Source organism: Somniosus microcephalus, chromosome 9 (genome assembly GCF_052327205.1).
Source record: "Somniosus microcephalus isolate GS21.2 chromosome 9, FLI_Smic_1.0, whole genome shotgun sequence".
NCBI lineage: Eukaryota > Metazoa > Chordata > Chondrichthyes > Squaliformes > Somniosidae > Somniosus > Somniosus microcephalus.
In genome coordinates, this window is record NC_140995.1 from 163,863,422 (window position 1) to 163,975,801 (window position 112,380).

Consider the following 112,380-nt stretch of genomic DNA (forward strand, 5'->3'; position numbering starts at 1 on the left):
GTCGGTATTACAGTATACAGCAGCCAAGATCAAATAGTGCCACACCTAAAATAGTTCTCTTAAAGGGGGATGGTTACATACAATAGTTCTCTTAAAGGTAGAACAGTTACATACACTACAATCCTCCCTTTTTAGCTTACAACATACTTATTCCCCATTAAACATAACATATATTCACTTCATGTAAAAACAGTTCACAGATATAGGCCTAGAAATTGAGTGGGGTTAGCGCCCAATTAGAGGCGCTAGAGGGCCTTGCGCCGGAATTATAGCCGCTTCGGAAATTGATTTGGGCCCTACCATCGGCGTTAGCCGGTAGCGCTGCGCCGGCACCGATGACGTCATCGGTGTGCGCAGCGTCCCGGTTGCCGTGGTAACGCGGCCGGACGCCGAAATTCAGTTGCGGCCGCCTCGCCCGTGGCAGCCGCAACCAACAATTTTTCAAAAGTTTCTTGCTGGACTTAGCGCCGGCGCATTAAGGTGGCGCGGCGGCCGGCCGCTTTCCCGGCGGCCGCCTGCCCGCACCTCCCTCCCCGGACTCCTCCACCACCCCCCCGCGGCACAGATGTGTGTGGGCCTCGAGCCCGGCACTTCTCCGAGGTGCTGGGCTCATTTTTCGTGCGATTCCACCGGCCAGCAGTCGGCTGCAGGCAGCTCCTCCTTAACAGAAGGAGGAGGCCTGCAGTACCCCAGCCTGCCGCACTGCATCGGGTGCCGCAGCGGGGGATTAGCGCCGCAATCCTGCATTCAGCGCCCATTGCGAGGCGCTGACACCCTCCATTAGCGCCCGCAGCCGTCTGGGCGCGGCGCAGCTGAATTTTTGGCGGGCGCAGCGGCAATTAACGCTGGCGCTAAATTTCGGGCGCTACAGCCCTGGCGGAGGCAAACTCAATTTCTAGGCCATAGTCTCTGCGGAAAACAGTTCACAGATTTAGTCTCTGCGGAAAACAGTTCACAGATTCAGTCTCTGCGGGAAACAGTTCACAGATTCAGTCTCTGTGGAGGCGTCTCCTGTGCTTCTTGACTCGGTCCGGACAACGCCTCCGTGGTGTAGCAGTTCCTTGTGGTGTAGTCGGTTCACGTTGCTGGAGTGACTCATCCAATAGTCCTTCCCTAACTTAACAGCTTGAACTTCCGTCACTTCTGAACCAGCATTGTTGACTTTTACAAACAGCTAGATTGCCTTGGGAAGTTTCTCTACTTCCCAACTGATTTGGCTCCGTTCGGAGGGACCACGTGCGTGATCTGGTAGAGGTGATAATGGTTCAGATGGTCATCGTCTTCTGCTTCGTCTTTTCCTTTTCTGCTTCCTGGAGACTCTCTGGGCTCCACTGTCAGCTGCCAGCTGCATGCACAGTTCCTCCTTCTCATCCTCCTTTTCCCGTAGTAGCGCCACCATCTCCCGATGTTCCTTAAACTTTAGGTGATTCATCATGGTTTCGGCACTTTGGGAGTTTTCAGCACAAGCTGGGCAGACCAGGTCATCGTAATATTCAGTGTCGCTCAACAGGTCATGGTAATATGCGGTGTCGTCCTGAGCTAGACCAGCGAGAGGGTCTTCTATTTCCTCCTTACCCAGCTGGACGTTAGCCAACTTTTGTTCCAAATCCAGACATCTTTCCTGAAGAGACTTCTTCATGCGTTCAGCTTCATCCCGCTTTTCCTGGGCTTCCTGCAAGTCTTTTACTAATGACCTCATTTGTGATTTCAATACTTCAACTTCATTCGGAGATTGATTGATCGGACTATTCAATCCTTCTACTGAAGTAGCTGTTTCAGCATTCCGTTGTTCTACATTGATGCGAGTCAGCGTACTTTTGGCATCCAAGGGCTGCTCTGCTGCAGTCTTCTCAGTCTGTGTTGCCACCTCAGCTATTTCAATAACTTTTGAGAGCTCCGAACCCCTTTTCTTTGAAGATTGAGGCTTGTGTTCAAGTTTTTTCCATTTTAGAGTCTTGTCCCTCAGCATATGAAGGAGTTGGCTGACTGTTAATTCTTCTGCCATCATCCGTTTCCCATTAGCTGCAGGGCTGTTTATAACCTTGCCCTGGGGCTCCTTTGCTGTTTCTACTTCGCCATCATCCGCAGCCTCCACCATTCGAATTTCCACAATTGAATCGTCCGGTGATGCTGCACCCAACTTCAGTAGGAGCTCGGAAGTCATGTCGACCAACTCAGACTTTTCTGCCTGCAACCTGCTAACAAGCGCCTTCAGTTGCTGAACATCATGTTCCACCAGATTAGAGCACGCACCTTCAGAACCCGAATCAGCTTTGATTCGTTTGGCCTCCTCGCGCAGACGGTTTGTGTGCTCCTGCTCCCTTTTCTCCCTCAGCTGCTTCTGTTGTCTTTCCAGATTCTCCCATTCGGTGTCCAAGAACTTTTGCATTGCTTTCATCTCTTGCTCGAGACGGCAACTCAATTGTTCTAATTGCTGTCGTAATTTGCAATGGAGTTGAGTTCGAGCTCGGTGTTCCTCAGTAATGTATATGTCTGTAACCTGGACAGACTCAGAATTCGCTGTCAAACTATGTTGCTGTTGTTCAGTGGAATTCTGTTCTGCAACTTTGTTCTCCTCTGGAGCATAAGCATTTATGCACGCCTTCATTTTTCCAACCTTAGTCAGCAAGTCCATTTTAGACTTGTCTTTCGTACTTGGGCTGGTCTTATCGTCATCCGTTTCAGAGTCTGAGCTGATTGTCTGCACCGAGTCCTCACTCATTATTGCTTTTAGGTAGTGCCATTCCATGTTTATTTTCTTGATCCACTCCCATCCTAGAAGTGGTGGTCCTCCCTCAGGTAGTACATATAAATCCATTCCTGGGTGTTCTTTGCCCCTGTCTCTCACCTTGACTCTTATCTTTCCCATGGGGTATACTTTATGCCCCGTGTATGTCTGCAATACAAACTTAGTATCTCTCAAGGGTATATGTGAGAATAGCCGGTTGTAATCCTTTCGATTTATGACTGATAGGGCTGATCCTGTGTCCAATTTCATTTTCACTCGGACTCCGGCTATTTTTAGCATGACCCATATAGTTTGTAGGTCGGTTTCTTTACTCACATTGTGAATTCTCAGACTACCCAGTTCCTGGCCGTTTGGGTCTGAATCCGAATTCTGTTCATCTGAACTCTTCTCAGCCACCTTGTGTACCTTGTTGTACTTTTCCTGCGGTGACTTTTTTTTGTTGTTGTTGGTCTTCTTCCCTGACCGGCATACCTTAGCTATGTGACCAAGCTTGCCACATTTTCTACATTCCTGGTTTTTAAACCAGCATTGGTTCTGGTCATGTGTTGTCTTCCCACAACGATAACATTTCGATGTACCCGAAGTAATTTGATCCACACTGAGTACCGCTGCCTTCAGCTGCATTTCCGCTGTGCCTCTCGCTGCGGCTTCATGCGATGCTGCAATAAGGACAGCCCTATCAAGTGTAAGATCGTTCTCTTCGAGCAGACGCTTTTGTGTTCCTTCCTTCGACAACCCGCACACGAACTTGTCTCTCAATGCCTCTGTCAGATTTTCCCCAAACTGGCAGTATTTCGCTAGTCTACGCAGTTCGACCAAGTATTCCGCGTTGCTTTCCTCTTTCCGTTGTGTTCTCGCATAGAATTTGAATCGTTCTGCCAACATCAGTGGTGTGGGGTTCAAATGATCCTTCAGGGCAGTAACAATATTAGCGAAAGTCTGATCCGCCGGTTTAGCTGGTGATAGAAGATGCTTCAATAGCCCGTATGTCTTGGCCCCCATTGCGTTTAATAAGGTGAGAGCTTTATCATCATCTGCTATTTTATTGGCCTCACAATATATCTCAATACGTTCTACGTACGTGGCCCAATCTTCCACCTCGGAATCGAAGTTGTTGATGTTACCATGCTTAGGCATCTTCACTATCTCTCACTATCTTTCTGCGAAACAACAACGAATTTGTTCGTTAACTTTTTTTTTCCCAAAATGGCGGTTTCCCACGCTTGTCTTCTTCCCTGCCTACTGGCAAAATGGCGGTTTCCCGCGCTTGTCTTCTTCCCCGCCTACTGGCAAAATGGCGGTTTCCCGCGCTTGTCTTCTCCTGGCGGGAGGGTAAGCTTTTTCCCTCGGGCGACGACCGCTGGCTTTCGGGGTTCGCAGCCTGCGCGTCGGCTTCAGTGCGTTCTTTGTTCCCTTTTCTCGGCAGGGCAACTGGCGCTGGGGACAACCCGTTGACGGCAAACAGTTCCAGCCGCGGGCTGGATCTCGCTCAGTCTCCCTCGCTCGGGCTCTGTCCCTCCCGCTCGCTCGGGCTCTGTCTCTCCCTCAGCGGCTTCCAATCGCGCCTCCCAGCCCTCTCGCAGTCCGGTGCTTTCCTCCCCGGCTGCAGCTGAGTTCTCCGCGATTTATTTATTTTTATATCTTCCCGCGCCTTACGATCCCGGTCGCAGCGCTTCGTGGCCTCGGTCGCTGCCGGCCTTTTTCACTCCAATCGCGCCTCCCAGCCCTCTCGCAGTCCGGTGCTTTCCTCCCCGGCTGCGGCTGGGTTCACCGCGGTTTATTTATTTTTATATCTTCCCGCGCCTTACGATCCTGGTCGCAGCGCCTCGTGGCCTCGGTAGCTGCCCGGCCTTTTTCGCCAGTCGCGGTCTAGCTGTCTCACGACGCCGTTGCGTCTCCCAGCCCGCTTGTACCGCAGCTTCCGTGCTCCACGCTGCCCCAGTCTCAGCGCCTCTGGGCCCGACTTCTGTCCGGCTCCTTTCCCCCGACCGTGGTCGAGTTCACCGCCCTTATCCTCCGTTTATTTTTTTATTTTCCCTTTACTCACAGTCACCGTGGCCGACTTGCTTCTCGTGCTGATCGGCTCACTCACCACCGTGGCAGAAGGGACAATCGGTGCCTGTTGCTGATGGAAGGCTTCGTGTCTGAATTCTTCCTTCTTCCTTGCTCTGCAGACTCGAGTTTTCTCTCAGCAGAACGATGAGGGCGGGTGCCTCTTCTCGACGCTCGTTAACTGCTTCGGAAGTATTGTTGCCGCAGGGTAAGATCGAACTCGTCGCCACTGTAAAGTCTGCGGGTATTATGTTGAATTAATACACAGACTACAAGAGTAACTTTAACAGGACTTTACTATTTGAAGGTCAGGGCGAATCTGCCCAATAAATCCTGACACAGCACTTATATACCGGTGTGGTCACCGTCGGTATTACAGTATACAGCAGCCAAGATCAAATAGTGCCACACCTAAAATAGTTCTCTTAAAGGGGGATGGTTACACACAATAGTTCTCTTAAAGGTAGAACAGTTACATACACTACAGTTGCCAGTGCGTGTGCCATGGTGTTGCTCATATTTGAGATGGACTCCTCCATTCTCTGCACACTCACAGTCACCGTGGTTGTCAACCCTGTCAGCGCCTCCTGAACTTGTTCCTGAAGCTCCAGCACTGCTCTCTTCCTGGATGGCCCCCGAGGCTCAGCGTCTGCATGCAGCTCAGCAAAGCTAGGAGTGTCCTGCGGCCTCTGACAAGGACTCTCCACTGCTGTCCCTGTCTCCACCATCTGATCTTGCTCATATGTGACTTGTGATACACCAGGTGACAACACTACTCAATCTCGCATAGGACCCACTGAAGTGTGCCTCTCTGTGCTGGTGCTGGGTGCGTTCATTTCTGCTGAAGTTGCTCCCTCAGAAGCTGGAGCATCCTCTGAGGAGTCCTCCTGCTCTTCCACCAGGAAAGTGGGGGACTGGGCTCTTGATGGTCCTGTGGGAGTAAAGACATGAGTTAGACATGTGATATGTAGATTGCAGACACATGCCATTGTGCACATGATTAGCATTCAATTTCTATTGACATCAGATCCCAATCGAGTCACTCATGATTGCAAAATAAGATGTCTGGAAAATAATTATGTCACCAGGTTGTTCTAATGAGCCCCTCTCTCCGTCCCCCACTTCAGGCTGCTCAACTTCTCCTGTGATCTCCAGAGCTGCCTCCTCAGCGCTGGTGAGCTCAGCCAGCGATGGTGCTCCTCCTCCTGTTCTCTCCCCGTCCCTCTTATTGTGGCTCTCTTTTCCTGCAATGAGGGAAAGAAGTGCAGTTTTAGTGAGAGTGATGGAATGAGTGTAAAGAATGGATAGGATAGATGTTTAGAGGGGGACTATGATGGAGTGGGGTGTCAATACCAAGTTGCCTCCTTTTGAGTTGTTAGTTGTTGTCATTGCATAACGTTGAGGGTGAGTGTGAGGGGTGCATAGTAAGATGGGGATATGATTCTGTAGATAGGGAGACAGGGATGGGTGATGGTGCAGGGAATGTTGGGGTGAGTTAGGATGTGCAGGAGTAGGGTTGGCATTGCAGAGTGATGGGGATGTGATGACAGGTATGGCAGAATTAAGGCAAGTGTGCTTTTATACTCACTTTTCCTGAACACAGGAGATCATTGAACCTCTTCCTGCATTGCACCCAGGTACGAGCAACAACAGACCTTGCAGTAACCTCCTCAGCTATTTGCAGCAAGGCTGCCTTGGTCCAGTGAGGCGGTCTCCTCCTTCCATTCCCAGGGAACAGAGCCTCCCTGCGTCCCCTGACTCCTTCCACAAGAACATGGAGGGAGTCATGGTTGAAGCATGGCGCAGCATTTTGCAGTCATTTTGCTCTCAAGCAGCACTCAGGAGTGTGGAAGTAGAAGTGAGAGCAAATGTGGACACGGCCCCCTTAAATACAACGGCAGCAAATGCGTCATCAGAGGAGCTGAACAGACCCGCACCTAGTGATTGGGCCGGGCAACACACACAGAGGGCTTAACAAGCCCAATTATCGCAAAATTGTTTCAGCAGTGCGGCTGCAGCCGGGAGCGGGACCGGAACCCGTCAACTACCTCTCCCGACGTGAACTCGCCTCAGCTGGGAAAATCTAGCTCTAAGGTTTTGAGTGTACTTTCTGCATCACTAAAGCAAACTCCAGAACTCAAGCCACAATCCCCTTCCTTACCCTGACCTACCCAATCTAGTTTTGGACTTGGCAAAAGCTGGAAACCTTGGCTTGGATTCACCTTTTGTTTTGTTTCCTCCTCCATCCCTGTGGGGACAAACCTGGCCTCAGCTCTCTGCTTGTTCCTGACCATACAAGTGACACTCTCTGATATAGCACATTGTCCTGTTACAGTGCACATCGGTAGTGTAACCTCCAGCAGGTTTGCACTGATTGTTCCTTATTGGAGGAGAACTTAGAGTGACAATGTTTTCCAAAAGAGTAGGTTAAAATCACAACGCACGGAGGTTAAGTCGCTGCGGCATTTTAACTGCCCGCCCACACAGTTTCTGCCCAGCAAGCAGGGTTAAAATTGGCCCTTTAATTCACTTCAAAATTATTTCCATCTTTATTTCATGTTGATTGCCCACAGGAGGGCGCTACAATTGCTCATTGTAATGTAAGGAAATTCATTCCAATTTGTTACAAACAACAAATCGACCTTATGGCATAAAATAAAGACATTAAATCACCAACAAATTGAATGGAGTGACTAGAGTCCACAACTTAAAACCTACCTCTTTGACCAAGCTTTTGGTCATCTGCCCTAATATCTCCTTTTGTGGCTCGGTGTCAAGTTGTATTAGATAACACTCCTGTGAAGCGCCTTGGGACGTTTTACTATGTTAAAGGCGCAATATAAATGCACATTGTTGTTGTTGTTGCATTTGGTCTGTGGGCAGAATGAATTTCATGTGCCAGGCGCCTTTGCTTCATTCCTATGTCCTTATGTGTTGCTGCTGATTAACCTGGCCTCCCCATTCCCAATCCTGCAATGCACATAGAACAGATCACATTATGTTATAAATCACTAGTCACTGTATGTATTAACGTGCGCCCACAACTCAGTGCATCAAGTGAAATCACCAAAATATTAATTCTATGTATCAAAGTATTATACAATCACCCAAACTTCTAACAGGCAAAAAAAAGGAGCAGGGATCGAGCCTATCCGATCCCACCTCAGGTTCTGCCATCAACTGCCCAGATTACGGTGTTTTTGCACTTCCAGGTCCCGTAAAGTTTGAGACCAATGAGTTTAAATAGTAAAGTAAATATTTTAGAACTTTATTATGTTAATTATTTCAAAACTCAATGTTTTTGGTTTGTTTTCTACACTATTGTTGCACCCCGTTCAATCACTGTAGATATCGAGCAAGGTCCTTGCCACCCACGGCCTTATTGTGGATGATTGCTTTAATGTCATGGGGCTTTGGTAGAAACATGACTCACGGGTGGCAATTCCTTGCCCCATACTGAAGCCTCCCCACCTGGCTACACTTTCCGCCATCTGCCCCGCCCAAACAGATGCAGTTTGACCTTTTTACCAAATCACACCTTGGTCTCTTCCCCCTGCTCCTCTCATACGTTTTCCTCTTTCAAGCACCTCACCTTGTTCCACCCCTTTCTCCTCTGCTTTAAAATCCTCACTCTCGGCAGTTTCCCCAAACCCCACCCCATATTTGCCACTAAGGTGTCCTCCCTTCTTACCTCCCTCAGCCTCCGCACAGTGTCTCCTCATCCTCAATAATTTCAATCTCCAACTCAACTCATCTTGCCCACTCTCCCCAACCCTATCACTGCCCTATTGTCCTCCCTTAACAGCTGCTTCCGGATAAACCCTCCTACCCATATTCACGGCCACTCCTCTATCTTGCCATCTCATGTGAAATAACACAAGACTGCTTCCTAACTCAACATGGGTCAATCATTACATATAATTGCATTGAAAGTACAGCACAGCAACAGGCCATTCAGCCAAACTGGTCTATGCCAGAGTTTATACTCCAGACCAGCCTCTTCCCACCCTTCTTCATCTAACCCTATCAGCACAACCTTCTATTCCATTTCCCCCTCATGTGCTTATCTAGTTTCCCCATAAATGCATCTATACTATTCACTTCAACTTCTTGTGGTATCAAGATCAACATTCTAACCACTCTCTGGGTAAAGAAGTTTCTCCTGAATTCCCTATTGGATTTATTAGTGACTATCTTATATTTCTGGCCCCTAGTATTGGTCTATCCCACAAGTGGAAACATCTTCTCTACGTCTATCCTATCAAAACCTTTCATAATCTTAAATACCTCGATCAGGTCACCCCTCAGCCTTTTCTTTTCCCAGCCTGTTCAATCTTTCCTGATAGCTATAACCTCCTTATAAATCTTTTTTTGTTTTTTGCTCCTTCTCCAATGCCTCTATATCCTTTTTTATAATATGGAGACCAGAACTGTTCACAGTACTCTAAGTATGCTTTAACCAAGGTTCTATACAAGTTTAGCATACACTTGATCTAGGGATACAGTTGCGCTGGTTTGACGCAATTTGCCCAAAATCGGCCAAACCAGTGTAAAAGATCGAGGAATTTTAACCACAAGTTACAACCAGCGCAAATTGAGTTTCTATGATTTTTCACGCCGATTTAAAAAACATTGCGCTGGAAGGCGGCCCCGCCCACAAAACTAGCCACACCCCCAGATCGAATTAATGACCGTGGCGAGTTTCTGCGGATTGCACCCATTTGCGGCCCTTCCAAGAGGCTCTTAAAATGAAGCTTTTTTTAGGCGCAAAAGCACTAAAAGTTTTTAAATATTAAAAAAGTCAATTTACTAAGAAACTGAGTAGTGTACACCAATGTAACTAGTAAATGGTTCTGTATAGTTTCTTAAAGTCATTTTCAGTGATTTAAAATCAGATTACTCAAAGGTGGTAGACTTGACACTCATATTAAAAATGTTACTTTTTTGTGATAAACCCATTTTCAGCTGTATAATTAAAACTGCACCAGGTTACCATGCTTAATTACATCAAGGAATATTTTTTAATGTAAGGAAAAAACAATTACGTTCTAAAATGCTGCCCAATTGCGCTGGTTCATGGAAGATTTTACATTTGTGATTATGCAAATATGTTTGAGCAAAAACTTGAACCATAACTTCACTTTGGAAAACCAGCACAATTTGACCCAAAGTGGAAACTCTACCCCTAGTGTTTAATAGCAAGCCTACCTTGGTATCAGACCTCCATGTGTAGGAACACCTGGGCCATAGTGACAATAATATTATTAGGTTTCAATTTTCTAGCAGGACTAAAGGGATTGAGAATCTACAGTTAATTCCAGATTATAAAAGGGCTAAATTTAATAAAATGGCAGAAGATTGAAACAGGTTAAATGGTCAACCTTACTGGGTGGGGATATGAATGAGACTGAATATAAATGTCATGTCTTTAAGAAACTACTGAAACATGTAGATGCCATGTGCGTCACTAAATTCAAAAGAAGGGCACATGGCAAGAATAAGCAATGGTGGCTGACTGGTGAGGTACAAAGACAAATAAGAATTAAACAAAAATGTTTTCATAGATTAAAAATAGATGATTCCCAGGAAAACAAAGACAAGTAACGTGCAAAATTAAAGGAAACAAAAGCTGCTATTAAATCAGCAGAAAGGTTAATGTAAAAGAGGAAAGTGAACTGTGGTAGCAATGGGGAAAGCTTTTTTAACTATTTTAGGAGTCAGAGGACCATCAAAGGCTTTATAAGGGCATTGAAAAATTCTCTAGGACAGATTAGAAGGGATCTCAGAACATGACAAAGATATTAAATGAATACTTTGCATCAGTGTTTACTTGTGAAGGTGCACTCTACTCCCATTTATAGATGGATCAAAAAGTGTTAAAATGTCAATTTGTTGTGGCATTCTTTTTATGTTAGTTATAAGTACTATAAACAGAATAGTTAAATGGGAAATTACAGACTACAGAATTGATTCCCTGAGTGAGAAAGGTCTTATTAACTTACTTACGACTTCTTCACTTATGAGTTAGTAACAGCCCCAATTTTTGACTGAAGTTTCTATTGGAGCAGAATTCGGGTGGCATGTCGTTAGCATGTCGTTAGCATGTCGTTAGCATGCTCCCATTTGTATGCTGACCCCATCTCGAATTTATATTCTGTGGATGAGCTCCTGGCATCACTAATGCCTCCCACTGGGAGATTGCCCATTAGTGGATATGAAATCACATGGGTTTTTGACAAGTATCATAAAACTATTGTAAAGTATAAGAGTTTCGGTATCAAGTCATTTCAGTCACAGCACATTTTGATTTTTGGATGTGGCTATAGAAACAGTATTAGAGAAGTGCAGTAGAAGAGGGAGATGCTCTCTCAGCCTAATGGATAGTGGGTCTCAGGTTAAGCAGCTCAGGATGTCTGGCAGGGAGTAGCAACAAATATGAATGCCCACACAACACTGAGTCAACATACTTACAAAGTCATCAAATGGTTCATAACTTCATCAAGGCAGGAAACCCCACTATTATCTTCTGTTTCCAACATGTACTGAGCCTCCAGATCACCTGGACGTAAGCCCCCCACCTCCTGGCCCCCTCACCCAGCCTTATTGTAGTTTGAGTGTTTCCTATTCAGCAGGATACACTTCCCCTTTAAGTGCTGCTTCTTTTACATCCTTTACATTCTATGTGACAAGTCCTTCCAGCTAACGTACCTGCAAGATCACGTCCACTATAGGCTACTTCCTGACACATGGTTAACCCCATATGTCCTTCTGGTAATTGCAGTTCTCACCTTTGCTACTTTGTTTGCATGAGAAACAGTGTATAGCATGAGGTACAGCATTCACCTGGAAGGAAGCCCCAACCTCAGTTCTCTTACCTCTGCAGATTCTTGGTAGGAGCAACAGATGGAGAAGTAGGTCTAGCCCCAGCTCAGGATTTCTACTCAATGGCCTCGAAATTGGATGGAGCAATTGAATGGTGTTTCTCACGAGAAAAACGGGCACTGAATGGTCCAATATGGCATGCGGCGTGCGCGTGTTCATTCTGCAACGGGTAATTGCCACACATCCCATATTCAATAGGGCTCCCTGTAGTCGTCCAGGGTGCCTGCCTGAAACAGGCATTAGGCTCATTGCCTATGCAAATTGGGGGCCTAATGACGATTTCAGGCCTCTTCCTGAAATCGGTTGATGCCTGGGCACAGGCACCCACACCTTTATGCAAATGACTTGGGATGGGGTCAGGGCCGGGACAGACTGGCTGACGAAAGTCCACTGTATCACATTTCACATAACAGACTGCGGCTCCAGGAATTTGGGGCCCCCAATTTATAATGGCAGAATTAAGAAACATGTTCTTCCAGTGTAAAGAGTGGGAATTAGTATTAGTGTCGAAATGACATCACTTCTTCCCCATTATCATATTGTAATGAAGGTCCCGCTCATTTCTGGTAGGAGCTTCCTGGGTCCCACATTAACCAGACTGGAAATTCACATCAAGTGCATAATAGGTGGAGGTCGAGCGTCACTGATCTCCGCCCATACTTGCACCCTGTTACACTCACATATAATGGAGCCAATAATCAGGGCAAACACGTCATCAACACATGAAACTAAATCTCATTCCACAGTTCCTAAAATATATACAAGGGCCAATTTTACGAATGCAAACTACCAGTGGGGAGCCTGGACACGCTGATCAGCAAATCGTAGGTACATTGCCCAAGATTTTCCATCCATTCATTTTATGACATGGGCAACCTGCCTGTAATCTCCTGGTTTGTGTGCCAAGCAAGAGAGGCTGCCACCGGTGGCACACATTCATAAAATTGGATTGGACTGAATGCTATTTCATGCTATCCCATTGCTACATGCAGTTAAATGATTGTCAATTGGCTAACTGTAACTATTCATTTATTTGCCAGTGACTGAGTTTTTGTTGCCATTTGCAATATAGTATCACTTACAACCCACAGCATAATATGCCCTTTAAGGCTGGAAGGTCTAATTGCTCTGCATTCTTGAAATGAAGGCTGGGGTCAGTTACATGTCAAACTGTAGACTGGAATCCTGGCTTTGTTTGATTGACAGGTCAATTAATAATTTCTGAACATTGTGGAACCAGTATATTCTGGGGGAGAGGTAACTGAAACACAACATTTTTAGATTGTTGTTCATCTGTAAGAAGGAGTTGGGTGCAGGAGATAAAGTATTAGAACCTGTAGATTATTCTAGTTACGTGAATCACTGTTTAAAAAGTTTAAACATTTCTTTATGTACATGTACACCTATAGAGCTTTACCAATAGCTTACTTGCCAATGCTCAGTTTGGGATCTGTCAAAATCACTCAGCTGCAGCCTTGATCCAGACACAGACATAAGTAAATGAAAAATCCCTCTAGTGGCTGGAGTTATACCTGACACAGAGGATTTTTGGTCATGGTTGTTGGAAACCAATCATCAAAGCCTCAGGACATCAATGGAGAAGTTTCCAAAGGCAACATCCTCAGCCCAATCATCTACAACTGCTTTATCAATGTCCTTCCCTCTATTATAAGAGCAGAAGTGGGCAGCTCGCTGATGACTTTATAGTGTTCAGCTCTATTCATGACTCCTCTGACAATGCCGTAACCATGCCAACCTACAGCAGGAACTGGACAACATCCAGACTTAGGCTGACAAGTAAGTGCCATGTAAGTGCCAAGCAATTGTTGAGTCTGTGTGTCCCAGTTATGTTTAGGATCAATCACTGGACACAGACATAGAAATCGGGCAAGGGGACTGTGACATACTCGAACATATTAGCATCGAGAGGGAGGAGGTGCTAGCGGTTTTAGCGGGACAAAAAGTGGATAAATCCCCAGGCCCGGACGAGATGTATCCCAGGCTGCTGTGGGAGGCAAGGGAGGAGATTGCAGGGGCTCTGACACTAATTTTCAGAACCTCTCTGGCCACAGGGGATGTACCAGAGGACTGGAGAACAGCTAACGTAGTACCATTATTCAAGAAGGGTAGCAGGGATAAACCAGGGAATTACAGGCCAGTGAGTCTAACATCTGTGGTGGGGAAATTATTGGAAAAAATTCTGAGGGACAAAATTAATCTCCACTTGGAGAGGCAAGGATTAATCGGGGATAGTCAGCATGGCTTTGTCAAGGGTAAATCATGTCTGACAAATCTGATCGAATTTTTCGAGGGGGTGACTAGTGGGGTGGATGAGGGAAATGCTGTGGATGTGGTTTACATGGACTTCAGTAAAGCTTTTGACAAAGTCCCGCATAGGAGACTGGTCAAGAAGGTAAGAGCCCATGGGATCCAGGGTGCCTTGGCGCGTTGGATCCTAAACTGGCTGAGTGGCAGGAGGCAGAGGGTGATGGTCGAAGGTTGCTTTTGTGACTGGAAGCCTGTGTCCAGTGGGGTACCTCAGGGATCGGTGCTGGGTCCCTTATTGTTTGTGATCTACATAAATGATTTGGATGAGAATGTAAAAGGTATGATCAGTAAGTTCGCAGATGACACGAAAATTGGTGGGGTGGTAAATTGCGAGGAGGAAAGCCTCCGGCTACAGGACGATATAAACGGGTTGGTCAGATGGGCGGAAAAGTGGCAAATGGAATTTAACCCTGAAAAGTGCGAGGTGATGCATTTTGGACGGACAAATAAGGCAAGGGAATACACAATGAGTGGTAGGACCCTAGGAAGTACAGAGGGTCAGAGGGACCTTGGTGTACATGTACATAGATCCCTGAAGGCAGCGGAGCAGGTAGATAAGGTGGTTAAAAAGGCATATGGGATACTTGCCTTCATTAGCCGAGGCATAGAATATAAGAGCAGGGAGGTTATGATGGAGCTGTACAAAACGCTGGTGAGGCCACAGCTGGAGTACTGTGTGCAGTTCTGGTCGCCTCACTATAGGAAGGATGTGATTGCTTTGGAGAGGGTGCAGAGAAGATTCACCAGGATGTTACCTGGGATGGAGCGCCTCAGCTATGAAGAGAGGCTGGACAGGCTGGAGTTGTTTTCCTTGGAGCAGAGAAGGCTGAGGGGGGACCTGATTGAGGTGTACAAAATAATGAGGGGCATAGATAGGGTAGATAAAGAGGAACTTTTCCCCTTAGTGGGGGGGTCAATAACAAGGGGGCATAGATTCAGGGTAAGGGGCAGGAGATTTAGAGGGGATTTGAGGAGGAACTTTTTCACCCAGAGGGTGGTTGGAATGTGGAACTCAATGCCTGAAAGGGTGGTGGAGGCAGGAACCCTCACAACATTCAAGAAGCATTTGGATGAGCACTTGAAATGCCATTGCATACAAGGCTATGGACCAAATGCTGGAAAATGGGATTAGACTGGACAGGGATGGATGGGCGGCGCAGACACGATGGGCCGAAGGGCCTCTTTCTGTGCTGTAAAACTCTATGACTCTATGACTCTATGACAGACAACAAGAATAACTTTTAACAGGTCTTTACTATTCGGAGGTCAGGGCTGAACTGCCCAGCAAATCCTTGCACAACACTTATATACCGGTGTGGTCACCACCGGTATTACAGTATTACAGTATACAGCAGCCAAGAGAAAGTAGTACATCTCTTAAGGTAGTTCTCTTAAGGTGGAACAGGTTACATACACCACAATCCTTCCTTTTTAGCTTAACAGTTATATCCCCATTTAACATAACATAATAACATATATATATATATACAACTTCATGCAAAACAGTTCAAAGATTCAGTCTCTGAGGAGGCCTCCTGATTCGAGTTGGATAACGCCTTTCAGGGGTCTCTGATTCTCGTTGCTGGGGTGGCTCATCTAGTTGGTCTCTTATGGATTGGACATCATCATCAGGTACATTCACTTCTGAGATGGATGCTTCAGGTTCACTAACTTCTTTCACGGTTGTCTCTGCCGTAACCATGGGTTCGACCCTTGTTCTCGATTCTACCAGTTGGTCAGCATGGCGCCGTATTACATTTTCACCAATATCTACCGTGTACATCAGGGGTCCTTGTCTGGCCCGAATTGTTCCAGATTGCCATTTCTCGTTTTTATAGTCCCGGGCTAACACTGGTTGTCCTATTTCGAAGCTCCGAGTGGTCTTGTTATTTATATGCTGGAACTGTTTGTTTTCAATTTCCCTCCACACATTTGGTTTTAACAAGTCCAACCTGGACCGCAACCTCCTGTTATAGAACATCATGGCAGGACTTTGGTTTGTCACTGCATGAGCGGCGTTTCGATATGCCAGTAGGAATTTGTCCACCTTGTGTTGTAGTGGAATCTGATCTTCGCTTTATTGCTTTTTTAAACGTTTGTACAAATCTCTCGGCCAACCCGTTTGTAGCCGGATGATATGGGGCAGAGGTATAATCTTTCACCCCATTCTTCTTCATGAATTTCTGGAATTCTTCTGACACGAACTGCGGTCCGTTGTCTGAACATATTTGTTCTGGCAATCCATTTCTTGCAAATATCGTTCTCAGCACCGCGATCGTCTTTTCCGAGGTAGTGGTAGTCATCTTAATCACTTCTGGCCATTTAGAATGTGCGTCCACCGCAATTAAAAACATGGAGTCCATGAATGGACCAGCAAAGTCAATATGTACACGTTGCCATGGGGTTGAAGGCCATTCCCATGGATGCAGCGGTGCAATCGGAGGTGCATTTTGCACTTTTTGGCACCCTGAGCAGCTTTTCGTCAGATCCTCTATCTGTTGGTCAATACCCGGCCACCACACATAAGCCCTAGCAAGGCTTTTCATCTTGACTCCCCCCAGATGACCTTCATGCAGTTCCTTTAGAACTCTCTCTCTTAACTTAGGAGGAATAATCACCCTTGTTCCATACATCAATGTTCCTTGACAGACGGACAGCTGTTCTCGTCTTGCTGAGAATGCCGGTAGCAGTGGATCACCATGTGCTGGCCATCCCTTCACTGTCACTTCGTAGACCCTGGACAGTGTCGGGTCGTTCCTGGTTTCTCTTTCAATACTTGCATTGGTGACTGGTAAACATTCGATGATGGTCGAGTGAAATAACTCAACAGGGTCAACCGTCGGTGCCTCCTCCTCTGTAGGTAGTGGCAGGCGTGACAGCCCATCAGCATTACCATGCTGCTTTGTACCTTTGAATTCTATCTGATATTGATGTGCTCCTAGGAAAAGGGACCATCTCTGGAGTCTCTGTGCTGTCATCACCGAAACACCCTTCTTAGGGTTAAAAATGGATACCAACGGCTGGTGGTCTGTCAGAAGCGTAAACTTTTGGCCCTGCAGGTAATGATTAAACTTCTTTACTCCCCACACAAGGCTGAGAGCCTCCCTATCTATCTGAGCATAGTTGCGCTCAGCGGAGGTCAATGATCTGGATGCGAACGCAACTGGCCTCTCCTGGCCATTTGGCAACTTGTGTGAGAGTACTGCCCCAATACCATATGGAGAAGCATCACAAGCCAAACGAATAGGCAGCGTTGGGTTGAAGTGAGCCAACACTTCCTCTGAGGTGATCAATGCCTTGCTTTCACGAAAGGCCCTCTTACAGTCCTTGCTCCACTTCCATGGTACTCCCTTCTGCAAAAGAGCATTCAGCGGGTGCAGCACCGTGGATAAATTTGGCAGAAACTTATGGTAATAGTTAATCAACCCTAGAAACGACCTCAATTGGGATACATTATCCGGAGCGGGAGCCTTCACAACAGCTTCGATCTTGTCAGGAGACTTATGAAGCCCCTCCTGGTCAATGACATGACCACAGTACGAGATCCGCTTCTGAAAGAACTCACATTTCTGGCGATTAACTCGGAGTCCATATTCTTTTAATCTGGTGAGCACCAGTTCCAAGTTTGCAAGGTGTTCCTCGTCATCATCTCCTGTAATCAGAATATCGTCCAGGTAACATTGTGTGCCTGGAATTCCCTGTAATACCTGCTCCATGGCCCTCTGCCAAATTGCTGGAGCCGATGCCACTCCAAAAACCTGTCTATTATACCGGTACAAGCCTCTATGCGTGTTGATCGTGAGATACTGGCGTGACTCTTCCTCAACTTCCATCTGTAAGTACGCCTGCGCCAGGTCTATCTTGGTGAAGTGTTTCCTGCCAGACAACGAAGCGAAGATATCCTCAATCCGCGGAAGCGGATACTGCACCGTGTGAAGCACTGGATTAACAGTGATCTTGAAATCTCCACAGATGCGAACCTTCCCCGGTTCCCCCGGCTTGTTGCTTGATGAACACTTCATGACGGGGACAATGGGCGTGGCCCACTCACTCCAGCCTACCTTAGACAGTACTCCTGAACGTTCTAGCCCTTCCAGCTCAGCTTCCACAGCAGGTCGTATTGCATAAGGTACCGGTCTGGCTTTGAAAAATTTCGGGTTGTGCATGTTTTTCAACCTTGATGTTTGCCGTAATTCCTCTCAGTGTTCCCAGTCCCTGTTGGAACACCTCTTTAGCATCGTCCAATATTCTGGACAATCGTTTAGGTTTGACATCTTTTGTACCGGAATCTACCGTTAGTGCTTTTAAGGAATGCCAGTCCATATTTATTTTCCTAATCCACTCCCGTCCCAGTAGTGGTGGACCTCCCTCAGGTAGCACATATAAGTCCATTCCTCGGCTTTCTTTGCCCTTGTGGACCACCTTTACCTCTATCTTCCCGATGGGGTATACTCTTTACCCCGTGTATGTTTTCAATACAATCTCCGTATCCCGTAGGGGAATATGTGGGAATAACCTTTTGTAATCTTTCTTATTCATGACCGTCAATGCTGATCCAGTGTCCAATTCCATCTTCACTTGGACTCCTGCTATCTGAAGTGTGAGCCAAATTGTTTGGAGGTCTGCTTCCTTACCAACATTGTGTACTCTTAAACTACCCAGTTCATTACTGCTGGAGTCTGAATCTGACTTCTGTTCGTTCGAACTGTTCTCTGTCACCTTGTGTACCTTTCTGTACTTTTCCTGCGGTGACTTTTTGTTGCTGGTCTTCTTTCCTGACCGGCATACTTTAGCTATGTGACCAAGCCTGCCACATTTTCTGCATTCCTGATTTTTGAACCAGCACTGGTTCTGATCGTGCGTTGTCTTTCCACAACGATAACATTTTACTGTACTCAAGACCATTTGATTGGTGCAGAGTTCCGGTGACCGTAGCTGCATTTCCGCAGTGCCTCTCGCTGCGGCTTCTTGCGATGCTGCAATAGTGACAGCTTTATCAAGCGTAAGATCATTCTCCTCAAGCAGCCGCTTTTGTGTTCCTTCTTTTAACAATCCACACACAAATTTATCTCTCAGCGCATCTGCTAGTCCTGTTCCAAACTGACAGTACTTCGATAGCTTACGTAGTTCAATTAAAAATTCAGCGTTGCTTTCGTCTTTCAACTGCGTTCTCCTGTAAAATTTAAATCGTTCCGCTATCATCAGTGGCGTGGGGTTTAAATGATTTTTCAGGACAGTAACAATATTCGTGAAAGTCTGATCCGCCGGTTTATTTGGTGATAGAAGGTGCTTCAATAGCCCGTATGTCTTCGCACCCATTGAGCTTAATAAGGTTAGTGCTTTCTCATCATCTGGTACCTTATTTGCTTTACAATAAACTTCCATGCGTTCTACATACGTGGTCCAATCTTCGATATCACTATCAAAGGTATTAATGCTCCCATGTTTAGGCATCCTTGCAAGTTTTTTTTTTTTTTTTAATTTCTTTTTCTCAAAATGGCGGCTTCCCGCGCTTGTCTTCTTCCCCCGCCTACTAAAATGGCGGCTTCCCGCGCTTGGCGGTCTTTCCCGCGCTCGTCTTCTTCCCCCGCCGACTACAATGGCGGATTCCCGCGTTTGCCTTCTTCCCCCGCTGGCTGCAATGGCGATTGCCTTGCTGCTGCCGTTCTCACCTCCCCAGCGGTTCTCACTCCCCGACGCTGCTTTGCCTCGCAGCCCCGCTTGCAGCCCGGTCCTTTACACCGGCTGCGTTTGAGTTCTCCGCGGCTCTCGAGCCTTAAGCTGCCCCAGTCGCTGCGCCTCTCGGCCTCGATTGCAGCCCGGCCCTTTCTACCGGCCGTGGTCGAGCTCTCCGCCCTTATTCCTCCGTTTTCCCTCCCCTACTCCACAGTCAATGCGGCCGACTTTCTGCTCGTGTCGCTGATCGGCTTACCCACCACCGTGGTAGAAGGGATGATCACTGCCTGTCGCTGATGGAGGGCTTCGTGGTCAGAATTATTTTTCTTTTTTTTTTAACCCGGGTTCTCGATGCCTCCCGTGCGATGATGCTCAGCAGGATGATGAGGGCGGATGCCTCTTCTCGACGCCCATTTTGAGGACGAAGCTGCCTTGGATGTAAAATTGCCGCAGGGTAAGATCGGACTCGTCGCCACTGTTGAGTCTGTGTGTCCCAGTTATGTTTAGGATCAATCACTGGACACAGACAACAAGAATAACTTTTAACAGGTCTTTACTATTCGGAGGTCAGGGCTGAACTGCCCAGCAAATCCTTGCACAACACTTATATACCGGTGTGGTCACCACCGGTATTACAGTATTACAGTATACAGCAGCCAAGAGAAAGTAGTACATCTCTTAAGGTAGTTCTCTTAAGGTGGAACAGGTTACATACACCACAGCAATAATCATCTCCAACAAGAAAAGCACCAACCTATACCTCCCTGACCTTCAATGATTTCATCATCACTGAGCCTCCCCCCAGCATCAACATCTTGGGAAGTCACCATTAAGCAAAGGCTTGATTGGAACAGCCATTGCAATACTAGAGGTATAAGAGCAGGACAGAGACTGGGTACTCACTTCCTGACCCTCTCATTGCTTCTCTACCATCCATTCACCTGGATGGGCACAGCCACAGCAGTACTCAGGAAGCTCAACACCATCCAGGAAAAAGCATTCCATTTGATCATCACCTCCTCCAACACCAGCACATGGGGGCTGCAGTATGTATTATCTACACGACACACTGCAGCAACTCACTGGCTTATTTGGACAGCATTTCCCTGCCCCATGACCTCTACCACCAAGAAGAAGAGCAGCAATGTCATGGGAACAGCATCACCTGTAAGTTCCCCTCCAAATCATGTGCCATCCTGACTTGGACAATCTTGCATCACAATGAGGTCAAAATGTTGGAATTCTCTACCTAACACCATCATGGAAGCACCATCACCACAAAGACTGCACTGGTTGAAGGTAAAGGTCCACCACCACTTTCTCAGGGCAAGTATGGATGGGTAATAAATTTAGCCTTGCCAGCATTGCTCATATTCCAAGAAAAACAACAACTTGCATTTATATAGTGCCTTTAATGTAGTAAAACGTCCCAAGGGCTTCACAGACATTTGGCACCGAGCCACATAAGGAGAAATTAGGGCAGATAATCAAAAGCTTGGTCAAGGAGGTAGGTTTTAAGGAGCATCTTAAAGAGAGAGGTATAGAGGCGAAGAGGTTTAGGGAGCGAATTCCAGAGCATTGGGCCTAGGCAGCTGAAGGCACGGCCGCCAATGGTGGAGAGAAGAAAATCGGGGCTGCGCAGGAGGCCAGAATTGGAGGAGTGCAGAGATCTTGGAGTGTTTTAGGGCTGAAGGAGGTTACAGAGATAGGGAGGGCAAAGCAGGGATTTGAAAGCAAGGATGAGAATTTTAAAATTGAGGCGTTGCTGGACCAGGAGCTAATGTAGGTCAGTGAGCAAAGATGGGATGGGTGAACAGGACTTGGTGTGAGTTAGGATACAGGCAGCAGAGTTTTGCACGAGCTTTAGTTTACAGAGCATGCAAGGCAGGTGGCAAACAGGCGAGCATTGGAATAGTTGAATCTAGAGGTAACAAAAGCATGGATGAGGGATTCCGCAGCAGATGAGCTCAGGCAAGGGTGGAGACAGGTGATGTCATGGAGGTGGAAGTAGGCTGTATTGGTGATGGAGAGGATATGGGGTCGGAAGCTCAGCTCAGGGTCAAATAGGACAAAGATGTTGCGATTGGTCTGGTTCAGCATCAGACAGTGGCCAGGGAGAGGGATGGAGTTGATGGCTAAGGAACAGACTTTGTGGTGGGGACCGAAGACAATGGCTTCTGTCTTCCCAATAGTTAGTTGAAGAAAATTTCTGCTCATCCAATACTGGATGTTGAATAAGCAGCGTGACAAATCAAAGGCAGTGGAGGGGTTGAGCTGAGTGTCGTTAGTGTACACGTGGAACCTGACATTGTGTTTTCGGATGATGTCACCGAGGGGCAGCATGTAGATGAGAAATAGGAGGGGGTCAAGGATAGGTCATTGGGGGACTACAGGAGTAACAGCGCAGGATCTGGAAGAGAATCCATTGCAGGTGATTGTTTGGCAACGACTGGATAGGAATGGAACCAGGCGAGTGCAGTCCCACCCAACTGGCTGACAGAGGAATCGTTGGAGGAGGATGGTATGGTCAACTGTGTCAAAGGCTGCAGATAGGTTGAGAAGGATGAGGAGGATAAGTTTACCACGATCACAAACACATAGAATAGTCACTTTGTTAAGGGCCATTTCAATGCTGTGGCAAGGGCGGAAATCTGATTGGTGTAGTTCAAACATGGAGTTGCAGGAAAGATGGGCACGGATTTGGGAGGTGACAACAAGTTCAAGGACTTAAGAGGAAAGGAAGGCTGGAGATGGGCAGTAGTTTGCAAGGACAGAGGGATCGAGAGTGGTTTTTTTTGAGAAGGGGGTGATGAAGGCAGTTTTGAAATGGAGGGGATCATACCAGAGGAGAGGAAACCTTTAACAGTATCAGCTAACATGAGGGCTGGAAGGGAAGTTGGGTCGTCAGCAGTTTGGTGCGAATAGGGTCAAGGGAGCAGGAGGTGGGTCTCCTGGACAAGATGAGCTGAGAGAGGGAATGAAGGGAGATAGGAGAGAAACTAGAGAAAGTGGGGTTAGGAGGGAAAGTGAATGTGAGTACAGAGGGATACAAGGAAGAACAAATAAAAAACATTTTAATGCTTAGATATGTATACACAGGTGGCAGGGTAAGAGCAGCTATATCTTAAGTACCTAAGATGTATGGATATGCCTCCTTTGATCCTCCTCTTCTTCTTCCAGAGCTGGTACATAGAATGATATAGCCAAGTCGAATGGGTAATGTGGAGGCTGCAGTTCAGTGGCTTCAGTTGTTCCCTTAAATGGTGAATGTTTTACTTTGTGGGGGTTGACTCACACTGCCCTATATCTGCTTACAAAAATAGTATAATCCAGGAGTGTAAAAATAGTCTGCCCTCGTGACCTAAACCATATGTTCATGTCTTGCACACATGTACTTTCTCTATCTTTCCGAAGGCAGACGAAACAAACACCTGGTGAGGCAAGGCTTAATACAAATCATTCAGCTGCTTTATTTCACAGCGACTGACATACAGAGCAGCAATTATGATCAGATTCACTTAATCCAATCAGTACAACGTATTTTCAGATATTGATACAAAATAAAGAACATGCCATGCCTCCCCAAATCAGTGGTTGTCTTACTTGACTTAAACAAGATGTCTTCTAATTGTTTCTCCAGCATTTGTGACTTGATGAGCCTGTCTAAAACTTTTGCAGCTCTCTGTTTAAAAGCCTGACTGCCTTCCTGTTTCAAAAATCTTCCCTGCTTGTGTCCCTGTCTTTTTTCAATCTCCCTCTTCACAGGCAGACAGGATCAAAGAATTTCCAACACAATGGGGGTAATTTTAACTTTGGACAATTGTGTAAAACGGGCAATTATCAGATCAGCCACCCGTTATACATCTCTCCCAATTTAATGGGCAACTGATCCAATATCACGCGTTTTATTTGATCATCCAAAGTCAAAATTACTCCCAATGAACATGAGGTGTTCTTCAGTGACCTGGACAAGCTAATTAATTGCTTATTGTTTAGCTTCTAGGTGCCATTTTTAAACTTTTGAAAATATCCTTTGTTTAAAAAACCCAACGTTAAAAGTAATACTTATTTTCAAATCCTTTCTATGGAAAAATAAGCAAAAAAAATCCTGAAACATGACGCAGACTCTCCTTAAGAAAATGACCCACCATAGCTAATTGGGTCTACCACCATTTTATATGGGTGTTCAGTGATTGGAGAGCTGTTCAGGCACTCTGAATGCATTATGGGGCCACCACTTCACTTGAATCATTTTGGGGGATTTAATGAACCGATGTATTGAACCACTTATGTTTTCCAACTCATTGTGCAAAATGGGTGCACAGCCAATCTAGGACATGAGCAGCTGGTAATCTGGGTCACTTACACACACTGCACAGCTGCATTCCCAGCACCAACCACCACATTATTGGCCTCTCATTCAAATAAGTGAACGTATTTAAAACTATTTCACATCGTCAGCCTACTACAAATTAAATTTCGATTGACAATGCAGTGCTGTTGAGCATTTGCTTGTTAGCGTTCAGTGCTACAGAGAAGGGACAGACATGGGTTTGAGCTTCAAGATATGTTGATCTGAGCTGCATCAAGCATGAAGGAATTAAGAAGAGGCTGTGGTATTTTCAAGCCAGAAGAATGAAAATCAAAGAGGACAGCTATACACTGACAGTCCTAACAGCTCTTTATAGGTGACACTGAAGCAGGCGGGGGTGAATAAAAGTGAAATCTTACAGAAAAAAAAGTCTTGCCTAGAAAAATACCTCATGGAAAAAAAGTTCCAAAACAAATTATCAATATTGAGCAGTCAATGTCACTAGATTTATAATGATAAACATGTAAAAGATCAATGGATAATTAATGTTGCTGATGACACTATTGTTCTTATACTTCAAGATGGGGTACGAGCCAATGGGCCAGATTTTGCTGTCAAAATAACGGTGAGGCTAATGGTGCTCACCGTTATTTATGTGCAAATGGTATAGCAACTTCAGGCAAGGGGCAGATGCGCGGTTAAACTCGGAAATCTAATAGTTGCTGTCCGAGATGCGTCGCTCCACTGTTAGCGTCAGGAAAACAGCATCTTGCTCTCTGGCTCACCATTGAAATGCATTGAATGGCATGAAGTTACTGTATTTGCGCAGTAGATATGAACTAAAATCGCTACAGACAGTTAAGTCTTGTCATTTCAAGTCTAAGTACTCTTTTAACAACGTAAATGTTAATTATTTCCTATCTGGCACTAAAAATTAGCTATTACAAGTGTGGAGTCTCATTCCTTCAGGTATTAATTTTGGAGATTTAAAAATGTTAAATTAAATTTTTTTTTTACTTTTCTTTTGTCTTTTTTCTCTATACCTCTTAATCCAATCTTTCTTTCGCTCTTTATTTCTCTTTCTGTACCTAATTTGACATTGAATTCACCTACTCTAACTTACACTTCCTTCTCAGTCCTTCAATCTGATTGGTTATGGAGATGCATCGGTGCTTTCCCTGTTCACTCAGGTCCCAGATGCCCGGTTTCCCTCGCTGCGACGTTATCAGCTCGCACTTTCAGCAGCTTGCCACACAAAATATTTTAAAACCTAAATGTGCAAGGGCAAATCTAACTAACGGCAGATACCGTAAGATGCCCTGCTACAGCAAAATCTGGGCCATTGTTGACTCAAGCTCCATATGACTTGTACAGCTAATGCCATGGCAAATGTTTTAAACAGCCCTGGTATTCAGATGTTATGGGTATTAATTCCATTATTCAAACAATGTTCAGATGTAAATTTATTTGAATTAAATTGCTGTAAAAACATTTCTCCTTCCTTTACAGAAGTATACATATTTGTTACTTGGTCCCATTGGCAACAATGTTGTGTTTAAGCTACTGGTACAGGTGATAAAGTGAGCAAACCCCAAGCCAATAAGAAACTGGGTATGGATTCAAACAATGGACAAATGCTATCCAGTTTCCTTTTCCTTCCTCCTTTCCAGCACCAAGATACGATAGCCTAGAAATTACTGTAGCCAATATTAGCGGACGAACACTTAACATGTTTATTTGACATTGTTTTGTCTGCTATTTTAGTGAAGCCATTGACCTGTTTAAAATAAATCGGTTAATGTCTGCAATAAAAATGGGGGCAGAGGAATGTCAAACATTCATCCATTATTATCAACAACAGTAATTTCTAGTAGAAAAGTCATTTTTCTCCCCAGCTCATGCACTATTCTCTAGCCAAGAGAGTGCGTATATAGCCTGTTCCCAGGCCTTGGTAGTGCCACCATGAAGTTCACAAGAGTGTCCCAGGTTAAACTGGCTCCTTTGTGGCTAATTGTATTGGTTAAATCAAAATGTTGTGCCATAAGATCACTTGTACTTTGTCCTGTTTTAAGACACAAAACAGTTTATAAAAACTATGTTATGTCCCTGTAGACAGGCAGGTTGTATTTCGGATGAGATGTTAAATCGAGGCCCTATCTGCCCTCTCAGGTGGCGTTAAAGATTCCATGGCACTATTCGAAGAAGAGCAGAGGAGATCCCCCAGTGTTCCGGCCAATATTTGTCACTCAAGCAACATCCCTTCAAAACAAATTATTCAGTCATTTATCTCAGTGCTGTTTGTGGAACCTTGCTGTGCACTAATTGGCTGCCAAATTTCCCTACATTACAACAGTGACTACACTTCAAAAGTACTTGGCTGTAAAGCGTGTTGGGACATCCTGAGGTCGTAAAAGGCACTATATAAATGCAAGTTCTTTTCTTTGTTTTACCCAGCTCAAGTTGGCTTGAATATTTTCTCATCTATAGAATTAAGGATTAGGGCCATTTACAGCAGTAGTGCAGTAAGTATATATTAATTGCTCTCAAGTATTTGAATAATTATGTTCAAAAACTGTACTCTTTTCAAGTCCTGCACTGTAGAAATAATATATAATAAGGAGAACCAAACAGGCTAAGAATGTATGTTTCAGAGCACATTGTTGAAATTACTGTCCACTTCACACACTGCCAGATTGTATAAATGTAATACAGTTTAAATATATAAAATCCCAGAAAACTCCGACATAATCTTATTCAATCAATTCATAATTGAGCCCAGTAGATAAGTGTGTATTTTATCTAAGTACACCACTGCTTCCCATGCACACTTAAAAATGTACCTCATTGGATTGGCATTTACAGAGCATGTTCTGTGATACGATGATCTACTTTCACCTTTAACGTACAGCATAAATCTGTGTGTGTTACAGTACATGACAGTCATCCGGTGCCTCGCAATGAAGGCTGTATTTATATTGTGGCAAACCTTGATTTCCATGGATGTCATAGTATGTTTAGTTGTATATGGTTTTTGAATTGCCTAAAATTAATGAAGCAGAGTAGCATGTTTCTGCGGCATAGCTATAAAGAATTGCAATGTTGAAACCAGATGCTGTAACATTAGGCACACAAGGCTACAGACTGTACAGTGACTAAAATGACTGAATGTGTTGTTCTATTAGCTTTACTTAAGCATATACCTCAGTTAAGTACTATACATTTGAGAGGAGTAGACTTTATTGGTGTAAAGGAGTTTTTCTGTTATTGTAACTGGTAATATTATCATATTGGTCCAAATAACAATACCTGTACTGAGTGATTCCTAGTGATCGCCAGACTAAATCAGTTTACTGTGTAAGGTGCAGAATATACAATCATGTATTTTTCTTCAACCAACCCAAAAGGCTCTTCAGTGTGTTTCATTTGCCTTGTTCGTTATCTGTGTACTCTTCCATTTCCACATCCGAATCAAAGAGCGAGTGGCCGGTATAATCAGTGTCTGGAGTCTGTGAATAGGAAAGGCTGTTCTCAGTTACTTCTTCATCAAATGTTTCTGTGCGAGAGTACAAGCTGAAGTCTTGGAGTGGCGTGGGAGTCAAACTGTCTTCACTGGATTCATCCTCATTATCATATGAAGCATCATCACTCTCTTCAATCCATTCAGGCCAGAACTTCCTCTTAATCCTCTCACAATACATGGCAAGATTAACCAGCTCATCTGAAAAAGGTCAGGAAGGATGTACACACAATTACTCTGCATCTGTGAGCATTCTGTCATTCAGAACAGCCTCTCAAAAGCTTTTCAATATTAGATTCTCCAGAATAACTTGATCTTCAAGTATGGCAACGAGTAACCTTTGACTTAGGCTAAAGCAATGGTTATATTTGCATGAAGTCAATTCATTTGAATCTTATCCACCAAGATAGATCATGTTAATATGCTATTTTGTTTGTATACAGAGAATATCCTGCTGGCTCCAAGCATTTCACCAGATTTAGAAAAAATGGCTATTTCCAGAAATTCCCAAAAATCTGGGCCTTGATGATGCCAGAAGCCCCTGATGATTAATACATGCTGAAAATTACATTTGTTTTCAGAATTTGTTGGTCAACTGAAAAATACGAACAGCCATTTTGTGTCAAAGAATTTGAAAGGTGACAGCTTCCTTGTAAGGTCTTCTTCATTCTTTTGAATAAATTCCATCTACCACACATTGGGAATAATTTTTAACTTTGCCACCTGTGTGGTAACCAGTTGTAAAATCTGCCCATTTTTCATTGATTTCAACGGGATGAAAACTGGGCAGGTTTTGCAACGGGCTGCAATCCATTCCACGAGGTTAAAAATGGCCCCCTCTATATGAGTAGAGCTTATCTTGTTTAGTTCTTGAGAAACAATGGGCCAATTAAGTGGTGCCATCGGAATGCCAGCCAGACCTCATTGGGTCATGCGCACACTGAGCAAGGAAGCTGACCTCTCTTGAGTTTGCAAGGTGAATTCATCTAAATCAGTTGAACACACTCCCTTTGCAAAGGCCCATGCAACTTGACTGATGTGTGGGCGAGATCTCTGCCATGATCCAGCAGCTCCTAAAGAGATGCAGTGGCTTAAAGATAAGTGGTCATATAGGTGGGCAAAAAGTCTTTCAACCTTTGGAATAGATGATAATTTTAGATGTCCAGCCTTGGCTCACTGGTAGAACTCTCGGCTCTGAGTCTGATGGTGGTGGGTTCAAGCTCCATTCCTTGAGCACATAATCTAGGCTGACACTTTAGTGCAGTACTGAGGGAGTGCTGCACTGTTGGAGGTGCCGTCTTTCAGATGAGACAGTAAACCGTGGCGCGGTCTGCCTTCGCAGGTAAAAGATCCCATGGCACTATTCAAAAAGTTCTCCTGGTGTCCTGGCCAATATTTATTCCTCAGCCAACATCACCAAAACAGATTATCTGGTCATTTATCTCATTGTTGTTTGTGGGATCGTGCGGTGTGTAAATTGGCTGCTGCGTTTCCTACATTACAACATTAATTACACTTTAAAAGTATTTAATTGGCTGTAAAGCGCTTTGGGACATCCTGAGATCATGAAAGGTGCTATATAAATGCAAGTTATTTCCTTCTTTCTAAATATTTGTTAGCCTTTGCAAAGGCAGTGTGGGGAGGAAGGGGCAAGACAAAAACAAGGGTAGGAAAACTGGATGTGGTGAAGCAGTGTAGCACCCAAGCATGTTTGATAGCTGCCAAGGTGGATGTGATGCTAAAGCAAGCGGTTACATTAGGCATTGACCTGTTTGGCACTCCAGGGCTCTCTCCCCAGACAAAGACAGTGCATCATGCTGCCAGGTGGTAGTTAGGGCCTAGGAACAGATGTAGGAGAATCATAGAATCTTACAGCACAGAAGGAGGCCATTCGGCCCGTAGTGCCTGAGTTGGTTAATTGTAAGAGCTGTCCAATTTAGTCCCACACCCCAGCTTTCTCCCCATAACTCTGCAAGACATGTCCAATTGCCTTTTGAAAGTTCCTATGGCATCTGACTCCACTACCCTTTCAGGTAGTGCATTCCAGAACTTAACAACTCTCTGTGAGAAGAAATTTCTCCTCATTTTCCCTCTAGTTCTTTTGACAATTATTTTAATTCTATGACCTCTGGTTACCGACCCACTTGCCAGAGGAAACTGTTTCTCCCGACTTGCTCTATCAAATTTTCAATACCTCTGTTAGGTCTCCCCTTAACCTTTCCTGCTCTAAGGAGAACAATCGTAACTTCTCCAATCTGTCCACATAACTGAAGTCCCTCATCCCTGGTATCATCCTGGTAAACCTTCTCTGTATCTTCTCCAAGGCCTTGGCATCCTTCCTAAAGTGTGGTGCCCAGAACTGTACACAATACTCCAGCTGAGGCCTAATCAGAGATTTGTAAAGGTTTAGCATGAGTTCCTTTTTTTTTATTCAATGCCCCTATTTACAAAGCCAGGAATCCCATATGCTTGCTTTTATCGCCTTCTCAACCTGCCCTTCCACCTTCAAAGATTTATGAATATGCACTCCCAGGTCCCTCTGTTCTTGCACCCCCTCAGAATAGTACCATTTAGGTTACACTGCCTCTTCTTGTTGTTTCTCCCAAAGTGCATGGGGTAGATTTTGCCGAACCTGTCAGGAAGAAGGCGGGACTTCCCCTTTCGGGTTTTTGACCCGCCTACTTCGACATCCGGCCAATCTGCGTGATTTTCCCTTGATTGACCTTGTTGAGCCCGCCAAGTGGGCTCAGCAGGCCAATTAAGGGCCACCCGACAACAAGTGACGTCACAGACTGAGATTTCATCTGTCAAGAGTTCTTGACAGATGAAATATCAGTGTCTCACAGCTGTTTGAAGCTGTGAAACACTGACACTCTGAGTTCTAAGCTGAGTCATTCTGCACAGACTCAGTTAGAACTCTCACCGGCACTCAAAGCTGAAGGCTGTCACTTTTGACAGATCGCAGCCGTTCAGCTTTAAGCGCCGGCTGAGTGATGCGCTCCCGACGGCTACAGGAAGAAAGGCTGTTAAGGTAAGTACAGGTAAGTAAAAGATCTTTACAGACTTTAGACACACCAAACACACTTACCTTTGCACTCATGCACCCATCACTCACCTGAGTGCCAACATCACGACCCCTCCAACTCCTTCAACCCGACGGCCCGCCTGCTCTAACCTGGCGTGGTTTGGAGCCGTCGGGAAACCCACACGAAACCCCTCAAAATAGGGATTAGGCTAAAAACTGCCTGTTAACTACCTGTTAACAGGCAGTTAATTGGCACTAATCCCTTCCCGCCTGGTTTCAGCGGGTCCCAGTGCGGGGCGGATACCCACCGCCCCTGAAACTTATATGGGGCGGGGTTTTGGGCGGGATGGTGTCGGGACCCCCAAATTCGGGATTTTCCCCTCCCACATGCCTGAAACCCCGCCTGACAGCTCCCTGAAAATCTAGCCCCATCACTTCACACTTATCCGCATTAAATTGCATCTGCCATGTGTCTGCCCATTTCACCAATCTGTCTATGTCCAACTGAAGTCTGCTACTATTTACTATGTTGCCAAGTTTTGTATCATCCGCAAACTTTGAAATTGTACTCCCTATACCCAAATTCTGGTCATTTATATATCAACAAAAAAAGCAACAGTCCTAATACAGACCCCGGGGGGACCTCACTGTATACTTCTCTCCAGTCAGAAAAATATCCATCATCACTATTCGCTGCCTCCTATCCCTTAGCCAACTATGTATCCAAGTTACCACCATCACTTTAATACCATGTGCTTCTATTTTCTGAATATGTCTGGTATGTGGTAGATGACATGCTCATGTTGGTGAGTTTCTAGGAAGATGCATGGCAACAGTGGGCAAACAGATAGAATGGATATCATTCCAACCAACTTAAGACTAATGTCCCAGTGCAGTGGAGGAGAAGATACCATCAACCAATTGCTACTGCTGCCACTGGTCTGTCTTCCTCAGAGCACAGATATTGCCCTTCCTCACCCTCTTGCAATGGTGTCTGCTGATCATTTTTGAACTATATGGTGATGCCTCATGAATAACAACATTGCGCAGCATGCAGCACACCAGCACCATTTTACCACCTTTCAGTTATTAAAGCATTCCAGGTACCTGAAGAACTGGAGCTAAAGGAAACATTTGCAGGGCTATGGGGAAAGTGCGGGGGAGAGAGACTAATTGGATAGCATTTTCAAAGAGCTGGCACAGACACGGTGGACTGAATGGCCTCTTTCTGCACTGTAAGATTCTATGATTCTATATTTCTGTTTGAGCATGTCAAAAGTCTACTTATATTGGTATGTGGACTGTACAGAGACATCATAAGGATCATTTTCAAATTTTCCGCCTGGGCACGCATCTGGTGAAGCAGATCATTCAACCATTGTAGAACTCGCCAGATTTTCATCCCATTGAGTCATGGTTGCAGTGCATAAGCCAGTCGTTCAGTCTTTTTACACTTTGGAAAAGCACAGTAATTTGGAAATGGACTATATGAATCATAGATAATCTCTGGGAAGCAGGCATTTATCTGCAAACTCCTAAACTGGCGGTCAAATACCATCTGCTTATTAAGGGAATGAACACATTTTTAATTTATGTATACCAACACTGATGGGCAATGCCTGGATATCAATTTAAATACAATTCCCTGAGCCCTAAAGAATCACACAAACAGTACATAGAATCATAGATTCATAGGATCACAGGAACAAGAGTAGGCCATTCAGCCCCTCAAGCTTCTTTCGCCATTCAATGTGATCATGGCTGATCTGTGACCTAACTCCAAATACCCGCCTTTGCCCCATATCCCTTAATACTTTTGGTTAACAAAAATCTATCAATCTCCAACTTAAAATTAACAATTGACCTAGCATCAATTGCCATTTGTGGAGGAGAGTCCCAAACTTCTACCACTCTTTGTGTATAGAAGCGTTTCCTAATTTCACTCCTGAAAGGCCTGACTCTAATTTTTAGACTCTGCCCCCTAGTCCTAGACTCCTCACCAGTGGAAATAGTTTCTCTCTATCTACCCTATCAGTTCCCCTTAATAGCTTGAAAACTTTTAATCAAATTACCCCTCAACCTTCTAAATTCCAGGGATACAACCCTAGTTTGTGTAAGCTCTCCTCATAATTTAACCCTTGGAGTCCAGCACAGAAGGAGGCCATTCGGCCCATCATACCTGTGCTGGTTCTTTGAACGAGCTATCCAATTAGTCCCACTCCCCTGCTCTTTCCCCATAGCCCTGCAAATATTAGACAGCTGAATTATGAGTTTGTGGACAGAATGGTGGCTCATGTGCTTAGAAGGATATGCTGATAGTTTTAGATGAAGTGGGTTGGGAGGAGGCTTGTGCGGAGTATAAACACTGGCAGACCAGTTGGGCCGAATGGCCTGTTTCTGTGCTGTAAATTCCATGTAGTTCATCACTGTGATGTTCTATTGGGAACTAGAAGCTACCAGTAGCATAGAAATTGAGAGCAGTCATTTTCCTGACCGATATAGCGAGAGCAGCACCGACAAAAGACTGTCCCTCCAGCTAATTGATCGGGAGGGCATACAGTTCAGTAATCGCCTCCCTGGGCAGCTTCAGCCTTTACACACATTGCTTCTCCATTACAGGGAGGTCGCCCTTTCTTTGGGGTAGATTTTCAACTTACCGCTTGGACATAAAGTCAACGGAAATGAAAAACAGGTGCTTTCTGTAATGGGTGGCTGCTTTTACACCTGGGTGATAAGTTGAGAATCTACCCCTTTTGTCTCTAGACACAATACTGGAGATAGTTAGTGTGGGTGCTTGTGTATGTTCTATGAAGCCTTTACTCCTGTCCTGTCCTCTGTCTCCTACAAGGATATAGGATGGCCCTTCCTTCAGCTGTAATGCTCACTAGCATGTTCACGTCTTAAAAAAAAGCATTTTGCACTTAACAAGAATCCCAGATTCCATGAATTTTTATTAAATAATGTTGGTCAAAAAGTCCTTGTATAACATCAGGGCCCTAACTGAAATATATTTACTATTTCCCCTCCAAGTCACACACCATCCTGACTTGGAAGTATATATCGCTGTTCCTTCATCGTCGCTGGGTCAAAATCCTGGAACTTCCTCCCTAACAGCACACGGACTGCAGCAGTTCAAGAAGGCGGCTCAACACCACCTTCTCAAGGGCAACTAGGGATGGGCAATAAATGCTGGCATTGCCAGCGACGCCCACATCCCAGGAACGAACAAAAATAAAACTAGCCTACCAAACCATTATAATACCCATAATCTCCAATTAACCAATCCTAATATCATATTGAGGGGAGACGGTTACAAATAGCTTCATAGCACACATTTTTTGGAAGTATTTTCTTTTTACCTCTGTTCATTTAGTGAAATAAAAGGGAACAAAAACCGTCAGATCACACATTTCATTTGATCACAATTGCATGCTGTCCATGTGAGTCTATCTGGCTGTATCCTGCTGCTGGATTTAAATCATTAGCTTGAAAATGCACAAAATAATGTTAACCATGTGCTTTGAAAATTAAATATTTTATAAAATATGTTAAATAAAATATCTGCACACCTTATGCTATAATGTGGTTGCTATTAATATATTCCTTTTGCTTGACACTGTGTTCTAAATACCCTTAACTTTAACTATTTGTGATATAACATTTACAGTGATCATAATTCCATCACTGTCAGTCAAGTTGTAAGAGGCGATCATAATACCGAAAGCTCCATGAAGCACTAGAGCAAATGCCCATAGCACCACCTTGTAGCCACATTGAGAATTTAATGGACTAGATTCTGGTAGCTGTGACCTAGCATTACCACTGGAGGTCACTGTTTTTCAGAACTGTGAATACCAAAGGCTGTATTTTAAAACATTAATGGCCCAGAATTTCATGACAGCATAAGCTGAAGCAACGGTGCAAGTCCAACGTAACGCCGATATTTGACATAAAAGATTGAGGAAATTCGGGTGCAACTGATTTATGCCCGTTTTTTATGCTACGCCAGAATTTCCTCGATCTTTTACGGCAATTCCACGAAACCTGCGTTGCAATCTTCTGCAGCTCATTATCGTAGCTCTGTCTCCCATGCAAAAGTGCAACTCAAGCAAATTTCCTGAACTTACGCCAGTGCTGAACAGACTTTAAATTTACACCTAATATTTTAGGCACAACAGGGCCCAAAGTCATATTTCTGGTGTTAATGGTGATTTTTTTTTTCAAGCATTTTTTTTTCTCCTCACTGAGACCTACCAGTATTTTCTGTATCTGTAAATGCACCTTTATGGCACCAGAATGATTTGCATTAAAATAAATTAAAAACTTACACGATTGTATTTCCTTAACCAAGCTGTGCCTAATATGCATAAATGACGGCTTCAATCTTTAAATGTCATGCATAAAGAGGAAGTTAAAGAAAGAAATGGAATAGGTTCAGCGCTTTCTTCCAGCCTCGATTATTTACGCTGACTAAATAACGGTGTCGTGCCAGAAACAGTTCTGAGTTTGACATGAAGCTAAATAATAAAGCAATCTCACTGGCATGGTACAAACTCTGAACATCTGCTTGCCTCATGGTGCACTGCTGCCATAATCATCATGGCCTCATATATCAAAAATTACATTGGAACAAGAGGGTTTTATACCTTCAGTTTTAGAACACAGATAGCCAGTCGCAACATTGCTATTGGTTTAATGCTTTCAACCCACATGACTGACAGGAGGGTGTAATAAGGTAACTTTCAGTTCTAACACAGAAATATTACGGAAATAAGGATCTGATATATATTACTGCAATTAAATAAATATAGCCTATTTAAAACACGATGAAAGCATATTCTATATATTTAATAAAGAGCAGCTCAATTGAAACAGAATCAAAATTATAAATCCAAAAAAGTAGCTTTTTAAGTAAAGCAATTTTCTCCTATCTTACCAAAAGATGCCCAAAAACACATACACCAAAGTGTGCGAATGAACTAACTGGAAAATTGCTTGCTGAGCAATAACATTAGCTTGAGTTGTGTGGGTTTTTCTTACAACCCTGATTACTTCTCACCTCTGATCAGTCTTTCCGGCCTGGTTCCTGGCAGGGTCCACATTGCCTGAGCTAATTGCCCAAATACAGCAGCATCCACCGTGGAAGGTCTTGGGCCCATGATGTACTTCTTATCGCCTGAAAACAACAGGCCAGATCAATTTAGATTTGTTTGTTTTCCCCATTGTGCCTTGCACAACTCCCTTGTTAGAAGGATAGAAAGGGACCTGTTCACAGCCCTTTGCCAACGTCACTCTTGAACCAGGGATTGCAAGGTGTATAAGAGCAGTGCAGACTGATTCTCTTTCCAGTATCCTTTCCTTCTATTTTCCCTTCCTTCAATCTTTTGTCACAAGTTCCATTTTTATACACAAATGCAAACAAAAACAATACTATGGCTGGAGGTTGTTTTAAAATTACTATGGAAAAAGTAGACTGGAGCAGCACACGTTTGATCACTATCCAGTTAATTATTGACCTCACCCATATCAGAGTCTACACATACCATGCACGCATTTCATTAACATGAAACACCCTCATAGAATACCTGCACTTTAACTTACCAAGTTAAATCAATATTCATGTATAATACTGTACTGCCCAACAGTATTAGGATGTTGTGCTGTAATGCTAACATATTATTACTACATTATTCTGTAACAGCAGTGTATATAACACTAGTTTATTGTAATGTAGTATCCAGTAATACCCGAGTAGTACTAAACTATTACACCATATTGTAATAGAGGGGCCGAATGGCCTACTCCTGCTCCTATCTTCTATGTTTCTATGTTTCTATGTTTGTCCAGTAGTGCTAGAGTGTTATAATGTATTCCTCAGTATTATATCACACAGTAATATTAGTATATTACGGTACATTAAAAGTAATGCTGCTGTATTATATTGTACTACTGAATGATGCTAATATGTTATGTTATCCTTAAGCTTAACAGAAACAAGCTGTTTAAATGTAACATTATTGTGACTGGAACTTTTACATTATCCTTTACTTTGGATGAATCGCATATTTTAACTTATTTGAATTGATCACAAATACCTTTCCAAAACTTGGGCCCTAAAGGCCCTTGTTTCTATGACTTGATGAAATCTGTGGCTACAACATCTAAAAAAGCATAGATATTCTGGATGAATATTCACGTGTTTTCAGGTTTCAGCTTCCTTTACGGAGTTCAGAAAGTCGAAGTCTGATCTCATCCACAAAACACAAATGCAGGACTCCAGGGAATTTAAAAGTAGATCATTGGGAAACATAGACACAGACTGCCAGTAAAACCGAATGAAGGTGCTAGGAAATATAGGCACAGATATAGAGCAGCTGGAAACTGGTTAGGTTAGGTAGTGGTACAGGTCTGATTAGTGATAAGGGACAGGAGGGTGTGACTGCAACTCAGGCAGGTAAGGGGACCCCAGGTGCAGTGCTGGAGGAGCCTCCAACAGGTATGAGGTTCTTGCTGCCTGTGTGGGTGAGGGCAAAGTCTGCAGGGTGGATGAGCAAACTGAGCACGGCACCGTGGTACAGGAGGCCATTCAAGTGGGGAATTGAAAAGCAATGTTGTAGTGGTAGGGAACAGTATAGTCAGGGGGATAGATACGGTTCCCTGCAGCCGAGACCGGGAGTTTCGAAGGCTGTGTTGCCTGCCCGGTGCCAGGGTTAAGGATATCTCCTCGGGGCTGGAGAAGCATTTGGAGTGAGAAGGGGAGGATCCAGTTGTCATGGTCCACATAGGAACCAACGACATAGGTAGAACTAGGAATAAGGTTCTGCTGAGAGAGTTTGAGGAGCTAAGGTCCAAAATAAAAAGCAGAACCTCAAAGGTACTAATCTCTGGATTGTTACCTGAGCTACACACAAATTGGCATAGGGACAAGCAGATCAGAGAGTTAAACGTGTGGCTCAAAGAGTGACGTGAGAGGAAGGGGTTTTGATTCAAGGGGCACTGGCAACAGTACTGAGGAAAGAGGGAGCTGTTCCGTTGGGACGATCTCCACTTAAACCAAGCTGGGACCAGTGTCTTGGCGAATCAAATAACTAGGGCTTTAGATAGAGCTTTAAACTAAAAAGGGAGGGGGGAGGGGAAATTTAGAAATCTAAAGAGAAAAGTCAGGGCAATGAAGCAGTGTAGCAATTTGGGTAAAGATAAGTAGTGTGACATAAAGGGACAGAGTTTAATGGAAAAGTGCATCAGTGAATAAGGAGAAAGCAGGAAATAATGGTAAAAAGTAAAAATTATAGACTCTTTATCTGAATGCACAAAACATTCGTAACAAGATAGATGAATTAGTGGCACAAATAGAGATAAATGGCTTTGACCTAATAGCCATTACAGAGACATGGTTGCAAGGTGACCAATGCTGGGAACTAAATATTCCAGGGTACTTGATATTTAGAAAAGACAGGAAAAAGATGGGGGGTAGCCCTGATAATAAAGGATGACATAAGGACAGTAGTGAGAAAGGATCTTGGCTCGGAAGATCAAGAAGTAGAATCAGTATGAGTGGATATAAGAAATAACAAGGGGCGGAAAACACTGGTGGGAGTAGTTTATAGGCCCCCAAACAGTAGCTATACCGTTGGACAGAGTATTAATCAGCAAATAACAGGGGCTTGTAACCAAGGTAATATAATAATCATGGGGGACTTTAATCTTCATATAGACTGGGCAAATCAAATTCGCAAAGGCAGTCTGGAGGAAGAGCTCATGGAATGCATTCGAGACAGTTTCCTAGAACAATACGTTATGGAACCAACCAGGGAACATTTTATTTTAGATCTTGTATTGTGTAATGAGACAGAGTTAATTAGCAATCTCACAGTAAAGGATCCTCTGGGGAAGAGTGATCATAATATGAGAAAAGTTCCCATTGAGTTTGAGAGTGAAATACTTCAGGCAGAAACGAGAGTCCTAAAATTAAATAAAGCCAATTACAAAGGTACGAGGGGTGAGTTAGCTAAGGTGGATTGGGAAATTAGATTAAAAGGTATGACGGTAGATAAGCAGTGGCAAATATTTAAAGAAATGTTCCAAAATTCTCAATGAATATACATTCCATTGAGAAATAAAAACTCCATGGGAAAAGTAATCCATCCGTGTCTAATGAAAGAAGTTAAGAATAGTATTAGATTAAAAGAAGAGGCTTATAATGTTGTGAAGAATAGTAGTAAGACTAAGGATTGGGAGAGCTTTAGAAACCAGCAAAGGATAAGCAAAAAATTGATAAAAAGGGGGAAAATAGAATGAGAGTAAACCAGCAAGAAATATAACAAACAGATTGTAAAGAGCTTTTACAAGTATGTAAAAAGGAAGAGAGTAGCAAAAGTAACATGGGTCCCTTAGAGGCTGAAACAGGTGAAATTATAATGGGGAATAAGGAAATGGCACAGACTTTAAACAAATACTTTGTATCTGTCTTCACAGTAGAAGACACAAAAAGCATACCAAAAATAGTGGGGAACAAAGAGGCTAATAAGAGTGAGGAACTTAAAGTAATTAATATCAGCAGAGAAATAGTACTTGAGAAACTAATGAGACTAAAAGCCAACAAATCCCCTGAACCTGATGGCCTATATCCTAGGGTTCTAAAAGAGCTGGCTACAGAGATAGTAGATGCATTGGTTCTGATCAAAATTCCCTAGATTCTAGAATGGGCCCAGCAGATTGGAAGGTAGAAAATTGAACCCTGCTATTGAAGAAAGGCGAGAGAGTGAAAACAGAATCATAGAATCATAGAATGGTTACAGCACAGAGGGAGGCCATTCAGCCTGTCGAGCCCGTGCCGGCTCTCTAGCCAGAGCACTTCAGCTAGTCCCACTACCCCGCCCTTTCCCTGTAGTGCTGCAAATTTTTTCCCCTCAGGTACTTATCCTATTTCCTTTTGAAAGCCATGATTGAGTCTGCCTCCACCACCCTTTCAGGCAGTGCATTCTAGATCCTAACCACTCGCTGAGTAAAAAGGTATTTTCTCATGTCGCCTTTGGTTCTTTTGCCAATCACTTTGAATCTGTGTCCTCTGGTTCTCAACCCTTCCGCCAGTGGGAACAGTTTCTCTCTATCTACTCTGTCTAGACCTCATGATTTTGAACACCTCTATCAAATCTCCTCTCAACCTTCTCTGCTCTAAGGAGAACAACCCCAGCTTCTCCAGTCTATCCACGTAACTGAAGTCCCTCATCCCTGGAACCATTCTTGTAAATCTTTTCTGCACCCTCTCTAAGACATCCTTCCTAAAGTGCAGTGCTCGGAATTGGACACAATATTCCAGTTGAGGCCAAACCAGTGTTTTATAAAGGTTCATCATAACTTCCTTGCTTTTGTACTCTATGCCTCTATTTATGAAGCCCAGTATTCCGTATGCTTTTTTAACTGCTTTCTCAACCTACCCAGCCATCTTCAGCAATTTGTGCACATATACCCCCAGATCTCTCTGTTCATGCACCCACTTTAGGATTGTACCCTTTAGTTTATATTGTCTTTCCTCATTCTTCCTACCAACATGGATCACTTCACATTTTGCTGCATTATATTTCATCTGCCACATGTCCACCCGTTTCACTAGTCTGTCTATGTCTCCCTGAAGTCGATCATTATCTTCCTCAATGTTCACTATACTTCCAAGTTCAGTGACATCTACAAATTTTGAAATTGTGCCCTGTACTCCCAAGTCTAAGTCATTAATGTATATCAAGAAAAGCAGTGGTCCTACTACCGACCCTGGGGAACAGTCCAAAAAACAATCGTTCACCACTACTCTCTGTTTCCTGTCACTTAGCCAATTTTGTATCCATGCTGTCACTGTCCCTTATATTCCATGGACTTCAACTTTGTTGGTAAGCCTATTATGTGGCACTTTATCAAACGCCTTTTGGAAGTCCATATATACATCACGTCAACTGCATTGCCCTCATCAACCCTCTCTCTTACCTCATCAAAAAACTCGATCAAGATAGTAAAACACGATTTGCCTTTAACAAATCCATGCTGGCTTTCCTTAATTAATCCACACTTGTCTAAGTGACTGTTAACTTTGTCCCTGATTATAGTTTCCAAAATCTTCCTCACTACCGAGGTTAAACTGACTGACATGTAGTTGCTGGGTATATCCTTACACCCTTTTTTGAACAAAGGTGTAACATTTGCAATTCTCCAGTCCTCTGGCACCACCTCCTGTATCTAAGGAGGATTGGAAGATTATGGCTAGTACTGCCGCGATTTCCTCCTTAACCTCCCTCACCATCCTAGGATGCATTCCATTTGGTCCTGGTGACTTATCAACTTTAAGTTCAGACAGCCTTTCTAGTACCTCCTCTTTTTCAATTTTTATCTCGTCTAGTAACTCCACTACCTCCTCTTTCACTATGACTTTGGCAGCATCTTCTTCCTTGGTGAAGACAGATGCAAAGTACACATTTAGTATCTCAGCTGTACCCTCTGCTTCCATGCCTAGGTCTCCCTTTTGGTCCTTAGTCAGTCCCACCCCTCCTCTTACTACCCGTTTATTATTTATATGCCTATAGAAGACTTTTGGATTACCTTTTATGTTAGCTGCCAATCTATTCCATTACTCTCTCTTTGCCCCTCTTATTTTCTTTTTCACTTCCCCTCTGTACCTTCTATATTCAGCATGATTCTCACTTGTATTCTCAACCTGACATCTGTCATATGCCCCTTTCTGCTTCATCTTACTCTCTATCTCTTTTGTCATCCAGGGAGCTCTGGTTTTAGTTGCCCTACCTTTCCCCCTCATGGGAATGTACGTTGACTGTACCTGAACTATCTCCTCTTTATAGGCAGCCCATTGTTCGATTATAGTTTTACCTGCCAATCTTTGATTCCAATTTACCTGGGCCAGATCCGTTCTCAACCCCGATCCTCTCTAACTTCTACCGCTGCACTATAGAGAGCATCCTGACAAACTGTATCACGATATGGTACAGCAGCTGTAGCTCCCATGACCGGAAAGCCCTGCAGCGGGTAGTCAAAACTGCCCAACGCATTACTGGCACCCGGCTACCGACCATAGAACATATATATCAGAAACGCTGCCTACGGAGGGCATGGTCCATCATCAAAGACCCTACCCACCCCAGCCACAGTCTGTTCACCCTCCTACCATCTGGAAGATGCTACAGATGCATTCGCACCCGTACGACCAGATTTAGGAACAGCTTCTTTCCCAGGGCTGTCATCCTACTGAACTCCACAAATAAACACTAAAGCCTGCACATCTGCTGATGCACTTTATTATGGTCATATTTATGCTAATATATATGTACAAATGTATGTTGAAATGTTTAAGTGTCCTAATCCAAATTGTACACTCTCGGGAGCCGCAAGCCTACATTTCGTTGTACTGCACTTGTGCACTAACGATGACAATAAAAGTTGATTTGATTTGATTTTGATTTGACTGAAATTTGCCTTCCTCCAATTAAGTATTTTTACTCTAGATTGCTCCCTGTCCTTTTCCATAGATAACCTAAACCTTATGATACTATGATCACTGTTCCCTAAATGTTCCCCTATTGACACTTGCTCCACTTGACTCACCTCATTCCCCAGAACCAGATCCAGCAATGCCTCATTCCTCGTTGGGCCAGAAACATACTGATCAAGAAAATTCTCCTGAACACACTTCAGATATTCTTCCCCATCTCTGCCCTTTACGCTATTATTATCCCAGTCTATATTAGGATAACTGAAGTCCCCGTTATTACTACTCTATAATTCTTGCTACTCTCTGTAATTTCCCTGCAAATTTGCTCCTCTACATCTTTCAGGGAACTACAGGCCAGTTAGCCTGACATCAGTCATCAGGAAAATGCTTGAAGTCTTTATTAAGGAAGTGGTAGCAGGGCACTTAGAAAATCATAATATGATTAGGCAGAGCCAACATGGTTTTATGAAAGGTAAATTGTGTTTAGCAAATTTATTAGTTTTTTGAGGATGTAACTAGCAGGGTAGATAAAGGGGAACTAGTGGATGTAGTATATTTGGATTTCCAAAAGGCATTCCATAAGGTGCCACGTAAAAGGTTGCTATGCAAGATAAGGGCTCATGGGGTTGGAGGTAATATATTAGCATGGATAGAGGACTGGTTAATGGATAGAAAACAGAGAGTAGGGACAAACGGGTCATTTTCCAGTTGGCAGGCTGTAACTAGTGGGGTGCTGCAAGGATCAAAGCTTGGGCCTCAGCTATTTACAATCTTTATTAATGACTTAGATGAAAGGACTGAGTGCAATGTATCCACGTTTGCTGATGATACAAAGCTAGGTGGGAAAGTAAGTTGTGAGGAGGACACAAAGAGCCTGCAAAGGGATTGAGACGGGTTAAGTGAGTGGGCAATAAGGTGGTAGATGGAGTATAATATGAGGAAATGTGAGGTAGGAAGAATAGAAAAACAGAGTATTTTTTAAATGATGGGAAACTATCAGTGTTCGGAGAGATTTAGGTGTCCTCATACAGGAAACACAGAAAGTTAGCATGCAGGTACAGCAAGCAATTAGGAAGGCAAATGGCATGTTGGCCTTTATTGCAAGGGGGTTGGAACACAAGAGTAAGGAAGTCTTACTACAATTGTACAGGGCTTCGCTGAGCCCACACCTGGAGTATTGTGCATAGTTTTGGTCTCCTTATCTGAAAAAAGGACATACATGCCTTAGAGGCGGTGTAATGAAGGTTCAATAGATTGATTCCTGGAGTACGAGAGTCCTATGAGGAGAGATTGAGTAGATTGGGCCTATACTCTCTGGAGTTTAGAAGAATGAGAGATGATCTCATTGAAACATACAAGATTCTGAGGGGGATCGACAGGGTAGATGCTGAGAGGTTGTTTCCCCTGGCTGGAGAGTCTAGAACTAGGAGCCATAGTCTCAGGATAAGGGGTTGCCCATTTAAGACTGAGATGAGGAGGAATTTCTTCACTCAGAGGGTTGTGAATCTTTGGAATTCTCTACCCCAAAGGGCTGTGGATGCTGAGACGTTGAGTATAGGCTGAGATAGATACATTTTTTGACTCTAAGGAAATCAAGGGATATGGGGATCAGGCAGGAAAGTGGAGATGAGGTTGAAGATCAGCCATGATCTTATTGAATGGCGGAGCAGGCTCGAAGGGCCGTATGGCCTACTCCTGCTCCTAATTCTTATGTTCTCATGTTCTTATACACATATATAGATAGGAACAGATAGAGTCCACCAGGGGAAATAGATATAGATAGGAACATATACAGACCACCAGGAGAGACAGATTCTAGCATTTTTATATTGCGTTAATGCTGTTGGCATCTAACAGCACGTCCTTGTTAGCCGGCAGCATTAACAAAAATAAATGTGTTACAGGTTCGGCACTAATATAGATCCAGGCTCTGGGTTGAGTTTAAGAATGCATTCCACGTTCAGTGGAAATTACTCTCTGCTACTTTAGTGGAGGTGTTAACCCATTCATTTTAAATGGATAATAAACTGCTAAAATAGAGGCAGCGCAACTTCAGGTGAATCTGTTAAGAATTTGTATGCTGCTGGTATATTTCAGGGTCCCCCAGCTTTTGCTGCATCTCCCTATCTCCCACTGATGCTGGAGCTCCTGCCACTGGCCAGTAAATATGCTGAGTCCGAATCAGTACTTGTATGGTTTGTTGCTATGATATGAATCCCTTTACATTACAAACAACAACATGGCTTTGCGCATGGGCTGTGGCCAAGATGGCAAAGTCATGGATTCATTAGCCCGGATTTTGTGGTAGAAATAACGGCGAGTTTATCAGTGCTCACCGCTAGTAAGGAGTAAATCGGACAGCAACTTCCGGCGTTCACACATGCGCAGTTAAATGTGGAAATCCAGAAGTTGCTGACTGTGTTGCCCTGCTCCTCCAGAAGCTTCGCTGTAACAGTATGAAGTTAGAGTACTTAACCACTAGATACCCACTAAATACGCTAGAAAAAGTTAGGGCTTGTCCATTCAAGTCTAAGTGAATTTTTAACAGCGTGATAAGTCTTAATTACTGCCAAACAACCTCTCTGGCACTGAAAATGAACTTTAACAAGTGTGGACTCTCATTCCTTCAGATTTTAATTATTGCTGGAGATTTTTTTTAAATTTAAAAACTTTTTTAAAACGTTTTCTTTCTGTCTCTTTTATCTCTCTCTCTCTTAATCCCATCTTTCTTTCCCTCTCTTTATTTTGCTTTCTGTACTATTCTAACTTACACTTCCTGTTACAGGCTCTGCATGTCTCAGTAAAGATTCTTCAATCTGATTGGTTAAGGAGACACACCGTTGCTTGCCTGTTGACACCGGTCCCAGATGCCCTGTAGAGGGCACGTCACTGTTTTGACAAGACGCAAAAGGCCACAGAAAGTCAGTGGGCAACTGTAACGTCATGAACGGTGAGCGCCATTCATTCGCCGTTGGCTGCAAAATTCAGGCCAGTGTGTTTCCAATGCAGAAGCTACAGGTATACTTGTATGTGAAAACATAGGTGTATCTGCACTTAGGTCACTCTCACGTGACCTAGACTATAATAGAAACATGCCTACAGATTCTCAGAAATCACAGACACAGAATACAAGGGAACACAGACACAGATCACCAGAGATCAATATGGAACACATATGCAGATGTTGAAGGATGACAGACAAAGATTACCAGGAAACACAAACACAGAGCAAAAGCAAAATACTGCAGATGCTGGAAATCTGAAATAAAAACAGAAAATGCTGGAAAGACTCAGCAGGTCATGTGGAGAGAGAAACAGAGTTAACGTTTCAGGTCAATGACCTTTCGCCAGAACTGGAAAAAGTTAGAGATATAACAGGTTTTAAGCAAGTACAGAAGCAGGGAAAGGTGGGAGGGGAGGAAAGAACCAAAGGGAAGGTCTGTTATAGGGTGGAAGGCAAGAGAGATTAAATGATAAAAGGGATGATGGGGTAAGGCGAAAGGAGGTGGTAATGGGACAAGAAACAAAAGCTGGGTCTAGGGATGGTGTAAATGGGAATATCAGAACCATCAGCAACAGCTGCCGTCCGAAAAAATGGGGGCAGGGGGTCATAATCTGAAATTGTTGAACTCCGTGTAGCATCCGGAAGGCTGTAAAGTGCCTAATAGAAAGATGAAATGCTGTTCCTCGAGCTTATGTTGAGCTTCATTGGAACAATGTAGGAGGCCGAGTACAAGGAGGTCAGAGTGGGAGTGGGGCAGAAAATTAAAATGACAGACGACCGGAAGCTCAGGGTCACATTTGCGGGCTGAACGGAGGTGTTCCGCAAAGCAGTAACCCAATCTGCATTTTGTCTCGTCAATGTAGATGAGACCACATCGTGAGCAGCGAATACAGTATACTAAGTTAAAAGTCTAAGTAAATCGCTGGTTCACCTGGTAGGAGTGTTTGGAGTCCTGGATGGTGAGAAGGGAGGAGGCAAAAGGGCAGTTTTGCATCTCCTGCGCTTGCACAGGTAGGTGCCGTGGGAAGGGGAGTGGGTGTTGGGGGTGATAGAGGAGTAGACCAGAGTGTTGCAGAGACAACGGTCCCTTCAGAATGCTGAAAGGGAATGGGAAGATGTGTTTGGTGGTGGGATCATGCTGGAGGTGGCGGAAATGGCAGTGGACAGTTAGTTAAATGTGGATGCTGGTGGGGTGGAAGGTGAGGACAAGAACCCTATCGTGGTTCTGGGAGGGAGGGGAAGGGTTAAAGAAGAAGTGTGGGAAATGGAACGGACATGGTCGAGGGCCCTGTCAACCACGGTGGGGAAAAAGGAAGACATATCTGAAGCACTGGCAAGGTGGCATTGTTGGAACAGATGCAACAGAGACGGAGAAACTGGGAAAATTAAGATATATGTTTCCTCTACATTGGGGAGACCAAACGCAGATTGGGTGGCCACTTTGCGGAACACCTATCTTCACTATGCAAGTGTGACCCTGAGCTTCCGCTCGCCTGTCATTTTAATTCTCAGCCCCATTCCCACTCTGACCTCTCTGTCCTCGGCCTCCTACACTGTTCCAATGAAGCTCAACATAAGCTCGAGGAACAACACCTCATCTTTCTATTGCGCACTTTACAGCCTTCTGGACTCAACATTGAAAGGTCATCGACCTGGAACGTTAACTGTTTCTCCCTCCGCAGATGCTGCCTGACCTGCTGAGTAGTCCCAGCATTTTCTGTTTTTATTACAAACACAGTGCAGCTGGATTGCAGACTGCCAGGAATTATAAACACAAATCATGGAACATAAATTAATGAACATAAGGGGTGATTCCACACACCAGTGCTCCCTGAGAGGATCACAGCTCCCCACTGGAAACCCAGGTTCACAAAATCACCCCTAATAATCCAAAGGAGACAGAGATAAAAGATGCAGGTCATGAAAGAACACAAAGGAGAATAGAGATGAAGTGCACAAAGAAACAGATGCAGGCTACCAGGAAACGCACACGGAGATTATCAGGGAACCTAAGGTAGTCGAGAAAATGTAATCCTCTTTGTAGTTCCCATCATTAAGTTCAAGTCAAACATACATTGAGTGAGAGGATCTGTCATGGGGCAAGACTATTTTTTTTAATGCAGACTAATAAACAATGGAGGCGAGGATTGCATTCAAGTGATTGCAGACTGCCAGGGTTGTTTCTGTGAAATTATATTATATGTAGCACATGGCAGTAAAATAAGGTTTCATCTCACCCAAAATTACTGAAAGTGATCGCATATCCTTTTCCATTAAGGTAAATATTTCCTCCTTTGAGAAGCGGCCAATGCCTTGACCGTACATTTCTCGTTTAACAATTCCTCTTGTTAGATGGCACAGTATCCATTTCAGGAAACCGCTGAATGGGCCTGAGACCGACAGTATTTTTCGGGTTTCATGGAGGTTGTCGATCCACTGACAGTATACTATGGCCCTGTAATATTAAAAGAACAACACTGTAACATTCACAAACAGCATGTTAGGCATGACTTTGGTGCAAGGATGCAAACAATATATACATAGAAACAAGAACAAGTACGTCTCTTGTTCCCCTCCCACATTCACCTGCATTGGGAGTGAGAAACTGGCAACACTGAAATGTGAGTGGGGGGCGGGAAGACCGGCTGACACTGGGTTTTGGCACATCAAGCGACTTCCCCCAAATTATGAATAGACAGTTTTAATAGCTATACACAGACAAAACTACTGAAACAAAGTTGGTGTGATCTGTAAACTTTCTCTCAAAGAAGGAACTTTTCATTTTGAATCCCAAGATAGGATTCTGATAATGTTTATGTCATTTGCAATTTTACTCCAAGGGGAATTTTTGAAATGGAGATTAAAATTCCCAAGACGATTCCTCCTGTGTTTATTAGAACATCGGCCAAGGTCAAAACCTAATTCAAATGTGAAAACTGTAATGTATATACCTTTAAGGGGGGAACTATCTTTTACAGCTCATGTATACTGCAGTACCGGCAGTGACCACACCTGTATATTGTACTGAGTAGTAATCTGTACAGATCAGTTCCAGTGTGAGCCACGTTGAGTAAACACCTGTTGTACCGTTCTCCTGCAGTCTGTGTCTTATTATACACAGACACAACATTGGCGACAAGGCAAGTTCGAACCTACCTGCAACTCTGCATCACCTCCCGGGGATTCGTTCCTGGAGATCAGTGGATTGGAGGTCAAGGCCAGAGACTCGGGCGTCGACCACGGGCAACCGCCCAGTCATCCAGCAGAGACTCGAGAATTGCGGGGGAGGCTGTCGAGAGCCAGGCTTGGCTTTCCAGTCGAGATGGGCCAGCAAAACGGGCTGGCAACAGGTAGTGCGCAGACCCTTCCCGGACAGCGGCGGGCTAGAGCCCGACCGAGCGGCACAACAAAGGGCCGAGCAGCGTCGACGGGGGAGAGAGAGGGCAGAGCGCACAGGGCGCAGCCGGTGTTCAGGGGCCGAGCAGCGGCGAAGAGAGGGAGAGAGAGACGCGCAGAAACCCGCGAGGCGCCGCCATTGCCACGAGGACCGCCGAGAGCGGCATTGGCAGCAGCGCAGGAGAAGCGCACAAAACCTACAGGGCGCCGCCATTGCCACGAGAGCCGCCGGGAGCGGTGTTGGCAGCAGCGGGGGAGGAAGGAAAGCGCGGGAGATGCAATTTTAAGCCATTGGGAGACGCCATTTTAAACCACACCCAAAATGCCGAAGAGTGGCAGTATCACCACATTTGACAATGAAGTCGAAGATTGGACTACATATGTCGAACGAATAGAGGTATACTGCAAGGCAAATGAGGTGTCAGATGACAAGAAAGCGTCGGTATTGTTAAATTTAATGGGTGCAAAGACGTATGGTTTATTACGAAATCTAGTAACCCCAACGAAGCCAATGGAAAAGAGTTTTGAAGACATAGTAACGATACTACAGGAACATTTAAACCCCACACCGCTGCTGATAGCAGAAAGATTTAAGTTTCACAAACGGAACCAGCATAAGGATGAAAGCAATGCTGATTATTTAACAGAACTGCGCAAACTATCGAAACACTGCCAGTTTGGAGCGGGACTGGCAGGTACCTTAAGGGACAAGTTTGTGTGTGGGCTTCAAAGTGAAGGAACCCAGAAACGGCTTTTATCTGAAAAGGACCTTACGCTGGAAAAGGCTTTCAGCATTGCGGTATCATATGAAGCAGCAGCACGGGGCGCTGCAGAGATACAACAGAGACCACAAGAATATGGCACAAACGAAATGTCATATAGAACAGAGAAGTGCTATCGCTGCGGCAGAACAACACATGACCAGAATGATTGCTGGTTCAAAGACAAAGTGTGCAGACAGTGTGGAAAAGTAGGACACATAGCACGAGTCTGCAGGTCGGGAAAGAAAACCAGCAATAAGAAACCTACCAAAGAAAAGTACAAGAAGGTACATAAGATGACGGAGAATAGTTCAGACGAACAAAAGAGTGATAACGACTCCGAAAGCAGGGAACTGAGTTGTCTGAAACTACATAATGTGATCACAACGGAGGATTACCGAACCATTTGGGTCACTCTCAAGATAGCAGGAGTCCAGGTAAAGATCGAATTGGACACACGATCAGCCCTAACAGTCATAAACCGACGGGACTACGAGCGGCTATTCTCACACATACCCTTGAGAGACACAAAAATTATTTTGAAGACGTACACGGGGCAAAAAGTCTACCCCAAAGGAAAAATAAGGGTGACCGTTATATATAATGGTTAGGAAACACCAAAACTAGACCTGTATGTATTGCAAGATGGAGGACCACCATTACTGGGACGTGAATGGATCCGGAAAATACAACTGGATTGGCATTCCATACAGGCACTGACTGTGACTGACAAAAAGGATGACGACGTCACACCTGGGCGACTGTCAAAGATCCTAACTGATGCGAAAGAAGTGTTCCAGCAAGGACTCGGAACACTAAAAGGCATGACAGCGACAATTAAAATTGAAGAAAACGCAAGCCCAAAATTTTTTAAGGCCAGACCTTATGTGATCCGCCCAGCCGTCGAAGCAGAGCTGGAGAGTCTGGAACATTCAGGTGTACTGTCCAAGGTAGACTGGAGTGAGTGGGCTACACCCATCGTCCCTGTGGTGAAAAAGTCGTTGAGCAGCACGCCTGGGGAACCAAGGAAGGTTCGCATCTGTGGAGTACTTTAAGGTAACAGTGAACCCGGTCCTTCACACCGTACAATATCCACTTCCGCGGATTGAAGATATTTTCGCCTCGCTATCTGGAGGGAAACACTTCACTAAGATTGATCTGGCCCAGGCGTATCTGCAAATGGAGGTAGAAGAAGCATCAAAAAAATACCTCACAATCAACACTCATAAAGGTCTCTACTAATACAACCGGCTGGTATTCGGGGTAGCATCAGCTCCGGCTATTTGGCAGAGGGCAATGGAACAAGTCCTGCAAGGGATCCCAGGGACCCAGTGTTATTTGGATGACATCCTGGTCACGGGCGAAAATGACAGTGATCACCTTGCCAACCTGGAGCAGGTGCTCACTAGATTGCAGGAATATGGGCTCCGAGCTAACCGCCCAAATGCGAGTTTTTTAGAAAACAGATCTCGTATTGTGGCCACGTTATCGATAAAGTGGGGTTACATAAGTCCCCAGAGAAGATTGAGGCAGTAGTCAAGGCTCCAGCACCGGAAAATGTGTCACAACTGAGGTCGTTCCTCAGGCTGGTAAACTACTACCATAAGTTCTTGCCAAATTTGTCTACAATACTACACCCACTGAACACCCTACTGCTAACTGGGGTGCCATGGAAGTGGAGTGACGAATGTAGACGAGCTTTCCAGAAGAGCAAAACACTAATCACATCGAAAGAGGTATTGGCCCATTACAACCCGGCATTACCAATTCGGTTGGCATGTGATGCGTCACCCTACGACATTGGAGCGGTGCTGTCGCACAAATTCTCGGACGGCTCTGAGAGGCCAATAGCCTTTGCGTCACGATCACTAACCTCAGCCGAGCATAACTACGCCCAGATTGACAGGGAGGCCCTCAGCCTAGTGTGGGGAGTGAAAAAGTTCAATCACTATCTGCACGGGCAGAAATTCACCTTGCTGACTGATCACCAGCCTCTTGTCTCCATTTTTAATCCGAAGAAGGGCGTTCCGGTGATGACTGCGCAACGACTACAAAGATGGTCACTTTTTCTAGGGGCGCACCACTATGAGATTGAATATAAGGGCACGAAACAGCATGGAAATGCTGATGGGCTATCACGCCTGCCACTGCCTACTGTGGAGGAAGCACCAGCAGTGGATCCTGTCGAAATATTTCATTCGACTATAGTTGAATACCTACCGGTAACTAACGCTTGTATCGAAAAGGAAACCCGAAATGACCCGACACTCTCTCGGGTATATGATTTGACGGTGAAGGGATGGCCAGCACATGGCGACTCACTGTTGCCAGCATTCTCGACAAGGAGAGAACAGCTGTCAGTGTGCCGGGGGACCTTGATGTGTGGATCCCGAGTGGTAATTCCACCCAAGTTAAGGGATAGAGTGCTCAATGAGCTTCATGAGGGTCATCTGGGAGGGGTAAAAATGAAAAGCCTAGCCAGGCCTTATGTGTGGTGGCCGGGAATTGATAAACAAATCGAGGACCTGACCAAGAGCTGCTCAGGATGCCAGAAAGTCCAAAATGCACCACCACAGGCCCCTCTACACCCATGGGAGTGGCTCTCATCTCCATGGCAACGGGTGCATATTGATTTTGCTGGTCCATTCATGGACTCAATGTTTTTAATAGCCGTGGATGCACACTCAAAATGGCCTGAGGTCATCAAAATGTCCTCCACCACCACGGAGAAAACTATTGCAGTCCTACGGACCATTTTTGCCAGGAATGGCTTGCCAGAACAGATTTGCTCCGACAACGGACCACAGTTTGTGTCCGAAGAGTTCCGGAGGTTCTTGAAAAAGAATGGGGTAAGGCATTACACATCCGCCCCGTATCATCCAGCCACAAATGGATTGGCTGAGAGGTTCGTACAAACCTTTAAGAAGGCAATAAAGGCTACGTACAATGACAACATTCCGCTGCAGCACAAGGTGGACAATTTCCTGTTCGCCTACCGGAATGCGACACATGCAGTCACCAACCAGGCCCCAGCCATGATGTTCTTTAACCGAAGGTTAAGATCTCACCTTGATTTGCTCAGACCAAACGTACGAAGAGATGTTGAGAGTAAGCAATTCCAGCACATCCATGAGAAGCCAACAAGGAGCTTCAATGTAGGGCAACCAGTCTTGGCCCGCGACTACCGAACTGAAAAATGGCAGCCAGGAACGATATGCACACGGCAGGGCCCACTAATGTACACAGTGGACGTTGGGGAGAGCATCATGAGACGCCATGCTGACCAGATCCTAGAGTCACAGGAACAAGTCAACCCCATGCCTCGCCCATACGTACCTGGTGATGAACCTGACGTACAGGTCGCATCTACCCCAGAAACAGTAGCATCGGAAGCTGATGAACCAACCGACGACAGGGGGCCAGAATCGCCTCCGCACCAAGAGCAAGACACTTGGGAAAGGCGCTATCCAGAAAGGATCAGGAAGCCTCCCCAAAGACTGAATATATAAATAGACTATTTTCAGCTAATGTTGCATGTTAAAAGTGTTAATTGTAATTAGTTTGATATTTAATTGTTAAATGAGTGTTATGGTACTGTTAATCTAAAAGGGGAATTGTAATGTATATACCTTTAAGGGGGGAACTATCTTTTACAGCTCATGTATACTGCAGTACCGGCAGTGACCACACCTGTATATAGCACTGAGTAGTAATCTGTACAGATCAGTTCCAGTGTGAGCCACGTTGAGTAAACACCTGTTGTACCGTTCTCCTGCAGTCTGTGTCTTATTATACACAGACACAACAAAAACAATGCACAGTCCGTGCAGCACTGCATTAATCTGGAGATGAGCTGTTTGTGCACTGGCACATCTGCCATAGCGATGCCTGAGATTATGCCCAATACAGTGCTTTTGGTGGGAAAACTGGCTCCTATAACGATAAAATCTTTCTACGGTTGAAATGGTATGATGACCAGATCTCTCTCCAGCTCCACCTCATTAACTCAGTGGGGCCCTTTTATAACATCATCTCTAATTTGGCAACAAAGAGTAAAGAAACAAAGGTGACATGGAATTTAGCAGCAAGCGGTTAAGGCTGCCTGAACACAGGCTCCTGTCTCTAGGCAACCTCATCACCCTGCTATTAATGGTGCTTTGAGATGGAGCCACAAGCTGCTCGCTGTGGTGGAAAAATAAATGCATGAACTGCAACTAATATCAACAGCGACAAGATTAAAATTATGCAAAACCATTTTCGGTCATTGTAATTTAAAACAGCGTGACTGACTTTAATTGATTCAATCCTGCAAGAAATCAATCGTCTTAAATCAAATGGTTTGTTTCCATTACTCACGGTAATTCTTACTTATCATGATTATCAGTTGCTTTTCTCATTTTAAAAGTTGAAGCACTGCCTTTTAACAGTCACTAAAAGGTTTACTTTGAAAATGTACAGTATATAAAATAACATTTACCATGTGAACTGATGATATATAGTGACAAAGGTTCCACACCTTCTTCCTTCACCTTCATTATTATAGCAAACAGTTGGAAACGTTACCCCCTCAGCATTGACTTCCTCCAGCAGGTAATATTTTCCTCCAATCTTATGGCAAGGCAAATATGGATTATCACATGTGTTAACATATTCATGGGAACATCGGAACAGTAAGCCATTCAGCCCAGTGAGCCTTGATTATTAGATTTGACCATTACCCTTAGAACACACCCTCAACCTTCTAAACTCAATACATTGATATGAAATTCCTCCATCCACTATTTTAACAAAGTCATTATCGCATATAAAATGTTAAAATTCATATAACATTAAAATAGCAGGCAAAGGAACAGTGTGTAATAAAAATGGCTTATTCAGTAAGTGTAAGCCTGTACCTAAAACTTGGTAATAAAATTGAGACTTTTCACATTTTTTTATTGGAAGACGAAGTCATTTTCCTGAAGTGTCAGTTGTGTTTCTGAAAGTGATTCATGTTCTCAGACTTTGAGCAAGTCGTGTTGAATGGTGTCATACTTTAAAATGACGACTTTGCATTTTTGTTGGCCAACCTGTTGGCAACCTTGTCATTTTAATCTACCAGTGATGCAATGGCAACAATAAAGTGCCAGTCAATAATGACACTAATGGTGCTACTGACTGTCAGTGATTGACTGATTTTAAGATGAAGATGACAACCAGATGAAACACAAAAGACTTTAAATTGAGAACTGATTGAATTGTGCTGTCTCATACATTTTGTGTGGTAACTAATGGATTGTTTTATGCTCCTGGTTTTTACCCTCTGAAAGTTGTGATATACTCATCTGTCAGTAATTCAAAATTCTGGTAGTAAAACCACTGATGTTGGTACTTTGTTTATCCATTACTTCAGCTATAGTTTTGTTTTTAGGAAAGTTATTCCAAACAGAGTTAACAGAAAATATTCATTTTGCCTATGACCCTATTTCAAAACTGTTTGACATTTTCCTGTCTAATATCTAGTTCACAGCTTTACAGTCAGGTTGATGATTTCACAATGGACACATCAGTCTCCTCAGTCATAACGCTGCAACAGCTCCAGTGCTTTGTAACATCTTCAGAGATACTATCCCTATCTAATCATAAACCTCACAGAGCATGACATATATAAACAGTCCACAGAGATCTTAATAACATTAGACTCATAGTCAAACATATAGTGGGGTAAATAGATCGGGTACTACCTTTCCATAATGTGCTGACAAAGAGATTGCCAGTAGATTAAATATAAAGATTAGTCTACTATCAGTGAACAATTTATAAATTAAAATTTAATGCAAAATGCTCCATGGTGCCAAGTTTCATTAATAAGCCTCCTGTCATATTGGTTCAACTAAAAAGACTAAAGAGAAGATTCCTTCACTTGCATATGGAGGAAATGGATAACCTGTCTTCCAAAATATATACATAATAAAGCATATACCCAAACCCAAGCACCATCACTAAAAGACCAAGGATACAGATACTTTTCTTTTTATTCAAGAGATTCAGTACTAAAGAGTTTTAAATAAAGGAAACTGAGGACATGATTAAATACTTACCAACTGTCCATGTTTCATGCAGCCACCATTTGGAGGCGTGCCCACTTGCATTTGCAGATGAAAATTAGCTCTCCTCCTGGCTCTGCCCCTCTATTTCACTGTGGCTCCGATGTGATGCTGATGCAAGGAAATGGAACTCTGCTCTGGGTGGGAATTCTCACAATATCTTTGATAGAATCAGGAATTCTCACCTACTGCATTGCTCCATCCCAGGAATGGCAACAGTGTCAAGTAGGTGCATTTTTTTTATTCACTGGATGTGGCCGTGGGCGTCGCTGGTAAGGCTAAGCATTTATTGCGCATCCCTAATTGCCCTTGAGAAGGTGGTGGTGGTGGAGGGCAGTTAAGAGTCAACCACATTGCAGTGGGTCTGGAGTCGCATATTGGCCAGACCAGGTAAGGACGGCAGATTTCCTTCCCTAAAAGACATTAGTGAACCAGCTGGGTTTTTACGACAACCCAGTAGTTTCATGGTCATCATTACTGATACTAGCTTTTTTATTCCTGAATTTAAATTCAGGTGGGATTTGAACTGGTGCCTCCAGATAATTAGTCCAGGCCTCTGGATTACTAGTCCTGTAACATAACCACTACCATACCGTACCAGTACCAGTACCAGTGGTGGTCAATTCTCAGATTAGTTCTTGGCTACAGCCAGAGGAAATCCTAAACACTTGCAAGACATTTCCACAGAGAGATAGAAGTGTATGCATGGTTGGTATGAGAAAATCAAGTCATTTTGTGAAAGGATGAGGAGAGTGCCAACATAAACTATGGGGGGAGGCGGGAGGAAGATAATTAATGTACGGTTAGCTCACTTGAACAATTTTGTGCACTCAGTCATGGTCCAGTGGAAATACAGCTGTGCAGTAAAATTGGCCAGCTGTGTCATGCTGCAGTTAGTATTCAGTGGGAAAGGAAATGGAAGTGCTGGTATTGATGCTGCAAAAGATCCCTTGCTAACCTGGAAGAGGACAGGGAGCGAGAAGTTGAGGTCAGTGGTGACTTTCCCTCCCACTGGCAGCGCTGTCACTATGTTGGAAATTGATAACAGAGCCCCAATTTTAACTCGGGGTGGGAATTAGACAGACGGGGGCAGAGGCAGGTGACATACTCCTGGGCCTCATCTGCATGCCCCTGGTCAGTTTCTCGCCCTGCTCTGCCAGTCTGGTTCTGGTGTCTCATGCTCTGCCATGATTTCTTTCATCTTGCACAGCTTCAACTATGAAATACAGCGACTGAGGTGCTTTGAAAGCAACCCCCATCATTAATTTTAAATTGTTCTGCCAACCATCACAGAACTCTATAACTTGAAGTTAAATAGCTTCCCTGATCAGAAGGAACATTTTGTATGTAAGAGGTCATTTTCAAGTCCGCTCTTTATCCTTTTTCCTACTCTCCTAGAGGTTTAGAGCACAGGAGGTGGCCATTATGCCACAGTGTATGTGCTGGTTCTTTGCTTGAGCAATTCTAGGTTCCAATAACTCTCTGTGTAAAGAAATTTCCCCTAACCTCTCTCCTCACTCTCTTAGTGACAAATTTAGATGGCTGATCCCTTGTTACTGACTCCCTGACCAGTGGAAGTAGGAATATAGAAACATAGAAGATAGGAGCAGGAGTAGGCCATTCGGCCCCTCGAGCCTTCTCCGCCATTCAATGTGATCATGGCTGATCATCCAAATTCAGTACCCGGTCCCTACTTTCTCCCCATACCCCTTGATCCCTTTAGCCTTAAGAAATATATCTAACTCCTTCTTGAATATATTTAATGAATTGGCCTCTACTGCCTTCTGTGGTAGAGAATTCCATAGGTTCACCACTCTCTGGGTGAAGAAATTCCTCCTCATTTCTGTCCTAAATGGCATACCCTTTATCCTTAGACTGTGACCCCTGGTTCTGGACTCCCCAACCATCGGGAACATCCTTCCTGCATCTAGTCTGTCCAGTCCTGTCAGAATTTTATAACTTTCAATGAGATCCCCTCTCATTCTTCTAAACTCCAGCGAGTACAAGCCCAATCGACCCAATCTCTCCTCATACGTCATTCCTGCCATCCCAGGTATCAGCCTAGTGAATCTTCGCTGAACTCCTTCCATGGCAAGAACATCCTTCCTCAGATAAGGTGACCAAAACTGCACACAATACTCAAGATGTGGTCTCACCAAGGCCCTGTACAACTGCAGCAAGACATCCTTGTTCCTGTACTCAAAGCCTCTCGCTACGAAGGCCAACATACCATTTGCCTTCTTAACCACCTGCTGCACCTGCATGCTTACCTTCAGTGACTGGTGCACAAGGACACCCAGGTCTCGTTGCACTTCCCCTTCGCCCAATCTATTGCCATTCAGATAATAATCTGCCTTCCTGTTTTTGCCACCAAAGTGGATAACCTCACATTTATCCACGTTATATTGCATCTGCCATGCTTCTGCCCAATCACCCAACCTGTCCAAATCATCCTGGAGTTTCTCAGCATCCTCCTCACAGCACAAACACCCACCTAGCTTTGTGTCGTCTGCAAATTTGGAGATATTACATCTAGTTCCCTTGTCTAGATCATTAATATATATTGTGAATAGCTGGGGTCCTAGCACCGATCCCTGCAGTACCCCACTAGTCACTGCCTGCCACTTGGAAAAAGACCCGTTTATTCCAACTCTTTGCTTTCTGTCTGCCAACCAGTTTTCTATCCAAGTCAATACCTTGCCCCCAATCCCATGTGCCTTAACTTTACACGCTAACCTCTTATGCGGGACCTTATCGAAAGCCTTCTGAAAGTCCAAAATATACCACATCCACTGGTTCTCCCTTATCTATTTTACCAGTTACATCCTCAAAAAATTCCAGTAGATTAGTCAAGCAAATCCATGTTGACTTTGTCCGATCCTGTCACTGTTTTACAAGTGCTCAGCTATTACATCCTTTATAATGGACTCTAGCATTTTCCCCACGATCGATGTCAGGCTTACCGGTCTGTAATTCCCCGTTTTCTCCCTACCACCTTTTTTGAATAGTGGGGTTGTGATAAATCCATTAAGTGGAACAAGGACTCAAAGAGGCGATATCATAGAATTAACACGAGTACTTTATTAACAACTGGGAAACACGTTTACAGACAGACTGCATCAGCATCCTGGCATTCCACCTTGTGCCGACCTATACAGGAAGCAAACCTCTGACCTTAACAGGAAGCAAACCTCTGACCTTAGTAGCAGCATTGGCTACAGCAACACCTGGTGGATAACCTTAATCATAACATCCCAGATTACTATATCCCTCCCCGCTTAAGATTTCAGTATGAATTTCTTAACAAACAACCATTCCTGAGGGCCACATAAGGAGTCTCCATTCATCATGTTCCATACTTGACGAATCTAGCAGTTCAGTATCAATCGCTCTGGTGGCTTGCGAGACCTTTGTGAACGTCTAACAGTAAAGTCCCTGCTTGTTTGTGGTGAAGCCACCAGCTGCTCCTGAGCAGTGCTCAGAGTATCTGACTCCACAACGATGGTTTCCTCTTGACGGATAGGTTCCTGTGGAATTATCCCTGTCCCTGGTGGTGGCACCACAGATGCACTTGGATAACTGGGGGCAACCCTGTCTTCAGTCATTGCATCTGGAACCTTCATTTCAATTTCCCCTTCTCTGGGAAGTATCTGATCTACATGTCTGCGTACTACCCTACCATCTCCCAACATGACCTTGTATGATACTGGACCTGTCATTGAGTCTATGAAGCCAGGAATCCACTTTGGTCCATAACTGAAATTCCTGGTAAGGATCGCATCTCCTTCTCCAAAACTTCGGCTCTTTGTTCTTTTGTCATGGTTCTCTTTTTGTTTGTTTTGTCTGTTTTCCATTTTCCTTTTTAGGTCTGGGTGGACAAGGTCAAGAGTGGAGCGTAGTCTACGACCTAATAACATCTCAGCAGGAGAGAGTCCTGTGGTGGATTGAGGTGTTATTCTGTAGCTGAACAGAACCCGTGACACTTTGGCTGCTAAACTCCCTTCTGCGCTTTCTTTCATCATCTCCTTAAATGTTTGTACGGCTCTCTCCGCAAGTCCATTCGAGGACGGATGATATGGAGCCGAGGTCACCTGCACTATGCCATTTTTTCCTCAAGAACTCTTTTGTCTCTGTACTCACAAAACAAGTGGCATTGTCACTTACCACGATCTCTGGTAGCCCTTGATTACTGAAGCTCTGAGGCAGGCAGTCTATAGTAGTAGTGGCGGAAGCAGAATTTACAGGATAAACATCCATCCATTTGGAATGTGCATCAATGATTATGAGGAACATCTTCCCCATGAATGGACCTGCATAATCTAAGTGCAATCTTCTCCATGGTTTATCCGGCCACTCCCAGGGGTGGAGAGGAGCCGCTGCTGGTGCCTTCCGGTGTTCCTGACAAGTGCTGCATGTCTTGACAAGATTTTCTATCTCCTCATCTAGCTTTGGCCACCACAAGTAACTCCTAGCCAAGGCTTTCATACGCGAGACCCCAGGATGACACTGATGTAGTTGCTCTAGGATAGACTGTCGTGCTGGCCGTGGAATAATCATTCATGCTCCCCACAACACGCAACCATCCTGCACACTCAGCTCTGTTTTCCTGACACTGTAGGGTGTGAAGTCAGCCCCTTCCGGATGCTGTGGCCATCCCCTCACCACATAATCTCGAACTCTAGACAGTGCTGGATCTTTACCTGTCCATGTTCTTACTTGCTCTGCAGTCACAAGTGCCGTGTCAGTGTCCTCCAACATCAAAACTCTGTCCTCTGGAGCTGCACGGATAGGTGTGCCTGGCAGTGGAAGACAGCTCAAGGCATCTGCGTTCCCATGGTACTTGCCCGCCTTGTAGACGATGACATACTCATATGCCCTCAACGTCACTGCCCACCTCTGGATCCGGGATGACACCGTCTGTGGAACTGCTTTCATTTCGTTGAAAAGAGAGAGGTTTATGATCGGTGCATATGGTGAACTTCCTGCCATATATGTACTTGTGGAACCTCTGTAACCCAAACATTACTGCTAACCCCTCTTTATCTAACTGGGAATAGTTTTTTTCCGCTGGTGTTAGAGTTCGGGACATAAACCCTATTGGTCTTTCAGTTCCATCTTCCATGCAGTGTGAAAGAACTGCCCCCACCCCGTAAGGTGAAGCGTCACAAGAGAGAATGATGTCTTTCTCTGCATTGTAGTGAACCAGCACATCCGACGACAGCATCAGTTTATTGGACTGCTCAAATGAAACCCCCTGCTCCTCTCCCCACTGCCACTGTGTCTCCTTGCACAGTAGTTTGTGAAGAGGTGCTAACACAGTTGACAAGTTTGGTAAAAACCTGTTATAATAGTTCAGCAGTCCCAGGTAAGCTTTTAACTCAGCCACATTTGTAGGAGCGGGGGCGTCCTGCAGTGCTTGTATCTTCTCCTTGAGTGGATGGAGCCCGGTGGCGTCCACTCTGTGTCCCAGGAACACTGCCTCATTCCCCAGGAAAGTGCACTTACTCCTCTTGAGCCGGAATCCTGCCCTCTCCAATCTCTGTAGTGCCTCTCTCAGAGTGCTCAGATGCTCCTGGTCGGTTCTTCCCATCACCAGAATGTCATCCAGATAGAGGGAAACATGTGGAATCCCTTGCAGTACACCTTCGATTGTCCTCTGGAAGATAGCTGGACTAGATGAGACACCAAACGGTAAGCGGTTATATGTAAACAAGCCCTTGTGTGTATTTATGGTGACATACTTCTTTGATTCATCATCCAGTGTAATCTGCAAGTAGGCATGACTCATATCCAACTTTGTGAATTTCTTTCCTCCAGCCAGGTTTGCAAAGAGATCCTCTGTTTTGGGAATAGGATACTGCTCTAGTTTGGACACCCGATTGACAGTCAATTTATAGTCTCCACAGAGTCTTACCGAATTGTCCGGTTTTAACACAGGTACTATGGGAGCTGCCCATTCCGAACATTTCACCGGCTCCAGTATGTTCTCTCTCAATAGACGGTCAAGCTCAGCCTCTACCTTTGGCTTCATGGCATAAGACACAGGTCGTTGTTTTAAAAACCTTGGCGGTGCCTCCTTGTCTACATAAATCTTAGCTGGGGGGCCATTAAATGTGCTAAGTTCCTCCTTGAACACACTCTCATGTTCACTCAACACTTCTTGCAAAGTCAACTGTTTGCCAGCATCTATTTGATGTACTGCTCCCCAGTCTAATTTAAGTTCTTTTATCCAGCCCTGACCTAACAGGTTTGGTCCGGTACCCAATACTATAACTACCGGTAGCTGTTCCACTGTGTCCCTGTGTTGTACAGCTACCTTAGCTGTACCTAATGTCGCTACTCGTTCACCTGTATATTTTTAAGATGCAGGAAGCAAGGCTTTAACTCTGGAACTTTTGCACGGTTCCACAATTTTGAGTACTCTGCCTTGTTCATTATGGTCATGCCGCACCCTGTATCCACTTCAAAGTTCACCTTAGAGTCATTTACTGTCAGTTGCAATGTGATAGGAGCCACTTTTGGAATGTTCTCTAACATGCTATACATTATGAACATGTTCTCTTCTTCCTCAGCTTCCCGGCTGATGTGGTGTGCTCCATGTTTTTTCACTTCTCTCCCTTGGTTTTGCTGTCCTCCCCCTTTTGGTTTGGATTCCTCCACAGGTGATTTCGCCCTACAAGCTCATTTTATGTGTCCTTGTTTCCCACACTTGTAGCACTTTTCCTCCAGAAACTGGCATTCACTCGCCAGGTGATCGCCCTTGCATCTATAACATGCCTTCACATGCTCACGTTATGGTTTCTGATGCATGTTCAACTTGTGCACAACAACCTGACCTGCAAGTTGCGTAGCATTAGCCCTGTCTGAACCCTGTATTTCTTTTACATCTCGGTTCGCTGTCTCTATAGCTTGAGCAAGTTCCAATGCTTTTTCATAAGTAAGCCCAGTCTCGGATAATAATCTACGCTGCCTTCGGTTGTCCATAATTCCGCAAACTAGCCTATCTCGGAGCATTTCCTTCAGGTTGTTCCCATAATTGCAATCTTGTGCTAATTTACGCAACAGCGCTACACAGTCCATTACGCTCTCTTCCTCTTTCCTGTTCCTTGAATTAAACTTGAACCGCTGTACAATCTCACTAGGCTTAGGGTTGAAATGTTCTTTTAGCAAAACCACTAATTCAACAAATGATTTGTCTCCAGGCTTTTCAGGACTGAGCAGATTTTTCATCAAACTGTAGGTTTGGCTTCCCACTGAACTAAGCAGAATGGCTTTCCTTTTTCCGGCATCATTTATTTCATTTGCTTCGAAAAAATAACCCAATACTTCACAGTATTCTTCCCAGGTTTGTGCTTGAATATCAAAAGCGGAAACCGTTCTTACCGTGGCAGCCATGCTCTCTTCCAGCTTGTAGCTAACTTTAGCTCGTGATTTTGATGTTTAAATGTCCCGGCAGACTTTTCTTCTTTATGCAGGGTCCTTAAGTTACCTCATCGCCAAATGTGATAAATCCATTAAGTGGAACAAGGACTCAAAGAGGCGATATCGTAGAATTAACACGAGTACTTTATTAACAACTGGGAAACACGTTTACAGACAGCCTGCATCAGCATCCTGGCATTCCACCTTGTGCTAACCTATACAGGAAGCAAACCTCTGACCTTAACAGGAAGCAAACCTCTGACCTTAGTAGCAGCATTGGCTACAGCACCACCTGGTGGATAACCTTAATCATAACATCCCAGATTACTATAGGGGTAACTTTAGCTACCCTCCAATCCATGGGTACTGTTCCAGATTCCATCGAATGTTGGAAGATGCTCAGCAATGCATCTACTATTTCTAGGGCCACTTCCTTAAGTACCCTAGGATGTAGATTATCAGGCCCATGGGATTTATCAGCCTTCAGTCCCATCAATTTCCTTAACACCATTTCCTTACAAATACTGATTTCTTTCAGTTCCTCCCCTTCATCAGACCCTATGGTCCCCGACATCTCTGGGAGATTATTTGTGTCCTCCTTTGTGAAGACAGAACCAAAATATGCTTTTAATTGGTCGGCCATTTCTTTGCTATCCATTATAAATTCCCCTGATTCTGACTGCAAGGGACCTACGTTTGACTTCACCAATCTTTTTCTCTTCACATATCTATAAAAGCTTTTACAGTCAGTTTTTATGTTCCCTGCAAGCTTACTCTCATATTCTATTTTCCCCTTCTTAATTAATCCCTTCCCTTCTTAATTAATCCCTTTGTCCTCCTTTGTTGAATCCTAAACTGCTCCCAATCCTCAGGTTTACTGCTTTTTCTGGCCAATTTATATGTCCTCTCCTTGGATCTTATGCTATCCCTAATTTCCCTTGTTAGCCACGGTTGAGTCACCTTTTTTGTTTTATTTTTATGCCATACTGGGATGAACAATTTCTGTAGTTCATCCATGCAGTCTTTGAATGCTTGCCATTGCCTATCCACCATCAACCCTTTGAGTGGCATTCCCCAATCAATCCTACCCAACTCGCGCCTCAGACCATCATAGTTTCCTTTATTTAAATTCAGGACCCTAGTCTCTGAGTCAACTACTTCATTCTCCATCTTAATGAAGGATTCTATCATATTATGATCGCTCCGACCCAAGGGGCCTTGTACAACAAGATTGCTAATTAATTCTTTCTCATTACATAATACCCAGTCGAAGATGGCCTGATCTCTGGTTGGTTCCTCGACATATTGGTCCAGGAAACCATCCCGTAAACACTCCAGGAATTCCTCCTCCACAGTATTGTTACTAATTTGGTTAGCCCAATCTATATGTAGATTAAAGTCACCCATGATGACTGCTGTGCCCTTATTGCACGCTTCTCTAATTTCCCTTTTAATGCCATCCACAACCTCCGCATTACTGTTTGGAGGTCTATATACCACTCCCACTAACGTTTTCTGCCCCTTGGTATTTCTCAGTTCTACCCATACAGATTTCACATCATCAGAGCTAATATCCTTCCTTACAATTGTGTTAATCCCTTCTTTAACCAGCAATGCTACCCCACCTTCCTTTCCTTTTTGCCTATCTTTCCTGAATATTGAATACCCCTGGATGTTGAGTTCCCAGTCTTGGCCACCCTGGAGCCATGTTTCCGTAATCCCAATCAAATCATATTCGTTTACCTCTATTTGTGCAGCTAATTCATCCACCTTATTCCGAATGCTCCTTGCATTAAGACACAAAGTCTTCAGGCCTGTTTTTTTAACGCTCTTAGACCTATTAGAATTATTATTTACTGTGGCCATGTTTGCTTTAAACCGTTGATTTCTCTGACTGCCACATTTGTTTTTCTCCTTCCTATCTTTTGCTTTTATCCTTGTTTCCCTTTCTTCTGTCCCCCTGTTCAGGTTCCCAACCACCTGCCATTTTAGTTGAAACCCTCCCCCAGGGCACTAGCAAACACTCCCCCTAGGACATCGGTCCCGGCCCTGCCCAGGTGCAAACCGTCCGGTTTGAACTGGTCCCACCTCCCCCAGAATCGGTTCCAATGTCCCAGGAATTTGAATCCCTCCCCCCTGCACCATTCCTCTAGCCACGTATTCATCTGAAATATCCTTCTATTTCTACTCTGACTAGCACGTGGCACTGGCAGCAATCCTGAGATTACTACCTTTGAGGTCCTATTTTTTAATTTACCTCCTAACTCCCTATATTCAGCTTTTAGGACCTCATCCCGTTTTTTACCTATATCGTTAGTGCCTATATGCACCACGACAACTGGCTGTTCACCCTCCCCTTCCGAAATGTTCTGCAGCCGCTCTGAGACATCCTTGACCCTTGCACCAGGGAGGCAACACACCATCCTGGAGTCTCGTTTGCAGCTGCAGAAACGCCTATCTATTCCCCTTACAATAGAATCCCCTATTACTATAGCTCTCCCGCTCTTTTTCCTCCCGTCCTGTGCAGCAGAGCCACCCCTGGTGCCAGGAAGTTGGCTGCTGCTGCCTTCCTCTGATAAGCCATCCCCCCATCAGTATCCAAAGCGGTATATTTGTTTGAGAGGGGGATGTCCACAGGGGACCCCTGCACTACCTGCCTGTGCCTAGTACTCTGTCTGTTGGTCACCCCTTCCCTTTCTGCCTGTCCAACCTTTGCCTGCGGTGTGACCAACTGCTCAAACGTGTTATCCACGAATTCCTCAGCGTCGCGAATGGTCAGAGTGCTGTGCATTGAGTGCTGCTAGAGTTTGGTAAGAGGGAGTAAAGTCATTTAAGTGTATTTTGTGAATTTTAGTGTATTAAAAAGTTAATTATTTGAAGTGTGTTTAATTTTTAAGTGTATATTAAAATGTTGGGGAGTTTAACTCGGAAGTAGAATCCGGGTATAAAAGGGGCGGGACTAGTGCTTGAGCACGGAGTGCTGTGCACTGAAGGCTGCTAGAGTTTGGTAAGAGGGAGAAAAGTCATTTAAGTGTATTTTGTGAATTTTAGTGTGTTAAAAAGTTAATTATTTGAAGTGTGTTTAATTTTTAAGTTTATATTAAACTGTTGCTAGAGTTTGGTAAGAGGGAGAGTTCGGGCAAGTGGGAGGTGAGGGTGTGTTTTTTGCTCTGTTTTCCCCACTCCCAGGCTTAGACGGCACTGTGGAGGCGGAGCAGCGAGATGAGTCAACCAAACAGGCCCCACAGACAGTATTCAAGGAGGAGGTTGGTGATCAGCTGGTTGGTTGGTTTTCTTCCTTCTCTTTTATTCCTTTAAGTTGGTATGTCCTATTGAATAGTGGTGTAATAGTATCATCTACATCGGGGCAGAGGGCCTTTATAACTAATAATAGTAAATTTAATTAATTACATAGATATGGGTGAACAGGTGATGTGTCACTGTTGCGAAATGTGGGAGCTGGTGGACCCCATTGAGGCTCACGGTGATTACATTTGCGATAAGTGTTTGCTGCTAGAGGAACTCAAGCTCCATGTTAAAGAGCTTGAGACCGAGCTTCAGACACTGCGACACATCAGGGAGGGGGAGAAGTTCCTGGACTCTATGTTTCAGGAGATGGTCACACCTATGAAGTTAATTACTGCAGATGTAGTCCGTGGTCAGGGACAGGACGGTGTGATTATGAGTGAGGAAGGTACAGGGATCCAGGATGTAGTGTTGAAGGAGACGCAGCCCTTGCTCTTGTCAAGCAGGATCGAGGTTCTTACTCCCTGTGAGGGCGGGAGCGGGGACTGCAGGGAGGATGAGCAACCTGGCCACAGCACCATGGTACAGGGGGCCATTCAAGTGGAGGGAGTAAAAAGAAATGTTGTAGTGGTAGGGGATAGTATCATTAGGGGGATAGATAGGGTTCTCTGCAGTCAAGAGTGGGAGTCCCGAAGGCTGTGTTGCCTGCCCGGTGCCAGGGTTAAGGACATCTCTTCTGGGCTGGAAAGAAACTTGGAGTGGGAGGGGGAGGATCCAGTTGTCGTGGTCCATGTTGGTACAAACGACGTAGATAGGACAAGGAAGACGGTTCTGTTAAAGGAGTATGAGCAGCTAGGGGTCAAATTAAAAAACAGAACCTCAAGGGTAATAATCTCTGGGTTATTACCTGAGCCACGAGCGAATTTGGCTAGGATAAATAAAATTAAAGAGTTAAATGCGTGGCTCAAAGACTGGTGTGGGAGAAATGGGTTTTGCTTCTTGGGACACTGGCACCAGTACTGGGAGAGGAGGGAGCTGTTCCGTTGGGACGGACTCCACTTGGCCAGTGCTGGGACTAGAGTCCTGGCGAATCATATAACTAGGGCTGTAGAGAGGGCTTTAAACTAATTAGTGGGGGGGAGGTTTCTAGAGAGCAAATAATAGAAATGACAACAGAGAAGGTCATAGACTTAGGTAGCAGTGGGGGAATTAAAAAACAGAACATGTCAGGAAGGGACAGAAGGTATGGCGTAAAAAGTAAAGTACTAAAAAGGGAAAAAACAAGAACTAAGTGTTACAAAACATATTTGAAAGTTCTTTATCTGAATGCACGTAGCATTCGTAACAAAATGAATGAGTTAACGGCACAAATAATGACATATGGGTATGATCTTGTGGCCATTACAGAAACATGGCTGCAGGGTGACCATGACTGGGAATTAAATATACCAGGTTATTTAACAATCAGGAAGGACAGGCAGGAAGGGAGAGGAGGTGGGTGGCTATGTTAATAAAGGAAGGAATCACTATAATAGAGAAATGATATTGGGTCAAAGGAGCAGGATAGTGAAACAGTTTGGGTGGAGATAAGGAATAATAAGGGGAAAAAAACACTAGTGGGTGTAGTCTATAGGCCTCCGAACAGTTGCAACTCTGTTGGACGGAGTATTAATCAGGAAATAGTTGAGGCTTGTAATAAGGGAACAGCTATGATTATGGGGGATTTTAATTATCATATTAACTGGACAAATCAAATTGGGCAGAGCAGCCTTGAGGATGAGTTCATTGAGTGTATTAGGGATGGGTTTCTTCAGCAGTATGTAACTGAACCGACCAGGGGGCAAGCAACCTTAGATTTGGTCCTGTGTAATGAGACAGGATTAATTAAAAATGTCCTAGTAAAGGATCCCCTTGGAATGAGTGACCATAACATGGTTGAATTCCATATTCAATTAGAGGGTGAGAAGGTTGGATCTCAAACAAGCGTGCTGAGCTTGAATAAAGGCGACTATGAAGGTATGAGAGCGGAATTGATTAGAGTGGACTGGGAAAATAGATTAAAGGGTAAGACGGTACATGATCAGTGGTGTACATTTAAGGAGTTATTTTACAACTTCCAAAAAATATATATTCCACTGAGGAAAAAAGGGTGTAAAAGAAAAGATAGCCATCCGTGGCTAAGTAAAGTAATTAAGGATAGTATCCGACTAAAAACAAGGGCATATAAGGTAGCCAAATCTAGTGGGAGGATGGAAGATTGGGAAGTCTTTAAAAGACAGCAAAAAATAACTAAAAGATTGATTAAGAAAGGGAAGATAGATTATGAAAGTAAATTAGCAAAAAATATAAAAACAGACAGCAAAAGTTTCTATAGTTATATAAAAAGAAAAAGGGTGGCTAAAGTAAATGTTGGTCCCTTAGAGGATGAGACCGGGAATTTAATGGTGGGAAACATGGAGATGGCAAAAACGCTGAACAATTATTTTGTATCAGTCTTTACAGTAGAGGACACTAAGAATATCCCAACACTGGACAAACAGGGGGCTCTAGTGGGGGGGGAACTAAATATGATTAAAATCACTAAGGAAGTGGTACTTGGTAAAATAATGGGACTCAAGGCGAATAAATCCCCTGGACCTGATGGCTTGCATCCTAGGGTCTTGAGGGAAGTGGCAGTAGGGATTGTGGATGCATTGAATTATCCAAAACTCCCTGGACTCAGCAAGGGTCCCGGCAGATTGGAAAACTGCTAATGTAACACCCTTATTTAAAAAGGGTAGTAGACAGAAGGCTGGAAACTATAGACCTGTTAGCCTAACATCTGTGGTTGGTAAAATGTTAGAGTCCATTATTAAGGAGACAGTAACAGGACATTTGGATAAACATAATTTAATAGGACAAACTCAGCATGGTTTCATGAAGGGGAAGTCATGTTTGACAAATTTGCTTGAGTTTTTTGAGGAAGTAACATACAGGGTGGATAAAGGGGAACCAGTGGACGTAGTGTATTTAGACTTCCAAAAGGCATTTGACAAGGTGCCACACAAAAGATTATTGCTCAAGATAAAAAATCACGGGATTGGGGGTAATATTCTGGCGTGGGTGGAGGATTGGCTCTCTAACAGAAAGCAGAGAGTTGGGATAAATGGTTCGTTCTCAGATTGGCAACCAGTAACTAGTGGTGTTCCGCAGGGGTCAGTGCTGGGTCCCCAACTCTTTACAATCTATATTAACGATTTGGAGGAGGGGACCGAGTGCAACATATCAAAGTTTGCAGATGATACAAAGATGGGACGGAAAGTAGTGAGTGAGGAGGACATAAAAAACCTGCAAAGGGACATAGACAGGCTAAGTAAGTGGGCAGAGATTTGGCAGATGGAATACAATACTGGAAAGTGTGAGGTTATGCACTTTGGCAGGAAAAATCATAGAGCAAGTTATTATCTTAATGGCAAGAAACTGGAAAGTACTGTAATACAAAGGGATTTGGGGGTCCTGGTGCACGAAACTCAAAAAGTTAGTATGCAGGTGCAGCAAGTGATCAAGAAGGCCAATGGAATGTTGGCTTTTATTGCTAGGGGGATGGAATATAAAAACAGGGAGGTATTGCTGCAGTTGTACAAGGTATTGGTGAGACCGCACCTGGAATACTGCATACAGTTTTGGTGTCCATACTTAAGAAAAGACATACTTGCTCTCGAGTCAGTACAAAGAAGGTTCACTCGGTTAATCCTGGGGATGAGGGGGTGGTCATATGAGGAGAGGTTGAGTAGATTGGGACTCTACTCATTGGAGTTCAGAAGAATGAGAGGCAATCTTATTGAAACATATAAGATTGTGAAGGGGCTTGATCGGGTGGATGCGGTGAGGATGTTCCCAATGATGGGTGAAACTAGAACTAGGGGGCATAATCTTAGAATAAGGGGCTGCTCTTTCAAAACTGAGATGAGGAGAAACTTCTTCACTCAGAGGGTGGTAGGTTTGTGGAATTTGCTGCCCCAGAAAGCTGTGGAAGCTACATCATTAAATAAATTTAAAACAGAAATAGATAGTTTCCTAGAAGTAAAGGGAATTAAGGGTTACGGGGAGCGGGCAGGAAATTGGACATGAGTCTAGGTTCGGAATGGGTAGTGGAGTGGGCCCAGGGGCCGTGTAGCCTGGTTCTGCTCCTACTGTGTTCTAATTCTGTTAGATTTCAGGAGATGGTTTAATTCCTGTTCCTGGCTGGGGTGGAGATCGCCTTTACAGAAGGTAAGTACTGTAGAAAATATCGGGACAGAGTGATCTCCTGGAAGAATTTCGATCGCCTAGATGAGTCGGAGAGGAATTTCCCAGATTTTTTCCCCCCAAATTGGCCATTGGGTCTTTTATCTGGTTTTTCGCCTCTCCCGGGAGATCACATGGGTTCGGGTGGATGGAGAGTGATAGAAGATTTGAGGTTAGGATCAGATCAGCCATGATCTTATTGAATGGTGGAGCAGGCTCGAGGGGCCGATTGGCCTACTCCTGCTCCTATTTCTTATGTTCTTATGAATCCAATCGCAGCTCCAGCGCCGCAATGTGGTCTGCCAGTAGCTGCAGCTGGATACACTTCCCGCACACATGGTCGTCAGGGACACAGGAAGTGTCCCTGAGTTCCCACATAGCGCAGGAGGAGCATGCCACGAGGCCAAGCTCTCCTGCCATGACTTACCCTTTAATTAATTGAAATTAAATTAAATCAAATCAATCCCACCAATTACACTACAGTTAAATGATATACTTAAGGGGCCTGGTTTACCAACAGCCCCCGCTACACCACAGAGACCTTAAAAACTATAAACCAGAGTTAAAGTTTAAAAAGAGAGAAATACTCACCAACCAATCACTTACCTGCATCCTGGTTATTTTCATGTTATTGTACCTTGGTATATTGGATCGCTTGGGTCCAACACATAAAGGAAAACTGGGTGGGAAAATCACACACCCATCAGGGAGCCTGCCCAATCTACTATCGATAAATTGGACAGAAAAGGTTGGATTGTTACCAGTGTGCAGTCCTCCCTGCCCCAAACAATCCAATACGCCCAGGCGCAATAACAGAAAAATCTTCTCCGTCGTCTTTCTCTATTCACCCTATCAAAACCCTTCAGCATTTAAAAAAAACTCCAACAAATATCCTCTTAGCCTTTTATGTTCTAATAAGAATAGCCCCAGTATCTCGGTCTTTCCTCGTAGCTAGCTTCACATGCCTGGCATCATCCTGGTGAATCTATGCTGTGCACGCTCTATGGCTTTAATCTCCATTCTAAATGGAGTGTCCAAACAACTGTGGCCAAACCATTGTTTTGTAGCAATTTATTTGTACTCTGTGCCTCATTATATAAAACCCAAAATGTTGTTGGCCTTTTTTATGGTCCCAACTACTTGCCTTCGTACCTTCATGGAACAGTTCCATAAATGCTTCAATTACAGGCCTTATTTAAATATTAAAACAAAACCACTGCACCATGTGACTGAGTAACTGTCTGGAAAACTGTATACGATCAAATTCCCGTGAAGGCATGGCAGTATCACACAACGCCTCCGCCTATCTGACACACCAGTGGAAACAATCCTAGCAGCTGGAAAATTTCTCCTATTAACGACCAAATTCCGATACCAAACTCCACCAGTATGGCAGAGCCGGGCCTAACTGCGTCAACTGCGAGGAATGTCGACCTCACCCCCAAGACAGGATCATTAGCATTATTGAGCCAGGCACATCAAGAGCGCCTGTCCCAATGGAGGCCTGGAATGTCGGGGCAGCTCCAAGCACATTCTCAGCAGGCATAGGTTCTGTTGTGCCTATCAGGTATTCTACTGGGGGGAATTTCCCAGGGAAGCCCGAGAGCTCACCAGACACGGTCCCTTGATATAGGTGGCAGATCCACCCTCTCCTCTCCCCACCGGAATTGCCTAGACATTCCTCCGCATTTTCTGTCTCCACGGATCTCGCCTCCCCTCACTCCACACAGCAGTTATTTCTGAGATACACCCAGGGCCGAAGCTGAATATTGGGCCCTAGGGGGCAAATGTTACCAGTAAGCGCTCTTGGCATGAAGCCCCATTCACTTTGCATTGCTAGTGGATAGCTTTGCTTGTCAGCAGTGCACAGCAGCCCATCATAATTCACCTATCCAGAGAGATCCTAAAGTCCCACCTTTCCAGCATCCACCAGTTTCTTAAATGATGCCAGGCTTTTCACATCCACCACTCTTTCTATATGAATATGCCGTTCGTTTATCACGCATTGTGTGAAGACCAGTCTCCTGACTTCAGTCCTATATTGCCTTTTATTAGTTTGAACCTGTGTCCATGCCGCATTCCATCAATTTAATTTAATTTTAAGTAATGATCTGGATTTACCTTTTCCATTCCTCTATCTTATAAAAGATCACCTCTCTGATGCCTCTTTTCCATGCTGAAAAGTCCAAGGCCTAGAAATTGGTTCCCGTCTGCTGGGCATCTCATCAGCGAAGCCCTTTTGAATTTTGCTGCCAGCGATGCAGGTAAGTCTTGCAAAGGGGTGACTAGAAGAGGATGCAAGGGGGCTGATTGAGAGAGGTTGGTGGGGGGTGATCAGGAGAGGGGTCGAGGGAGCGGTCGGGAGGAGGGCATCAAGGTAGTGATTGGGAGGAGGGGTCGAGCAGTGATGAGGAGGAGGGGTCAAGCAGTGATTGGGAGGAGGGGTCAAGCAGTGATTGGGAGGAGGGGTCGAGGGATCGGGAGGAGGGGTCGAGCAGTGATCGGGAGGAGGGGTTGAGCAGTGATCGGGAGGAGGGGTCGAGGGATCGGGAGGAGGGGTCGAGCAGTGATCGGGAGGAGGAGTCGAGGGATCGGGAGGAGGGGTCGAGCAGTGATCGGGAGGAGGGGTCGAGGGATCGGGAGGAGGGGTCGAGCAGTGATCGGGAGGAGGGGGTCGAGGGATCGGGAGAAGGGGTCGAGCAGTGATCGGGAGGAGGGGTCGAGCAGTGATCGGGAGGAGGGGTCGAGCAGTGATCGGGAGGAGGGGTCGAGGGATCGGGAGGAGGGGTCGAGGGATCGGGAGGAGGGGTCGAGGGATCGGGAGGGGTCGAGCAGTGATCGGGAGGAGGGGTCGAGGGATCGGGAGGAGGGGGCGAGCAGTGATCGGGAGGAGGGGTCGAGCAGTGATCAGGAGGAGGGGTCGAGGGATCGGGAGGAGGGGTCAAGGGATCGGGAGGAGGGGTCGAGGGATCGGGGGGAGGGTTCGTGCAGTGATCGGGAGGAGGGGTCGAGGGATCGGGGGGAGGGTTCGTGCAGTGATCGGGAGGAGGGGTCGAGGGATCGGGATGAGGGGTCGAGGGATCGGGGAGGGTTCGTGCAGTGATCGGGAGGAGGGGTCGAGCAGTGATCGGGAGGAGGGGGTCGAGGGATCGGGAGGAGGGGTCGAGCAGTGATCGGGAGGAGGGGTCGAGGGATCGGGAGGAGGGGTCGAGGGATCGGGAGGAGGGGTCGAGCAGTGATCGGGAGGAGGGGTCGAGGGATCGGGAGGAGGGGTCGAGCAGTGATCGGGAGGAGGGGTCGAGGGATCGGGAGGAGGGGTCGAGCAGTGATCGGGAGGAGGGGTCGAGGGATCGGGAGGAGGGGTCGAGGGTTCGGGAGGAGGGGTTGAGGGATCGGGAGGAGGGGTCGAGGGATCAGGGGGAGGGTTCGTGCAGTGATCGGGAGGAGGGGTCGAGGGATTGGGAGGAGGGGTCGAGCAGTGATGGGGAGGAGGGATCGAGTGATCGGGAGGAGGGATTGAGGGATCGTGAGGAGGGGTCGAGCAGTGATGGAGAGGAGGGGTCGAGGGATCAGGAGGAGGGGTCGAGCAGTGATGGGGAGGAGGGATCGAGTGATCGGGAGGAGGGGTCGAGGGATCGGGAGGAGGGGTCGAGCAGTGATCGGGAGGAGGGGTCGAGGGATTGGGAGGAGGGGTCGAGGGAGCGGGAGGAGGGGTCGAGGGATCGGGAGGAGGGGTCGAGCAGTGATCGGGAGGAGGGGTCGAGCAGTGATGGGGAGGAGGGGTCGAGGGATCGCAAGGAAGGGTCGAGGGATCGGGAGGAGGGGTCGAGCAGTGATGGGGAGGAGAGGTCGAGCAGTGATGGGGAGAAGGGGTCGAGGGATCGGGAGGAGGGGTCGAGCAGTGATCGGGAGGAGGGGTCGAGGGATCGGGAGGAGGGGTCGAGCAGTGATCGGGAGGAGGGGTCGAGGGATCGGGAGGAGAGGTCGAGGGATTGGGAGGAGGCGTCGAGGGATTGGGAGGAGGCGTCGAGGGATCGGGGGGAGGAGTCGAGGGATCAGGAGGAGAGGTCGAGGGATCGGGAGGAGGGGTCGAGCAGTGATCGGGAGGAGGGGTCGAGGGATCGGGAGGAGGGGTCGAGGGATCGGGAGGAGGGGTCGAGGGATCGGGAGGAGAGGTCGAGGGATTGGGAGGAGGCATCGAGGGATCGGGGGGAGGAGTCGAGGGATCAGGAGGAGAGGTCGAGGGATTGGGAGGAGGCGTCGAGGGATCGGGGGGAGGAGTCGAGCAATGATCGGGAGGAGGGGTCGAGGGATCAGGAGGAGGGGTCGAGCAGTGATGGGGAGGAGGGATCGAGTGATCGGGAGGAGGGATTGAGGGATCGCAAGGAGGGGTCGAGCAGTGATGGAGAGGAGGGTTCAAGGGATCGGGAGGAGGGATCGAGGGATCAGGAGGAGGGGTCGAGCAGTGATGAGGAGGAGGGGTCGAGCAGTGATGGAGAGGAGGGGTCGAGGGATCGGGAGGAGGGGTCGAGGGATCGGGAGGAGGGGTCGAGCAGTGATGGGGAGGAGGGATCGAGGGATCGGGAGGAGGGATTGAGGGATCGGGAAGAGGGGTCGAGCAGTGATGGAGAGGAGGGGTCGAGGGATCGGGAGGAGGGATCGAGGGATCGGGAGGAGGGGTCAAGCAGTGATGGGGAGGAGAGGTCGAGCGATCGGGAGGAGGGGTCGAGCAGTGATGGAGAGGAGGGGTCGAGGGATCGGGAGGAGGGGTCGAGGGATCAGGAGGAGGGGTCGAGGGATCGGGAGGAGGGGTTGAGCAGTGATGGAGAGGAGGGGTCGAGGGATCGGGAGGAGGGGTCGAGGGATCGGGAGGGGTCGAGCAGTGATTGGGAGGAGGGGTCGAGGGATCGGGGGGAGGGGTCGAGCAGTGATCGGGAGGAGGCGTCAAGGGATCGGGAGGAGGGGTCGAGCAGTGATGGGGAGGAGGGGTCAAGCGGTGGCCAGCAGCAGCCGGTGGTTTTAATATGGAGCCAGGGCGAGCACTCCTGCTTCCCCCGGCTCCACATTAAGGTAAGTATTTTTTAATAGCTTAGTGCTAATTCATGAGCCCTGCAAACGCTTAATCCCACTCCACTGCTATAATAATGGTAAAGTTGGACTGCCTTTCCATCATTAAGTTATGGTCAGGTTGGTCAGTGGACAGGTACCTATATCAGGTGGAGCACCTACTGAGAGGGGAGAGGTCCAGAAGTTGTATCCTTGACAATCTAATGAAGATGACAGCTGGCAAGTCACAAAGAATGGCCCTTTTCCACTGGCTGACAGAAGGATGTTGGCCTATAAGTATCTAGTGGACCCCACTTTTGCTGAATTTTTGGTGCCATGTGCGCAAAATGGGCTAGTGTTTGATTTCCTGGTGTCATTATTTTTCAACTTGATAAATACAAAAACTCAGAATAAAAGAAAATCAGAACTGCTCTAAAAAGTTAAGTCAGTTGCAAACATTTTAAACAACTTCGATGTAATCATTCTGCACTGATCCACATTAGCTATGCTTTGATGTAGTTCATCCTGCATTGATGCATATTCACATTGCTTTGGTGCAATTTATCCAGTAGTGACCCATATTAACTATATTTTGGTGTAGTTCATTCTGCACTGACCCACATTCATGGTGCTTGGAAGCCAGATTGAAATAACTGAACTTTTTGAGAAATCAAGTAGGACTGAGTAATCGGTTATTTAGCTCTTTTACTCATTCGTCATTCAAGTACATGATGAGGACTCTATACACCACTTTCATTTTTTCTGTGTCTATCTGCTCCCTCTTGAATGAGGAATGTGTCCAGTTTTTGAAAAGTCAATACTTCTGATTGACAATGAGAGCTAAATCCTGAAAAGGACATGGATTTAGATGCTGGATACTCCGGACTGTGCCTACAAGAATCTCTGTCCAAACACCTGTGATGATGCTGAAGATTCCACCAATCTCCATAAATGCCTTGAATCCACATTCAGTTCCTTCATTCCCATTAGATTCCAGATGATTGTCATCCTCACTGTTCCCCTGGTACAATAGCTTTTATTATGACCTCAAATTTGCTGTTTGTAACCTCAAACGTAGCTACCTCGTGATTGGCCGACTTATTGTCACTCCCTTTCTTCAGCACCATTTGCCAACTCCCCTGTTGGAGAGTTGAAGAAACTCTAAACTCTTCTCCACTACCAACCTTCTACTCCCCCTTCTGTTTCCTTCATCCTCTCCTCATGTTCTAAATGAGAGCAACTTAAGACTTCTTCTTGGTCAAAATTGAGCCTATATACAGTAAGGCCTCTGCCCCTCCTGCCATGCCCATTTCAATCTCCTGCTCCTTCCTTCCCCTAAACTGTCCCTCCAATCCCTCTTTATTCCATAGATTGGGCCTCAGCTATTTACAATCTATATTAATGATTTAGATGCAGGGACTGAGTGTAACATATCCAAGTTTGCCGATGATACAAAGTTAGGTGGGAAAGTAAGCTGTGAGGAGGACGCAAAGAGGCTGCAGAGAGATATAGACAGGTTGACTAAGTGAGCAAGAACTTGGCAAATGGAATACAATGTGGGGAAGTATGAAGTTATCCACTTTGGTTGGAAAAACAAAAAAACAGAATATTTTTTGAATGGTGAGAGACTGGGAATTGTTTGCATTCAGAGGGAGTTGGGTGTCCTTGTACATGAAAGTTAACATGCACGTACAGCAAACAATTAGGAAAGCAAATGATATGTTAGCTTTTGTTACAAAGGGATTAGAGTATAAGGGCGCTAACGGGGCGCAACGTAACTAGCACCTGGGCGCGGCGCCGCCAATGCCTCCCGCGAAATTCAGCGGGAGGTTAGCAGCGGCGGTAGCCGTTAGCGCCCCGCATCATCACCATACGCAGCGCCCCGCTCGCGCCCTGGCCGCGATCTTCGGTAGCGCCCCCTGACATACTGCCGGACGCTATGTCCGACGGGGTCAGGGGGGTCTACCTGCGGCCAGGGCAGCGCTAATTAAAGGTGAGGTGCCAGGTGGCCATTTTTGTTGCTGACCGTCTGCCAACACCTGCCCCCGTTGCCATCTCCGGCCTCCTCTGCAGCCCCCCGTGGAGTGCTGGCTGTGCTCCGTGAGCCCGGTACTTCTCTTGAGTGCGGGTTCTTTTGCCGGCACTCCAATCTCTGCTGGCCCAGCTGGGCCCCGGGTCGCGCTGCGCAAGGCCCCTCCCCTTTAAGAAGGGTAGAATGGCCTGCAGTACCGCGACGTGCCGCATCGCCCCAAGAGGGAGGCGGGGCGCTTCCAGTAGCGCTCCGCTTCCCACTTGGGGCGCTACCATTCAATTTCAGCCGCGGGGGTGCTTTTAGCGCCCCAGCGAAGTTAGTGCCCCAAAGGGGGCGCGACTCAATTTTTCCCCCTAAGAATCTTACTACAATTATACAGGGCCCTGGTGAGGCTACACCTACTGTGTGCAGTTTTAGTCTCCTGAAGGAAAGACATACTTGCCTTAGAGGGACTGCAACGAAGGTTCACCAGACTGGTGACTGGTTCCTGGGATGAGAGGATTTTTTTTTATTTGTTCATGGGATGAGGGCGTTGCCAACATTTATTGCCCATCCCTAATTGCCCTTGAGAAGGTGAGCCACCATTTCAGAGGGCAGTTAAGTGTAAACCACATTGTTGTGGGTCTTGAGTCCCAATTAGGCCAGACTGGGTATGGACAGCAAATTTCCTTCCCTAAAGGACATTAGTGAACCAGATGGATTTTTACGACATGTTTCTTGGTCACCATTACTGGTACTAGCTTTTTATTCCAGATTTGAACTCACGTCTCTGGATAATTCGTCCAGGCCTCTGGATTACTAGTCCAGTGACATAACCACTATGCTACCGTACCCTGATTGCCATCAAGGGAGTGCAACAAAGGTTCACCAGACTGATTCCTGGGATGGGGGGATTGTCCCATGAGGAGAGATTGAGTAGACTAGGCCTATATTCCCTAGAGTTTAGAAGAATGAGTTGTGATCTCATTGAAATATGTAAAATTCTTAAGGGGCGTGACAGGGTTAATGCTGAGAAAATGTTTCTCCTGGCTGAGGAATCTAGAAAATGGAGTCACAGTCTCAAAATAAGGGGTCAGCCACTTAGGACTGAGATGAGGAGAAATTTCGTCACTCAAAGGATTGTCAATCTTTGGAATTCTCTACCCCAGAGAGCTGTGGATGCTCAGTCATTGAGCATATTCAAGACAGAGGTTGAGACATTTTTGGGAACTAAGGGAATTAAGGGATATGGGGATAGTGCGGGAAGGTGGAGTTGAGGTAGAAGATCAGCCATGATCTTGTTGAATGGTGGAGCAGGCTCGAAGGGCCAAATGGCCGACTCCTGCTCCTGTACTTATGTTCTTATGTTCTTAGCCCTATCTCCACCTCCATTCTAATCAAACTTATATTATCCATGGAGTCCATCACCTGCTCCTTTGACCTCCCTTACCTTCAGGCTCTTGACTACCCAGTTTCCCATCCTCAGCCTTTGTTCACAGTAGTGTTCTGCCCACATTGTAGGCTGTGCATGCCCAAATTTCCAATTTGTACTGCTAGGGGCCAAGAGCCAAGTGTAATGTCTTGAGACAGCTCCTCACTGGCAGCTTGGATTCATAAAATTTAGCCCAACAATTAAAAAAGACTGACAGCCATTTCTTTTCACCCCTTATGGTAAGTTTATTTTTAAAGCACCTCAACTACAGATACTTCATTGCTGAGGGGATAGAAGATAAAAAGAAGGCATGCCAGGGAGATCAGCAGGCTTCAGACCATTCTATGGATCTTGGCGCATCTACATCCCAATGGTTCACTTTGATGCAGGTCAGTAAGAGACAGCTTTGTCATCTACAGCAAGGTCACCTTACAGTATTTGCATCAAAGGACAGCACTACCAGTCACTGGCAAGATCGCCACTTCCTTCAATTGTTGTGTCTATGGTTCATATCTTGCTACCACTGCAATATTAGGTACTGTATGGATCAAAGAGGTGACTGATATGCTGATCGGCATGGCCAGCACTTTCATCTCCTTTCCCACTGAATGCCACGACACACATATCCAATTTCACCACACTGGTGCACTTCTGAAAGTGCAACGTGATGACTTCTCCCATATTGGTTCCCAGTTACTGTAGACAGTGTTCAGTCTACCTGCCACAACCTGGCAGGCATGGTGCACTGCTGTCCTCTGGGGAGGGTTCCTTGCAGTGCCAAGCAGACTAGGCCACCAAGCACCCACCTCATGTAAGAGAATGTCCACATCACCATCCATTAAACAGGGGGATGGAGGCATTTTCTCACAGCCTCCACATTGTGCCAGCTGTCCTTTTGACTTCAACCATCAGTTCTTGCCTTCCTTCCCTCATACAGCCTTTGCAAAGGCTTAAAAATACTGTGAGCATGTTTTGAGCATTGAAAAAATGTTTCAATGTTTTTTCTCCCCTGTATACAGCCTTTTCTGCACAAGGCACATGCTGCACTGGAAGCACAAATAAATGATTAAAATGAGCGGACCTTGCCAAATCCAGCAAGGTCAGCTCCCCACTCCTGTTACACATCTGCATTTATGCAGATGCCGTTTCCCACAGGATCCCAGAATCGGCACTATAGTCAATCCGAACAATTTTCTGGAGAAACAGGAAAACTTCCACGTTACAAGAAATCCAAACCAAGCCGATTAAAATTGAGTTGATTTAGTGTTGCCCTTAATCGCCGTTAAGTTGTGGAATTCAGTCAGCCAAACGGCACTCAGTGAACAAACCTGGATCATCTTTCAGACATCATGGGGATAATCTCCCGACATTGCACTGCCGATGGCCAATAGTCCAAAGTAAGGAAATTACCCCTCATGGTCCAAACTGCCACAGCACGCTGGAGTTGACTTTGATTTGATCTTTCCATTTCTTACTAAACAATAAATTTGTTCTTGTGATATACCAGAAAGGAAGCTTTTTTGTGCATTGGAAGAGCTTTAACCAACTTACCAATAGAAGTGTTCTTCCATCATTTTTGTAATGGCTCTTGAGATGGCTCTTTCACTGGAATCCAGGTGTTTATTTAGGTTAACGCCCAGTTTATCTTGAAGAAAATCAATAATGAATTCTGTGCCTGATACTTTTTGATGATTGTATTCAATCCATGGCATCTTTCCTTGAGGAGAGAGTTTGCCATCAAAGTAATTCTAAAAAGAAACCGGAACAGCATTTTAGGAATACATACAAATGTCTTTTTATTAGTATTTTAAATAAAAGGCGAATATACTCTTGCCCGTCTGGAAGACACTTCTCTACATTTATTAGTGAAATGAGTTGGCCATTGGCTATATAGTTTTTAATAGGTCCAAAGCATAAAATTGCTTGAAAAAGCAATACTAAACTGGCATTCTGAGAGGGCAAAAGAGTGGCTTGCATGGGAAGTAGAAAAAATGGCACAGGTTAGGGAAGAGTACAGGTTTACTCTACAGGGATGATGTTCTAACTTTGCGTTGCCAGCAGGGAGCTTTGCTCACTGGCATTGCATGTCTGGAATCCAAGTAGCTGATTTTCCATTTTGCACTATCAGTGGGTTAAGCTTCTTGCCAGCAGAATGAATTTGGAAAATGATCCCCTATACTGTACTTAATCTTGAATGCATGATGCTAAAACAAAGTGCAAAAGTGGAAAATGTTTACAATTTCCAGCACCAACATCTTTACCTTTATTAGCATAATAAACATTCATCCACCATGACAAACTTACACTTGGTCTAACATACTTCTAACCCAGTCAGTCCTATCTGCAGGGCAGCTGTAGTTCGCCTGACACATCTGTCAGTCTATTATGTGCTGTCACTAATAATAGTGTTAACCCATATCATTTATTATTTCATGTTTATAATTTAGTTATTAAATTTTTTTTTTAATGACCTTGGGTTGAGAGGGTTAAAGGAATAAATGAGATGGCTTTAGTTACCCAGGCAGCATATTGAACTAATCCCAATGACAGTATTAGATTATTGTCCTAAACATGTTTTTGTGACCACAGAGAGACATGTTTCACAAATCACTGTATTTGTTCCATCAATGATCTTCTCAAGGGCTCAAACCACTGTACAGTACAAGATCAACAACACACCAGGCCTGAGTTTGGACTGGTGTTCATGAATATTTGCATTTGGTGATAGTGTAGATGGTTCAGTGAATTAGACTGTACACTTAGTCAGATATAACATTTGTCAATTACAGCAGTGTTCACAGTTTGTGTTTCAGTGCATTTTAATGAGCTTCACTACAGCTTAAGAAAATAACGCTGAATTATTTTAAAGTCAGCACATATGGTATATTTATGCTGACTTGAACTGTACCAAGACGTGGGAGGCATAGTGCTGGGAACTGCATGTCCAAATGTCATGACCAAAAAAAAAATACTGCAACATTTTTCTGAACATGGCAAGGAGCCCTTGCAAACTGTGTAATTTATTGTAGAGCAGTTTATGTCCCTTCCCGACTCAAAACAAAATGAAAATAGGAAGAATGGCTATTAAATCGATGGCTGGAGAGTCGGGTGGGGGTCTAGAGAGTCGGGTGGGGGGCTGGAGAGTCGGGTGGGGGGGCTGGAGAGTCGGGTGGGGGGCTGGAGAGTCGGGTGGGGATCTAGAGAGTCGGGTAGTGGACTGGAGAGTCGGGTGGGGGGGCTGGAGAGTCGGGTGGGGGACTGGAGAGTCGGGTGGGGGGCTGGAGAGTCGGGTGGGGATCTAGAGAGTCGGGTAGTGGACTGGAGAGTCGGGTGGGGGGGGCTGGAGAGTCGGGTGGGGGACTGGAGAGTCGGGTGGGGGGGCTGGAGAGTCGGGTGGGGGGCTGGAGAGTCGGTAAAAGAAAAAAGAAAATTTTTAAACAATGTGATCTATTGGACTGGTTTCGATCACCTGAGGGGGTCAGAGAGGAATTTTCCAACAGTTTTATTTCCTTTATTGGCCCTGGGTTTTTTCCTTCTCTCGGGAGATTACATGGTTGTGGCGGGGGCACGGTCGGGGGGGCGCGGTCGGGGGGGGCAGGGGCGTGGGGCGGGGGCGCGTGGCAGGGTCGGGTGGCGGGGGCGGATGCGGGGGTGGGGGGCAGGTGTGCGGGCGGGGGGCAGGTGGCGGAGTCGGGGGGCGGGGACAGGTGGCGGGGGCGGGGGCTGTGGGGCGGGGGCAGGGAGTAGAGGCATGGGCGGAGGGCAGGGGCACGGGCAGGGGCACGTGGCGGGGTCGGGGGTGGGGGGTGTGGGACGGGGTGCGGGGGCAGGGGTGGGGGCAGGGAGTAGGGGTGTGGGCGGGGGGCAGGGGCACGGGCAGGGGCACGTGGCGGGGTCGGGGGCGGGGGGTGTGGGGCGGGGGCAGGGGCAGGGAGAAGGGGCGTGGGCGGGGGGCAGGGGCACGGGCAGGGGCACGTGGCGGGGTCGGGGGTGGGGGGTGTGGGACGGGGTGCGGGGGCAGGGGTGGGGGCAGGGAGTAGGGGTGTGGGCGGGGGGGCAGGGTCACGGGCAGGGGCAGGTGGCGGGGTCGGGGGTGGGGGCGGGGACAGGTGGCGGGGGGCGGGGGGGTGTGGGGCAGGGGGCAGGGGTGGGGGCAGGGAGTAGGGGCGTGGGCGGGGGGCAGGGGCACGGGCAGGGGCAGGTGGCGGGGTCTGGGGTGGGGGCGGGGGCAGGTGGCGGGTTTGGGGGCGCGAGGGTTGGAAGTGTCTAATCATATTCCAGGCATCAAGAGTGTGAGGCAGGTTTGATGGACCAGCTGGTCTTTTCCAGCAGCAGCGCCAACCATTTTTCCTTGGCACAGTGCAGAATATAGCGAAATCGGCTCCGGTTACATCAAAATCGATTCTGTAATAATCGATATTAACCCCATAATCCTGCAGCATCATCCTAGAGCTGAAAAGTTTAATTTCCCAATTCACTGTTGGCTATTAGCAATAGTCAGTGCGAAGTTCTTTAAAGATCCAGCCATGCGTCCCCTGAGCCTATCTGTCACCATTTACCAACAGCAGATCTGATCAGAAAATGGCTCCAGTTGTAAAGAACGCCATTAGTCTAAAGTTCAAAGAAGCAGACGTTTACTTATCATAAAAGAAATTGCGTGCAGGAAAACGTAGGCCCTGAATATCCTTGGACTTTTAGCCGCTGCGGGCAGTAAACAGGGTTTCTGCCACACTTCCTGCAAAGTTACAGAGGTGCGTTGGTGGGGAGTCCGAGGCAATTCATTTTTGGGAAAGCTTTAAATTCAGAAAACAGCAGAATGGCTAATGCTTTAAGTTTCGAGTGCTATTAATTGGCGTACGTGATGTTTCAGTTAAGGAACAGTAATCATTAGTGTTGCATTTGAACCTTATCAGAAAGTGTGCACTGGTATTTATATAATGCCTTTAACATAGACATTGGCCAGGAATTTTCTCGGAGCTGCTCCCATTTTGCCGCCATAACTTTATCGGAAGTGCTGCAGAAACCCCATTTATGCCCGTAAAGTTACAGCAGCGGAGCGAGAGCAGCTCCAAAGAGCTGCCTAGCCAATGTCCCAAGGTGCTTCACAGAGGTGGAATAGACGCCAAGTGGTAGAAGAATTAGGGAAGATGATCAAGGCAGGTCATAGGGGTGGGGTTTTAAAGAGGCTTTTTAAGGTAAAGAGAAAGAGGCAAAGGCGTTGAGGGAGAGTCCTAGATCTTAGAAATCTGAAAGCTGTGCTATCAATTGTGGAACAGAGGGAGGGTGGATGTGTGAACGAGTGCACAGGCACAGAGAAAGTTGCAGAAGTAGGGCAAAGCTAAGATCTGCAAATTTCTTCACTAAAGATGCTGCTCAAAGTACCATTTTCTGCTTGGCGTGAGTGAAGTGAGCAGAAAATTGTCGCTAATCCAAAAATTTAACCCCTATTTTTACTAAAACTTAGGCAGGGCTGAATATATAAAAAGATAAAAAGACTATGCTGAAATAATGACAGGAAATGTTGGGAATATACAGCAGGTTAGATTGTCTCACTGGTAGCGGCTATTTTTCAAGCATAAAGTGTCCATAACCGATCAAAATATGAGTGATGACACCTTCCCCTTTTCTGAAGACTCCCCACCTGGCTATGCTTTCCACCAGCTGCCCTGCTCAAACCGCTGCGGTGGCAGTGTAGCCCTGATCACCAAATGTTATCTTGCTCTGTCTCCCTACCCCCGGTACCTTCTCCTCCTTTGAGCATCTCACCTTGTTCCACCTCTCTCACCTTTCTTTTAAAATCCTCGTTCTCGACCGCCCACCCAAATGCCACGCCAAGTTTCTCACTGAGGGATCTTCACTGCTTTCCACTCTCAGCCTCTGCACTGAGCGACTTCTCATCCCTGGTGATTTCAACTTGCATCTTACCTCACCTTGCCCTCTCTCCTCCGAGTTTACTGCCCTCCTGTCCTCCCTTAACCTCTCCCTCAATTTAAACGCACCTATCCATATTTATGGCCATCCCCTCAACCTTGCAATCTCACGCGGCCTCCCAACTCCCAAAAAGTAAATCACAGATAAGGCCGTCTCTGATCAATTCCTTGTATCCCTCTCCACTCACATCCCCCTTGCCCCTTCCAACACCACTTCCTTCTGTGTTTGCCCCTGAAAAAAATTCTCTCCCAAGCCACTTACCAAGGCACTTTCAAATTCCCAACTGTCTAGCTTTTGGCCCTCCATTCGCCACAATATTTCACCTCAATCACACCCTCACCTCCAACTTTGATGCCCTTGTCCCCAGTAAAAGCCTTACTCTCTCTCACCCTGGTACGGCCCCTATCTCCACTCCCTTAAATCCAAGGGACGCAGACTTGAACCTTTATGGCAAACATTTGGTTTAGCCATTCATCGCCAGATCTGGTTGGACCACATAAAGCACTATTGGGTCTCACTCTCCTCTGCCAAAACTGTTGATTACTCCAGGGTCATCGTGGAATGCATGGATAACCCCTAGCTTCTTTTCTTCACTACCAGCTCTCTTCTTAAACCCCTCTTCCCTGCCCCCTCCACCTTTACCTCCAACAATACGTGTGAGGAGCTCATGGATTTCTTTGTCACTAAGATTGAGGCCATCCATTCAGCTGCCTCTACTGCTTCCCCCCATCCCCTAGCCCACCAAGCCAAACTTACCACAAGGTTTCCCCCCCCCCACCCCCCACCCTGGCCCTAAACTCCCATTTTTCTATAGTTTCTCTCCTATCTCCCCTCATGCCCTATTGAGCTCATCGTATCCAGGAGATCCACCCCCTGCTCCCCTCGACCCTATTGCCACCAAACTGCTGAACATACAACTTCCCTTACTGGCCCCTATGTTAGCTGCTGTTGATAATGATTCCTTCTCCTCTGGTACTGCTCCCCTCCCTTTCAAAACTGCCTTCGTCACCCACCTCTCAAAAAGCCCACCCTTGACCCTTCTGTCCTTGCAAACTATTGCCACATCTCCAACCTGGTTCCATTCTTACCTATCAAGAGGTAGCCAAAGAATCTCCTGCAATGGCTTCTCTTCCTGCTCCCACACCATTACCTCTGGAGTCCCCAAGGATCTATCCTTGGCCTCCTCCTATTTCACATCTACATGCTGCCCCTCAACGACATCATCCAAAAATACGTCAGTTTCCACATGTATGCTGACGACACCCAGCTCTACCTCACCACCACCTCTCTCGATCCATCTACTGTCTCTGATTTGTTAGGCTGCTTGTCCGAAATCCAGTGTTGGTTAAGCAGAAATTTCCTCCAATTAAATACTGGGAAGACCGAAGCCATTGTCTTTGGACCCCACCACAAACTCCATTCCCTATCCACCAACTCCATCCTCCTCCATGATCACTGTCTAAGACAGAACCAGACCGTTTGCAACCTTGGCGTCCTATTTGACCCTGAGCTGGAAACTTCGACCCCATATCGTCTCATCACTAAGACTGCCTACTTCCACCTCCCTAATATCGCCCATCTCTGCCCTTGCCTCAGCCTACCTGCTGCTGAAACCCTCATCCATACCCTAACCCTAACCCTAAATCACCTATTCAAATGCTCCCCTGCTCCCTTGACCCTGTTCCCACCAAACTCCTGAACACACAACTTCCAGCCGCCCACCTTCCATCCTCTGTAATCTTCAGATCATTAAGAAACTCTGCTGCCTGTATCCTAACTCGCACCAAGTCCCATTCACCCATCCCTCCTGTGCTCCCTGGCCTACATTGGCTCCTGGTTTGGCAACACCTTGAATTTAAAATGCTAATCCTAGTATTCACATCCCTCCATGGCCTTGCACCTCTCTATCTCTGTATCCGCTTCCAGTCCTACAGCCCTCTGAGATCTCTGCGTTCCTCCAATTCTGGCTTCTTGTGCATTCCCAATTTCAATCGCCCAACCATTGACGGCCGTGCCTTCAGCTGCTTAGGTCCTAAGCTCTGGAAGTCCCTCTCTACCTCTCTCTCCTCCTTTAAGACACTTTTGGTCACCTGTCCTAGTATCTCTTTATGTGGCTCAGTGTCAAATTTTATCTGATAATGCTCCTGTGAAGCACTTTGGGACATTTTACTACATTAACGGCGCTATAGAAATGCAAGTTGTTGCTGTGGAGAAGAATCTGGTGCCACTGTGAGAGCCATTTGGTAAACTCTCAGAGAGAACACCTTCTCTTAACTTGAAATGTGTTCATTGCCTTAACAATCGGTCTACTTTTTTCCCTTGCCACAAATATCCCTTCACCTATAGTGCCCTAAATTTTCAAATTTAGCAGTTCATAAATCTTCCATTCCTGCCACTTGCTGGAACATGTTCACAAATCTTTCCAAGAAGATTCTCCACAGACAGTTTGATTGCAAATACATTTTTTTTTGCCTGATGTTTGCTTCTACCGTGCTTCACCTTAGTGACTGTATGTCGCATTTGTATGCTTGACCCTAGCATTTGCTTCATCTAGTTGTTGCCTCAAAGCCAGAAGTAGATAAGATGGTTTGTTGCTCTGTGTGCAATTGAGCCTTTTTGGATTGAGATGACTTTCACCTCCTGGCAGTTGAATGCAAGCTGCACCAATTCTGCTACTGCAGGGGTAGCTCGGGCCTGTATGCTTTCTGGCACCTTTAAAAGCATCAGAGGGGGGTTGGCAAGTGAGGCCAGATGTGCCGGCACCATCAGCCATGCCCATTCTAGCCATGTCCACCTTACTGGGAACTGTCTTACCATGGTCATTGATCAGTGTGACCTGATCAGTGAATCCCTGCTTTATGGTTTGCTCTAGCTCATCTCCAAGTCTGGCGAAGCTGGAACAGAGAGCCCATTCCACTCTGGACCTGTCGGCCTCTATGGCAGCACTCAAAGCATCTGTAGGAGAGCCAGTGACTGCTCTTAGCATGGGGGCTTCACTACAGATATCCCTGGAGTGCCACACACACTATGATAGACTGCAGTGATAAGAAACCATCCACACATCCAACTAGTAGGCCTAGAAATTCATTAAGGCACTGCCAGCTTTGCACCCAGTTAACGCCTAAAGGGTGATTTTGCGCCAAAAATGAGTTTGCGCAGATATTCAGCGCAGCGGTATTGGCGGCGGTAGCCGTTAGCGCTGCGCCGGCACCGATGACATCATCGGTGTGTGCAGTGCCCCGGTCCCGCCCCGAAACCGCGCCGATCCCCATATTTAGTTGCGGCCGCCTCCTCCGAAGCGGCCGCAAACAGCGACCAGAAAACGGGGCCGTCCTGCTGCCTTAGTGGGGCGCTTTAAAGCGGAAGGTGCGGCCGGCCGCTTTTGCGGCGGCCGCCTGCCCGCACCTCCTTCCCCAGCCTCCTCCACCCCCCACCCCCCCCCCCCCCCACGGCATTGCCGGCTGCTTTCTGCGAACCCGGCACTTCTCCGTGGTGCCGGGCTCATTTGCCGGCACTATCCAGCGGCGATCTCCCCGTTGCAGGCAGCTCCCCCTTAAGAGAAGGAGGAGGCCTGCAGTACCGCAGCCTGCCGCTGCGCAGCGCCTGGCGCAGCGGCGCCAAGAGCGCTGATATTCAGTGTCAGCGCACCAAGCGGAGGCGGGCACACCCTGGTATAGTGCCCGCTTCCGAATTGGGGCGCTAACAATGAATATCTGACGATCGCTATAGGCTTCCCGCCCAGCGCTAACTTTTGGGCGCTCGGCAGCTGGCGGGGCCATAGTGAATTTCTAGGCCGTAGACTTCTCCAACCAAACTGTACTAGACTCATAGGAACAGGTGTAGGCCATTCAGCCCCTCGAGCCTGTTCCGTCATTCTATTAAGTCATGGCTGATCTGTACCTCAACTCCATTTACCCACCTTTGCTCCAAATCCCTGAATACCCAACAAAATTCTATCCAGTTTTCAATTTCGCTATTTGAGGGAGAGAGTTCCAGATTTCCACTATCCTATGTGTGAAGAATTGCTTCCTGACATCACCCCTGAACGGCCTAGCCCTCATTTTAATATTAAGCCCCCTTGTTCTGGACTCTCCCACAAGAGGAAATAGTCTCTCTCCATCTACCCTGTCAAATCATTTAATCATCTTAAACACCTCACTTAGATCACCCCTTAATCTTCTATACTCAAGCAAATACAAGCCTAGTCTATGCAACCTGTCCCCATAATTCTGGTGAATCTGCGCTGCACCCCCTCCAAAGCCAATAGATCCCTCCTGAGATTCAGTGCCCAGAACTCTTTGTCAAGGATTCAAATGCCTGCCCAAGTGTTGATGCTCAGAGAGCACCTTTATAATAAATAGGGTCTCATAAGGTCCGGGTTCCCAGTCTCAACAGCCAAGGTTAGCGCAAGCTAACCCCCTCTGGACAGCTCATTCCTCTTCCTCCTGTACCACCATCGCCTGTTCCTGCTTATTGGTGGTGTTTGTCTCACTCAGTTCAGTCCCCTCAAGCTCATTCTCTGAATCCCCTGGGATGAATGTATCTGAGCTTGTGTCTGGGTGATAGAGAGTGAGTGATGGTGCATGCTGATAAGTGCTCGCATAGCCTGGTTCGCTTTCCTGTAGCACAGCTCGACAAAGGGAAGAGGAAGACGGGTGGCAAAGTATCTTGATGAAATGAGGTGTCAGCCATGGCTCAGTTGGTAGCACTCTCACCTGTGAGTCAGAAGGTTGTGGGTTCAAGTCCCACTCTAAAGACTTGAACACAAAATTTAGGCTGACGCTCCAATGAGGGAGTGCTGCGCTGTTAGAGGTGCCGTCTTTCGAATGCCCCATCTTCCCTCTCAGGTGGAGGTAAAAGGTCCCATGGCACTATTTGAAGAAGAGCAGGGAAGTCTTCCCTGGAGTCCCTGGCCAATGTTTATCTCTCAACCAACACCAAAAAACAGAGATTATCTGATCATTACCTCATTGCTGCTTGTGAGACCTTGCTGTGCACAAATTCACTGCCATGTTTCCTACATTACAACAGTTACTACCAGCGTTCCCTCTAAGATGCGCAGCCCAGGACCTGCTTTCTCGATGTTAAATTTTGCACATGCACAAAACTGTCAATGGGCCACGCAGCCCCCTCCCAAAAAAAATTACGGGGAATATTGGTTACAACGTTTCAAAAGTTGGTTGTAAAGCGCTTTTGGACACCCTGAGATCGTGAAAGGCACTATATAAATGCAAGTCTTTCTTCTTTCACAGAGAGAAGAAATAATATAGTGAAGGGCCTCAGCGTGGAAAGGAAGCAGCAGAGGTTGGTAATAAACCCTAAGCTGGCAGTGGCCCTCCTACTTCCCCATCTCTAACATATGGCCTACCTTCTCAGAATTTCTAGGGGTTCGTCCTCATGCAGCATTAGTGGTCTGAAGTCTCAGCTTCCTGTGTGTGATCTCGTACTGCTGTCTACTCCTGCTAAAAGACTAATAGAAGTGAGAATGTTCTTATGATGTCATTATGCAGCCCATAGTGAGTGTGATGACAGGTACATGTAATATTCAGAGACATTAGATGGGCTGAATGTATATTTTGTTTTTATTCGTTCATGGGATCTGGGCATCGCTGGCAAGGCCAGCATTTATTGCCCATCCCTAGTTGCCCTTGAGAAGGTGGTGGTGAGCCTCCTTCTTGAACCGCTGCATCCATGTAGTGAAGGTACTCCCACAGTGCTGTTAGGGAGGGAGTTCCAGGATTTTGACCCAGCGACGATGAAGGATCAGCGATATACTTCTAAGTCAGGATGGTGTGTGACTTGGAGGGGAACTTGGAGGTGGTGGTGTTCCCATGCGCCTAAGGATATAAGGATGAAAGTGAAGCTGGGGCCGCCCTTTGGACTCATGGGCATTCATGGTAAAGTTTTTAAGTGCTATAAGTCAATATGCAGGGGAGGTCATTGTTCATACAAAACATATTTAGTACATTGTAGTAATAGAAGGTTATGATTGCTCTCCACCTTGCCTGACCTGATCAGGTGGATACAAAAGATCCCATGGCATTATTTGAAGAAAAGCAGGCATTTCTCATCATGCCCTCGCCAGCATTCATCCTCAACAAACACCAACAAAAAGAGGTTATCTGTCAACTCTTTCATTTGCTGTTTCTGGGACTTTGCTGTGTGTGAAAAATAGGTCCTTTCCAAGATGATCGGGGATCTGGGCAAGTGGCACCATGGACCCTGGCCAATCACAGCAAATTCCATCAAACGCATCACCTGCACAGACCTTCACACCCTGGAGAATGGAGCTAGTGAACTTGAGGGAAGGACATCTTCAGAAGGAATTTGATAAAGCAGCAGAAAGCTTTCCTGACACCCTTTGAGTGCCATGCACAATTCCTTCTGCCAGGCCTCTCCCAATACCAGTTGAACCAGTAGGCTTAAGAGAGAATAGCCCAAGGTGACTCATCTTCCGGTTTTCTCTCCCTCCTGCTGGAGTAAGCACTTCACTTTTGCTAAATGCAGCAGCACCAACAGCCCTGGCACGATTAGCATCTCACTATGTGAAGAAATGCAAGAACAAACCCACGTCCCACTACTGTACAGCATAACAAGTCAGTACGCCAACACGCTGCTTTATCACACACCACTGCCTCCTTAGCATTCATCCCTTATGCTGCAGATAACACAGAAGAAATCTCCTTAGTGGAACAAAGGACTTTTTTGATGATTGTTTAAAGAAGCAAAGGTTGTTGGATGAGGAAATGTTCTTGAACTCAAAACAATCAGGAATTTCTGTATTTTCAAATGGCATCATAGGATGCCTGTGCTATTTGCCTTTACCTTCCGGATTCTACAAGGCATCAGATGAAAAACCTTTAAGCAATCAGCTGCTGCTAATGTATTCCTTTTTCCTTTCCACATATCTAGTTATTATAGTGCAGTGCATAAGGGTAACCTTGACAACTGAGCTGTCCCTGACTGGTTGGCTATATAATTCCTTTCACTTGGCATTGCTGTCACTGTGCTCCAAATCAAAGGGCCGATTTAACAAAATTGCACTGCTGACGGGCAAAGCTCTGCACCAGTAACACAAAGTGGAGTAAGGCACAAGAATTGCATAAAACAATCAGGAATGGATATTGTGGCCTTCAGTTAGGAAAGCACAATCTCGTCTAATCCCTGATGGCTTTCCATCATACTTTACACATGTAGGATTACTAAAACTAGCTATATGTCATCCAACTATGCTTTCAGAATTAACATGTAATTCTGATTTTTTTTAATGTGGATAGAATTGAATTACATTTTATTTTGAGGGAAATGTTTCTGTTTTTATCTTTGCAATGTTATTTGTGTTTTTATTAAGATTTGGAGTCAAGCTCTTTCCCCAAATAGTTTCTCTGATGACCGTTACTGAAAAAGATTACCTTTGAACTGGTTCCTCTACTCCTAAAAGTGTTCCAGAAATTACTAATTCTGATAACACTTGAAACTTTAAGCTGTTTTATACTGATAAAAGACAAAGACCCTGTGGTAAACCACTGTTTGTATTCCTGTTTGTCCTGTTTGTATTCCACTGTGTACATGCCTGGACATGCCTCGGCTGACTCCTCCCACAGGTCCTAGTATAAAGGTGACTGCTCCCCAGCCCTTTGTATCCTGGGCCTGTCGACCACTCGAGGCAGACCTCCATTCTGTTGTTAATAAAAGCCTTTAGTTACTCTTCTAACTCTCGGTCTTTTATGAGTAATTGATAGCGCATCAGACCCCCCATGAGTGTGCCTCAGCTTATTATACTTTGGCATTACAGCTCCAAAGTTTTTACAAAAATCTTTACAGCTCATCTGAATAATCTGGCTGCCAAATTAGAACTGAGAAGCACTCTTAAAATGTCCAATGGTTTCTCAACACCATGGTGCCAATAATGTGGCCCCTGCGCGGTACCACTGGGACTGGAGCTGAGGCTGGCGCTGTTCAAGCTTTCCACGTGGCTATGCGTGAAACAGTTGGGCTCAGTGACATGAATCTTGTCATTCATGTGGAAATGACTTATGAAATAATACTGGGCAGCCTGCTGGTGGCGCTGTCCAGGGAGAGTATAAATACTCGGGCATGGGCCCAGCTTGCTCAGGACATTCTTTAACAGGAACTAGTGAAGGACACAACTAGATCTCCATGTTGAAAAACAGTTGATTAAAGCCTTGTTTATTACTCAGACCAAGTGCCTAGTAGTTTTCTTACGTCACTCACCTCAAAATGCAAGTTGAGCCCAGTAAAATCACTTTATGGCACACCTGGTGTGTAACTTCTGACACGTTGGCATTTCAGGCGTCAGCAGCCAGCCAAGAGTTGTTTGCTGTCTATCAAACGCTGGCGGTATTTTCTGGGGGGAGAGTGGGGGGGGACAGAAGGTGAAGCTGCCTAAGGGAGGGGCATAGGGGGTACAGGGAATGGCCAAGCACAGACTTTTTTTAATGTATTTGTTAGGGCCTCATAAGAACATAAAAAACAGGAGCAGGAGTAGGCCAATCGGCCCCTCGAGCCTGCTCTGCCATTCAATAAGATCATGGCTGATCCAATCTTGGCCTCAACACCACTTTCCCACTCTCTCCCCATACCCCTTGACTCCCTTGTAGTTCAAATGTCTGTCAATCCCCACCTTGAATATATTCAATGACTCCGCCTCCACTGCTCTCTGGGGTAGAGAATTCCAAAGATTCACGACCCTCTGAGAGAAGAAATTCCTCCTCATCTCCATCTTAAATGGGCGACCCCTTATTCTGAAACTATGCCCCCTAGTTCTAGATACCCCCACTAGGGGAAACATCCACTCAGCATTTACCCTGTCAATCCCCCTCAGAATCTTATGTTTCAATAAGATCACCTCTCATTCTTCTAAACTCCAATGAGTATAGGCCCAACCTGCTCAACCTTTCATCATACGTCCACCGCTTCATCCCAGGAATCAACCTAGTGAACCTTCTCTGCACTGCCTCCAATGCAAGTATATCCTTCCTTAAATATGGAGACCAAAACTGTATGCAGTACTCCAGGTGCGGTCTCACCAGCGCCCTGTAAAGTTGCATCAAAACTTCCCTACTTTTATACTCCATACCCCTTGCAATAAAGGCCAACATTCCATTAGCCTTCCTAATTACCTCCGCTTCAGTGCCCATACCAAATGTACGTTGTGCAGGTGGAGCACAGTTTTGGCGTTCCAGTTGCATTATGAGGAGACTCCCTACTTTAAATTTTTCTCAGGGCCTTAATGAACCATACACACAGTTTCTACACAGGCTCTCAGTACTCTTCATGATAGCAAGTGACATTGTGGCATGCAAGAAACGTTGGTCTCCTGGGAAACTTCAGGCTTCCCTGCCTAATAATATAGGTGACAGGCACCAAAGTCCACCATCACATTATTGACTCCAGATGTTCAGTAACTGTGTCGGATGAAACTAGCATGGTCCTCCGTTTAGAGGCCATGAGGTTTGGGGGAATCATTACCTGATGGATTTCCCTAACATACCCCGGTCTCTACTCTTCCGTGTCTCTAATGGGATTGGGACATTTGAATTGTCCACAGAGTATCACAACTATTTCTATGTTGGCAACTGAACTGCCAGCTGCCAGCATTTGTGCCACCCAGGATATTGAAGGGATTTCAGTAGCAAGCAAAGAACATTATGCTTACGTACCAATAATTGGTTTAAAATTATGCTGTGCAAGATGTTAGTGACAAACGTGTTAACGCATTCACATGAAATTTTTCAGACCACATCTGCCCTACCTTAGAAAAAAAAAATTCTGTTTAATTACTGCAAGTTTTCAATGATCACATCGGAGCACAGAGTTCCTGTCCATGGATATAACTGGCTCAGACTTTTCTTCAAACTGTATGCTGTGTTAACAAGCAAGAGCAATCTTCCAACATTGCACAACCGGAAGAAAGCCTCACCTGCCAGTACCTTGTATCAGAAATCCGGGTGCCTGAATTTCCAATGTTCAGTACTGGCCAGCAAGGAGTGTGAAGTGGGGAAATGACTCTCGTATTGTAGAAAGAGTGTGGCGGGTACAAGAACTGGGAGAGAAGCACTGGAAGATGGACAACGGGAATCATTTCTGCACCACCTCCCTTGATGCAAATTTAACATTTGATATGGGTGGGGGGCAGAGAAAAGGATCAATTTATATGACAGCCAGAAAGGTTGCTTTTTTATGAGCGAACCAGTTTAAATAAATTATCGGGACCTACATAAGATTCTCAGGAGAGAATTATAGGTTACATTTCCCTCCATTCACTACCTAGAGAAAAAAGCAGACATGAGTACAGACCACAATGAATCTGAGCAGGAGACCTGATCCTCATGTGGGAGATTGCAATCTGCCATGCGAGACTGCCATTAAATATGAGAAGGTTGGTAGGCCTGCCTAATACTAAGGGAGATGGGGCAGTAGTTTGCAAGGACAGGAGGTTGCGGGTTTTTTTTAGGAAGGGAACATGGCAGTATTGAAAAGGAGGAAGACAGTAGCTGAGGCAGGGAACCATTTTTTTAATTCATTCATGGGATGTGGGCATCGCTGGCAAGGCCAGCATTTATTGCCCATCCCTAATTGCCCTTGAGAAGGTGGTGGTGAGCTGTCTTCTTGAACCGCTGCAGTCCGCGTGGTGAAGGTACTCCCACAGTGCTGTTAGGTAGGGAGTTCCAGGATTTTGGCCCAGCGACGATGAAAGATCGGCGATATACTTCTAAGTCAGGATGGTGTGTGACTTGGAGGGGAACTTGGAGGTGGTGGTGTTCCCATGCACCTGCTGCCCTTGTCCTTCTAGGTGGAAGAGGTCACGGGTTTGGCAGGTGCTGCCAAAGAAGCCTTGGTGAGTTGCTGCAGTGCATCTTGTAGATGGTACACACTGCAGCCATGGTGCACCGGTGGTGGAGGGAGTGAATGTTTAAGGTGGTGGATGGGGTGCCAATCAAGCGGGCTGCTTTGTCCTGGATGATGCCGAGCTTCTTGAGTGTTGTTGGAGCTGCGCTCATCCAGGCAAGTGGAGAGTATTCCATCACACTCCTTACTTGTGCCTTGTAGATGGTGGAAAGGGTTTGGGGAATCAGGAGGTGAGACACTCACTGCAAAATACCCAGCCTCTGACCTGTTCTTGTTGCCATAGTATTTATGTGGCTGGTCCAGTTAAGTTTCATACTACACTCAATACTTCCTCTTTGCAATCTAACTGTGTTTAAATCAAGACAGTCTCTCCTACTCTAATTCATTCTTTGCTAGGACTGCAAAACCATGGAATGTCTTACCTTCCTGTCTTTCCATTCCAGATTTTCAAAACCTAGTCACGTACTCCCTGAATTAGCTCGTCTTCTGTTTCACTCTTTTCAACCTTGGCAGTGTCATGCACTACAGATCTTGACCTTTCACCATTTCTCAATGAAAAGGTCAACAGAGCTCCTGAAAAGGGGAGGATATCTAGGATTGCAGGTTTCTAGGAGGCGGTTGCAAATGTAATATTTTTGACAGATAATAAATATATATGTTGCCTTATTTTTTCAGACAATGAAGGGTATTTTGATCAATGTTGAGTAGAGCTCTAAGCATCCACTTAACTATAAATGTGCAGAGATTTGGCTCACACTGCTCCTAAAAATATTGTCCTACATAGTGCAGTATAACTGGGGCATTAAACTATGAATCCTAAAATACCTGGTACACATCCACTGGCTAGTGTGCATTACATATATATTATAAATATATATTCATACATTCATATTACTTTGCCTAGGAGCTTCAACTTCTTTAAATTAAAATGTAATGCAGAATAAATTCAATTACAAAATTAAGACTTTTTTTAAAAAATGAACAAGAATGCATGGCAATTTTTTTAAATTGCTTCTTGAATGTTTCTTATTTCTGCTGCTACTTTATATGGCCAAATGCTTTGCTAATATAAAAGCTGTAGTTGTTACTGTCAACAACAGACTCATGCTGGGTGTTAGGCAACAGAAATGGCTCTGGGATTTTATGTTCAAGGGTTATGTTGGAATGCTGAAACTGTCAACTCAAACAGGCGTGGAATAACTCTTCCATCCACTACCTTAAGCTGGTTTAGGAGGCCATCAAGAGAAAGATCAACTACTGAAATGTGCCATAAAATGTCTTTAACTGTGCTGGTTTGGCAAAGCTCAGCAGGCAACATTATACATACTGCGAACAGTAATAATACACAGTAGCAGAGATTTTAGCAACCTGGTATGGCAAGTCTGCCATTCGAAGATATGTTTCCATCTTCAAGCAAAAAGGAGACAGACTAGGTACCTCACACTCAGGTCGTGAGAACTGATGCAGAATTATTGCATCTTTTGAATCAAGTTTTTGCTCCTTTCTGAAAGAAAAAAAACACAAGTTACTTGCTGAAAGAATACTGGTGTTAACATTTTAATACATTTACAGATAAATTATGAATTATTAATGTGTATGACTGTTTAATGGAGAGTTAAGATCAGTGGTGCAGAAGGCATGGAAATCGGCCTGGTAACTGGACTCTACCTCACCGCTATCACTCACAATGAAGGGGCCCTCAAAATTGAGATATGCCCACATTGTGCCCCTATCTCATCAAAAACTGTGGATTTTTGACCCCGAGGTAAACTAAATTTTTAATATTTTACTTCCAACCATTCCAATAATCTGGGCTCAGACAGAACCCGCTGTCAGATATTATCCATAAATCACTTTGGGCTCCCAAGTGACACCTATATTATGTGCTATACACAGAAGAAAGCTCTCACAATGACCCCAACTGACATTCATCATGGGGTGGCTGGGTAGCTGGAATGGAAGGTAGCACTGCTGTACCCACTATACTTGCGATATTCCATGATTGTGCTTCCTGTGGTACAGAAACACCAAGGTTTGAGTGAAAGCCCTCAGATCTTTCAAAAAGTTCACTAGGGAGAGCTTCCTCTGTTCTGGAAGAGCCAACTGGCTCAACTATAATGACCCAGTGTGAACGAACTTTAAAGAATGGCAAATCTAGAATTTCTATGTTAATCAGCATTTAGATTCTTTGAACAATTTAATTACAAAGGTCAACTTTTATCATATGATCTATGCAAATATTTGCAAATGAGGAATGCTCTAACAGAGGATTGTGTTGGACAGAGGTGTCTCAGTTCCATATTTTTCCATATATTTGATGTTAAAGAACAATCTCCTTTGTGTACTGCACAAAATTGAAAAAAGGGGCCTGTGATTTGTTATTGTCTCAGTAACATGGCCAAAAATCGGAGGATGTATTCCTACTAGAGGGAGATACATAACAGTTCCAATACAAAATCTCGTGTGCAGGGCCCTTGTTTAATTTATGACTATGTGAAGGGAACCTTGTTTAAAAGACACTTGTTTACATGATTGCAAGATAAATGTGAACAATTACATTGTTAGTTACACATTTTTCTTTTTGTGGTGTCTGTATCCCTTTTTTGTGTTCAACTGTTTCTCTATCATTCTGTTTGCCTCTCCTTCCTTCAATCTCTCCTCTCCTCTGCATGTCTTACAATGTCCCTATTTGGCTCTCGCACAAGGCTCTTTCTGGTGTAGCTACAGTGGGGTTGGGCAGTGGGCAGAAGACCTGTCCAGCAGGAGGAGGGAAATTCCAGCCCAGTATTTTAAAATGTTCCTCATTGTAGGATGGTGTTCCCTACCCTTATTCATGAAAATGTGAATCATACATATACAGTATTATTATTTATTACTACAAGGAGGCCCCAGGTGTCCCCCTCTCCACCAATGCATTGCTTAAGCTTAAACCACAGGTTATTCACTCTGGTCCCTTACATCCCTGTGTTTTGATATTACCTTATGTAATTTTTGTAGAAAGCTAAATTCTACAGTTATGCTCATCCACTCCATTCACTTCACCATGACTGCTCTTACAATTGTTCTACCGTTTGTACTTCCCTACTTTATACCAGTGACTACACTTCAAAAAGTGGCGGTGAAGCACTTTTGATGCCCTGAGCTTGTGCTATGTAAATGCAACTTCTTTCTTTGATAATGGTAACAATAAAACTATCAGTTATTATCCACACAACAATCAATAGGAATAATGCAGCTGCAATACAAAATGCATTTGTTTACAATTTGTAAACTTTAACAGTCCAGCATATTATTTTTTAAACAGTAAATATTAGCATGATTAAATATTGTTGATTTTATTTCAACAAATTTGAAACATATATAATGTGAATGAAATAACGTGTACATGCATCCTGATAGCAATTATGTAATTGATATACAGCAGAGCCTATTCAAAATACTTGAACTCTATGGCTCAAAATGATTCATAAAACTTGAACCAAACGTCACTACTGATTTTTTTTCCATCGTTCCTGTTCCTTTTGCGAACAAACACTCTACTTATATTTTTGGCAATGATTTAAATTATTATTGTTTCTATTTTAATTGTAGTTTTCAACTTTTAAAAAATAAGTTATTTTTTAACTGAATTTGGTACACTGAAAGTGTAGATTACTTTCACATTGTTTATAAATGTATTTTCCTCCTTCCAAGCTGCCACTCAGAACAACTCTCAGTGCCAGGAAAGTAAAACAGAATAAAAAGCAAGAAAAAGCACAAGACCATTTTTGTAATGGTTTTTGTTTGTTTTGTTAAACACTTGTATCACTTTTTCTAGGTAGTATAAAACTCGTCTGATTACCCTTGGCGGTGACAGTTCTATTGTTAATTTGACTATAGTGTGCATATGGAGTCGCTGGTAACAAAAAGACCCAACTCCCCCAATGCATAGACACACGTAAAAGCACTGACAGCCTCCTTCTCTGGAGGTTAGAGACCAAATAGGAGCCGAGCACTTCATCTCACAGCAATCACTGAATCCATACTCCTTCCATTTTCCTGTTTGTTTTTACACATGGAATAATATTCTGTCAGTGGTGTTTGTCAAAATAACCAAGTTATGATAGATAAATACTAATACAAACATTCTGCAATAATTCCCTCATAACTTTTGAATAATTCGCTTATTAAATGTATTATTGCAACTGGATCACATTTAAACAGACTTTTCTGAATATCACACCACATTATGTGAACTATGTTAATTAAGTTGTGCGTTTATACGTGTATCTTTTATTTAACTAATTCTTGTGGCCTATGGAGAAAGTAGGTATAAGCACGGATAACTGAGTCTACCTGTACATGTGTTAATATATACATACACACATATGTGATATTAGACTCTGCGTGTAGTTAAATTATTCGGTTATGAAATATTGAAAAAGATTGATTCTGCCAGTAAAGTGAATCGTTTCCAGAACCCAAAACTAAAACAAATCAACAGGGTCTGCTAATACAGAGTGAAATATATTGGGAAATGCCTAATTTCCATAAGGGATTTAAAAAATATTCTGCATTGATGATTAGGGAGCAAACTAAATCATACTAAAACATTAAAATTAGCATTTAAGGAATGTCTACCTTAATAAAAAAACTAGGCGCCCGTGCCTGACCTAATTTATATCAACCGACGGGAAGGATACAGTAGCTGGCCTATGGTCAATTTGAAGCCATTCTTAATTAACAAAATATACGTTTTCGATGGATTTTTTCCCACTTCTATGTATTGTCATTTTGAAGGATTTGCAATTCGATCTACACGATCCCATCCTCCTGACTCACAGGCAATATCACTTGTCAATTACAATTAGCTGCCCTTGTGCTCAGTCTGTGTTTTCAGTATCAAAGAATGGACGGTGAGCTGTTACCTGATTGCCAGCAATTCATGCAAGAGATATGCAGCAGCTGCGAGCAGGGCTCCCCCGGTCAGGCACAGCGTTTTCTTCCACCATGACTCTGCTCCCAGCCCTGACATGATGTTACAGTAATCCTGCAAAGGAAAAGTGATTATGTATCCATAAAAGGAATAGTGATCGTCAGAACCGCACAGTCCCAGGGAAAAGCTCTGATTCCTGCTTAGATCAACCACGCATGATCTGGACGATGCAAAACCAACACCCCAGTACATTCTTCGATATTCCACTGGATCGTCCCCAAGTGATTGCGCTTTTTAAATAGGAAACTATTGCAGATGATCGGGGAATTGTAATGATGTCATGCCGATATAAGTTGCAGAAGAAGCAAACATGTGAACGCCGCTCGTGTATCTGTGCAAAACAAGCAGCATATTGGTACTGCTCCTGCTGCCTGCCTTTGTCTTCCTGTTTTTTTTCCAGCTACTCAGTGATGTCATTGCATGTCACAGTGATTCTCCGAATAGATATAAATTGCATTCGCACCTAAATCATATACTCATATTAACCTGAAAATGCCTATCCTCACAACAGTACATTTATAATGGAATAGTTTCAGAATGTCATATTTATAGCCCTTTGTAAATCGTCACCTGATGTTGAGCACATTTGCACATCTGAGCTTTCTCACAAACTATACATCGCCAGCTTCTATACTGCAAATATTAATTACAGTTGAGGGATTATAAGGGCCAAGGGTTACTTACCATAAGTGGCTGAAGGTATAGTGTCTGATGCTGAAAGTCAGATGATCATAGAATCTTGCAGTGCAGGAGGCCATTCAGCCCATTGTGCCTGTGCCAGCTCTTTGAAGGAGCTATAAGAACACAAGAACATAAGAATTAGGAGCAGGAGTAGGCCAAACGGCCCCTTGAGCCTGCTCCACCATTCAATAAGATCATGGCTGAACTTCAACCGCAACCACACTTTCCCACCCGATCCCTTGATTCCTCTAGAGTCCGAAAATCTATCCATCTCAGCCTTGAATATACTCAACAACTCCGCTTCCACAGCCCTTTGAGGTAGAGAATTCCAAAGATTCACAACTCTCTGAGTGATGACCAAAAATTCACAACCCTCTGAGTGAAGATGTTTTCCAATTAGTTCCACTCTCCCATTAGCCTTGCAATTTTTCTTTTAATGATACATTGATAATTGCGCTCAATACTTTGTCATATCATTGTGAGTCAAATGTCTTGGAAGGAGTCTCTTTCTTGACTGTTACCTAGGTGCGGTGAAGATGCTCGCCTTGCATATCTCCAGGATATGAAGAGTTATGACAATGGTAGCCTTGATACCAGTAGTGGAACCTATGCTGGGAAATTTAAAGGGCAGAGGTGAGACAATAGCAGTTATGCTTGGAAAAAGCTGGTCACCACCCAAACACAATCTCACCATACTGAACAGAGGCCTCTAAATTAAAACCATGGTGATAGAGAACCTACAAACTCTAGCTAGAGCAATGTCCAGTGCTGTAAGGTGAACAGTGCTCAGAGATTCCCTGTTGATGCTCAGGGATCGCATTCCAAAGTTTATCAATCTTCTTGCTGTGGCTTACTGCTAGGACCTGAACTGAGTGACGGGAGGGTGTAAATAGTTCTGTGCAAACCACTTTTACTTAAATCCATTGCCATACAGGTTTTTCCTTGTTGGAGGAGATGGTGATGAGATAGAAGCCTGCAGTGATGAGTAAGTGGTGAAACACCAGGCATGGTAACATTGGGACACGTAGCTGTAGATCTGCATGTAGTCAGTCAGGGAATCTGGTCCCTGACTGAGGCTGCAGCACCATCCCGAATGACTGAGTATCCCTATTTAGGGTTCACACTGCTCAACTTACATGGGGAAGGAACTAGAAAAGGTGGTGTAAGCATTGCTGGCCTCTTAACAGTCAGGCCAGCTAACTGCGACTGGTCAGCCACTGCAGGTGTAAAATAGGCAATAAAAACAAAACATGATGCATGAAACATCTGAACTCTCCTTGACAAACAATACACAGAAAGGCCAGAATGGAGAACTGCATGAGTAGCATGAGGGCTGGTTTGTTAGAAAGAAAGAAAGATTTGTATTTATACAGCGCCTTTCACGACCACCGGATGTCTCAAAGCACTTCACAGCCAGTGAAGTATTTTTTGAAGTGTAGTCACTGTTATGTTCATTAATAACTAGTCGTTTTTATTAAGAACAGCTAGCTTTTGCTAGACACTTTATTGAGCACATGTGGACTAGGTACAGTATCTGTAGAGGCCTCCATCTTGACTGCTGCCTTGTGGGTAGCCTGGTGCATCATGGGTAGTGTAGTCTTAAACACATACAACTAAATATACAGCTCTATACAGCTCTACGGCTCCATCTAGTGTACCACTCCAGAATGACATGTTATTGATCATTACATCCCCCTTTCTTTGAGGTTAACAAAATCAATATCAATCAACTTTCAAGAAAAACGATAAAGATGATATCAGTAACACTTTTGTTGGTGCTCTATAAACATAAACATTTTCACAACAGTCAATACATTTTCAATATAGTTTTTCTTTGTACTCAAAGATTAAGTCTATCAGGCTTTTTTACTACACGTGTGGGTCTTCTCAGCATGGGTAATTCTGATGTGTTTTCATAAGATTGTTCTGGTGGTGAATGACAAGATTCAGTTGCGGCATTGTCATCAATCTGCTCTTGGATAGTTTCTTGTGTTTTCAGGAGGGAATGGCGGTTCCTCCTGAGAATCTGTCCTTCCTCAGTTCTAACAGTGTATGACCTTGGTCCTACTTCCTCAAGAACTGTAGCTTTCCTGTTCCATGCATCTGGATCCTCAATCCTGACAACATCATCCCTTGTCAATGGTTTTAGAGTTTTGGATGACTTGTCATAGTATGATTTCTGTTTCGGCTTTAACAGTTGAAGTCTCTGTCTCAGTTCCTCACTTTGCTGTTCTTTTGCACAGCAGGGTAGCGTGGTGCGTAACTTGCGACCCATTAGTAGTTCAGCAGGTGAAGAACCATAGTCTAAAGGTGAGGCTCGTTAGCTCAGCAGGGCGAGATAAGGATCAGACTTGCTTTCTGTCGCTTTCTTCAGTAGCTGCTTGAGAACTTGAACACCTTTCTCTGCCTTACCATTTGACTGAGCATACAAAGGACTGGATGTGATGTGCTGAAAGTCATACTGTGCTGCAAACTGTTGCCACGCCTTACAGTTGAAGCACGGACCATTGGCGCTAATGGCAATCCTGGGAATTCCATGTCTGGCGAAGATGGATTTCACATGCATTATGACACTGCTTGCTGATGTGCTTGAGAGCAGCGCCATCTCAGGATAGTTAGAATAGTAGTCAATCACTATTAGATATTCTTTACCATTTAAATGAAAGAGGTCCATACCAACCTTTTGCCATGGTGCTGCTGGTAAGTCAGCTACTATCATTGGTTCCTTTGTTTGTTTGTTTTGGTGTTTCTGACATGTCTCACATTTGCCTATCATGTTCTCAATGTCCTTATTTTTGCCAGGCCAATAAACAGTGTCTCTTGCTCTCCTTTTGCATTTTTCAATTCCGAGGTGTCCCTCATGAATCCTTTTGAGCATGTCTTGACGTAGAGCCTGTGGAATGACTATTCTGTTCTGTTTTAGTAATAGTCCACTTGCGACACTCAATTCTGACCTTATGTGAAAGTATTTTGGACAGGAACCTTTTGGCCAACCATGATGAATGTTCTCTATTACTGTTTGTAACACTGTATCTTTTACTGTTTCTTCTGCTATTTGCTTTGATTTTGTGTCTGACACGGGCAGCGCAGCAGTGACCATACTCACATGAACATCCACGTCTTCTTCAGCAGAGCTCACTTGACTCATTGTGGGTGCTCGGGATAGTGCATCTGCTAACACTATGTATTTGCCTGGTGTGTAGATCAGTTCAAAGTCATATCTTTGCAGCTTCATCATGAGTCGTTGAATCCTTGGAGACATCTCATTCAGATTTTTTTTAATGATGGCAACCAGTGGGCTGTGGTCTGTCTCAGCTGTGAAGGTGGGAAGTCCATATGTGTAGCCATGGAACTTTTCTAATCCAACTACCAAGCCTAGACATTCCTTTTCAATCTGGGCGTATCGACACTCAGTATCAGTCATAGACCTGGAGGCATAGGCAACAGGCTTCCAATCTTCACCCTCTGCTTGTAGCAAGACCGCGCCTAGGCCATCCTTTGATGCATCCGTTGACACTTTGATTCTCTTTGTTGGGTCAAAGAAGGTGACTACAGGTGTGGTTGTCAGTGCTGTTTTCAGATTCATCCACTCTTGTTCATGTCTTTCTGTCCATGTGAACTCATTTGTTTTATGTAGCAGGTCTCGCAGACAGGTTGTCTTGGCTGACAAGTTAGGAATGTACTTTCCAATGAAGTTTATCATCCCCATGATGCATAGCACTCCTTTTTTATCAGTGGGTCGGGGCATTTTGAGTATGGCGTTTACTTTTTCCATATCTGGCTCTATTCCTTTACCAGATAGAATATCTCCTAGGAAAGTGACTTCCTGGATGACAAACTGACACTTGGCTTTGTTGAGCTTCAGTCCATTCCGGCGTATGCTCTGTAGCACTTTAGTCAGTCGCTCATTGTGTTCTTTCAGTGTGGAGCCCCAGATGATGATATCATCAACATAGACCCAAACTCCTTCCAGACCTTCAATTATGTGTTCCATCACTCTATGAAAGATTTCAGATGCAGATATTATCCCGAAAGGCATTCTGAGGAAACAATACCTGCCAAATGGTGTGTTGAAGGTACAGTATTTGGTGCTCTCTTCATCCAGTTTTAGTTGCCAAAATCCTTGTGAGGCATCGAGCTTTATAAAGTATCTGGCACCTGACATTTCACTGGTGATTTCTTCTCACTTGGGAATCTGGTAGTGTTCACGTTTTATGCTTGCATTTAAGTCTTTTGGATCCATGCATATTCTTAGATCATTGTTCTTTTTCTTTACACATACCATGGAGTTAACCCAGTCTGTTGGCTCTTCGACATTCCTGATGACTCCTAGTGTGGTCATTCTGTCCAGTTCTTTCTTGAGCCGGTCATGCACTCTTCATGGAGCATGTACCACTGGCTGAGCATCCTCCTTTAGCTGGATCTTGTAAGTGAATGGTAGAACTCCAAATCCTTTGAACACATCCTGGAAATTACTCACTACAGAATCCACTGAGTCATCTGGTCTGCTTATGGCACAGTTTATACGGTAGACTCTCTTGACCAGTTCTAAGTCCTCACAAGCTTTGTCACCCAGTAGTGAACCAAGTCCTTCAGCCACAACAGAAAACATGAGATGATGCACTTTGTCTTTGACTGTCACTTTAAGTCTGCATACACCTAAGCTATCTATTTTCTGTCCATTATAGCTCTTCAGTAGTACTGACTTTTTCTGTATTTTGGGCTTTTCTTTCATGTTTTTAATGTCACTCATACTGATTAAGTTTGCTTTTGCCCCAGTGTCTAGTTTCAATGTAACTAATGCTCCATTTACCTGCAGTGGGATCATCCATTTGTCCTCTTTTACTGCATTGACGTTATGTTCAGCATTGTTTATTCCTGAGGGCTGCACATTTTTTGTATCCTTTTCTATATTGTTACATGGCACCATTCCTACAAAAAATGTCTCACTTAAATCAGTGTCCTCAATCACATTAACTTGGACTTGTTGCCCTTTCTTTGTTTTTACTTTTGAAAAGCATTGTTTGGCAAAGTGATTCTTTCCATGACATTTTGTGCACATTTTTCCAAACGCTGGACATTGTTTTAACTGGTGTTTGTAACCACAGTGTTTACAATTAAAAATTCCTTCCTCCGATTGCTTTTCACTTCTGTTCTGCCCATGTTTCTTCCCCTTGTAGGACACAGCACCGACAGCAGCACTTACTGCAATTGCGTCATCATTGATTTCACTGAAAGTCTTGGCATGCTTTTGAGCTAGCTTGCTAGCTTGGCATATTTTCACAGCAATTTCCAATGTTAGTTCGGTTTCTCTCAACAGACGTTCCCTGACTTTTTTATCATGAATACCAAACACAATCTGATCACGAATCATGGATGCTTTCAGCTCAGAGAAATTACATGTCTGTGCTTTCAGTTTCAGATCAGTCAAAAAGCTATCAAAAGTCTCATTTTGCTGCTGTGTCCGAGAACAGAAGATGTACCTCTCATAGGTTTCATTCTTTTTGGGAGAACAATGTGTATCAAACTTCTTTAGCACATCGTCTAATTTTTCTCTGTTCTCCTCTGGATTAAATACAAATGTATTAAATACCTCTATTGCCTGTGGGCCTGCAACCGTGAGCAGCAACACTATTTTCCTTGCGTCTGGCTTCGTACCGTACCCGATGGCAGCAATGTAGAGTTCAAATTGTTGTTTAAAAGTCTGCCAATTGTAGTCAACATTTCCTGTGAGTTTCAAACGCTCTGGTGGCTTCAAATTCTCCATGTCGCATTGCACAATATTCAGCAGATCTTACCAATCCTGGTACCATGTTATGTTCATTAATAACTAGTCGTTTTTATTAAGAACAGCTAGCTTTTGCTAGACACTTTATTGAGCACATGTGGACTAGGTACAGTATCTGTAGAGGCCTCCATCTTGACTGCTGCCTTGTGGGTAGCCTGGTGCATTGTGGGTAGTGTAGTCTTAAACACATACAACTAAATATACAGCTCTATACAGCTCTACGGCGCCATCTAGTGTACCACTCCAGAATGACATGCTATTGATCATTACAGTCACTGTTGTAATGTTTCACTGAGCAAGACAAGGCTGCCTGGTGAAGGTCAATTGGTAGATGATGAGACTGGCTATACCTCTTCTGCAGCAGCCAGGCAAATGAGGCACTGCTACGGTTGGTGCAAGATTTGAGATTTATAAAGACATTACTGCGAAGTTGGATCATTTGCTAAAAGATATCAATGAACTCTTGATGACTGTGAAACTATCACTGAAACAGAAGTACTGTGCAACTATCATTAATGTGTATGCACAACAATGATGAATAAAACTGAGTTGATTTAGATAATGTGATCACTGCAACACCATCAGCAGACATGAGCAACTTCAGTGTGTGTAGTTAGCAAAGATGCCACCACCTAAGCAGATGTCATTAGCCCCACTGATGCCAAGAAGGTCAATAACAATGGTTTTCTTCTTATGAAACTGTATTTGAGTCACCATGCAACTGTTCACCACCAACACAGTCTTCCACCAGTCAGACAAGCATAAAACAATCTGAATGCATCCTTAATCTAAGGACTGGTATCTGATTGAGGACATCAATAACTGGCAATGTGATTTTCAGATATAAGAATGACCAGAGCCACGTGCAGACCAGAATGCTGGGCCAATTACCATATCATATGCTCCTAGCTACTTCTATCAATTCAATCACATTGTTATAGGACTTTCTCAAAGTCCATTATGCACTTAGATGTGACATGTTTGAAGGATCCAAGTATCAAACTGAAGTTGTGGTGTACCATTATCACAGAGCTTACCTCCAGTGATGCTCAGAGTGAGTGAAGGACATTGCATGATGCATTGTACAAGGTCACAGCCAAACAATTGGCTTTTGCTTTGTTGAGAATGATCAGAACATTGCTTGAAGAGTAGAGGGCACACAACACCCTACTCTCTAATTCCACCTGCTGCAAAAATAGTACACCACAAAACTGCAGTAAATGCAGTTGTACAAAACAGTGTTCTATGATGTGCTACAGGAGGTGCACAAGTATACCAGTATTGCACCTCCAAAGAATGCAGATGGTGGCACCTTTGTCACTGTGTGGTTGAGGTGTGCTGCAAACACTTTGGAAGAATTATTGAATAAACCATCCATCCTTATGGATGAAGCTCATGATAGAATTACACAGCAGGCACATCATAATAGCATGATGATATCTCCACAATTACTGAAGTTAATAAAGCCATCAAGGCAGTAAAGGATGGTAGAAGTCCAAGACTTTTCAAAATCTCATGTATTGTATCTGATTTAAAGGGACAGCTACCAGACCAAGACAAGGCATAACAGCTTCTATTTGTCACAGACCTAACACTGGGGGCTTTCTGCGTGGTTCCAGCTAACTGTGTTGGTAAATTGCACAGTTTAAGTTGGTTAAACACCAGCAGTACCCCTGTGCAAATTTGGGGTCCCTAAGCCTCGTCAACCTACACCTGAACTCTCTAGACTTAAGGGGAGAGTATGCACTCCATATTGGGAAAACAGAACCTCTACTGTGTAGTCTCAGAACTACTCTCACCTAATGCCAGATCTGAGAAGAAGTATCAGTCAAGAATGGACAACATTCACAATTCTTTCTGATTCCCTATCCAGAGCCTCATGCCAATTGTAGGGACAGTTTAAACAGTAGATACCCGAGCTTGGGTGGCATAAAATTCAGGTTCCATCTTGGAGTTACAAATTTAATATGTTGTTCAGTTCTTCAAGGATTCTTCTTGCAACTCAAGAAATTACAACATAGGAGGCGTGTGTTGGTGCGACCTCTTTAACTGGAACAATCTACACACATCTCATTTCTCTGCCCTTACCCTACTTTTTATATTCTGTCATTACAAATATTTACACAATTCCTTTTTAAATAATACAATCTCTACCTCAATAGCCACTTGTGGTAAAGCATTCCATGTTCCAATCTGCTGTGAGAAAAATATTCTTCCAACTTCCTCCCAGTGGAGACAATCTTTCACTATTCACTTTCGCAAAGCCTTTTGTCATCCTGAAAACGTCTATTAGTTCCCCCCAAATCATTTCTGACTCAGTGAATAAGCCCTAGTTTTTTGAACGTTTCTTCATAACAATTGCCTCAGATGCCTGGTTATAACAATTAGCATGTTGTTGGTCCAAGACTGTCAGCCATGCTACATGACAAATCTTTTGGAGTGGGCAGAATGGTCATTTTGAACTTTTGAGCCTATGCTATGTGCTGCCCCTCTCCCTGCCCACCTCGATTGGGGCATATGTCTAGCAGGGCAAAATTTCTGCTCACACTGGAGATACCATGCTGACCCCAGCTGTATCTCCAGCCCAGTGACAATTCATATATGGGCAGTTGGCCCTCCGGCCTTCACTGGGGAATTGCGCCAGTCTTAAGGGTGAAGAGTTGCAGTGGCAGGCCTTGGGGAAAAGAGATGGTTGGAAAGCTGCCTAAAGTTCATAACTGGGATCCAAGGCTCCTGCCTTCCAGGGGCTACCAATGTAGTCCCAACATAGTGGTGTTGGGAATACTGCACATTAGGCAGCGGCTGGACCTGTACCCATAGAATCTAACCTCATCTGATAATACAAGGTCAGTTCTTTAACATAATTAGCTAATTTTCCTAGTGCATAATAACTGCAGAGCTGTGTGTGCGACAAGGTCGGGATGAATAGCTCTTAAAAGGTGGACATTTTTAAAGGCTGAACAGCAGCTTAATGACCCCAGGCTTTGGAGGTCTTGCTGCAGGAGGTCCTGCAATGAAAATTGTTTCTATTTGGAAGACAGACCAGCCCATAATAAAGAGTACAGGCAGAGCAGCATTGATGGGAGTAGATAGAATGCATCAAGGCAGTGTCTCCTGTGGCTGGAACCTAGGAACTAGTGGGGAAGAAAATATTTGGCTTATGCAAGGTTGCTGAAGTCAAGTATGCAAACATGTGACATCTTAAATAGGTTATTTTACGAATGTGAAAATGACGGATAGGTGAAGACCAGCTGGTCCATTGAGTCTGCTCCATATGATTCATAGCCCCAACCCATCCACCCACCCACCAGTGACCACGTAATTTCCTGGGAGAGACAACATAAAATAGATTAAAAAGTCCAAGGCCAATTCAGGTGGGGGGGGGGGGGGGGGGGGGGAGTGAATCTGGAAAACTTCTCTCCAATCCCCTTACGGTGATCAAAATTAGCCCAAGATTTATATTACTTAGTATTATCTTTTGTATACCATGAACTGGTCCAGCTCTCTTTTGAAGGTATGCAGTAAATCAGTACTTACAACCCTTGGTCCTCCCTAATTTATCTAATTTAAATTATCTGTCAATGTGAATACAGCCTAGTCGCTTCATTATCTTAAACACCTAGCCGTTCTCAACGGAATTTACGCATCTCTAGAGTGAATAGACCTAACCTTTTTAAGACTGTCTGGGTAACCAAGATGTTTTAAGCTGAATATTCTTCTATTGCCTTCCCACTACCTCTCAACCCACCGTCCCAACTGCCCAAATCTTTTCCAAAGCCTCTATAACATCCACCATGTGTGACCACCAAAACTGGACACTGTATTCTAAGTGAGGCTAACCAAATTTTTTATACATAGATAAAATAGTGTGTTTTGTTTTACGGGTATATTGAATCATCCTGGCAAAGCAACCTAATAACCTATTTGCCTTGGCTATCACTTTGTGGCATTGATGTGAACCTTAAGAGAATTGTGTACTGTAACACCAAGATCTTTCTCTTTCAACAGATTGTTCTGTATCCTCGAATAAAATTTTTATCATTGCGACCATAGCTGTTCACTATCATCTTCTCCATTGACCTATTAACTGATCTAATAGCAGCTTTGTTGCTTTTAGTTGTGCACAATACCCATGTGAATAACATGACATTTATCAAAGTTAAGTATAATTTGCCTAACGTGGGCCCATTGCCCCATCACATCAAGAACCGCTTGCAGTAGTTCATCATCCTCAGTCCTAACATTTGCACAAATCTTTGTAAAAGCCTCAAACTTGTGGACCATTACCCCAACACCTACATCCTGGTCATTAATAAAGATAGCAAATAGTAATGGACCCAACACCTATCCCTGCAGGACACTTCTGGTAATTGGTCTCCAAGGAGGTCCACAACCATTGACAGCCACTGTCTATGCAAATGCAGCTAATTCTTAATCCACTGTAGCAACTTCCCACCAATTCCACAATATTCAATGGAATGAAGTAAACTTTTGTGAGGTACCTTCTCAAAGGCTTTCTGAAAATCCAAGTGGACAATGTCTACTGGGCTACACTCATCATTCAACCTAGTAATAACTTCTTCAAAAAAGTCAATCAAATTAGTAATACACAAACTTTCTTTCCAGAGAATGTGTTCATTATCTCTGAAATCTCCTTCTCTATCTAGGTAATCATAGAGAGCATCTCTTATAATTCTTCTAAAACTAATGGGCTTATAGTTCCCTGGTGCTGACTGGTCACTCTTTTTGATAATCAGAACTACATGAGCATCCTTCTAGTCCAAGGGAACAATCCATTACCCCGACTCTAACGAGCTGCTAAAGATGTGGGTGGGTGCCATCTGGACTGGCAGCACTGATTTGAGGTTCCTAATTCTATCTAACATGGTAATTCTATCTTAGCTATTTTACTATCTACAATTTCTACATCGACAGTGTAACTCATCATCCACAGGAGGGAAGTCTGATGCAAAGTAATCATTTAAGACTTTTACCATACCCCGAGAGTCCATTCAAATCTGTCCTGATGAATCCTTCAATAGCCTTATGCATCTTTAATGGCACTCTGACTCCTGGCATAGCTAAAAAAGCTTTTCCATTGCCACTACAGCTGTCCACTATCATCTTCTCCATTGACATTTTAGCTGCTCTAATAACAGCTTTTGTTGCATCTAATTGTGCATAATGCTCGTCTCTGTTCTCCTGTGAATTATTTTCCTCAAGACTACAAAAGCATTTTTTGTTTGAGACGAATTTGTCATTTTGCCAAGTTTCATTTTTGCTTCTCACTGTAAACTCAGCACAGAATTTCATAGGGAAAATGCAGGGAACTGTGTTAACTGCTGATCTTTGTAAATGCACAGATGTGCTAATTTATTTCTGTATTATTTTGGCATGTTGAAATATCACTGCACTGCCTGTAAATGGGTAA

At 44.8% G+C, this 112,380-nt stretch overlaps 1 protein-coding gene across 1 annotated transcript; it reads right to left on the minus strand.

Annotated features, from left to right (window-relative positions):
• Positions 1-20,223: 20,223 nt before the first annotated feature.
• faxcb (failed axon connections homolog, metaxin like GST domain containing b) lies at positions 20,224-100,856 on the minus strand. Its single transcript, XM_085997435.1, has 6 exons — positions 100,413-100,856; positions 96,874-97,009; positions 80,254-80,450; positions 47,274-47,491; positions 35,601-35,717; positions 20,224-27,717 (listed from the first exon to the last, which is right to left on the minus strand). The coding sequence occupies exons 1-6, from the start codon at positions 100,670-100,672 to the stop codon at positions 27,419-27,421; spliced, it is 1,227 nt and encodes a 408-aa protein (XP_085853561.1). The 5' UTR covers positions 100,673-100,856; the 3' UTR covers positions 20,224-27,418.
• Positions 100,857-112,380: the final 11,524 nt, after the last annotated feature.

Coding starts and splice junctions, on each gene's coding strand:
- faxcb (XM_085997435.1), bottom strand. CDS start 100,672: ATGTACTGGGGTGTTGGTTTTGCATCGTCCAGATCATGCGTGGTTGAT. Junction 35,718..47,273: donor ATCACTTTCAGTAATTTTGG/GTGAGATGAAAC, acceptor TGTTGTTTTCAG/GCGATAAGAAGTACATCATG. Junction 27,718..35,600: donor GCCGGAAAGACTGATCAGAG/GTGAGAAGTAAT, acceptor GACCTTTTTCAG/ATGAGCTGGTTAATCTTGCC.